This window comes from Osmerus eperlanus, chromosome 21 (assembly GCF_963692335.1).
Source record: "Osmerus eperlanus chromosome 21, fOsmEpe2.1, whole genome shotgun sequence".
Classification (NCBI taxonomy): domain Eukaryota; kingdom Metazoa; phylum Chordata; class Actinopteri; order Osmeriformes; family Osmeridae; genus Osmerus; species Osmerus eperlanus.
In genome coordinates this window covers 9667084-9804852 of record NC_085038.1, presented here as the reverse complement: position 1 = coordinate 9804852, position 137769 = coordinate 9667084, and the positions used below count along the sequence as shown (strand labels likewise).

At 47.6% G+C, this 137769-nt stretch overlaps 11 protein-coding genes and 1 long non-coding RNA gene across 25 annotated transcripts in view; 7 read left to right on the top strand and 5 right to left on the bottom strand.

Annotated features, from left to right (window-relative positions):
* Window positions 1–661, bottom strand: part of LOC134007742 (uncharacterized) — a 3853-nt gene extending 3192 nt beyond the window's left edge. Inside the window, exons 1-2 of the long non-coding RNA XR_009928077.1 lie at window positions 389–661; window positions 141–356 (exon numbers count right to left, since the gene is read on the bottom strand). This is a non-coding gene — a long non-coding RNA (uncharacterized LOC134007742). The remainder of the gene's footprint in view (window positions 1–140; window positions 357–388) is intronic.
* Window positions 662–1822: 1161 nt separating this feature from the next.
* LOC134007268 (sodium/potassium-transporting ATPase subunit beta-233-like) lies at window positions 1823–8053 on the bottom strand. Its single transcript, XM_062446565.1, has 6 exons — window positions 7815–8053; window positions 5674–5802; window positions 3844–3999; window positions 3555–3739; window positions 3375–3458; window positions 1823–3254 (listed from the first exon to the last, which is right to left on the bottom strand). Exons 1-6 carry the CDS (start codon window positions 7903–7905, stop codon window positions 2994–2996), a joined length of 906 nt encoding a protein of 301 aa, XP_062302549.1. The 5' UTR covers window positions 7906–8053; the 3' UTR covers window positions 1823–2993.
* Window positions 8054–24522: 16469 nt separating this feature from the next.
* LOC134007394 (mitochondrial pyruvate carrier 2-like) lies at window positions 24523–27515 on the bottom strand. The gene is made up of 5 exons (XM_062446828.1): window positions 27333–27515; window positions 26275–26315; window positions 26042–26126; window positions 25758–25869; window positions 24523–25050 (listed from the first exon to the last, which is right to left on the bottom strand). The coding sequence occupies exons 1-5, from the start codon at window positions 27430–27432 to the stop codon at window positions 25008–25010; spliced, it is 381 nt and encodes a 126-aa protein (XP_062302812.1). The 5' UTR covers window positions 27433–27515; the 3' UTR covers window positions 24523–25007.
* Window positions 27516–27767: 252 nt separating this feature from the next.
* On the top strand, window positions 27768–34609 carry LOC134007547 (DDB1- and CUL4-associated factor 6-like). Its single transcript, XM_062447062.1, has 18 exons — window positions 27768–28191; window positions 28398–28459; window positions 28577–28669; window positions 28793–28978; window positions 29157–29270; window positions 29358–29493; window positions 29608–29819; window positions 30327–30420; window positions 30738–30848; window positions 31071–31349; window positions 31447–31588; window positions 31825–32175; window positions 32298–32330; window positions 32550–32688; window positions 32844–33000; window positions 33285–33373; window positions 33557–33665; window positions 33841–34609. The coding sequence occupies exons 1-18, from the start codon at window positions 28104–28106 to the stop codon at window positions 33897–33899; spliced, it is 2454 nt and encodes an 817-aa protein (XP_062303046.1). The 5' UTR covers window positions 27768–28103; the 3' UTR covers window positions 33900–34609.
* Window positions 34610–35004: 395 nt separating this feature from the next.
* On the top strand, window positions 35005–46102 carry zc3h13 (zinc finger CCCH-type containing 13). Of its 5 annotated transcripts, none has more exons than XM_062446397.1 (20): window positions 35005–35148; window positions 35639–35785; window positions 35960–36069; window positions 36275–36389; window positions 36523–36634; window positions 36855–37021; window positions 37140–37288; window positions 37473–37673; window positions 37800–37967; window positions 38085–38407; window positions 38542–39030; window positions 39164–39397; window positions 39675–40158; window positions 40302–40498; window positions 40813–42096; window positions 42342–42911; window positions 43007–43156; window positions 43256–43456; window positions 45172–45335; window positions 45443–46102. In XM_062446397.1, the coding sequence occupies exons 2-20, from the start codon at window positions 35648–35650 to the stop codon at window positions 45665–45667; spliced, it is 5481 nt and encodes a 1826-aa protein (XP_062302381.1). In that variant the 5' UTR covers window positions 35005–35148; window positions 35639–35647; the 3' UTR covers window positions 45668–46102. The 5 variants fall into 5 exon arrangements, with proteins under 5 accessions (XP_062302381.1, XP_062302380.1, XP_062302378.1 ...); XM_062446396.1 differs by having other exon boundaries at window positions 36855–37027; window positions 39678–40158; XM_062446394.1 differs by having other exon boundaries at window positions 36855–37027.
* Window positions 46103–47934: 1832 nt separating this feature from the next.
* LOC134007355 (large ribosomal subunit protein eL31) lies at window positions 47935–48730 on the top strand. The gene is made up of 4 exons (XM_062446770.1): window positions 47935–48038; window positions 48173–48298; window positions 48451–48563; window positions 48661–48730. The coding sequence occupies exons 1-4, from the start codon at window positions 47935–47937 to the stop codon at window positions 48690–48692; spliced, it is 375 nt and encodes a 124-aa protein (XP_062302754.1). The 3' UTR covers window positions 48693–48730.
* A 947-nt stretch (window positions 48731–49677) lies between these two features.
* chst10 (carbohydrate sulfotransferase 10) lies at window positions 49678–53128 on the top strand. 2 transcript variants are annotated; one of them, XM_062447255.1, is made up of 6 exons: window positions 49678–49837; window positions 50366–50525; window positions 50632–50741; window positions 50840–51071; window positions 51166–51271; window positions 51421–53128. In XM_062447255.1, the coding sequence occupies exons 2-6, from the start codon at window positions 50426–50428 to the stop codon at window positions 51971–51973; spliced, it is 1101 nt and encodes a 366-aa protein (XP_062303239.1). In that variant the 5' UTR covers window positions 49678–49837; window positions 50366–50425; the 3' UTR covers window positions 51974–53128. The 2 variants fall into 2 exon arrangements, with proteins under 2 accessions (XP_062303239.1, XP_062303240.1); XM_062447256.1 differs by having other exon boundaries at window positions 49689–49837; window positions 50370–50525.
* Window positions 53129–55096: 1968 nt separating this feature from the next.
* On the top strand, window positions 55097–60902 carry lonrf2 (LON peptidase N-terminal domain and ring finger 2). The gene is made up of 11 exons (XM_062447319.1): window positions 55097–56266; window positions 57188–57306; window positions 57534–57656; window positions 57768–58077; window positions 58247–58352; window positions 58754–58868; window positions 59087–59208; window positions 59347–59505; window positions 59649–59811; window positions 59898–60047; window positions 60432–60902. Exons 1-11 carry the CDS (start codon window positions 55504–55506, stop codon window positions 60591–60593), a joined length of 2292 nt encoding a protein of 763 aa, XP_062303303.1. The 5' UTR covers window positions 55097–55503; the 3' UTR covers window positions 60594–60902.
* Window positions 60903–61999: 1097 nt separating this feature from the next.
* On the top strand, window positions 62000–91091 carry LOC134007811 (mitogen-activated protein kinase kinase kinase kinase 4-like). 6 transcript variants are annotated; one of them, XM_062447500.1, is made up of 32 exons: window positions 62000–62459; window positions 62820–62885; window positions 70729–70785; window positions 74159–74284; window positions 74405–74515; window positions 74675–74765; window positions 74914–75044; window positions 75311–75365; window positions 75457–75535; window positions 76046–76221; window positions 76356–76428; window positions 76566–76776; window positions 77119–77280; window positions 77368–77454; window positions 78021–78524; window positions 80009–80158; window positions 80852–81145; window positions 82077–82183; window positions 82390–82517; window positions 82790–82887; window positions 83282–83460; window positions 83756–83864; window positions 84276–84539; window positions 86032–86149; window positions 86282–86452; window positions 86657–86800; window positions 86972–87106; window positions 87219–87319; window positions 87478–87627; window positions 87975–88134; window positions 88261–88400; window positions 88565–91091. In XM_062447500.1, exons 1-32 carry the CDS (start codon window positions 62403–62405, stop codon window positions 88646–88648), a joined length of 4518 nt encoding a protein of 1505 aa, XP_062303484.1. In that variant the 5' UTR covers window positions 62000–62402; the 3' UTR covers window positions 88649–91091. The 6 variants fall into 6 exon arrangements, with proteins under 6 accessions (XP_062303484.1, XP_062303486.1, XP_062303485.1 ...); XM_062447502.1 differs by lacking the exon at window positions 80852–81145 and having other exon boundaries at window positions 62001–62459; XM_062447501.1 differs by lacking the exon at window positions 84276–84539 and having other exon boundaries at window positions 62001–62459.
* A 239-nt stretch (window positions 91092–91330) lies between these two features.
* Window positions 91331–102991, top strand: LOC134007567 (probable ribonuclease ZC3H12C). Of its 2 annotated transcripts, none has more exons than XM_062447114.1 (6): window positions 91331–91407; window positions 97260–98003; window positions 98163–98302; window positions 98562–98796; window positions 98976–99082; window positions 99410–102991. In XM_062447114.1, the coding sequence occupies exons 2-6, from the start codon at window positions 97327–97329 to the stop codon at window positions 101002–101004; spliced, it is 2754 nt and encodes a 917-aa protein (XP_062303098.1). In that variant the 5' UTR covers window positions 91331–91407; window positions 97260–97326; the 3' UTR covers window positions 101005–102991. The 2 variants fall into 2 exon arrangements, with proteins under 2 accessions (XP_062303098.1, XP_062303097.1); XM_062447113.1 differs by lacking the exon at window positions 91331–91407 and adding an exon at window positions 94114–94454.
* Window positions 102992–104081: 1090 nt separating this feature from the next.
* LOC134007435 (radixin-like) lies at window positions 104082–120713 on the bottom strand. 3 transcript variants are annotated; one of them, XM_062446895.1, is made up of 15 exons: window positions 120465–120713; window positions 118798–118908; window positions 113968–114051; window positions 113155–113250; window positions 112214–112336; window positions 111819–111970; window positions 111653–111736; window positions 111401–111547; window positions 110474–110570; window positions 109912–110075; window positions 109506–109636; window positions 108318–108478; window positions 107899–107991; window positions 107541–107783; window positions 104082–106739 (listed from the first exon to the last, which is right to left on the bottom strand). In XM_062446895.1, the coding sequence occupies exons 2-15, from the start codon at window positions 118807–118809 to the stop codon at window positions 106575–106577; spliced, it is 1752 nt and encodes a 583-aa protein (XP_062302879.1). In that variant the 5' UTR covers window positions 118810–118908; window positions 120465–120713; the 3' UTR covers window positions 104082–106574. The 3 variants fall into 3 exon arrangements, with proteins under 3 accessions (XP_062302879.1, XP_062302880.1, XP_062302877.1); XM_062446896.1 differs by having other exon boundaries at window positions 118798–118905; XM_062446893.1 differs by having other exon boundaries at window positions 118798–118892.
* Window positions 120714–121235: 522 nt separating this feature from the next.
* hpxb (hemopexin b) lies at window positions 121236–124960 on the bottom strand. Its single transcript, XM_062446897.1, has 10 exons — window positions 124812–124960; window positions 124439–124461; window positions 124038–124145; window positions 123677–123834; window positions 123362–123515; window positions 123071–123283; window positions 122795–122893; window positions 122230–122360; window positions 121758–121905; window positions 121236–121635 (listed from the first exon to the last, which is right to left on the bottom strand). The coding sequence occupies exons 1-10, from the start codon at window positions 124874–124876 to the stop codon at window positions 121409–121411; spliced, it is 1326 nt and encodes a 441-aa protein (XP_062302881.1). The 5' UTR covers window positions 124877–124960; the 3' UTR covers window positions 121236–121408.
* Window positions 124961–137769: the final 12809 nt, after the last annotated feature.

Genomic DNA, 137769 nt, shown 5'->3' with positions numbered 1-137769 from the left:
TAAACAATGAACACTATCCAGTGTTCCAGGCCTACATTTCAACAAATAAAGTTAATGACAACAGTGGTAACATTATGGTATCACTTGTGTAATTATCACAAAATGAAAATTAGAAGCCTGTCAAAATCGATGTAGCTTACCCTTTCCAAGCTCTCTGCTGGACAGCAATATCCTCCAGGCCTATGTTGATGCCAGGTGTATGGATGCCAGGGCAGTCCATCTCACACACCATCTCATTAAGCCATCAGCCTTCACCCCATTGGCTGGCATTCTGCAGAGTCCTCCGCCTGCCCCCCTTGGCTCCTGCCAGGTCACCTGATACACCTCTGTGGCTCCTGCCAGGTCACCTGATACACCTCTGTGGCTCCCGCCAAGTCACCTGATACACCTCTGTCTTGTTCTATGATGCCGATACAGCAGCCAGGGAAACAAAACCCTACTGTTAACTGCAGACGTTCCTGGCTGGTCCGGGTACTTTATGTAATTACAAAGCCGGGCCTCCTTTTGCAGCATACTAGCCATATTACTTAAGATGGTTGGACAATGTTGAGTTACTCCGCTCTTTCCAATTCAGGCTTCAGGCAAGCACACAGCACCATTCATGAAAGCCTCTCGAACAGAAAACCCAAAGAGCGCTGGGTTAAAGTTCACGTCCGGAGTAAGAGAGTTGGTGGGGTGACTGGTAAAAATGACAAACTGTAGAGAAATTCATTGTGTGTCTTCAAACAATCTAACCACTTCATGCAATGTCTGACAGAAAGCTTTTCTTTCAATGTATTTTTTGAAACATTGCATCATGATCCGAACAAACTCAACATTGTAGACAGCGGGGAGGGTGTAGGCTAGTCTGATGTACCCCAGACAGTTACTTTTCAGAACTTGAAGTACTGTAATTACAAACCCGGGTCTCCTTTTACAGCATACTAGCCATCTTACTTAAGATGGTTGGAAAATGTTGAGTTACTCCGTTCTTTCCAATTCAGGCTTCAGGCAAGCACACAGCACCATTCATGAAAGCCTCTCGAACAGAAAACCCAAAGAGCGCTGGGTTAAAGTTCACGTCCGGAGTAAGAGAGTTGGTGGGGTGACTGGTAAAAATGGCAAACTGTAGAGAAATTCATTGTGTGTCTTCAAACAATCTAACCGCTTCATGCAATGTCTGACAGAAAGCTTTTCTTTCAATGTATTGTTTGAAACATTGCATCATGTTCCGAACAAACTCAACACTATTGCCTCTGAATCTTGCTAACATAACGTTAGCTTTCGGGCTAATAACTCAGCCAAGGGAAAGCCGGTGTTGGTTCTGAGCTGAGCGGACTATAAAATATCAGAGTTGGCTAACGTTAAAAAACGTTAGATTTCTTTTGCAAAACGCCTGAAAACATAAATTAATGTTTGTTAACAAAAAAAGTCGTTGGCAAGTGACCATGGTATAAGCGGGATAATGCCCTTCGAGGTGTCCAATATCACCTGATAATGGCCTCCGCTGCGCGTCGGACGGTTCACGCCTCCGCATCGTCCATTATCAGGTGATATTGGACACCTCGTCGGGCATTATCCATTACGTAATGCATTTGGAGGAAGTTACTGAACTAATTTGTTATAGATTACAAGATTGCAGGCAGCCATCTTTGTTGAACATTATTCATTCAGGGATTTTGCCCTATAGTTGTGTCAATAATAGATAATTGTTTGTAAAGAAAAACAACATCCAAATTTATGTTTTTAATCGATTTCTTTAAAATGTTTATTTGACTGCTTAATGGTGTGTATGGAGACATAACATGAAAAACTGCACATTTCAATAATGAGAAGGGAAGAAGACGTTTTCTTCATTTTTATTTCAGTTTGCTTCTCTGATTGAATAAATGACAATTGTGATTGGACTCCTGACTGTTGTTTAGACATTGATTTTAGCACTTCACATCGATGACAGATCCAAATAACAGTTCTGTATTGCGTCTGACAAGATGCCCTTTAACTTGGACCAATGACTTTGGTTTTGTATTTATACATAACACTTTTCCACAATGAAAAAAAATGTACAACTGCATAAATATTAAGTTTGTCCACCATGGCTAAGACATTCATGGAAAAGATCTATCACATTGCAGTGAGACCTCCAGCAAAACATATAATCTGAATGTATAAACAGAGATGATGCCTTCACCCAAAGGTTAAAGGTATTGAACAGACTGGGACATAATCGGTAGTACACAACAATTATGAAAGAAAGAAAAAAACATAAGTAAAAGTTTGAAACAATTTCATAAAACCCATTGCCCACATTAAGTGATTCTAAAAGAAAAACATATGTAAAAATACTTTCCCACAATCAAATGAAAAAGACTATGTAAGAAGGAAGTACAGTTCCATGGAGTGCAGCCTATTTCTCACACGGGTCAGAAGAGATGAGTTTGCCGTTTCATTATTTATATATATATATATATATTTTTTTTTTTAAATCAAGTATACATTTATATATACGTATATATATACACTCACACACACACACATTGGACTGCTGAAGCTTGCTCACATAAGAAAACAGGTTACACCATGGCTTGGAAAGAACCAATGTATGCGACTACTGCACTGTACACTCCAAAAATATATTTTGAAACCACACAAGGCAGCAAAATGGAGGGGACAATAACATTGCGCGCTACACATTAGTTGTGGAATTACAATTTACAATCATAAATGAACAATGTCCCATGGCTCAAGGAATATTCTCATTTACAGTAGAATAAATATTTTACACTATTGCTAGTTTTCCTGTAAATTACATTCTAATGCTAGACAGAAGCCAAATAGCTAGTGTTTAAAGCAGACATATTACGTTGTCGGTCCCTTATGTTTTGAGATTTTTTTTTGTTCAAGCCCAGTTGTTGATTTAACTTAACTAATCTAAAGTTTCCCCTCATCCCATTCTAAATTACTTCATAGTTGTTTTGTAAGAGGCATAGGAATCACTGTTGTCTTGAATGTGGTCATAAATTGGTGACAGTGAGCTTAATATCAAAGCGTCCTCGATAGCGGTCCTTCTCATTATACTGAATGTTTTCCCCAAACACTTTGCACTCGATGCGCAGCTCAGTGTTCATGGTGAGGTTGACGAACTGGAGAGCCACCAGAGGCTGGAGATACTGAGGGTGCAGCAGTTTGCCATAGTAAGGATAATACTGCAGGGGGAAGCCATTACCAATACCATTGTACACGATGTCGCCAATCTTGCCAGCATCCTCCTCTCTCTGCAAAGATAGTGACAATGAATGAATGAATGAATTCTTTAGAAATGCCATGTTGCTGCCAATGGTGACCTTCATTCTGGCACGTACTGCTACAGAATCCTTTGTGGCTACCAAACGTACCTTGTTGGTGCAGTAGATTGGGATGACATTGGGCTGAACTTTATACTTGGCCTCTTCAGGAATGCTCTCATTTGTGTTAGGGGGCTGATGGGAGGAGAAAGGCGACACAGCTTAGAGAGTGTACAAGAGCCATGAGATGAGACCTGTCAAATTGTGATGGTTCAAGTGGTGGAGACTCACCCTTGGCCTGAAGTTGACAATTCTGTTCAGCTTGACAATGATGCAGGGTTTGCCAGTGCTGAAGCCAAAGTCTTTGTCCTGGTATCCAGAGCAGTCTCCTAGCAGCTGCCTGGAGAAACGGCAAGCCTTCCTGATCCCGACATCACTCTCCAAGTCTCCCCGGTTCTTATAAGTATCGGGTGTCTCTGACCAAAGCAGGAGACAGATCAGGTGACCTTGCTTTGGTACAAATGTATTTCAAAATGTACACTCAAATGTGTTTGGAATGAAGGAATGTTTCTCAGCATACCTCCACAGTCCTCATACTTCATCTGGTCCCGCTGGGCATCATCATCATACATTGCCAGGAAATCCCTTAAGGCCTTGGTGTAAGGCAGGTAGGTCTCCACATCATTCAGGTTGAAGGCAACTTCTTGTTTGTCAGAGCGAGGGGTGTGGCTAAGGCCTGTGAGGAAACATGTCAATCATTGTTGAGTTTCAATGAGACAACATCAAACAAGGGTCTTCAGTTCTCCCAGTCCAGAGAAAAAGGATACAAATTAAACATGGCCTTTAGGTTTGAATAGAGAAGGGGACTCCAAAGACTCACTTCAACACTTTTACAAACTTGCACATGCTTTTTTGTAATATTTGTCTAATGCACACACACAAGTGCCAAACATTTGAATGGGAGATGCAGGAACCTGCAAGTAACATTTGTGGCACTTTGTACCTTGTATATCATGTAGTGAGGAAATAAACTGTTCATGTTTGTTTAGAATACCCAGTACATGGCACATTTCTTATAAATGAACATTTGAGAAAGTAATACAAACTCTATTATAGGGGTTTCAGGTCAAATCTACAGATTTGGTCAATACCCTAATTAAAGGTGACATATAATCTCACGTGTAAATGTTTTGTGTTTTAAAGTATTTATATAACGACTCAAACAATCTTCTGTTAGAAAGACCTCAAACGTTTGTTATGATAAATAGTTTGGAATCTGGTACGCAACTCAACTAGTTGATACCTCACAGTGTAACTAGTCTCAATTGCAGAAGTGTGAAATTCAACATGAGGGTGTTTGACCAGCTCCTCCTCCTCTCTCATAGATATTCAAACATGCATCTAGGCTGTGTATTCCCCAGGCCAGTTTAGGTCAAATGCAATTGAGCCATGATCTGAGACCTGCAACAGTGGTGCAGGCCACTAAGTGGTCCCATTAAAGATGTGTTAACGCAAACACGACAGACTTTGGCCAAACTCTCCCGTCTCCAGTAGCACGATGTTCCTGCTTACATCGACCCTGCCCATCCTGAACGCACTCGACATTGGCTGTGTCGTGGCAGGAGCTGCGCTTCAAGGGAGTTTGAGCATTCCTGTGGCCAAAATACGTATGCATTACAGCCTTGGAGACTTAAGTCAACACGCTCAAATCAGCACTGTGAGGCTGCCTATGCATGTCATGATAAGAGGGTGATAGTTTTGTGTTCACTATCTCAATGTAGTGAGATAATCTGAATTTAAATTAAGATAACCAAAACTGGCATGTGTAATGCAGACCTACTCGGCTAACATTTTTTTTAAAATATTGAAACATTTGGCATCCACTTTTATGCATTGCCTACAAGCTGTCCTGTGTGTGTCCGCTGCATGAGACACAAGGACAGGAATACCCTTCCAAATGCCGATAAAGCATCACTGCATTTGAAAGTTGTTTAGATGTGCCGAGTATGCAGCCGGCTCACACATTATCCCTACAGACCTGTACACTGTAGAGTGTACTGGACAGGTCATTGCAAATTGGTGCTGTGATTCAAACCAGCAAAGGACCATCCCCATGTTGCTTATCCTATCCAGTCTTCAGAAGTAAGGCTCAAGGTAGATTAAGGAGGAGGCAGTATTCATACGGCGAAAACGCGAGATGTTTGGTTTCATCTTTTGGGGCTAAAGGGGTTGTCCTCCTTATTTATGAATGAAGGTGACCAACATGACTTAGTTCGAAAACTTGTAACTCATGCATTCAATTGACTAAGTGAAGTTATTTGACGATCCTGCTTGTACTGAAACATCCAAATGAGGCGTGAACTGCCTTCCAAAAAACTGCAGCGTGAACGAGCCAAGTGCGTGTTCTTACCTGGGGGAGACACCCTGTCTTGCCAAGTAGGTTTGTAGTCGCTTAGGGTCAAAAGCAGGGCTTGGATGGTGCCAATGAATATTCCAGCCAGGCAACCGTAGAATATCACATAGAAGAATAGAATTTTAACTGTAAAAGAGAATAAAACATTTCAAAAACTGAAATTCTGTCCCTGTTGAAATCTCAACAACGTGTTAAATTGTATACTGTAAGTGAAAAAAAAAGTTAACCACTAACCAATTGTTGGATTACAAACTCAAGATTTCCACAACCGTCTAACAATCAGGCACCTGTATATCTCTTTAACTGAAGCAACAGCACCACCACTAATGAAAAGTAAACGCTTACAATCGTAAGGCGACAAGTTTCACAATCATAAGGAGTCGTCAAGATGTAATATACTGCAAACTGATATAATTTTTTTGCTTCCCTGAGAAGTTATGGGATGCCAAAAGTAAGTGCTAAATACAGTAATTGACCATTCCAAATTGGTTCTCAATACTGTTTGACTGTGACAGGTTTGGCGATGAGCCATGACTGGCTTTGAGGATCACTTACAGGCAAGCCTTCACACAAAGCATCCAGTGTCTCTCATGGGAGGAGGTAAGCAAAATGCTACACTTTCAACGGATTAAACAGTGGTAGTCTTTGTCTTTCTGGGTTTCCAAGAGCATGACAATGAAATTATTTAATAGACAAATTGAGCAAAACTGACAAGTTATTCATTAGGTTATACAAGACGACTCAAAGTTAGAAAGAGATTTGACTATTTTAAATCCAGTACCACGGCAGTTTATAGATTAAAACCAAATAAATCAACTGAACTATTCAGGGGAGGGAGTTCAAGGACTAACCCACTCACACTTGGTGCTGTTCAAGGACCTGTCCCAGGATTGATGTAAAGGCCTAGTGCTGCATTAAGCAGGCAATGTCAAAGGGTCATTTTCTATGAAGACACCCGGGTACGTTTCATCAAATACGTATGATGTACGTACCTTCATCCTGTTCCTGCTTCTCGTTGGACAAAAAAAAATGTATTTCTGACCACAAGGACCAAATAAACGTTTTCATCCTATTTCAAACTGCCAATACTGATTCATTGTAGAGTTGCTTTTGTACTTTTATAAAAAACATAGTATTTGCCGCAATTCGTCTTAATCGACAAGAACAAGTAAGCTAGACGTCTGACTCGAATTTTAAAACATGCATCACATGCGCACATACATAGCAAATGCGCAGACATTTCGAACGCATCAGCAAATTTAAAAACTTCCAAACGCAAATAGTTAAGTGATCAAATGCTGTTCACGGTAATATCTAAAGACATTCCAGAACACAAAACAATTTTTCTTATCCAAGTCCTGTGAACTCGGTGTGCTAGACCAGGAAACAAATGTGAACGGTATGACATTGAAATGAGGGAGGACATTGACATTGGTACAACGCTGACGCTGGTACAGAAATGCATAGCTAATCAATTTTCACTGTCGGTAGAACGGACATGGGATCAGTGTAAATAGTAACACTAGACGAACAGTGTCCTTCAATTCCAAGCAGGCCATATCTCCTTGGCTCACCTTGGACTATGATGCATTTTTAACCCTTTCTCTGAGCCACTAGACTGCACTGAAAATCTATAAATTGTTTAAATGATGAACCTTTATGCAATGTCGCCAAATACGATCAATATCGCATAGACAAAATACACTAAGTGAACCATTCGCCTCTGTGGTGTGATCCGCTACTGTACATCCTGAACGCTGAATGTAACATTAGAACAACGCATATTCACGAAGGAGACATTGTCAACTTTGCCCTTCAATGACCTCCCTGTTTTTCGAATTACTCGAGTTTACAGGGATGCAATAAAAGGTGGAAGGAATTCCCTTTTAGCATGCATAAGGCGCACCTGGATCAACGAACTACCGGAGTGAACGAACAGTAGCCTATTGGGTTAGTATACTTGGTAATGTGCCATAAAAAAGCAGCAAAGTCAAATCAAACAGGTGTTGATGCATCATGCTTACAGTGTAAGTATATTTAGGATACTTGATGTTCGCACCTATGACTTCCAACCTTTCCAAGACTTTCTATAGCCTACAGAATTCCTGAACCAATTTCCATATACAACTTATACTTACACCAACTTCCCCCGGTACGTCCAAGCAATTCCCCCTTTTCCGAATTCCATACAGCCTTTTTCCATCCACCTTCTTCCTTTTTTCCGGACATTTTCAATAGATTTTTATTTTCCAAAGATGTAAGCCTTCTTTGTTCAGTTTCCTTTCCCGCACTGCCGATGCTCTGGAGTACCTAATACCTAAAAAACCATGGAGTTGTACTCAGATTCCTCCGGTGAAAAGCACACTCATATAGGCGGTCTCCGACTCCGCCCGTTATGTCTGAATAAGTTACCTAGTGAGAGGGCGGGCCGGCTCCGGCAAATCACGAAGAAGAGTCTGTGGATACGTCATAGTTTGTGGAAGGTGCTCATTTGCTCCACCCGACGCTGCGTAGAAACGTCAGAATACCTCAGCGGGTAGTCTAAAGCTTACATTACCACGTGAATGAATCCAGAGACATACTAGTATATCGCTCTACTAGTATGTTAATTATTTAAAGTCTATGTCTCTTCCATGGAAATATACGCAGCATGTGAGTAACACTGAAAATTACTTGCTGATGGTAGCCATAGGATAACCTATAAACTCTACCACACATGACTGATTGACAACAATTTTACAGCAAGAGGTAGTAAGTTATGTATGTGAATACATTAACCTGTGTCAGACCCATTCATATTCAAAACCTTTCACACAGGTGGAGGTGCTGTCTTTCACACCCAAGAGTGTGAAACCCATTTAGTACACAAACTGCATTTTGACATCCTTAAAAGTGAGAGAAAGATCTGGAACCTTTGGATCCCGCCAATTCAAAACAATGTTGTATCACTGGCAGCAAGCAGAAGTGAAAAATGTCCAAAGTTGAAATGCCATGTGTGACATGTATAAGCACATTTCGTGTTTAAAAGCAGAGCAGGGTCTGACACTGGTTTACTCTACCTCACACCCGGCGATGCCCTCTCAGTAAACACAAGTAGAACAATTCAGATAGATGGCTGCCCCTGTTTTACCAGTGCATTCAAGTTCATGTAAAAAAAGTTATCAGCGTGCAAAGAAGACCCATGTGTGCCAATTCATTTCCTTCAAACCAAACTTTTGGACAGTTTGATACAGCATGTTGTTTACTGCCTTGTGACAGGCCATTAGTGAAGCAAGCCCAGCTGCCATGTCAACCGCTCAAAACACTGGAACCTTCATTCATTGTCAATCTAGGCCTCAGGGATACAAGACAAGTACATTTCATTCAATAATATTAATATGATTATTATTTGCATTGTTTAAACTACAGTGTCATAATAGTTTATGGTGGCTTTGGGCCACACCGTCCATCCACACCTCCATGCCACCCTACATCTACCTCCTGCCACCCTCTTGCCACCTCAGGTGAAAATGTGTAGATCACTGGTGGAGATGGTTCCAAGGCTGTTGGTTATCCACTCTAAGATTAAAGATGCTGTAAAGCAAATTCCATGATTTGCTTCTCAGTACATTATACATGTGTGAAATGAGTTGCTGAAAGTATGTGCAAAGGTCTAAAACTTTGTCGCAATGAAATGTGGAGTTAGACCGTTGAACAGTTTCTCACCCATTTTCAGCTCAGGCTTTGTATAGTTGGGGCAAACCCCAACCTATCTACGTCACAGCCACCTATTTACGTCAGATCACAACCGGTTTATATAACCTGCATTCTGTTACTCAGTTGGTACGATGCAAAGACAAAGTAATTAACACATAAAACACTCAGAGACTGCAGGTAGGTCTGTTCTGATATCTTCAATTGATTTAGCTAGTGTTGCTGTTGTTGCTAAATTCAATAAATTCGAGGGGGCAGAGCTTCAGCTACTTCAGGCGACACGCCCTCCCAGTCTCAAGCAGACAAGACTGCTGATTTTCTCACGATTTCAAAGCCTAATTTAACATACTTGTCAGTGTTTTTTTTCATTCGAATTTGGATGGGTAGTTAACAACACATTCTTCTGTTGTGTGATGAACTTAAAACTAATTTTTAATTCCACTTTACAGCATCTTTAATATGTTGTGACTACAATGCATGTACATGTATGAGATCCTGTCAAAAACATTTGAATCTGGGTTACAGAATCCCTACTATTCCTAGCAAACAAACCCACCAGTCGATTGTTATTGGCCCTGGTGAAGTGAAAGTAGGACTGATCCGTGGACAGGCTCTCGAGACAAACACACATGGCTGAACCTGTTCAAAGTTCAACATAGTAAAAGCTTGGTTTAATAGTTTACTTTACGTCACAGCCCTCTGTGACATGCTTGCGTGTAAAAAGGGCTATACAAATAAATTTGATTTGATTTGATTTACTTTAATAGTATTTGAAAGGACAAACTGTGTTAACATAAAAGGAACTGAAGCTCAATTGAAACCAACTGTTTACTATACACAGACACACACACACAGACACACGCACACACAAATGCTCACGCACAGGCACACGCACACGAATACGGTTGGTTGTGCATACGCACACCCACTCACGCAAGGCACACACACATCCACACGCATGCAAGTGTTCAGTGCGTGTGTGTGTGTCCTTGACCATTTAATGATCTAAAGGCTGCAGAGCAAAGTCTGCAATAAGACTGTTTACAGGTGAACCAACATGCACGACACAGGAAATGTGTAGGCTTAGCATTAAGTTAAACCTCAACCAAAAACAAGGGTTTGAAATGGAAATGTGTCCCATGTGTGCTGCTGTGTCATTGGAATTTACTCATTTACGCCAGTACTATTTTTAGTCTTTTATTTTTTTCATACCTTCGTAAGTTGTCTAGTGGAGGGCATGGTTGAAATGAGGGAAGGACCTACCTTTGCTGTGAGTAAACAATCCTGGTTATTTTACCTTTAAACACTGATTTGAATCTGAACGTGTGTGTGTAGGAACGCAGTGTGTCCTTTTAGGATGCCCTTCCATCCCCTTGACGAGCTCTGAACCAAGTTGACAGAGTCCTTTTGTCCTACACTGAAGGCCAATCTACAACGATGTCAAGGGAAATCATTGACAGGGATTCATTATTGAAAGTTTTAACGCCTTTTAACTGATGCCATAGGTTAATGTGTCGCGCTGTTGGAGGAATTACCGTTTGCTCTTTGAACCTTTTTCACCGACCAGGGTTTGAATCATTTTTCCAAACATTTACATTTATTCAATTAGCAGACGCTTTTATCCAATAAGACTTCCAAGAGAGAGCTTTACAAAAAATACCCTGCTTGGACTAGTTCAGCTAGCTCTCTTGAATCTCAACAGGGTATCCGCTTTTGGTCCCGCCAAGAAATGCAAATCAGGACAACCTCATTTGCCCATGGCTCAGACACAACTCAATTGGAGAGTCTGTCTTCAGAAAGGAGAAGGGGAGGTATAGGAGTGGTTCATTTGATCCTCTAAACACAGATGGGGGAAGATGACCTGTGGTCATGAAAGATTCACCACAGCAGAAACATGATAGTGCAGAGAAGTCTGGCTCCTCCCCTTCTGGACCAGGTCACACCAAAGAAACTCTTGGTTATGGTGTCCTGGCTAGAGTATGAAATGGTATTTCCCGCATTGTGCCTCCATGGGTTCCTGAGGAAGTGGCAAAGTGGTACAATGAGTGGTACAATTGTGAGACACCAGGAACCAGGATGAAATGTTCCCCGTTTACTCAGGAAACAAAGCAAATGTACCCAATACACCCAATGCAGTAACAAAGGTACTGTGAAAAACAAAACCTATCCCACTTGCATAGGAGGACACGGTTTGATGTACAAGGAAGATTGACCTGAGTGCGCTTAAAACTCAAAGGTAAGTGAAACCTGTGATCCGAGTGTAATGGACACTCTCTATTAAATGGTTTTCTTTGGTCCTACGTGTCACCAAAACCAAGCTGGACGTAAACATAGGTCTTTGCTCTTTCTTGGAAGTCGCTTTGGATAAAAGCGTCTGCTAAATGAATACATGTAAATGTAAATGTAGATCAAATGTTAGCTTTTTATTAGGCACCGGATGTTATGTGGAAATACATGTTGCAGCACTTTGTAATGATTATTACAAATGATTACATACAGGAGCCAGATTCTATTACATTATGAACATCGACCATGGATTCTGTCAAACGTGTCCCAAGCATCGATTCTGCAAAGCAGATTATATGTTAATAGGTTGTTTGAATTCTGGTAAGTAATTTGTTGTACAGAAAAGCTCTTAAGCGGTTTTAAAAGAAAAAAAACGTTTGAAGTCACATGCATGTTTGTTTCCATTGTACCCACAAAGACCAGATTTTCCTGATTTGCTCAAGACAATGTTTCAAGTTTAGCAACCAAATGCTAAATATCCTCAACTTCCTACCTTCCTGTTTGGCTTGGCACAGTCGACTGTCGTGTCAGCTGTCTTTCTGAATGGCTTCCCAACCTTTTTGCGAACATTGTCTTTTTTCTCGTTTACTGAGCCACATTACAGTGTGGTATTCCTCATCATCACTGCTACAATATTAGAAGGATTACTCGTCATGCACAATGATTTAGTCTATTATTGTTGGTTCTGGACACTTATACTAATACAATCCACCTGTTTGGGAGTGACTCGGTTGGGTGATTTTCTCTTTCACTGTCTTCCCTTTTACAGACTACTTTTATTATTTATTTCCTTACATTTTCTCCAGAGACAAATAACACGCCAAACTGAGGCCAGAAACTACACAAAAACATCTAAGGCCACCCAATTTAATGAGTACAGAACTGCGGTTCCATCAACACAACCAATGCCGTAATTGTAGGATAGGGAGGTCATATGAAATGTTCCAAAGTAGACTGTCTAATGTACTGCTCCTTTCTTACCGATGTTTCGTTTCAAAGGTCATTAGAAGGGAGTTTTTACTCTGTCAGTCATGGAGATCTCAGCTCTGCATACTTGTCCCCTGTCGGAGGTGACCTCCACTCGGTCCCTTCGCAGGTCATCCTTTCAGAGAAGAAGGACAATGTAGAATGGAGTCTGAACCAGAATAAGCAGGTGTTGAAAGGTTTAACAAAGTATTTGGGTAAGTTGTACCTTCAACACCAGGCATGAAGGACATCTTTAAATGGAACTGCCCTGCTAGTCCTTGACATGGGACAAGGTGAGTAGGAGACACTGAATGTGCTATTTGTGTAGTTTGGATATCATCTATTAAGCAATAAATGAGGGGGATTTTTTTTAATCAGATTTATTTTGCATGTATTTGTGAGTCATGATTCCTCAATTTAGGATTTGTCAGGACATGGTTACCATGGCTTGGACTGTTCAATAAGTCTCATTAGGTAGATATTACACATCTGAAATCGCTATTTCTTACGGATCCCAAACAATAGCCAAGCAAAGCTGTGCACACTGACAACAAACACGGATTTGCACTGACTGGGCTGGAGGAGAGCCTGGCATTTTCACACATTCTTAATCATTCAGTCTCACACGGCAAAATGATATGCAAGTTGTTGTTGACAGTCTTTCACCTCTACCAGTCAAATTACAACAGTCTGAAATGCTTCATTATTGTCGCCACGAATCAATCCATCTTGTGTTTAATTAACTGTGAATCATGAATTCAAGAAGGTGATCAATCTCGTCCCCCCCACCCCTCACTCCCCCTAGAGGTGCCTGCCAGCTGAAACTAAGAGACTGCACAGGGCCATGGAGAGTCTGTGGAGGTGTGATCATTTACAATATCAGTGTTCCACTACAAAATCATTGCCTGAACATCATGGTCAAGTAAGGTTCGATTGTGCCAGTTTCGCAAAGTCAGGTCTTAAATCCTTGACATTTGGCCCGATTTCATTTGGATTCTGAACACCACCAAATATTTCAGGTTGGACTGTGGTGAGATTGCCTGCTATTTTGAGTCACTGTGTAGAATTCCAGGCAGTAGGCTTGGATTACAATTTCCACCACCTTACTTAACTGTGAGTGTGGAAGGTGTTGATGCAGCAGATCAATGGTGTGGCTCTGTGGGGACATATGCCACTGACACTAAGTCAGCCAACTGTCTGGGAGCGCATGCCTGGTGATGTCACTTCACCACCTGGCTCTCTGTCTTCCACCCGTCATGGTGGAACTGTGTCATATCTGCATGATACCCAGCATGCCTTGCCTGCGTTAGTATGGAAATTCTATTGAATATGTTCTCCTTTTCAGAGAAGTACATATTGCAAATGAATGGTTAAACAGACTGAGGCCCTTTTATTCCTTCTTAGAATCCATTCCTATGCCCTTGTGACCTTCCTTTACGGCAAACTTAAGTATGTGCAAACACTTCACAATCATGTTGGTATTATTCTGGTGAGCCACTGCAGTATGTTCCGCTTGAACAGGAAAGTTATGGCGATGGACATGGACATGGAAAGCTGTAACTGAAACATCACACCACTTTGATTCTCCCACCTCAGGATTCTTTCCTTGACGGTCTGCTGTGTGTATCGCAGCGCTCACGATCAGGTTTCTATTGGCCAGCCTGCTTTGCACTCTCTCGGCCAAGCAGGGCAGAGGGTGTTTCGGGAGTGTGTATGTGTCTCTTACTTGTATGTGTGTGCGTTTTTGATTCGCTTGTGCTTTGATTATGAAGTATTCTGGCAACATCCTGTGTGTAATGGTTGTTGTCGCCCGTTGCAAAGATTCCAGCATTGCATGCTCATCAAAATGGCACATCTTTTGTCATTGAGGTCAGTCGTCACCTATCATTCTGAAAGGTGTTCCACGCGACAGACCCCCACAGTCACCTGACTGATGGCAGTCTTTAACTCGGCCGCACCGCTGCAGTCTCTGCTGAGTCACTTCCTCGCTTTCTGTGTGAAACAACTGTAAATGAGCAGGCTGAGCCTGTAGCCAGGGTAAATGTGCGCGCATGAGCAAGACACAGTGAGTGTGATGGAGTGAGCGAGTGTGTTGGATGTCTTTGTATGTGTGTGTGTGGTGTCTGCTTGCAGCCAGCCAATTGTCACAGGCTCTGAGAGTCTGGATTTGGAACAGTGGAAGAGAACCAAGTCACGACTTAGAGAGACTGCGGATTCTCTTTGATTCTCTTTAGACAGAACTGCAGTACCCGGAATAACCGTCTAGAGAGTGTGTACACGGATAACATTCCTGCTGCACTTCATCAAAATCTATATCTGGACTACTCTTATAATCAGAAATGGAATGTATTCATGTATTCCCATCTAATGAAGTACACAGGACTTTACTATATTACAAGGTACCCCCCCCCCCCCCCCCCCCGACACACACACGCAGCCACACATACGCAAGGAAAAAACACTGCTACCACTGTACATATTTCGAACGTGATCCTCTGGTGGACAGAAGGCACATGTAATCTGAGCATCTGAGCGCACAGAGTCAGACAGCTGGGAAAACTGGAAGCAGTCTGTCTTGTGACCCCTACAGAGGACACACCCAGAGCCCTCCACATGGCCCCACGGACGTTGTGATCAGGGATCCTCCGCGAGCTTTCACTCCTCTTCCTGGGAAATGTCAACAACGCCGTTGCTTACTGTAAAGTGAAGCAATTGGTTTTGAAAGTAGACTTTCACCTCTAGCATGGCAAACACAGAACACCCTTTATGGTTCCTGGTAGAACTTCATGTGCTGAAAGGGTTCTACCTGGAATTAAATGGTTAAAAGGTTTGATGGAAAGTTTGATGGATCTTCTTTGAAATAAACCAAAGAGCTCATTAGGGTTCCAAGTAGTTCAAGTTCAAGTCTTTTATTGTCAGATGCACAAAACAACACAGGGTCAGACTGGGCACTGAAATTCTTAGGACAAGACAAGTGGCGATTCTTAGGACAAGTAGCACCTTCATTTCGATATTAGCTGTATCTGATGGCACACAAACAATGTCTATCACGGGAAATGGATTGACCACTTGATAATGTTTAAGATTTGAAAACAACTGATAAAGTTCCCCTTTAAAATCCATCATTTAATGGTAAGACTTGAACCCAGGGAGTAAACTGGTCCCAACTTGTCCTCTTTTGGTTTTAAAAGACCCCTGGGCTTTAGGAGTGGTGGCAGTGTCTGTACCTTAATCCTTTTTGCTGTTCGTTTGAATTCCCTGAAGGAACCTTTTCACTCAAGTAAAAGCTGTTTTACGGGATTACACATGTTCAAGTGAAAGCAGATGAAAAGAACAACCTCTTCCTTGTGGTTTGATGAAGAGAAGAGCTCATGGCCCTGAAGTTTGAAAAACAACCATACCCATAGCATGATTAATCATGATTACCCAAATGAAATCACACCTTTTAAAGTTTTGGAGCTAATCTTTTGCCCACTCTCAAAACTAGTCCTCTCATTGACTCCTTGACACCATCCTCAAGCATCGTCCTCTGCCAGTAATTGGCTTCCATTTCATTATTTCAGATAATTAAGCTCTGTTCCTGAGTCCTGCTTACGGTTCATTACAGTTCCATCTCCATGGTGATTTCACTCACACTGGACTTTCTCAGACTGATGACATGTTAGAGACAATATCTCATTTTCAGTTGTCTGCTATATTTCTGTGAATCCCCTCAGGGGGTGGTTTTACGGAAGTGAACTGAATGTTCAGATCAAATGCCAGTTGGAATGATATTGGACACTGGATAGCCACACTAGAGCGCAAAGGAATTTCAATGATGGAGAGTGGCCCTTGTATGTATGCAGGGAAAACTAGCCTCCCGTTCCATTTATTAACTGAACAGTTCGGCTTGTCACCTTGTCCCTGCAGCACACGGTAGAAAGGATGTATCTAATTTATTTTCCTCTCTCTCTCTCTCTCTCTCTCTCTCTCTCTCTCTCTCTCTCTCTCTCTCTCTCTCTCTCTCTCTCTCATTTTCTTTACGTTGCCTCTCAATCTCTCCTTCACTTTCTCAGTTTCTCTCTTACACACACGCATACACACATACAAACAAATCGTCTCCCTCCTTCTCTCTTTTAGGTACTTCCTCCTCCATGCTGGCAAATCACATTGGCTTGTCCTCTGCTCTACCTGCAGTGGGAGGCAGTAAGGTAGGTTCAGAGTGACCTGGTATTGACAGTACTGTTCCTGACCGTGCTGACCTCTGGACGTCGGACATGAGATTATAGAGAGACTTCCTCTGCAGGCTCCGCCTCCTGCTTGGCCCCTCCCTCGAGGAACGCTGCGAGGTGCCCCTCCCCTCTCAGATCACCTGGGTTTTTACACAGAACGTCACGACTGCGGCAGTGACTGTTGACTGGAATGCCCTTCCTGCAATACGCAACCTTCATCTTCACACCAAAGCACGTATGTGGAATGGTCAGCCACTTATGAATAATGACCTTCTATACGGAACAAATAAATATCATTTGGATTTGTAGAACCTTTCCCATTTGAATGGCCGTACCCAGAGACTTTGTCTATTTCGTAACACCAGGGAAGGTGACTGTGCTGTCCCACTTGTCTCTGCCAGAGGGGGGATAGGCAGAAGGGCATAGAGGCTTATGACTGCAATCATCGGGAAGAGGATCCTTGTGTGGGGATTTTCCCTTCATCTCACACTCACACACACACACATTTAGATGCACACATACAAATATGCCTCACATATACCTATGTATGCCGCAGTATATTTATAAATAAATATATATAAATCATACACATATATATGTGTGTATATAACCAGCCAGCATAGAAATACATTGAGCCCGTATGCCAGTGTGATTGTTATTAATAGCAACAATGCACTTGCGAGCATGGGGAGAGCGAAAGGAAGAGAGGCGGAGGAAGAGAGAATAGGGGAGAGTGCCCCCTATAACATAAGTGCAGGGTGGTTACAGAAAAGGTTGAATCCTCCACAGACGTCATGTGGACTGACGTGGAAAAGTACCGCCACTCCTGGGACAGCTGGGCATGAGCTGTGCTCCCACCAAGGGGAACGTGTGGGATTAAACGATTACCCAATCTTCAATTTGGTTTGTTTTTTTCCACCCTAATTTCTCGGCCAGTAATCTGTCTGTGCCCCGAGAAGTGAAAACCCACGACAGGACGCGACCGTCCTCTGTCTTCACCTTACTCAACTTCACATGACTTCCCCCTCATCGTTCCTCATTGTACAAAATACTGATGTCACAGCTAGTTCATACTCACATTCATATTTCACTGCATCCACAACAGAATGTCATGAGCAATAATACTGAGCAATGATGCCGTTAGTCAAAGGGTGACACATTGAATTGACTAAATAACTGCAAACATGTATTATCCTACTTCTATGTACTCTTTGTACATCTGGTGTGGCATGTGATTGCCCTCTACTGAAAGCATTGGTCCATTACATGCCAAGTCCATGCCAGGCAAGCTAAAGGGGACCACTATATTTTACTTTGCTGACTGTGCTAACCCTTTACCTGAAGCTCTAGCACTGGATCCAACAACTGTCAGCCCCAATTCTCATCATCAGCTTCTTGGGTCCAGACTTTGATCGGACAGTACTGTACATCAAGGATTTCTACTCGTAGTGGTGTGTAGTGTAACACACACACGCAGTGTACAGTGGCTCACTCATTCATGTCCACCCTACTACAGATACTGCAGAAACACTGTTGACTGTCAACAACAATGACCCCTGGAAGTTTGCACAGACTCATAGGTCGTGCTTACACAGTAAACACGCAAGTACTGTACACTACGTCTGAAAAAATAAATAAGGGCTATAACAACTATACTATGACAGCAAGAGCCATCAGAATGTCTGAACTTCTGTGAGGGATACAGCAAGCCGGGGCTGTTGACTCTGCATTTTTATCATCTACTCCGCTGGGTTTCAATTTCCTGAAACCCAGCAGCACGTGCTTCATCTGCTCCTTCTGTTTCAGCCCCCCCCCCCCCCCCCCCCTTCATCCTGTAGTGTCTCATCTCATTGTCAGGTCACGATGATTAATGAGAACAGGCCCTCCCTCCTCGTTCTGTGCGAGTGGTTGTTCGTGTGCAGGAAGAGGGCTCATGCACCAAAACACTGTATTCCATTATTTATGATCATCTTGTTTTTTAGACAGGTGCCTCAACACTGTTCTCAGACGCAAGATCACAGACTGCAGAGCTACTTAACTTCAAGCCGACTAATGTACACTTCCATGTCATGCTACTATTTGACTGTAGATAATTCCTAGGTACTAAGCAGGGTACGATAAAACCGTTAGTGCTAATACAGTTTCTGTCTGTTTAGTCTGTGTGACCAGATGACACTGGGTTTAGCAAAAGTGTGTGGAAAATTCCGGCAAATATACTGTACAAACTATTACTTTCAACATAACTTGTACTCCAGGAAACCTAAACTACTAGGTCTACTACTGACGACATTCCTGTTCTAGAAATAACCTGTGTGTGAGCGTGAGCTACATAAAGTAGCTGCAGATGCTGACGTCGTACCAGGCAGTCTCTGCAGTCCAGCGTAATCTGCCTCACAAGCAGACATGACAGCACACAGCGCAGGCTGAGGCACGACACCTCAGCTGCACCTTCAGCTGGACCCCCGTGTTCATGTCTGACTGATACACACAGAGGCCTTGTATTCATATCCCCTTTTTTCTATCAAGCTTGCTGCACACAATGCACTACTAGGCTATAGAAACTCCCCTTGCTTAACCCCCTTTATTGGCAGGGACATCAATAGTTAATGCGAGCGTGCAATTCTTTTCTTGCAAATACAGTTTTTTGGAGCTTCATGTTGTTTTTACGTTTTAGTCAAAATATGATGATCGGTGGCCTATCATTTAGAAACTTTCTTTTGTTTTGTAATGTTTTATTAACCTATCTCAATTCTGATTTGTGTGCCTAGTCCGACAACTGGACTTCTGTGTGCGTGCTGCAGTGGCTATTTGGCAAACTCAGAAGATCGCGCTGACATGGAATTCTGCGGGCATCGGTTTGTGTTTTCGGTTAACCTGCTTTGTTTTTACAAGCGTTGATTGGGATACTGTGTTTATTTTTTCCGGGATTATCAATCTTAATTCATGCACTGACTAATAAAGTAAATTGTTAAAACTCAAACTTTAGATTTTACTGGGGCACAGCAGATTTATACTGGGGCACTTGCCCCAGTAAAAAGGGTCTAACGACACCCCTGGATACACATGATTAATGAATGTATAGAAGAACTATGAGTTATTTTTAGCCTGAAGAAGTGTTCTGAGGAGCACGGGTTCAAAAGAATTTGTGTGCTGGTTTGTGTGTAGGAAGTTGTTCCTCATTGGTCACCTTGATTGCACATCATCTGAATTCAATATTTGAATGTGTGAGATTCCATATTGTCTGACATTTTCTAAAGGTGTGACGTTTCCTTGCTTGTTCGTCTTTAATAGCCTACATTGTTCGATTTCAACGAGGCTTTCTAAATTAGAATGGCTTCTAGGGACTTTGAGATTTGAATGAATCAAATTAACCTCAATGAGGAGAAGTAGAAGTAGAAGAGCCTACCAAAATAAATGACTCAGCTCATGGTTGAAGGCAGCTACGAAGGTCGTTGGTACAGCTGGAAGTATAAGTGCTTGGTCTTCTACATTATACATTCTACAAATCTCTGATGGATGTGCCATCAAGGTCAGACAGAGGTCAACGTGACACACAGGAGTATTCTTCTATTTATGGTCACAATCTATTTTTCCCTCTAGCTAGTATTTATTACTTTTTTTTTCTTATTATGGACAATTTAGAATCAGTCAGCATTACAAGGTAGGGTGTGGACATACTGACATAATATAATAATAATACTAGAGAGGGTACAATTTCTGGGGAAATTGTAGGGTGTGCTTGCTTGCGTCGGTTGCACAGGGGTCCGTTTTTTAATGACATTTTTAGAACTGATATTTCTGTATATTTTATATAAAAATGCATACTTATTATTTTTAAAGATTACATAGATTTAAAAGCATTTTTTTTTTTGCTGCTCATTTACAACTCAAAATACGAGTGAAGTGTAGAATGAAATAGATGTCTTCTCATTTCCCCTGCAAGAGGCAGCCTCATAGCTGAATCAAAACGAATACATTTGTCAGGCCGGTGTAAAAAATTGACCTAATCTCTATGACTTAAACGTCCTTTTAAGTTTTTCCTTTCTCGTGATATTTTCAGGCATTTAGCCTACTCATATTGCATTCATTCATGAATAAAGAACCCCCTTTAAAGATTATTCTACGACGTTACCGACAGTAGAAGATGGAATCGTGATTCAAACAGTACCATCTGCTAACTGAAAATATACCCCCAAAAACGTAAATAAGCTTGACATTTATTTAGTGGAAAATCGCTCATTCATAAAAAGCTCACTGGTAGCGATCATTGTCCGTAACAACGCAAAATGCTATATAGCCCTGTGTGGAGAAGCTGCCCCGGTAAATTGTACTACTACGGTACAGTACTAGACTACTGCTGTGTTCGTCTTGGTAGCGATTGCGTTGGTTGAATTGGATTTAACGTTCCGTTGTACGGTTTAGGCTGAAATTAATTATTTTCATGAACAGATTGACAAAGTTTAGGCTGTGGCAATGAAGTTCAGGTTAGTAGTTAGATAGACTTTTGATTTAAGTAAGGGGAGTGCCGAACATGTTCTGTCGCCGTTGACTTCTTAAACAGCTGTGTAGTGTAGATGTTTTTGTAGTGTGTCTCGCGTAAGCTACAGCGTTGCAGTGAGCTACACTGGTTTGAAACCACAGGTAATGGTAATTTCACCAACAAATCGTTTACTAATGTCAGAATAAATCCTACAACGAAAATGTATATGTGAGGAATGTTTATTTTAACGATTGAAAACAGATGCATCATAGACCACTGTAGTGTGTGTTGCCCGGGCAACAGAGGCTAATGTCATGCTAATGCTTCAGTGAAACTACCGTTTCCGAAAGTAGATGTGGGCCTACTTCCTTAATAATATCAGCTAATATTGTACATTACATTTCACAATTGTGTTTCACATCACAACGTAAAATGAGTAAATAGTTATTACCCTGGCCTCATTGCTTGTGGCGTTTCTGCAGCTGCCTTGCAGTAAAGCTATAGTTAGCCTAGCTATCCCCCAAGTTAACAGATGCGAAACGAATGTTCTGCTACAGGTAGTCACGCGTGTTTTCGTGACGTTAGTGACGTAGTGACGTTAGTAACGTCAGTGACTGTGGCTAGCAAATTAGCCACCGTTAGCTTCACTTTTCGCCACAAAAACTTAACTTGAGCCTAAACCATGCAACGGAACGTAAATCCCAATAGAAGCAACTCAATCGCTACCAAGACGAAACTTTTGACACCTAGGTTGTCTATGTTGGCCAAATATTGACTGAGTTTTAGGGGGGCAAAAAGAAATAAAAATAATAATAATAATATATATGTGAGAGAACAAAGGTTAAAGGTTAAACCCAATAAATATAATAAATAATTTAAATTGAAGTGCTGGTACAGTCTGGTTTTGCATGCATTTTTTAAAGGCTAATGATATTTACTGTAAGCATATTGTGATCCCCACAAAGTAGAATGAGAGGCTGCTGCTTGGAATATAAACAGGGTGAGAGTACATTGTGTTCTAATTCTGCCACAAAGTACTTTCTGTGTCCAGTGAATCCTCTGCTTTCTTGCATCCTGTCAGACTCCACCCCCCTAAAAGCAGCCGATATCCTCCAAGGTAAAGATGAGAGAACACACAACACAAGAGACTAGTCAGTGTTCTGCTAGAATTCTTGCTTATGGTTGAGGTTGAAGCTGGAGTTAGAGATAGAAGGAGGTTTTGAGTTTCGACAAGGAAGGTTTAAGGTGGTTTAAGGTGGCCTTTTTCTCCTTAAACTAAGAGTAGGGTTTCATTATTGTGTTCAATATTGTAAGTATAAAGCTGTTTTTGAGCTTACAGTTTATACCATGGAGACACAGCTTGGATATGCTCCTAAGTCTTGCAGAATGCTTTCAGGGAGGCATGGGTTCTCACCTAGTTGGAGGAATGGTGTGTGGAATGTACCTCAGATGTACACTATTGTGTGTGGTATTATTGTGTAGTAAGCTTGTTCCACATTAATGCAAACCCGATAGGTAAACCTAACAACCGTGTCGTATCGAGGACGCAGTCTTTGCCGATGTTAAGATTTCTCCACTATTGATATGATACCTCAATATCAGGAGCAGGAAACAGTGAGGAAAGATATTACATGGAACCAACATAAACTGTATCCAATTAGCCAAGCTCTTGTGCTATCATGGGGAAGAACAAGTCTCACTGAAGTGAATGGGACTTTGAAAAGGTTCTCAGTAGGAGTTTCTCTCGATGCACACACACATGCAGGGTTTCACAGCTTCGCAATGGCACTGTCGAGGGTACATAAAGGGTATGTTGGCAATCTATACCCGGGCTGTGATCCAGTATGTGACTGTAACTGTGATATAACTGCGATGTTGTTAGGTACAACAGGATTGGAAGCCTCGGCTTGATCTTCTCAGAGCTCGATCCATTAGTCTATTATTCCCACGACCAGCCTCACTCCCCTCACATACTCCTCAACCAGACGTACAGTACATCGCTGGGTTCCACTGAGGTGAGTCTGTAGGTGTGTGCGTTCATGTGTGTGGGCGTGCATGTGTGTTTGCTTGAGTGCTTGTCAGTGAAGAAAGATGGTGGAGCATTGAAGACAAATTGTGGAGAGAGGGAGAAGAGAGAGAGAGAGGGAGAGAGGGAGGGAGTCAGAGAGGGAGCCAGAGAGGGAGTGAGAGAGAGGGAGGGAGAAAGACCTGTTCCAATCCTTCAGGTCATTCTGATCTTGATCTTGAGTTTACACACAAACAAACACACACACAAACACACACAATAATTTATGGGTGCGTTTAGATAGTATCTTATTCTGAGGACAGAGTGTTCCCCTGTGCTACACCTGAAAGAGAGCAAGTGAGAGCTCAGTTAATACATTACACAGAGCCTCCAGCTACCAACCAGGTTTTACGCCTGCAACTTACCGTACATGACCTTGTATTTGAGGTCAGTACAGACCACTCTCAAAGACAGCTTTCAAGAGTTTAATTTAGTATATATTAATATTTTTGAGGGTATGTGTGTGTGTGTGGGGGGGGGGGGGGGGTACAGAAGGATGAACTGGGTTGATTTTATAGTGAAGTTAAACAGGGCAGATAGATCGAAAATGGAATGGTTTACTTAATGAAATGTGATGCACATACAGTTGGTGTCCTTAGGGACGGACATGTGACATGAGAACAGGGATCCCTGTCCGGAAGGGTTGGGAGGAGGACCTGCTGACACGAGCGAGAGAGAGAGAGAGAGAAAGAGAGAGAGAGAGAGAGAGAGAGAGAGAGAGAGTGGGTGTGAAGCCTGGGGGGAGTGCTTGTGCTCAAGATAGATTAATGTTTCCAGGGAACTGCTACCTTCACATCTGATGATTTCAATTTCATCTGTTTCAGAGAAGATGTACCCTCAATGCTCTCTAGTAATTCTGGTTCAGCAGACATCTATTAAAAGGTGAAAAGGATTTTAAAAAAACATAGTGTCCATGCTATAACCTATATCAAGTCTCTTCTATATTATTTTCCACCCAAGTAATTTCTTGCATTCACTGTGAGATTTTGCTAAGCCATTAGGATTGGTCCTGTTTCCACACCAATGCAATACTGCCACCTTGTGGTGTCTACAGTTAAATCAAAGCCTTCAATCATTTTGCTGGTGATATTTCATAATGTCATCACATTATAGTAAAACAATATATAATTATAATAATTATTTTATTTATTATACAGCATGTGCTGCACTGAAATTAATTAAATTCATTGAATTTATTGACGTTCCAAGGGAAAACATTTTTATATTAGTTTTACAGGCACAATAACAATGAATTTATTATTTAAGTTGATCAACAACTGTAATGGAATGGGAAAGGAATGTATGACAAATTAACAAGAACCTACAAAGCATTTTACTTAAAAAACAAGCATTTTGAAACTATGAGGCTCTATAAATGCCTTGGTTATAAATAAAAAGGAATGTGCAATTCCCAAATGTTCATTATAAAACCTATAGCGTATGTAATCTAATAACATAAGTAATTACATTAAATAACCCAACGTATGATTTCCTTTGTTTGTGATGTGCAAAGCATAGAAATGATGGGAATGTGCGCTTACAGGAATGATGAGTGTGCATGTTTGTGTGTTGTCAACTTCAGTTCTTGGCCTGTAGTATTACATTTGTATAGATTTCCATTACTAAACATTTAGGAAGTAATTGTCTCCTGTGTCTTCAACTCCTGGTTGTATCTGAAACAGATATAGAAGGATCACTCAACACACATTAATGGATGATCAAATGTTGTTACTGTCTTGCGGTCTATTTCAAAGTGTAACTGCGTCCAATCAGTGGCCAGTTAAAGAGGAACAGAACTATTGTTGCAATCTTGCCAAGTCAATGTACATCTCAATAACTCCATAAAGTTATATATTAGTCTATGCAATGGTATCTTGTGCTATCATCTTATCACCTTGAAAACATGGAACAAACAGGAAAGGTGAAAAGATTAACGCAAGGTGTGCCTTTAGGAAACAAAAACACAACAAAGCCAAAAGGATCTGACTAAGAATCTCTGTTAAAACCATATTGACCAAACACACTCTACCCTCCATAGCTTCATTTTAGCTTGTTTTTCACATGAATTCTATAGATCCTTTTATGGGATCATTCTATGGATCATTTAATGAGTTTTGCAGGATATTATCATGTACTTTATAATAATATTTTCAGATTAACGATATGTCAAAGCGTATCATTTCATTAACTATGATTTCACATTGTTGCTATTGAATGTAGCAAAATCCTACATTCGTTCAACGTTTCCTTTTGTCTTTGTGTTGAAGAACATCACATTTTCCTCACGAGAAACGATGTCTGAATCAGTATGCAGTGAAGATCTTGTTTTATACAGCCTAAACAAGGATCATACAGTATACAGTATGAGGTCAACACTCACCTCCAAATTCGAATTAGCTGCGAAGCACCAGCGAAACCAACAAACAAGTTTACTGCAAACAGATTCCAGTTTTTTGGGAGGATGATAAGAGAGTATCTGGACCAGAGAACACCTGGAGGTGGACAGGGGAAACACAGGTGTGAACATGAATATACCTTTTTCAGAAGGTAAGAATTTCAGTGTCTTTGGAGAAACTTCAACTTGGTAAACTTGTGTTACTGTACTTATTTCACACATACACACACACACACACACACACACATACACACACACACACATTGTACCTGTGGTCAGAAGTACTGCAGACTGAGAAATACTGAGTTTATCTGCAGGTCGAGCCATGTCTGCCATGCCTGCAACAACCAGGCCCTTTTAGAGAGAACAGACAGAATGGACAGTGGATTAAGAACCAAGAAGAGAGGGAAGGAACATTTCAGGACGGTGAGAAAAGAAGGAATACTGCAGAGAATGAGAGACAAAGAGACCATCACACACAAACGGCACCCAACACACTTACCCATTTAAAAACAGGTGCCCAGAAGAACACTGTCTTTGGACCTTGGAACATGATGAAAGCATGGTTTAGCTGGACACATGGATCACGTTAACTGGTTCCAATCAACAAAATCTCACAATTAAGTTTTTTCAGTCAACATTACAAAAGGTGGCGACACATGCTTATTTATTAGGCCGACTCTACAGATACTGACAATCATTGTTTTCTTCATTCTCAGGTTCCAAAAGCATTCTTAGATTTTTCCTATTGGAAAACCATCTGAATAAAAAAACATTTCACCTATAAAAGAATACATTAGGAACCAAAAAAGGGTTAGGGTTCTGCCTTATGGGTACTGAAAAACATTTGTAGAACCCTCATTGCCAGAAACTGGAGACCATTTGTAGAGAATATAGTAATTAAGTTTTTTCTTTTTGGTGTGCATGCCCTTCGAAGATATCCTCTTCACCTTCAAACGCTTAAGCAGACCCCAAGCTTCTGAAAACTTCAGACTCATTCAACCAATTTAGTTCCAAACCAATCAGCATTCAAGGAGCCTATTGTTAGTTTAACTTGCTGGTAGAATTAATGTTGGAAGTGTCCTCATTCACCTGTTTTGCCAGAGACTCTCTTCACAAAACCAGAAAACAATAATTCAAATACGAACAACTTGTATGGAGATAAGATAACCCCTAGATGAAGGTCACACATGGTTTGCTAGCCTTCCGAATAAGGGTTAATGCTTCACTGAGCCTAATACAAAGTCCAGACTTTTAGTTATTTTTCTTTTCCATGTCCATATAAGATGTTACAAAAATGATTGCAAGGAATCCTGGATCCTCTGTTCCCAATTTCTATTCAAGTCATAGAGTAGATTAACACTATCTACTTATGGAAATCCAATAGTAGGCACCTGCCAAGCCGGGGGCCCCCTTAAATCCCTTCCTCTTTCCCTGCTTTCAAGTCTCAAGTCCAGCACAGTACAGTTCACCACAAATCTTTTATGTAGACGTTATTGTTCCATTCATTTTCAAATGCCGACAGTCATAAGGTCAGCCAGGTAAAGGTGGTCTTCTTACCTGCAGGATGGTTGTATAGAGGTCTTAGTTTAGCAGGTAATACATGCTGAATTCTGTTCAGAATCCTGTGATATGAAGCTCTTATACCTATCAAAGTCATTTCAGAAAATAACTGTCCTACAGTAAAACTTAATTTCTATTTTGATGCTTGATATTACCTGTGAGCCCTGTCATTTGCCCGGTAAAAAATGAAATATCAGAATGCAAAAGCATTGGATTTTTAGGGGGCGTTAGAAACAGAAACTCCGCCCAACGCTCTCTGCGATTGGTAGAGAATACTTTTAATAGGCCACACTTTCGCAATTCTGAAAATGTGACCCAGTGTAAACAAGTTTAAGCTGTGTGAGTAATCTTTGACATGTTCCCAACTACCCAGGTGCGCATTTTTATTATGAGTATTTGAACTAATCGAACGAAAATCACGCATTATCATAAATTAAATTGCTTTAGATTTAAAGAAAGAAATATTAGCAATTGTTTTGATTGGGATGAAACATTTATGATTAGGTAGGGTGTTGACATGGAACGTTTCGGGTTTGCGCGTGCGCACGACCCATGTAACCCACACTATTACCCCCTTCTCTCAAACGCGTCTGATGTGAAAGTTCAGACTTGTGGATCTGTCTGCTGTATTGAAGAAATCCTGTCGACGACACCGGACGGATTTATTCGGCAGTTCTGAAAGTGAACTACTTTAGATAAGCGAGCTGGTGATTAGCTCTTGAAAGTTGAACTACTTTAGCAAAGTTTGTGAACGAGGCTTGGGACACCATGCCCGTTGCAACCAATCCAATCTGGGATATTAGGAAGCGCTCCATCCATTCTAATAATTTGAATTTAACAAGAAGTAATTTCTTAGGTAAGCAAGCATGAAAAGTTTTCGACATGATGTTATTATTCCACCGTTATAGAATGGTTTCCTCAGTACATGATTGATAATATAGAAAGTACTTCCATTGGTTGAAAATGTATCGAAAATGAGAGAAATAACATATTCTTGTTGACATGGAATCTTGGAATATATCCTGGATATTGTTGTTTTATGAATTTCTTCATTTTTACAAGGGAGAAAAGAGTTTGTTCAAAAGCTCAAACTTGAGACAACGTTTGATGTACATGAAGGCTCTGTAAGTATCACTATTGTTAATAGTTATTATTGCAATCCCAATTTAAATTTATATAATTATTAAAAAGAAATAACTGACAAAAGAGAAAGAACAGCCTATTGGTATTGTTCATGACAGGTCAACACAATATGCTGGAATGGTACCGGAGAATACATCCTATCTGGATCAAATGACAGCAATCTGGTCATTACAAACCCATTCAGTCGAAAAGTAAGTCAGTGTCAAATATCTGAAAATAAAAATAAAATGTATATAACAGATTAGGAAACACATCCTATTATTCATCTAAGTCCCAAATATAGATCACCAGTCTTCTGTTGTTTTTTCTTGAAGGTGCTGGCAACCATCAAATCAAAGCATGGATCCAACATCTACAGTGCCAGGTTTATGCCACAAACGAACGACCATGTGATTTTGTCATCAGCAGCAGATGGAAAGATATTTTATACCAACATAGGCCAGGGTTCCAGTGTGGTCACCCAGTACCAGTATCACTGTCATATTGGGGCTGCCTATCAGGTATCCATCCATTCTACCAGTGTCAGTTATGTTTGGGGGGTGATTATCTACTGTAATTTTGCACATAGGAGTGGGGCAAGTGGTTTATTTACCTTTGAAGATCTATTCAGATCTTTTGATACCTGAGTTATGTTTATGTGCAAGTCATGTGATCGAATCCCCTTTTTCTCATTGGTAGTTATTGACAGTCTCTAACGATCCTCACTCCTTCCTGTCATGTGGAGAAGATGGAACCATCAGGTGGTTTGATGTCCGCGTTTCCCCCGGATGCCGGCAAAGAAACTGTAAAAAGGTACGTAAGCGGTAGGTCTGCACACATGTTATAGTTCTACACCAAGGAATTACCCCAGGGGTCACCTTGTGGGCTTTTGAATTTTAGGACGTCCTCATCGACTGTCGGAGAGCTGTGACATGCATGTCCCTATCGCCCATGGATCCTTTCTACCTGGCGGTTGGCTGTTCTGACAGCTCTGTTCGCATTTACGACAGGCGGATGCTAGGCACCATATCAACAGGTAGGTTCAGAGATCCACCACATCTGCTGTAATAGGTCAGCAAGGTTTTTCTGTGGTAATAAAATCAAAATAAACAAAAAGATCGATGTACTTTCTCCTGTTTACTCTACGCAGGCTGCCATTCAGGGAGTGGAGCATCTGGAATGTGTGCGCGCTTCGTGCCCCTGCACCTGATCAACAAGTCATGGCGTGTCACCTCTCTGAATTACAGCCAGGACGGTAGGGAGGTGCTGGCCAGCTACGACTCAGATTGCGTGTATCTGTTTGACCCCAAAGATGACACGGCCAGGGAGTTGATGGCACTGTCCCAAGACAGCAGAAATGAAGTAAGGGTCAACTTACATGTCATGAAAGTTTGTGTGCATGAATTATATGTTTGTGTCTAAATGAGTGAGCGAGCGAGCATATGAGTGAGTGAATGAGTGAGTGAGAACAGCTTGAATTCCTTTCCCAAAACAGATCCAGGGAGATTGTACAGGCATACAGAGATAGACTGGTGTCCTAGAAATAGCTCCAACCAGCCAAGGACACACACACGCACACACACACACACTTAAATGTGTCTTACCCGCTATCAACACAGTGTCATGTTCATAAGTGTTTGCATATGTGTGTGGGTGCGGTGCTTATTCCAAAGGATCTGATCAGAGCCAACTGGGTTTGGGGGCTGTTTTGAAAAGGCACCGGAGTGGAAAAAAGTAAAGAAGGTGGTTGGGGGAGGGGAGGGGAGGGCGGCGGGGGGGGGGGGGGGGGGGGTCTAGCATGGTGACAGAGAGGTTATTTTTGGAAAGGCCTTGCTATGAATACAAGGATGTTGTTGCTTCACCCCCCAGCCAAAGCAGGCTCCTTTCAAACGCCTGCGACTCAGAGGGGACTGGTCAGACACGGGCCCCCTGTCACGGCCAGAGAGCGAGAGGGAACAAGATGGTAAGAAGAGACCTCTGCACAGACACACACCAGATGTCCGGCCAGGGGCTGACTTTAAGCACATGTGATAGCAGCTGGTCACAGTCAAAACACCGAGCCACACAATTGCATAGAGGGTCACAAACAACACAGGATTTAAGAAACACCTTGTTCATTTCACTATTATTTAAACAGGGATTCATTTGTCTGTGAACATGTTTTTTTCCTCAGATGAGCCCTGAATTACAACATTATAATTCAATTTCAATGAAAGTATTAGACAATATATATCTCAATTCAGAAAGGACCTTAACCTTGTTTTGTCGATGCTGTTATAGATCCCAGATCAAATGTGTCATTGATGCAGAGGATGTCTGACATCATGTCTCAATGGTTTGAGGAGGCCAGTGAGGCCCACATCCGAGCTCTACCACAGTCAGACCCAAGAGGTAACGTCTTACTGCTGAATGTTGCTGTCGTATCTACCCAGAGCTGATTTTTACATGACCAGATACTTACAGATATGATTGTAAATGCAGTTTGAGTTATTCCTGCCATTTTCCTGTTGTTCTCTTACTTGACTATATTCAGCTTTTATTCTTAAAAAAAATATATATACAAATGTTACATTTCCTTCCTCCTTGGATTTGTTTGGGGGGTTGTACACCCAGGTACGTCCATCCAGCCCGAAGGTCCATCACAGACTCCTGGACCTTCCCCACAAACCAGTCTGGACGCTCAGGGATGGTCAGGAGTAGATGATCCATCTCAGCCTCAACCAACAGCAGCTACCTCCTCCCGCGAGTGCCCCTGTTTGGAAGAAGACACTCATCCAGTCTCGTCCCCTTCCACTGGGTGCTGTTCCTCCTCCCTCTCCTCCCAGCCAGCAGACCTAGATGGACAGCTTCCTCCTGTTGACCCATACAACACTCTTCAGTTAACTCAGACTGGTCAGATCCATATTAATACTGTACCATTTGATCAAGTTCATAAAGAAAAGGCATGTATTTGACCCATTTACTGATCACAATTGTGATGCTCTTTCAGAACACCCCGACACAGCGAATATGAGTGTATTAAGTCAAGGTACAGGAGGTCTTCTACCCACATCATCAGAACCAGTACTGAGCCTCCATTCCAGCACTGAAGACACCACCAGCACCATTCAACTGGAGTTTTCACACCTATGGTACAGCAGATTGTGAATAGTAGCACATTGTATAGTAGTGTACAGCCAAGTTCTAGTTTTCTTCCTATCAAACTATTTTACGATATTACTTTACCAAGAAGAGGGTCATCCCACATCACAAATACCATTATCAATAAGTATCTTTAAATCAATCTGGGCCAACCTGGGTGTTAACACTTCCACTGAACTAACCAATGATGGTAACGGATCTCTTCCATCTTCTTGTCTTTTGCCAGGAGCAATGCAGGCCACCACCCCGGAGCCAGCCACACTCCCAGCAGCCAACCGATGACCCACACAACAGCACAGAGCCCACATCAACCTCAGCCAGAGGGGGGCGCTCTTACGCATCCCAATAACAGCTCCAGCTCTCAGACGGACTCATCACTCCACCACATGGACAGCACCAGAGCTCCAGAGAGGCCAGATGCTAGCCCAGTGGAAGGAATGGATAGCTCTCTTGGTTCTAGCCGTGAGGAGGGGCTATCAGGGGTAAGAGGACAACCAGGGAGCCAGAGAGATGAGGATGGGGAAGACGGAGAGGAGTACCCCTCTAATGAAGCCTTGCGGTCGGTATGGGGGCAAGGGTAAGGGTCCTCACTTAATACACTAAGTAGTCAATTACATTCTCTAGGGATTTTTCTAGGCAGAGCTGTTATCTGCTGAATTTCTACTAAGTGGCAAAATTCTTCCCCTTCCTTCCTATCAGATTCAGGTCGACATTAAGTGACAGAATGCTCAGGTGAGATGTGGTCTCGGAATTATCTGGAATGAGATTGTAATGTGCTGTTTTTGTAAATTGTAAAGTTACATAGTTCTGCTCTCATCCTGGCAGATGGCACTGGCACAATATTAGAAAACAACATTGGAATGTGTATTTTGTTTGAAGTGCTGCATACCTTACTACATATTTAGTGTGAGAGAATGCTGAAAATACCATTTGTTGTGTATCTCCCCAAAGGCGTTCTGCTGCTGTTCGTATTCAGGAGATTTTCAGGCGGAGGAAAGAGAGGCTCGAGCTAGCAGAGAGTGAAAACCGACACATTGCGAAGCCCTCAGTGAAAATGGCCTACAAGGGCCACCGTAACTCCAGGACTATGGTACGGTCATACTGTAGAGTTGTGCTGTCCTCTCTGTTCTTATTGGACAGCAGTGGGACAGTAGGATAGGTGTGTGTCATCTAGCACCTGTAGCATTTACTCAATCATTAAGAATGCAAAGAATTCAGGTGACGCTGTTATGGTTCTGGTTGCAGACCAAAGAGTCGTGTTTCTGGGGGGAACACTTTGTGCTGAGTGGCTCCGACTGCGGACACATCTTCATCTGGGACCGCCACACAGGGGAGCATCTGATGCTGCTGGAGGCGGACAACCACGTGGTCAACTGTCTGCAACCACACCCGTATGAACCCTGTGAGTTGTTTGGGCTTTTCAAGTTGACATGGGATTCTTCATAGGGTACTCTTTGTTCGTGTATTTAAAGGCATTATATGTGAGGGTGTTGCTAGAGTGCTCTGAGCATTTATCAATGTTTCTCTTGCCTTTAGGCTACTGAAGGTATTAACTGTACTTGACATAGAATGCTTCCTGTTTAAACATTCAGCTTATAAAATGTTCACATGATTTGGAGGACAGGAGGGCAGACTGTTAAGAGAAGATGAGTAGAGGATACAATTTTGAATGCATGTTTTTTTCAGTGCTTGCCACCTCTGGGATAGATTCTAACATCAAGATCTGGTCACCTATGGAGGAATCCCCTTCATTTAACAGATTATTAGCAGAGAAGGTAAGGCACCTGTGTCTGTTTTGTATGCTGTTATGTATATTGCTGCTTACATTTGGCATATTTGTGTAAAACCATTACAACATACAAAAGAAGAATGATCTGGGCTTTGCCATATATTACACTACAACAAAGTACTGCACTACATTGTGAAATCCAAGTCAATTTCTTGACTTTTCTCTCCAGGTGATCTCCCGTAATGAGCTGATGTTGGAGGAGACAAGGAACACCATCACTGTCCCAGCATCTTTTATGCTGCGGATGTTGGCTTCACTCAACCACACCTTTAGAGCAGGTGAGATGTGCATTTATTTTTGCTAGAGTGTTTGGGTAACACTACAAGTTCAACGAGGCTTTCATCAATCCTCCAAATGGCATACATAAATACATTTTCAGTGATGAACAGTTATACAAATAGGTCAAAGGTTACTATTTGGTGTTCATTTTTGATTGTCTTTTGTGTCCTATAGACTCTGAGAATGGAGAACGCTCAGAGGGTTCTGGGCAAGAGAATGAAGATGATCAATAATTGTTCTGCTGTTCTGTTGAAGCCCTACATGTTTAACAATAAGCAGTCTTTTATCATGGAAATCGTATTTTTTGTGTACTTGTTGAAACTGTGTGGTGCAGAACTATAGTCTATTGTAAAGGGATGTTTTAAATCTCTATCTCGTTAAATGTGTTTTGGTATTAAACAATTGCAACATTTCACATTAAGGTAACATTAACTACCATATAACTACAGTGCAACACCTATAGTAACAACATTATAGTTACGTTGGAACTGATATGTAGTTACCCTTTGCAGTTTAGTGGTAGAAGTTGTTACACAAGGGACACTTGGCATTGGGGAGGTTGGACTTTCCTGGGATATGTGGATGTTGACATTGATTTTATTTGTAACACAACCTTCAATTATTGGTAACACAACCTTCAATTTTCCCTTTACATTGTAAAGTATATATGGTAAAGTTGACAAAATACACTTACACTTTAAACCCCTCCTCCATAGTGTACCTACTTACACTTACCTATCCTGGTAACACTTAATGCCATTTAACTACACTGCAATTCCCATGTCCATACAATGTTTTTCCTCTTGATATTACTGTGCAGTTAGATGGTAGTTAATGTAACCTTAATGTTACCTAAGTGTTGCCAAAAAAACGAAACAAAAACAAAATAGGTACCTTATTTTTTCTGATTTGTCATTATATTAAATTAGCAGTGCTGCCTAAACGCCTACAAATAGTCATAGCCACCAAGGCTAGGGTTCCCACCTCCACATGTAGACCTGCCATAACTTCTTGCTAAATCAATTTTACTCTTAGTTGAGGGGCACAAGACCTAGTTTTGTGCATAACTTCTTGAACCAAAATGCTTTACTGTTTGGATTTGATTTATTTTGAATAACTATTTAGCCTCCATAAAATGTAATTACTGTGTTTATGTTATTGCAAAGTTAGTTACTCTGCCATTAGTTACTGTATCCTATGTATTTAACTACTCTTTTGATAAGGAAATACATTTTTCAAATAAAAATAATAAAAATAAATAATTTATAAGTAAATTTTGTTTGTTGACCTTTATTTTGAAGTTTTTTTTATCAAATCAAACGGAAAGGAGGTTCCTTATTGAGGCTGGCATCACCGTGCACATGATGATGGCGTTCAGGGGAGTCCCTGCCTAAGAGATACAAGTGTTAAACTTGTCATTTCTACAGGTAGCGAATCCACATACTCTACAAAAATAGATGCGACTCCGAATCTATATTTTGGGTGAGAATGCACTTTCATTGTGAAATCTGTACCTTAGCTAGCGAATGGCTACCATTTGTTTGGGTGCAGAGAGCCAGGGCGAGAGTGGGAATGTATACGCGGCTAAACTAGCTAGCAGGCCGCGTACGTCGGTAGCTAGCGTCGGTGAACAGAAAGAACACAAATATCAAGATTATTCGATGCCTGCTTGGTAGAACTAGTAGCACCTACTCGCCAACAAAATGTTACTTTGCTTGGGATTTCTTGGTAATTGCTAAGCAAATACGACCAGCTAGCTAGCAAGCATTGTTCACGTTAGCTAGCTAAGCTAGTTAGCTGCACTGTGAAATCGGTTACAAACTATACTATATAGTCAGTAGCTATTATAAAACCATATAGGTAGCTATAACTCTAATTACTGTCCAGTGTCGCACGCTTGGTTTTTGGTTTGTATGGAAGCACTACGGAAATGCATCATTTTTAATAATAGCATCATGTTCCCACATCGTAGCCCTGCAGAATGTCCAAGATCAGGCGGAAGGTAACAGTGGAGAATTCTAAAACCATATCTGACAGCACCACCACCACCACCACCCCCTCCCGCCGACCCAGCGTGTTTGAAAGACTCGGCCCCAGCACTGGTAGTAATGCTGTCGAGGTGTGTGCGTCTTTACATCCTGGATTGACCAAAACAAAGTCTAACCTTTACTTCACATGATAACCAAGGACTAACTGTAATGCAGCAAATGCATGTCTACAGTGCTGTGGTCTGGATAGGAAGTTGAACTTTTTTTGATATCAGTAATGAAGTAACATGCCACCTGTCCTACAGACTCATTGTAGAAATTGGTTGAAGACTGGGAATTGCAGCTACGGCAATACTTGTCGCTACACACATGGAACTCAGCCACGAGGCAAGGGATTTAGTGGAGGTTTTAGTAGGTAAGTAAGGTAATTAACCGTGCAACTGCTTTTGGCGGATGGTGTCGGGTAGCATAATAGGATTTTATGTGCTCATGGGCAGCTAGGCTATGTATTATGCTTTTACCTTCTCTGCCTGCGCAGAGTTCATGAGATGGTTCATGATAGTTGGGGGATCCATATGAGAGGTTCTCCCAGGTTTGACATGTTCTGTCTGTGGGAGCAGGTCAGCAGAGAGGCCCCCTGGAGATCTGCGGGAGAGGATGAAGAACAAGAGACAGGATGCCGACTCAGACGCCCAGAAACGAGACCCAGAAGAAGCTACATCCCCTACAGCAAGAGTATGTCTGTCTACATGTTCTGGGGTGTGGCTGTCTGTCTACATGTTCCGGGGTGTGGCGTTTTTTTGTTGTTGCAGCAGACCCTTCTTCTGTTTGACTGTGTTCCTTTTTCCATCTTTTTGTTTGTTTGTAGCAGCGAGATTCCTCTCGAGGCAGACACAGAGAGAAGGAGGATATAAAGATCACAAAGGAGCGCACCCCTGCCAGTGAAGAGGAGCCCACTGAGTGGGAGGCCAATCGTGAAGGTGAGGTCACCAAGAAAGAAGCCTTTTGTTCGCTCTCTCTCTCGCGCTCTCTCGCTCTCTCTCTCTCTCGCGCTCTCTCTCTCTATAGTTGATTAGTCAAATATTTGGGAGGAGCTCCAAAACATGCGTCAGTTGTGTTCATATCACTAGTCTTCTTTTGACTGCTCGTTTCTCAAAGATGGACTTCCACGAGTTGCTAACTGTGCTGATTGGCTTTCAGACTCAGATAACGGTGACTATGACTACGAGTTGTCCCTGGAGATGAAACGACAGAAGATTCAGCGCGAGCTGATGAAGCTGGAGCAGGAGAACATGGACAAACGAGAGGATCTTGTCATCAAGAAGGAGGAGCCCCAAGCCAAAACCAGGACCGGCACCACGTCCAAGGTGAGGGTACGATTCCCTCCCCGACGTCTCAAAAGTCCCAGTATCCATGTCTGGTTTAGATTCCTTCCAATAGCCCTGTAGGGATGCGGTAATGAGTGTCTTTCCATTCCTCTCCCAGCCTTCCCCAGAGCAGTCGAGCTCCAAAGGCTCGCCCTCATCTCGGAAGTCGAGCGGGTCGCCCAAACACAAAGCCGGACTGAAGAACTCAGGTTCTGGGAAGAAGGACAAGAAACCATGCGTGTCCTCTCCCTTGTCGGACACGGGCAGGTATGGCACCCAGCAAGGTTTCAGTCAACCCGTGTGTGGGGGGGGGGGAGGGAGTGTGTGGGTGAGTGTGTGTGGGAGAAGGTACTTTTATAGTCCACCTGGCTCGTTTGTTAGTTTCTGTTCCCTTCTCGACCGACGTCCGTGCTGCCAAACCCCCTGTCCTCACCGCGGCCTGCCTTTTTAGGTCGGCCAAGGGAGGCCACAGTAAGAAAAAAGGGCCGCGCACCCCCAGCCCTCCTCCCCCAGTCCCCCTGGACCTGCCCGTGGTTGGGAAGAAGCACAAGGGGAAGCACAAGAACAAGGAGAGGTCCGAGGAGAAGCCCAAGGAGGGCAAAGAGAGGGGGCGCGACGCGGAGAAACACAAGGAGAAGAAGGAGAAGCGCAGGTGAGCGAGGGCTCGTCTGGTCCAGCTGTCCCTCTCAAACGACCATGTGATGTGTTCATGCTCTCACCGGCTGAGTCGCACGTTTTGACCCTGCTGATCTTTTTAATGGCACGCGTTTTCTATCAGGGATCGCTCCGATAGTTCCCACAAGGCCAAGCGGTCGATGACGTCCGAGGAGCGTTCCGGAAGTGTTTCCTCCCCCTCGAGGGAGTTGTCCCCCTCCGCCAGGAAGAAGTCCCAGTCCCCTAAAGGGGCCTCCCAGAAGCCCCCCGTGCCGGCCTCCCCTCCACGCAGGTCAGCACCCCTCCCTTAAACCCTCCACCCCCCCAGCCGCATGTCGTGTTGTCACCTGCACCCCCGTCCCTCTCGATGAACGTCTGTCTTCCCCCCCCTCCCCCCGTCTCCTTGCAGGTCTCCAACCCCCCCGCGCCACCAGCGCACCCCGACCCCGCCACGCCACCACTCCTCCTCCTCCCACTCTGGCTCCTCCGCCCAGAGGCACTCCCCCTCGCCGCGGCGCCGCCACTCCGTCTCCCCGGGCTACCTGCGCGAGCCCCCGGCCCCGTCCTCCACCTCCCCGGGCCAGAGGCGCTCGCGCTCCCCGGCCGCGCCCAGAGACGCCGCTTCCCCCCAGGGCAGGAGCAGCCCCGGCCGCCACAGCTCCCAGGGGCGGGAGAGGGGCCGCGGGGAGAGGAGCCCGGTCGCCCAGGAACGCAGACACGAGCGCAGAGACGGTAACCGACTTGCATTCGAGAAAGCGTGTTGTGTCAAATGTTTTCTCTTGATGTGTGGACACGAGACTCTTCTGCGCTGTGTTTACCTCTCCCTTCTAAGACTGTTCTGTGCCCTCTCTACCTCCCGACTCCAGGGAGCCGCGGAAAGCGGGATAAGGACGTCAGCCGCGACGAGCGTGATTACGAAGCGGAGCAGAGCTCGTCCCGGGAGCCCCGCGAGGACCGCGAGGCGAGGGAGGGCCGTGAGCGCCGGGAGGGACGCGACAAGCGGGACGCCACCCGTGACGGCGCCCGGGACACCCGCGAACACAGGGACACCAAGGACTCCCGGGAGAGGACCGACACTCGCTCCGGGAGAGACTCCCTGGAGTACCGCGACCGGGACCGGGAGAGGGAGAGAGACAAGGAGAGGGAGCGGGAGAGAGAGAGGGAGCGGACGGACGTCCCCCACAGGAAGGAGGAGCCTGCCCAGGAGGAGCGCAGCTACGGGAGGGGGCAGGGGCGCGACGACGGCGGGCGCACGGACGCCAGGGGGGCCGAGGTCCGGGGCGAGAGCCGGGGGGAGAGCCGGGGGGAGAGGAACGGGCGCGGCCGGGGCCGCGGGGCCGAGGGGTCCGACAAAGGTGAGAACACGCCATGGGTCCTCCCAGGTCCCAAAAGAGTAGAACCCGTTTAGAACATTCCAGGTTTTTTGTCGTTCTGCCAAACAGTCATTGACAAGAGACTTGAACCCCTGTACGGTCTCCTCTCTCCCAGGCTCCGCCCGGAGCTCGCGAGGCTCCCAGTTGGAGGGCGCCCACGACACCTGGGAGTCCCGTGGGGCCGCCCCTCGGGAGAGGAGCGCGGAGCGCGCGACAGAGAGGGCCGGCGAGAGGGGGGCGGAGCGCGAGCGCTACGACGGCGACAGGAGGGCCGACCAGGCCCGAGACTCGTCCTACGACCGCAGAGGGGGTCACGCAGAGCGCGAGCGCAGAGACAACAGGGAGAGAGGTGAGGAGAGGAAGTTTAGACAGGTGCACCGTTAAACCTGACTGACTTCCACAGCAGGTGTGCCGTGGGATTCATTTGCACAGTGTAACACAAAGTTCATCCAATTAAACAATGACATTCTTACGACATGGCAAGCTACAACTATGTAGTAGGCGTCGAAAGGAAATTATGTATTTGAAGCACTAAAAGCAAAAATAGCAACAAAGAAAAAAATAATTGAAAATTGAAATCGTACAATCCGCTGGCTGTTGTGACTGACGGCGCCCTCTTGTCTCAGCAGATCAGAGAGCGCCCTCTCCTGGCCGGCACCAGGGGCGCGGAGAGGAGCCGGAGAGGGAGGAGAGGAGGGAGGAGCGCCGGGCGGAGCGAGGGGAGGACCGGCGGGAGGACAGGACCCGCGAGCGAGACAGGGAGCGCGAGAGGGAGCGGGAGCGCGAGAGGGAGCGCGAACGGGAGAAGGAAAAGGAGAAGGAGAAGGAGCGCGAGAAGGAGCGCGAGGCGGAGAGGGAGCGGGAGCGCGTGAGGGAGCGGGAGCGCGAGAGAGAGCGTGAGAGGGAGAGGGAAAGGGAGCGCGAGGAGCGCGAGAGGGAGAGGAAGGAGCGAGAGCGCGAGAGGGAGCGGGAGAGGGAGCAGCGGGAGAGGGAGAGGCAGCGGGAATGGGAGGAGCGGGAGAAGGGGAGGGAGGAGAGACGGGAGCGGAGGGACGACCCCAGGGAGGAGCGCTCCACCAGAGACGCCCGGGACGAAGAGCGCAAGACCAGGCAAGTCGTCTGTCATCCGCAGTCTAGTCTGTGGAAACACACACACACAGTCAGGTTTATGCTACATTAAACGCATTTGCTTTCAGTTTGAATGTGCACCGCCATGTTTTGAACCCCCCCCCCTCCCCCCTCCTTGTCTCCAGCCGGAAGAGACACAGGGTGGACAACAGCCCCAGCCCCAAGTCCTCCCCCAAGAGAACCCGGGACGCCACCCCGGGGGACAGCGACGGCTACAACAGCCCCGAGGAGAAGAGTGAGCGTGTGACCGGCCGAGGCCCGCCCAAGCTCCGGCCCCTCCTCCCCAGCCCGGTGTGTCCAGCCCCAGGGCATCCAGCCGACAGTAGGGACCCTCTTTACTGGGACACAGCACTGGCTCTGGAGGATTACTAGTCCTATGGATTATGATCTCCCTCAAAGGGCGCCTTGGCCTGCTTTCGAACAACATTCAGTGTTTGGTCTCATGGCACTTTCCATGACCTTGTCCAAACCTCATTTTATATATGTCCTTATATGGCTTATATTGGAGCTTTTATGAGGGGTTAGTTGTAAGAAATCCAGCCAAGGCACCCTTAGATAAAGTGTTGTTGTTTTTCGGGTTTGTTTTTGTTATGGTGTATTCATAATTACTGATGTTGATGTTGTTGTTGTTTTCAGTTGATAAGCACCGCTTGCTGAGCCAGGTGGTTCGTCCCCTGGAGCCCCTGCGCTCGCCGCCCGGCACCCCCGCGGACGACAAGCCCAGCCGCTGGAAGGACGACGAGCGCCGCGGCGACAAGAGGGACGCCCGCGGCCGCCACGAAGACCCTGACCCCCGAGGAGGGCGAGGCGTGGCGGAGAGGCGGACGGAGCACCCTCCAGACGGCGCCCCCGCCCCCGGCGGCTCCGACTCGCGCGGCAGGGCCAAGGACCAGAGGGAGCCCACCCCTCCGCCTCCCCCCGCCACCACGGCCCCCGACGACAGAGACGTCGTGGCCGCCTCCGCCGTCCCCCACGAGGAGGGAAAGAAGAAGACCAAAGGCCTGAAGAAGGGCATGAAGAAGGGCCGCAAGGAGGATGACGGGGGACCCCCAGCCCTGGGGGCCGGGGTGGGGGACCGGTTCAACCCCGAGCCGCCGTCCACGGCCCTCCCAGACGGGCCCCCTCCCCTCCAGTCCCTGCGCAAAGGCCCCAAGAAGAAGGCCCTGGACAAGAAACGGAAGCGCTCGCGAGGCGCCGAATCGGACGTGTCCGAGGAAGAGCCCGCGGCTGCCGCCCCAGCCGCCGTCGCCCACCTGCCGGCGAGCAAGAGGAAGCGCGGCCCCCGGACGCCCCCTCCCACCCTGAAGGAGCCCCCGCTGGCTCACCGCGCCGTGGGAGCAACCACCGAGCCCCCCGCGCTGCCTCCCTTAAAAATGGACGCCAACTTCAGCGACTGGTCCGACGAGGACGTCCTGGAGCGCGGCGGGGAGCCCGCGGCCCCCCCCGCCCCCGTGGAGAGGCCCCCCGTGGAGCCCCTCCCCAGGAGGACCGGCCCCAGGGGAGGGGGCAGGGAGCGGGTCAACCCCCTCCCCATCGCCCCCCTGCTGCCCCAGGAGCCCCCCATGCTGCTCCCCACCCTGCCCCCCCAGCCCCTCATGTCCCAGCCCCTGCTCCGCAAGCCCCCGCCCGAGCAGAAGCGCAGCAGCAGCATCGGCAGCAACCAGAGCCGTGCCTCCGTCCGCCGCCTGCGCTCGCCCTCCAACGAGTCGGCCCACCGCGAGGAGCCCCAGCAGGGGCCACGCTCCAGGAGGGGGCGCATGCAGGGGGGCAACTCCCGCGACCGGGAGAGGGAGCGCGAGAGGGACAGGGAGAGGGAGCGCGAGCGGGAGAGGCCCCCGGTGACCGAGCCCCCCGCTGGGGAGAGGAAGTCTCGCATGGACCAGCTGAGGAGAGGGGAGCCCAGCCGCAGCACCTCCTCAGGTACTGAACACAACTCTCTCTCTCTGTCTGTACACACTGACCAGCCTAGTCAGCATGCCAGCTGCATATCCTCTTTAAATGATAAAAAAATGAATTGTCTTCTATAAAACACATTTTATATGTATGTATTTATTTTCTTTTTTTTAATGTAAAATACATGATTTTTCTCATTGCCTAGTCTCTGTGGGTCTCTATAGGAGCTTTTCAGTTGCTTCATGTCTGGTTGTGATGTTCCCCTACTGTAGACCGGCAGGACTCGCGCAGCCACAGCTCCAGGCGCAGCTCCCCAGACTCGGAGCGGCAGGCGCGCTCCCGCGCCGGCTCCTACGACAGCCGGGAGAGGGAGCGCGAGAGGGAGAGGGAGCGCGAGAGGGAGCAGTTTGAGAGGGAGCGAGAGAGGAAGGACCTGAGACAGCAGCAGCAACAACAACAACAGCAGCCTCCCCTCCTGCCCCAGCCTCCGCAGCAGAGAGACTGGGAGGTCGACCCCCGAGAGCGGGGCGGGGGGCGGGGCCTGATGATGCGAGGCCTGAGGGAGCGGGACCTGCGCGACCTGCGGGAGCGGGAGCGCCTCCTCCCCGAGGGGCTCCTGCAGCACGAGCGGGAGCGCGCCGACCGCGGCGAGCGCGACCGGATGCTGCCCATGGACCTCCAGCCACACGGGGAGCCCAAGGGCCGGGACCTGAGGCAGGACCGGAGCGACTACGAGCCCCTGCTGCCGCGGGAAGCCTTCGGGATGGACAGCGACAAGCCCGGCAACAGCCACCACGGGCCGGGAGAGCAGCGCGAGCCAGAGAAGAAGGACGGCGTCGACGGTAAGAGGAACGCCAACGAACACCGCTTCCTGTTCCACGCATTCAGTTCCGCCGGCTAACGTACGCCCACGTTCCTGTCTTGTTCCCGTTCCCAGCGGAGGAGGACGACGCCAAGGTGGACGACGCCCAGTCTGTGGTTTCCGGCGGCGAGGAGTACGAACCGATCAGCGACGACGAGCTGGACGAGATCTTGGCGGACAGCGCCCAGAAGAAAGAGGATCATCAGGACGACGAGAAACCTTCAGGTACCAATGACGCGCGTTGCGCCAAGGCGTATGCTAACGACACACAGACCCTGGTGATGTAACTCAGACCCCCCCCCCCCCCCCCCGTGGCCCTCGCAGGTCCCCTGGACGTGATCGACGTGGACTGGTCCAGCCTGATGCCCAAGCAGAAGCAGGAGCCGCGGGCGGCGGGGGCAGCCCTGCTGAGGTTCACCCCGGGCGCCGTGCTCCTCAGGGCGGGCGTGTCCAAGCGCCTGGCGGGTCCGGAGCTCCTGGAGCAAGTGAGGGAGGTCTGCAAGAAAGAGCTGGAGGACCCTAAAGGTGAGAGCCGTGGAGAGCCAGACCCAGAGCTGGGTTTGGGGTTCGTTTGCAGTCGAGTCCAAACGTCTGAGACCACGTTGAACATTTTAATGGGGGGATTTTGAAGACTGAGAAAGACAAGCATTCTGTTTTATCAAATCAGTGTTTCCCACACATAGACTAATTTGTGGCGTCGCGCCACAGAATCAACACCGGCCGCCACATATTGTGTTTCGTCATTTTATTTTTTTACGCTATTTAAAACACTCAGCGTATTTGTTCAGCTGCATTTCCTTTCCCTGCTCTCCCTCCGTCTCTGTCACTTACACATCTCACTCACATACAAACACACACAATCACAACGTCATCACACGTTAGCAACGACGCATAGATACGCCGTTCTAGCAAGACAGAGCGATATCAGCGAGCCTTCAGCATTAGTACCGTAGCTAAAAGTCTAGGAAAGTTGAAGCTACTTTTTGCTGGGTACCTACGAACATGTCTTAATCTGTTAGACAAGTGGGTTCCCCTTCGTTCTGTTGGTGAACAGTCTCACGAGCCCTACTTACCCGGCGTCATGGCGTTGCAACCTGCATATTTGCAGAAATTGTTTACAATCTTTTTAGGTCTTTTTAGGCTTTTTAGTGCTGCTCAAGCAGAAAGACAGGGTCAGGGAGAGAAAGAGAGAGATTCGTTAGGCATTGAAGAACGAGTAGGAGAGGAGGACAGCATCCAACATGCTGCTGTGAGAGAGCCAGCTGAAGCAACAGGTGAGGTGGACAAACAGATGTAGAAACAGGCAGGTAAGAAAGCAGGTCTCAGGACAAGGGAACTCATTTCTATTCTTCGGTTTCTGGCAGATAGGACTAGCCTGGTCCTAACCAGACCCTCGTACATCTCATTTGTACAGAGGGTCTGGGATTGCTCTATTGACAAGCGTTAACTTCCTTGAAGGCGGGTACTCTGATGAAATTTAAAACTATTGGATCTGCCCAGAGCCACTCTGATCTGCCATAACCAATTGCTAGCGTTTGCCTTAGCCAACTCCTTCACCACTACTGCAACGGAGCTAGCTGCCGTAGCTGGAAAATCAAACTTTTCCTGAACTCGCCGCCATTACTGAACTACAACTCAAACTAGCGAACGACAACGTCATTGTTCTCAGCCACTCCCTCTGTTCGCTGATTGGACCTACAAAAATGTTGTTTCCAAAAACCGACTAATACACCGAAATCCCAGACCTAGTACAGAAGCATAATCAAAAATGAGCGGAAGTAAGTAGGAGGGCAGAGCCAGGCTAAGATAGGGCTTGAATGGGGTGTGAATTTTGTATAGGGTGTTAAATGTGTGGATTTTGGGTTGGGCGTGGGGATTTTGTAAAGGTGTGAATCATTTGATTAATATTTAATATAATAAAGTTCGGTGTCACAAATTATTAACAAAGGCATAATTTTGAAACCCCCCCCAACCATGTTAGACACGGGGCGACCCCCACAAATTGCTTTCTAATCTGTGGGAAACACTGCAAATCATGCAACAATTGCTAAATAGAAGTATAGTAGGAGACCAGTGGTCTCAGGCTTTTGGACCCTACTATATATATACATACATACATACATACATACATACATACATACATACATACATACATACATAGTTCTGTGTTTAGTTACACATTCAGAATTTCATTTCTTAGCTCAAGCTGCCAGTCTAACTCGACAGCCTTATTCCGACAGATGCCGACAAGCTGTTTGAGCACGACCTGGGAGCCTTGAACATGGCTGCTCTGAAGAGGAAGGTGGAGAGGGCGGGACTGCTGAGGAACCTAGGCCCCTGCTGCAAGGCCCTGTGTGCCCGCAGGGACATCGCCATCCGCAGGCAGCTGCTGAAGAACGAAAAGGTTCGTTCTGGCAACCATTTTATCCCACTGCACCCCCCCCACAAACAAAATGAAGGAAGTCAGGGTGTTTTCCCCAACTTTACTGACGCATCCCTCCCTCCCTCCAGGGCCTGACCAAGCAGATGTACCCCAGTGTTCCTGTGGTGGACAGTGAGCTGCTGCAGCTGAGCGTGCGTCTCTTCAAGAAGACCATGGCCAGTCAGGCAGCAGGCCAGGACAAGCTGGACTCCGGTCCGCCAGCCACCACCGCAGCAGCTGCAGCTACGGCGGCGGCGTTAGCTGCCGTGGTGGTTGACAAGCCCAGCGCACAGCCGGAGGTGTGCGTCTCCTGAGGGAATGGGCTTAGTGAGTAAAAGCATGAATCTGACAGCTAAGCCCCCCCAGCCCCATAACCCCCTCCTCTAGCTCCATCTCCATACCTAGCCTTCTTTAACATCGGGAGAAAAAACGAATGGCGAATGCTGAAACTTTCCCAAAAGTCAGTGCTTATCATTTTGGAAGCTTGATCTTTGAGTAAAGCGCCATAGAGACTACTGGAAATTCTAGCCTATGGCGAGATAGAGGCCTTGTACGTTGAACTAATCAATAATTTACAGGAGAGACATACACACACATGCCCGGAATGATGCCAGTTATTTCGTGCAATTTTTATGTTTTAGAGCAGCTTTTTAATTGTCAGGTCCCCATTTATAATGAAGTTGCTGTTTTGGTTTGTTTCTTATGTTGTGCATTGGCTAAGAAACTGTGCATTAAAATGGTTAGCTGTTCATTTGTAACGGGTCCTATCTTTGCTTTGTATGAGTCATGCTAATTTTTCATGGACGTGTCCATCTTGTTTTTTTTTTTTTCTATGTACATGATTATGTCATTGGATCATCAGGTAATCTGCTGTCCAGATGCTGTGAAACCTGGTGAGCCTTCAATGAATGTTTCCCATGAACCACTACCGAACTATTCCATCCTGAATTTGTTTTTCTTACCTCAGAGTTCGACATACTTTCAAAGTACCACCTCACATGAATGTATTTGTGTCATGGAGTGACTGGGAACTGTTTTTTGAAGGATGAACTGTATTGTTAATGACTGATGTGGAACCAGTACATTAAAGGAGATGAGACGGGCCAATCTGGTCCACCACCCGCACCCTGTGGCCAAACAAACTTGCACTCACAGTATGCATGCATGCTATGTTGACTGGTTTTGGATCAATGACTGAAAGGACAGACTGATCTAATTGACATAATCCACTAGCAACTCTGTATGTCTGGGTGTACAGACTGGGATGTACAAGTCAACATTCCTGCAACACGGGTGGGTGGAAAGAGGCATTTGAGGACACAAGATGAACTTCACAAGGAGCACTGGATTCATTTATTCACCTGCTGTCTGCTGGTAAATCGCCTGTGTGGCTTACATGAAAAACACAGACTCTGGACCTCAACTCCCAGAACCACTACTGTGTCTGTGAATGCTTGCAGGCATACACTTTTTGGCATGGTAAAAAAAGAATGTTGGTTCTACGTCTGTTACTGTAAAATTCTGCATAAATGGACCATACAATGAAATAATTGATATGAAAACTGACAGAGCAAAGCCTTATGTTTACTTTCCTACTGAAATGCATGATATTTGTTTGAATTGCCATCCTCCTCCACTTGGTCAGGCAAGGTAAGTTTAGATTTAGATTAAATGTATTCAATTGTTAATGTCAAATATATATAATTTTGTAAAGATATTTAGGTCTATGTTAATGTGACCGCCATTAATTCCGTTTTATCAAACACTGGAGGACCTTCAGTGAACTTTTATCGGCAATAGGAACCTAAAAGTCTATGTATTTGTTGTCGGAGGTGTGGCGAGCAACGGACCGACTTCCTTTACCCATAATCCTTCCGCTTAATAACTTCCTTTCTGTCAAATCGTTTGAAAGTAAGTTTTCTTATTTCAAAATCCTCATACAATCTAATGCCATCCTGCCATATCTGTGCTTTGAACAAGTATATTTACGGTCCCAATCCATACCTATGTTACTCATTATACGTCGGACGATAATTTGAAGTGTTTCTTTGCATCGATGTAGTTAGTAATACGATTCAAATTGATAAACCTTTTTAGGAGCGACATTAGCCCATTGGAACACGCTCAAGCTATCTGTGTTGGTGTCAGACGTGGTATGCAAAGATGAAATAACTAGTAATTTGTTCAAATAAGACATTTTATAGTGACAAGATGTATATGTCCATCTTGACTGTCTGAGGCACCACAATTGTGTGCTTTATACCTAGCTAACGGTTAGCTAATGCTACTTGGCTAGGCATTTCATTCCTATCATTTTAATTGAAAGGTGGCTCGTTGGCTAAATTGATTTGTGTCTACGGGTTAGAAGGCAAACAAGGCAATGTTCACGCAAGGGCGTGCATGAACATTGTTTAGATGCTTGCATTGCAATAAATGGTATATAGGTATGTACACGACGATGTGGAATGGATACGGATATATCGGTAGATAGCTCGAGCGAGAGAACATTGGTAACCCAACAAATGTATTGTCAACCTGTAATCCCAAATAGTCTCAAACGGTTTTATGTGTAACGTTACAGATGGCCCCAACTAAGAAGGGAGAGAAAAAGAAGGGGCGCTCAGCCATTAATGAAGTGGTGACCCGGGAGTACACCATCAACATCCACAAGCGCATCCATGGAGTGTGAGTGGAGAATGTACATTAGTTGATGCTGTGTTGAAAACGGCTACATATGTACCTGCCTAAATGTAACCTGCCTCACAAGGCCATCTTCACTTAAAAGATCAACCTCTTCTACTGTTGTTCTGCCTCTGTAGGGGTTTCAAGAGGAGAGCCCCTCGCGCTCTGAATGAGATCCGCAAGTTTGCCGTGAAAGAGATGGGAACTCCAGATGTACGCATCGACACTCGTCTGAACAAGGCAGTGTGGACCAAAGGCATCAGGTAAGGTCTCAATCGAACCGTCACATAAGGAATGAAAGATGTTTACGCGTTAGTCCATGTCACTGCTGCATTAGCTGGGCATTCGTGGCAACTTCTACACAAGTTGTTGCCACAGGAGATAACAGGCACTATAATCATATGTTGTCATTCAGGAATGTTCCGTACAGAATGCGCGTACGGTTGTCCAGGAAGCGCAATGAGGACGAGGACTCTCCTAACAAGCTGTACACCCTCGTCACATATGTTCCTGTCACAACATACAAAGGTAAATCAGTACTAACTCAAGAGATTACTTAATAATTCATTTTGTTTGGGGTTGAAGACAAACTCTTGCTAAAACCTTTTTTTTCCTCATCCTACAGGGTTGCAGACAGTCAATGTGGATGAAAACTAAATGTCCCCTCTGCGAGTGGAATAAATGTATAAAAAGGATATCTGCTTCCTGTCTTTATTTACATGACATTAACATCTTTGGTGAATGTTTTCTGTGATAATCTCAAGGCTTTATTCTTGACTTGCTTGTAATTTTTGTGTATTGTCAAAGAAACATGACCGTGTGTGGGAAAACTCAATTAAAACAATTTGATGGTTAAGTAATATGAGTGTGCCTTTAACTATTTTCCTACAGCTTCAAAATGCATTTATAAGGATTGGCAATAAGAGGGTGTGAGTTAAGATGTCACGTAGGATGTTATAGTGAGTGTGATAAAATAACATTGCCACGTGACTAAAATGTGAACTGGCTGCCCGTAAGTGTGTATCTGTACAGACAGAAAAACACCCAGTGTACCCCGTTAAAAACTTTCCATTTTTGAATGTAAAGTAGCAGGCTTCTCTTCAGTTCTCCAGTTCAGTGCACATGCGATTCCTGATCTTTGTGTGAATGTGTCTATGCTCTGCATCATGAGACATCTCTAAAAGTGACAATGCTCTCTCACAGTCTTGTTGATAACGTGTCTTTGTCAGCCATGCATTGTTAGTGACACAGTGAAGCCCATTGTGCCTGACATTTTTTCCAGCTAGCCTATATAGTCTTCAATGAAAGAATGCATTCTTGTATATGCATACACATTGACTTGAGCTTTATTGGGAACCATGCGGTAAAGAGTGGACAACTATAATATTGTGTCAAGCATGTATGACTGCATTGTCATTTGTATTTTCATTTGTGAACTTGGAAATTAACGTTTTAATATCTCACAACACATTTTAAGTCACAGCTTATGCAATATTCCTTTCGTTTTGCTCAAAGTTTAAACAGAAAATGTGATCATCGTCTGAGGGAAGGAATACATTGCATCACATAATCATGCACAAAGAGGCTTTTCATTGCCCTGGTCCACGAGATGTCCATGTACTGGAACCATTTGAGCGCTAGGGGGCGACATGACCTTCAATTTTGTTGGGTGATGATTGGCGAATGCTGTACTCCATCACAACAGACTACAGGACATGTCGAAAATGTCATCCGAGACGCTAGCTATATATCTAGTTAACATTACTGCGATAGCTGCAACACAGCACATTCACATTTAAACGGTAAGAAAACAGATATCGCTGTTATTGCTTTTGAACAAAAAAAATGTAGCACCTCTCTTAAGTGCAGCTCATGCCTAGTTTCCAGTTACCAAATAATTTGTAGTGGCTAGCAGTATGCCTGGGCGGATGGACAGCTAACTAACTAACTGGCTAGCTTGTTAGCTCGTGTTAAAGTTAAACATCTGTTTAGCTTGTGCGCTAGCGTATGGCTCTAACGAGGCAAGCTACTTTTACACATGTAAACGTTATTTACTGTATTGACCTAGCGAATCGTACCAACGTCACGTAGCTAATGGATCTTGATTTCTAAATAGAAGGTAATAGCTAACAAGTAGAACATATTCACACATGCTTAAAATGCTCATACATACATCCAGTTTTTGTAAGCTGTTGCTAACCCTCCACACATTTCTTTGCTAGCTAGAAATAGAAGTGATAACCTCTGTCAGGGTAGCTTTCCCTGAAGCCTCCTCGCGACCATGAGTCTATCTGTCTTTTGCAATGTCAGTCAATCCTCTCTGCCTTTAGCTAGGCAACTTCACTATTTTGATGGGCCACGGATGATGTCCCACGGGTGATGCCCAAACGATGCGGCACCATTGGCTGCTCGTTGGGGCTTGCGGCTGGATGCTGCTCATCCTAATGTTCGCCAGCAAATTCATCAATTTCAATTTGAGAGCCGCGGATGGTGAGTTAGTTAAAATGTCAGCTATATAGAGACCGGAGGCCAGTTATGTTTTGTCAGTACGGATTCGGGGGACCACAATGTAATACATGCCTGGACTCTGTTTCAGACTATGTGGAAAAATCTGAGATACAGAGCTGGACTGTGTCAGGGACCAAGACCATCAAATCCCCCTCCATGCAGAAATCTGAAAGACAAGATGAGAAGCCTTCAGACTTGGTAGTTACATGACTCACATCACTAGAATGCAGCAGATCGCAACTCAGAGTGTGCAGCAGATGTCTCATTAAGGCCGTGTCTGTGTGTTTGTGTGTCAGACGGCTGAGCCGTCCTCTGCGGACCTCTCAGACTGGCGCTCTGTGGAAGCAAAGCGCCTGGAGCTGCTCTCGGCTGTGTGCAAGAACTCAACCCTCAGGAACCTCACTCACACCTCCATCAACAAGTTCGTCCTGGACCGCATCTTTGTATGCGACAAGCACAAGATCCTCTTCTGCCAGACCCCCAAAGTGGGGAACACTCAATGGAAAAAGGTCCTGATTGTTCTCAACGGTGAGTGTTTGCCTTCATGGTGTGACACTGCTTGATTGACTGTGGTTGCGGATGGCGAGTGTCCGATTGTCACGGTTCTTCTTTTGTCTCTCAGGAGTGTTCTCCACTGTGGATGAGATCCCAGAAAATCTGGTTCATGATCACGAGAAGAATGGCCTGCCTCGCCTCTCTTCTCTGAGTCAGGTGGAGATTACTGAAAGGTCAGAGTCCCAACTTTTATCTCTCCTGATTTTGACCACCAAATGTCATTTGTCACAGCTAAGCAGTTTCTACTTTGCTCAAACAGGATATTAAACAGTTAACGCATTCTGTAGCCTCAGCACTAATAAACGAATCAATTTATCTCCAGATTAAACACCTACTTTAAATTCTTCATCGTGAGGGACCCCTTCGAGCGCCTCATCTCGGCCTTCAAGGACAAGTTTGTGAAGAACCCCCGCTTTGAGCCCTGGTACAAGCACGACATTGCGCCCGCCATCATCCGCAAGTACCGCAAGAGCCACAGAGACAGCGACGCGGCGGCCACGGGCCTGCGCTTCGAGGACTTTGTCCGTTACCTGGGCGACGTGCCCGGAAGGCGGCGCATGGACAGGCAGTTTGGCGAGCACGTCATCCATTGGGTGACGTACGCCGAGCTGTGTGCGCCTTGTGACATCACCTACAGCGTGGTGGGCCACCACGAGACCTTAGAGCGGGACGCTCCCTATATCCTCAAAGCTGCTGGGATCGAGCGCCTGGTGTCCTACCCCACCATCCCGCCGGGCATCACCCGCTACAACCAGACCAAGGTGGAGCACTACTTCTCAGACATCAGCAAGCGTGACATCAGGCGTCTCTTTGCCAGATACCAGGGGGACTTTGGCCTGTTTGGCTATCCCAGTCCAGACTTCCTAATGAACTGAGTTAAAGGCTGAAGACAGTTCTGATAGGCTTGTAAACTAAGCAAGATAACTTGCTTCTCCTAATCTGGGCATGGTTGGCTGAGACGATAGGGTGCCTCCTGCAGGCTGATGTGCCGTAGTGAGGGGATGGCGGTAGTTAGCAGCCAGGCTGGTTCCTCCAATGGAGCCTGATTTTCTGTAGCCGACCATGCCTCAACCAGGCACACCCAGATCAGATAAAGAATGTGGCCTGAGGTAGAGTTCGTAGCCATGGTTATGGCTGTACAACTAATGAAGTGCCACATAGTAGTGTTTTTTGTAGTAATTTAGCTTTTGTTATGATAGGTAACTTTTATTTAATAAGGAAACTAAACAGTGTAACCTACTGTGCAAGAGTGTAACAACAGCACGTTTACAGAGACAGGGCTGCTGCTGTTGCCGCCTACCAGACCCACACTGGGAGCACCAGGGGTCGACACTACTGGGTGGGGAACACACCGATACGATACTGGACCTTGTTCCCTTGCATATGTGGTGTACCCAAAAAAAACCTGTAGGTGTAATGGATTGAGGACAAGCAATGGAAAAGTCTTGGCAGCTCTACAGACTTCCAGACGCGCCTATGAACAGGATCACTGGCTGTGTGCCTGGTACTGTGGCTGTGTTAGCCCTGATACCTGTGCTTTCTTATGGGCAGCCAGGCTATCTGCGCACTCTTTCCGCAGTAAGCAGAGACTGCGAATGTGTCTCATCCAGGTACTTCCATTCTGTCATCCCTATGCGGAGACCGAGTTGTGGTCGGGTTGTGGGAGGGGGGAAGATGGTTTTACTCTCAGAAAGGTAGGCCTGTAAGTTGACAATGAACATCTTCATACCAGCAAACGTTTTTGAGCAATGGATGCTGTGTGTGTGTGTGTGTGTGTGTGTGTGTGTGTGTGTGTGTGTGTGTGTGTGTGTGTGTGTGTGTGTGTGTGTGTGTGTGTGTGTGTGTGTGTGTGTGTGTGTGTGTGTGTGTGTGTGTGTGTGTGTGTGTGTGTGTGTGTGTGTGTGTGTGTGTGTGTGTGTGTGTGTGTGTGTGGAGCTGTCAAAACACCCATCTATGAAGAAATGCTTCCTGGTGACTTTGTACTCAAGTTCTGGAGGATTAATAAAGGCCAATATGAAATCAAGAAAAAATAAACTAGTTTTGTTTTTCAACATCAATGAAGAGCCCTGTTGGTGTTGCTAATAAATGTCTGTAAAAGCACACCGGTGTCCTAGCAGCTGCAGTTTGTTACTGAATGATTATTACTGTGTTCCTTGTCCTCGCATGATGTCCTGAAATCTGATCGGCCATGTGAAACTATCCAACAAGAAGCAACAAAACTGTCGGAACAATAGCTACCTCGTGTTGGTGCTCAGAAATATGTTTCTCTGTCGTGACTCTTTTCGTGACTTCTTTTTGATCATTCTACTCTGTTCCCATTCATTCAGTGGAGGCATGTGCTGCACACGTTTGTGGTATTCTGTTGGAGGGTTCATTTATTTAGGTTGTTTTTGTGCAGTGGGGACAAAGGATAACTGTCAGTCCTCCATGTGTTGCCACAGGGGGTGGGAGGGTCACGTGTGCTGCCTGTTCCCTGAGCAGAGCAGGTGACATGTTGGACTGATGGACTAAGAACTAAGGTGACGTTAGAGTTGTGGGTTAGGGTGGCAATGTGTTAGCAGCACATTGGTGTGCTGCACATTGGTTTTAAATGATAACAGACTTGTGGCGTGATTAATGATCATAAATGATTATTATTCATATTTCAGAGTGTGTAATATAGAGAAAAATAAGTAACCATAAAATCACCCATCTTGCGCTTTTTTTTTATACAGCCGCTAAATGTGTGTCCAAACAGTGTCTGTGTGAATAGAGCTGCCTCCTTACTGTGGGGTGAGATTCTTCTCCCTCAAGCCACGAGGTAGCCCTGATATACCTGTATCAACTCGTGTGACTTGCTGTTGTTTTTTACTCACAATTCTCCATACAAGCCTGTAAAATAGTGTTACCTATTTTGCAGTTTGTTTTTACGTTTTTGTAAACATTAATTTGCGGAATGTGAAGCTGTTTAATGTAAAGCACTCAGGGCTACACCGCATTGGCCAGTCAATGCTACTGTCCCCAGCGCCAGTGGCCTGTTGGCTTAATATAACTGACAGTTGACAACGGAAGGGATTTCACTTGTTGATGTCTACAGTGTTTCTTGACCCGAACAGTATTATTAAATATGCAGTTTTTTTCTGTTACACAACCTTTATCATTACATAAACAGTCAGACTACCCAATGACTTTGTTCCCTCAAGTCACGTGCCACCCGACGTTACCAAACAGGCGCATCATAACTAGTTTGCCCTTATAGTTTAATTCCTGAATTTGACGTCGATAGAGTGTGATTCAAATTCCTATGCCTATATACTAACCCGAGGACCAGCGAAGTAAAAACGAGCGGCGTGGTGGCTGTTCATACAAGTTTAGTAATAGATAGAGGGAACAACTTTTTGTTTTTGGGCGAGTGTATGGGCGGGGTTACTGATTCGCGTGCCCGACTCTACTTCGCTCAGAGATCTAGGTCTAGACAGTAGTGATGGGCATTCCGGCTCTTTTTCGTGAGCCGGCTCGTATGGCTCAGCTCACTAAAAAGAGCCGGCTCTTTTGGCTCCCGAACGGCTCTTTAAAAAATACATATTTTAACTATGAATTTGACTATGATAAGTGTGAAAACAATTTGAATTAAATTATTAAATGAAATCATACTCGACCGTAACCACATATCTTTAAAAATGCATTGATTTGTCATGGCTCTCCTCCGAGTTTTGACTACTCTCTGACTGTGTGTGAGTTGGCTCGGCCCTCCCTCATGCAGGATTGACAGGAACAGAATGTGAGGATGATCGTGTGCGCCTTTAAGCCTACAAGTATTTTTTTTGTTGTTCTTTAAATTAGTCAATTATTTTAAATACAATTAAAATTCATTTCATAATCATTTAGTTTTTATAGGCTGTATTAATCTATTAAAAATAGAGTCGGCTCTTCAGATATGCGAGCCAGCTCCCGACGTTCACCTTCAAGAGCCGGCTCTTAGAGCCGGATCGTTCGCGAACGACCCATCACTACTAGACAGGCGTTATAACGAAACACTAGTGGCAGCGGCTATTTCTTTTTCTACGACATTAGCTCGTTTTTACTCGTTATGCAAGTTTGTGTCAGTTGTCGGTACTCACGTAGTTATGCGGCATTTAACATGTTCGTGAAAATGCCTTGAAACCAAGTATACTCGTTTTAAAGGATGTTATTTCATCCGTGAGTGAATGCTGTTATACAAACTTCCAGTTTCACAGTGTCACGGTCTTACGTAGCTAAATTAAGATGGAAGATTCGATTTGCAGCTGAATGAAATGGATGGAACTAAACACTTGCTTCGGTGTCCGGTCTGATCCCGACCTAGATTGAATCGATGAGATATCTAGTAATTTGACTGACCCCTGGGCGTAACTGATATTTGCGATTCTTCAGTTATATCACGAAAATGGACATCGCTGTTCAAGACGGATTGGATCATTCCACGCACAGCACAACTGTTCCCACTGCTGCCTGGTTGTGTGCAGAAATGTTGGATGTGGCACAGAAAGCCTGCCAGGCTGGAGACTACAACTTTGCTGTTGAGATCTACAGCTCTCAACTTGCAGATCTTCAGCAACCAGACAGGCCTCTGTGTCTACTGAAGGCAGATGCGCTTAGCAGGGCTGGGCGCATAGGAGAGGCACTGGACTCGTATTGTGCTGCCGCCAAACTGGACAGTTTAAAACCCCAAGAATTAGGATCTCTTGTTGACTGTATTACGAACACCTTGCGCGAAAAGGAATTGTGCATCTCAGCTCCAAGTAAGACTTCGTCATGCCGAGTTGGAGTTAACAAAAACGAGTTGAACCGTTCATGTTCAGAGGATGACTTATCTGAGGATGAAGAACCACTGGACTTTTTCTCTTGCCATTTTTGCAAGTGTCTCTTGACAGAGCCTGTGACCTTAGAATGTGGCCATACATACTGCAAATATTGTCTTGAAGATAATCACGTCACAGAATGTAAACTGTGTCGATATAAACTGAGCAACTCAACGGGCAAAGTGAAGCCAACTGCGTTTAAAGTCAATGTGGTCCTAAGCAGCCTGTTGGAAAAGTGGTTTGTTGCGGAGAGTCAAGCAAGGCGATACTGGCTGGAGGGGGAGAGACTACGGACTAAACACGACTTCCTCAACGCCCTAGAAAGATACAACAAAGCTGTAGAAATGGGTAGGCTAAAGCATGAGTTATTTCTCCAATACCCTTTCTTTTAATAGTTCTCCTTCACATGGGACATTTGAGTAATGGATCGTTAACCTACTTATCAGGTGACATGGAAACGTGCAGATCTTAAATTAATATCTGGGTCAGGCAACATAATTGGCATCATTACACTTTTTTTCATGCCAGCTGACTCAGAGACATGAACACCATGTTTTGGGGGAACTGGGCATTTGATCATAAATGTTTACAGACTGATCCAATTTCTTTAGTGATCCTATGCCTGGACTCTGTACTTTGCGTAGGAATATCAGTTTGCTCATTATGTACCTTGCATAGCATCACAACAGTCGGAAAAGTAGGCCAAGCTTGGTAGAGCAGAGTTCTATTCTACAGAGTGATATTACAACCGCAGCCTTTTTTGCAGGCCCTGCTAATGTACTTCTCGAATTTCTACACATCTAAAATTAAGTTCCCAACATGTGGAGTCTGAACAGGGTTGGTGTGCAAAGTAGCAAATGAACACATAACAGCTTATGTGCTCTCTTCACAAAACTTGACGTGACCTTGAACTAGTTATGAGCATGACCTGGATTTTAGGGGATGAGATAATGTTTTTTGTGTAACAGTTTTTTGGGGTTGCCAACTCTACTACATAATTTAGTTTAATATTGTCATAATAGCTTATTATTTTCATTTTATTTCATAGAGAACCTTTTTTAGTTTTTTTTTAATAGTTTAATGCATGTAATTCAGGGGTGTTTTAGGGATTAATTATTTGTTTTATATATAACTATCCTTCTTGTGGGATAGTCCATAACACTTCCATACATCAGACAAAATAGTATATAGTGGCTCTATAGTGGCTGTTTATATGAATGCTTATAAACTATACAGACTAATGTTATTGTTATGTCTTCTTCTGTGCAGCCCCAACTATAGCCAGGTTACTGGAGCGGAGAGCAGAACTACATCAGGAGATGGGGAACTTCAGACTGGCCCTTCAGGATGGGGACAGCATGTGTCAACTGAAGCCTCTGTGGCCCACGGTGAAAAAAAATACTGGTGTACACAGGCAGACATGGTGGCAGGTCCTTTACCAAGACCACATTCTTCCATGAGAATAGAATAAAGGCAGTGTTAGATGGTGAACATACAACAATGTGGAACTGGGTCGTGGGCAGTGCCCCACTTATATACACCCATGATGGTTTATATAGATACATTGTCATCAAAAGACTTGAGACTCCATAACCCTGTGTGTGTTTTCACCTAGGCCCATTATGTGAGAGCATTGGCTTTGAGCAAAGCCGGACGGAATGAAGAAACCTTAAAAGAGTATTTCTATTGTGTGGCTCTGAAGCCTAACTGCATCACTATCAGACTGGAGGCTCAGAAGGTATTGTACTTTTTTTCTGCTGTATTGTTATGTAGCATGCTCTGTGTGACCAGGCAATGCGTGTTTGTGCTGTGCTTGGTTATCTGCTAACCCCTGTCTTTTATCTTGCAGCTGTTGAGTGACATGTTCTCCTCCTTGTTTGAGAAGGACAGTCTGACCGCATTACTCCACCCCTGTCAGACAGGCTTCGCCTCCCCTCTTAAGCCCGCCTCCTTACTCTTGGGATCATTAAATTCCGCCCCTCAAAAAGAAAGCCAGACGGAAGGGCCCTCGGACGTCACCGCCAAGCCCCAGACATGCGCTGGGGACTCCAAGAACCTGGGTTTAGTCCTCAGTGCCTTACTTTGCACCTCTGGTCTGAAAAGGAAATGCCAAGACAACCCTCCAAACTTAGCAACCGCCAACAAGTTGCCCAGAAAAGGTACCACACCCTTCATCGATTTGTATATAGCTGGGCACTTGACACATTCCACACAAAACACAGGGGATCGATCTGACTAGCAGACCGTGTTTCACTTCCAAGATCTCGACCATTTTGTTGACGAAAACACTTTGGGATGCATTCATCTTCTCTCTGTGTCTGTGCTCAGATGAAGGTTGCTCCTCATCCCAGGCTCCTGTTGCCCATAGTGGTGAGAGGGAGGTGCCTACCCATCTCTTGGACAGCACTGACATGGAGTGCTCTCTTTGTATGAGGTAAGTCAACCATAAGGCCAAGGACTCCCATTGACATTCATTCATTATTTAACCCAGTATCTGATTGCACTATTGCACTATGTTGACCACTCATGCTGCTCATTCTTATCCTTATTCTTATTTTTATATATATTTTATATTTAAATTGTTTTATTCTTAGATTGTTTAGTTCTTAGGAATAGTTAAACTTCTGTACCTTTACTTAATTTAAGATTCGTATATGTTTCGTGTTTGCACCTCCCTGCCACAGTAAATTCTGTGTTTGTATAACATACATGGCGAATAAACCAAATTCTGATTCAGATTCAGATTCTGATATAACACACACACAGACACACACAAACACAACATCCCTTTGGAAGAACGTATTGCCTAATTATTGAACTTGTGTCTTTCCTCAGGCTATTTTATGAGCCTGTCACCACCCCCTGTGGACACACATTCTGTCTGAAGTGTCTGGAGCGCTGCCTGGACCACAACCCAAACTGCCCACTGTGCAAAGAGAACCTCGCTGAGGTAAATTAGCATTAAACTGTGCAAACTTCCGGCAACACAGTACAATATTTTGAACACAATCGGTTACGATCATTTGTGAAATATTGTTTTGAGATATTATCCCTGCCAAGTTATCTCCTTGGTGTGTACTGAACTAGGTATAGCTAATGCTTGTTGGCAAAAGCTTTCATAAGTCACGTCGTTGTGGTCTTGATCGTCTGTGTGTTGTGTAATTGCAGTACCTGGCCTCTAGAGGGAACCAGAAGACCCTGTTGGTTGAAGAAATGCTACAATGTTATCTCTCTGAGGCGCTGGCTGAGAGAAGGAAAGTCCATGAAGAGGAGATGAAGGAGCTATCCAAGTGAGCCCTTAGACCCCTTTTAGAGATTGCCATATTGTGTATAGCAAATCTAATAGTCTCTAGTGCAACAAAATATCGCAACAGCTTTCCTCAGCTGGTGGAATGGGGATTTTCCCTAACAAATGGTTCTTCTTGCAGCTTGAAGCAGGAAGTGCCCATCTTTATCTGCACGGTTGCATTTCCCACAATCCCATGCCCTCTTCACATCTATGAGCCATGCTATAGGCTCATGGTCCGACGCTCAATGGAAACAGGAACCAGGCAGTTTGGAATGTGCATCGCTGATGATCTCAAGGGGTGAGCTGACCCATGACACTAACACCTAAACAGTCAACACCTCAAAACCATGCCAGGTTCCTTAAACCCAAACCCCTAAACTGTACTTGACTGTAACATTCTGACCAACTACCTGGCTAATGGTTCCATGGTCCTGGTCACAGTTTTGCTGACTACGGCTGCATGCTGGAGGTGAAGGATGTGAAGGCGTTTCCCGATGGCCGTTCGGTGGTGGACACGGTGGGAGTGTCTCGGTTTCGAGTGCTGAGCCACGGCCAGAGGGACGGGTACAGCACAGCCAAGATAGAGCTGCTGGAGGACAAGAAGGTGTGTTGTGTGTGTTGTGGATGAAGTTTTAAAGATTGCATCCGAGATGAGGTTCCTAACCGCTGACGCATTTCCTTTGCGGCCAGGTGGAGGGGGCGGAGCTAGAGAAGCTGCAGAAGCTGCATGACTCTGTGTACGAGCAGGCTACTTCCTGGTTCACCTCCCTCAAAGACAACATGAAGAGCCAGATCCTCAGCCACTTTGGACAGCTGCCCGGGAAAGAGGCTGACATTCAGGTACAACACAACACCGTACTGTCTGTTAGAAGTGGTGTCTTCCTCTGCTTGGCCCCCCCGTACCTAGGCCTATGGGTCGAACATCACATTCAGATGAACTATGTATTTCGTTCCTAGAAAGAATATTAGGATTATCAGAACAGAACGTCTTACTTTGATATTCTTTATAGCCTCTCCGGTTCCCTCTCCCTCTTTTGTCCCCCCCCCTCTCTCTCTCTCTCTCTGTCTCTCTCTCTCTCTCCTTCAGTCTCTGTGAGTGGAAAAAATGTTTATATCCGAGAGCCTAGACAGTAGAAGGCTAATGCATATATTATTTGTCATGGAGAAAACGATGAGGCGAACCCTAATAGAACCACGCTATGCCTCCCTCCCTCCCTCCCTCAGGCCAGTCCCAGCGGCCCTGCTTGGTGCTGGTGGCTCCTGGCCGTCCTGCCACTGGAGAAACGTGCTCAGCTCAGCATCTTGTCCATGACCGCCTTCCGAGACAGGCTGGGCGCCGTGCGCCGTGTGATCCTCCTCGTCACACGCAAACGCCAGGCACGGTGACAAGCTGTCCAACTGTTCGGTGCAGTTCTTACTAAAAATTGACTTTCAGTCACTGAAATGATGCGAAAACTTCTTTGAATGGGGACAGCTGGTGGATTACAGTTTCTTATGTAGTTCCAAGTATTCGTAGGGTGAGGATGTGAAACACCATTGTAGATGTAAATACTGTGTCTTTGAATCAGTGCGTCCTTTAACCCAAACTGTGTGTCCTGTTGTACATGTTAAATGATGAGAGCCTTAAATTATTGTTATTCCAATTGCATATTTATATACTTACTATCACACAATAAACATGTTTTTATTTATTAATTGTTCTGTCTGTATTGTTATTTCAAACACCCAAACTGCATCTTTCAGCAAGATCCTGTAAGTCCTACATTCAAATGCTTGTACAAGACCAGCTGTCGAGGTAATATTGCAGTACCACCAGATGTCCAGAGGGTGTCAGTAAAAGAATGTAAAAAAAATAGGACGGCCAGAACCGTCTAAATTAGAACAGGTGTTATCAGACAGTTTCCTCGACCACTACTTGCTAAGATGTGAGGCATGGTGACCAGGGGATTGTATTGCCTTTGTGTGAAACTCCAAAAGTCCCATATTTCTTGATGTAATCTTTATCGATATCATTTGGACAGCATAGGAGTGCACAGCTAAAAGACAATGATCGATTTATTTCCAGATGTAGCCTTATGTAGCAGCTCCAACTGTTTATGTGCGTTCCAACTGTGGTTATTGTTACATAGCTACACACTTCTTATATACAGGGAATATCTGAGTTTCTTGAGCAACATGACTGTGCTGTGTTGTTCAGCCAGACTGGTCCATCCTGATTGTTAGCTAAATGACTCACAACATAGGAGCTGAAGTTAGTTTTAACAAACAGACACCCTGTTCATGTCTACAGATCCTTTGGGGGAATGACAATGTAGCTGGGGTTGGGAAAGGAAACGGTTCTGAGACATGCACAGACACATCTGTGTCACAGACATCCCAATCAGTTGCACTGAGAAATATTTTATATGGTCACTTTTAGTCTGGAACACTATGGAGGGTGGCAAAGAGAAAGAACATCACACGAAAGTATTAGAGAGGTTGCTCAAGAGAAATAAATCCAGCAGTCAGGTGGTTTCTAGGGCCCAATTATGTGTTTATGTATTTTACTGTCATTCTGGACTGGGCACTCTACTGCTGTTTAAGAACATTGGGAGGAAGTAGGTTACAGCAGGGAGACAAATTAATCCATGTCGGCAATATGGTAATAATTCGTAGGCTTTCTACTGACTCACTGTGCATAAAGTAAATAATGATGCATCAGCACACTAGTCTCAGGTCGTTCGATTGTTCCCTTGCCACACCCATGATTACGAATATTGACCTGATGTCTCACGTGCGCATGTCCAAAGATTCTCCGAAGCCATCACTCCTTTTTCTTACTTGGCCCTTCTTTATACCGTAACATTTGATGTTATCTTAACATACTGGCTTGACGGGGTAGATAACCTATTCATATATCAGCCCCGTACAGTTCGTGCATAGATGCCCAGCCCTTTCTCCGTGATTTAGCCGACCGGCATCCTGTGTTTGTGCGATCGGATCCCTCAATCCGGGGGGAGAGGAGGAGCACCAGTAGAGTTGCGCGTAGGGCCGAGCTGCCACCTCAACATGGAGTAGCCCTGCGTCCTCAACAACAGAAGCGGACCACAAAGAGGAATACACGACTGCCTCTTCTAGTAGCAGGGGGTACCGCTAATGATCCTGTATCAAATATTCACAATTTACGTAAAGGAAGGATAGGAAATCATTGCAAAAATGGCGAACGACTCTCCAGCAAAAAGTCTGGTAGAGATAGATCTGGCTTCATTGCGGGTGAGTACTGGACAAGGGCAGTGTCTCTTCTAATTGAGACAACCGTTTTTTCCCAATTGTGTATCAATTTTGCAATAGGCTACAATAAACAAAAAATCTCACTCGGTTGATAACATGTCAGGTATTTATTTTCACGGATTTGCCATAGCCCTATCACTGAGACTAGTATGACATTATTATTCAGCTCGAGCGAGGTGTTTCCAGTCCCTGGTTTTCCTTTGTTCGAAATGCATTTGGCATGTTGGATAGATCAGGGCGCAACAGCTGCGTTAATCTAGAGCCCATCATTATAACATCTTCTAAAACACTTTTACCGTGTATGCTATTTGTGTGAACTATTTTTTATTCGATTCCTTGCAGGATCCAGCTGGGATTTTTGAATTGGTGGAAGTGGTCGGAAATGGCACCTATGGACAAGTATACAAGGTACACAAGCGATCCCTCGATGTATGGCCAGGCCTAGGCTACTCACAAGTCCTCGTCATTCTCTGCTCGATGCGAGACTTGGTTATATCTGCCCCTTACTTTGCGCATAGATAAATTATTTTGATTGGGACCCCATTGATATGAAACACGAGCTTAGTGCCTGAGCGATACTGTGGTTTTCATGTGAGGGTGATGGCAGGCGGGGGGTATGGAGACCTATTTTTTATAAACAGGACTTCATTAGGATATTTTACCTATTCTTCGCAATGTCTAGACTAAGTTGCATGTGTTCATTTTGCTGCTCGAATAGGCAACTAATGGTAGTTCAGAAAATAATGACTAGGCTATCCCATCTGTGAAACCTTCAAATAGGCTTTGCGGGAAAAATGCCAATCTAATGACAAGGTTTTAGACAACCAGTCCAGCTTCCCCACTTTGCCCATTCCAGGCTGGCATACTAGCCTGTCTAACTGCAATACTGTATCTGAACAGCTTGAAAATGGAAATGGGAAGTCTGTTTCATCTTGGCCTTTATTCCTGTAGCGTTGCCCTAGTGACCCGCTGAACCTGATGAAGGCCTGCTAGCTCTCAGGATTTCAAGTAGATTGTGGATCTGGTTCAGAATGGGCTAAACTCAAGACCATTTAATCTGTTTTAACCGTATGGAACAACGGGTAAACGTCTGGCTATATGGTATTTTCTTAGGGTCATGTGATGCTTTTGGTAATGGAAAATGAACTTGCATGCCATCCTCCCTCCAATACCAGATGGCTTGTGGGCATGCAGAAATTGACCCATTTTGTGGATTTGATCACTCTCTTAACTGCTCTAAAAATTCCATCTAATAATGTAGTCATTGTTTTGCTTTTATTTACCACAAGAGTGAGCAGCATACTGTTCTCTCTGCTATTTTAGGTTTCTGTGAAACACAACATCATAATACTTCACACATCACAAACGACTGCTTGGGTTGTATTCTGTCACATCTTTATGAAATGATATCAGTGGAAAGTAAACCCAAGAATGTTGGCAGTAATGTTATTGAGGAACTAACAGGTTGTAGTTTGAAGTCCATATTTGGAAATTGACACAAGTTTTTCTATTAATCTACATCCAATAAAAGTGATAGCTATTACTCTGACAGATTAGCCATTCCCAAAATGAAACGCAGTGTTTTGCATGTTTATCCCAGTAATTAGATTAATCAACAGAATACTTGACTACAAAATATCCTTGGTGACAGCCTTCCTTAACATTTAATGGAATATGTCTAGGCTTCTGTCAAATTGGCCCGAGGCTAGTATTTTGTATCCTGTTGAATTAGTCAACTGAAGGACAATCCGTGGTCTGGTGGAAAAACTGGAGCCTAGTTGTGCTCAGAAGACTCCATAGTTGGATTTGAGTCTTTCAGAAGTCGAGCCGTGGAAGCTCTTCTTGAGCATGTTCCTCTTTCTCCAGAGGGGATGTCATAAACCATGCACCCATGTGAGCTGTGCCTTCTCTATCAGCTGTCTTATCAGGGCTAGGCTAGCTCGGTGCAGCAGCTCCGTTATTAAACAGGCGAGCGAGCATGTGCCATGTGGTGTGAATGAGGGGCGCTGCAACTGGTTGAAGAGCAGCTGTCCAGGACCAGACAGAGCCTACCCACTCCATTACAAAGATGGTTTTGTCTCTGTGTCGCTGGCTTTTTGGGTCCCCCCCCCCGCCTTCCGATCCGCCAGTATAGTTCTTTAGAAAGGACCTGTTTGTCAGTTGAATCCCCAAACACTGAATAGTAAAATGGCCTCTAACTGAAAACTAGGCTGACTTCTCCTCACTGGGAGGCGTTCTTCTGTTTTCTCTTATTGTTAATCATTTGTCACAGTTTTTTTTTCTCTCCCTATCATTTTTTGAGGAAACAATAGAGCCTAACCCATTTATTTCAGTCAAAGAAGTTTTATGCATTAAGCTGACTTGTTATAGTAAAAAAAATAAAAAAATATATATATCCTGTCACTTTGAACATGAAGCTTCAAAACGGGCTGGTGATTCTCAGAAACAGCCCTCACACTGTAGACTAGTTCAATCCTACAGTTAATGGAGATAAGTGACTCTCAGAACGGGCTATCTTGTTATCCAGAGCTTTCTAAGAATCGAAATGGCATATCTAAAGTAGTGTACATGCAAGACAGATTCAAATGACAGGGAGTGACCAGTCATTGGAACCAAGCCAGAAGGGCAGTGACTGTCTCTGTGGGGGTGCTAGATTAAGCAGTGCAGTCAGTCAAAGAGCTTGATGACTGAGGTTTAGCTTGACTTACTAAGCACAATTATTATGAAAAGAACCCAGGTTGACCTATTCAGTTGAATGTACTAGAGGGCCAAATGACTTGCCCAATAAGACTAAAGAAAAGTCCTATGTTTGGGTGGGCTGGAAGATTGGACAAGTCCCAATTTGAATGTCTTTACATTTTTTTATTTAGCTCACACTAATGTGTAAAACATCTGTTTTAACAACTCGTTTGTCATGACTTCCAATCTCCTACATAGTACTAATGAATATCATTTTGACCAATGAATGGCATTTGCTTATCACTCTGGTGCAGAGGCCAATGAAGAAGTAGGGGGAGATGTGTGCTTGTGCTCCGTGCCGTGTCGGTGCTGGGCTCATACTGAAGCAGGCTGGTGTTGTGCTGGATGGGATCACCTGCTCCAGCACTGCACAAAGGGATTCTCAGATCAGCACTATCATTCTGGCTCCGGCCCAGCTGGCAGCGCCCTCAGGTGCTTTGAGGCGGAAGAAAGATAAATGAATCGTGTTTTTTTTTCTTTTTAAGATGTAGGTCTTTTGAGTTGTGAGGTATGTGGGGAGGATTCCTCTGCAGAAGGGCCAATAATAGTCAGCCAGACGGCCTGGTCCTATGCCCTGCCCTTGCTTGTCTGGTTTCGCATCTATCCCCTGTTCTCGCCGCTCTCTACCCTTCCACTGCAGTGCAGGACCTGCCAGGGAAGGGAGATGAGGTATGGGGGTACGCTGCAGGGACGCTGGGAGAACCCCCCCCCGTCGTGCTGACGCCAGGGCCCCCCCCCTCACACTCACTCTGTGTGTCCCTCCTCCCTCCTCATTGTCCGTACTGTCCTCTGGCCCTGCCGTCGCTGGTCTTCCCCTTCTCCTTATCCCTCTTCTCCTTTGGTGTGTTCCTCCTCTCAGCCCCCCCCCCCCCCCAAGTGGAGTCTAAATCATCAAACCCAGGGTTACACACTAGCTCTCGGGGTGCTGGTTAAAGCAGTGCCATCGTCAGGACTGAATCTCCGAGCCATCACTCAGTGGAATGGCCTTTGTCAACCAAATCCTGTTACTGTGAAGCCATAATGTCACATCTCTGTGGCAGTCAGTGTCCATGAGGACCCCCTGCCTTCCGCACCAAGGCTTCAGCGGGGCTGCTGCCAGCCCAGCTGATCCAGCAGCGTTGTTGAGGGACTGGAGATTTGGGAGGCCTCGGTTATGAAACGTCAGCGTTTTCTCTTTGTCTTCGGTGTGTCCTGGTTTGCGTGGGAGGCCGTTTCCCAGGAAAACCCCTAAATCCGCAGCGTGACGTGGCGGATAAACGGACAACGAAGGGGGGCCGCGGGCGTCAGCGGCGCCACCGCGGAGACGACGACGGCACCTCTGTCAGGGCGGACTCTCCTTCACTCAGCCACACCTCCGTCTGTCCCCTCCTCCTGTCCCCTACGGCCATCCTCCGTCACCATGGCACAGTAGCCTGGCGCTTCATGTGGGCAGCAAAGTGCTAGTCATGCAGGGGGGGGGGGGGTATCCTGGCAGAGGTATCCTTTTAACGCCAGTTGTCTAATGCCCGCTAATACCCAATGCTGGTGCCATATGGGTCTGGCCTGACCCAGGCAGCCACCAGGGAGATGCCAGCACACTGCTCACCATGCAGGCCTGGTAGGGCGAGGAGGAGGAGGAGGAGGTGGTGGTGGAGGAGGGAGACATCTGTACTCCTGGTCATGTGTTGCCCCGAAGATCCTCATCTAGCAGGTAAACGCACTGTGGTCTAGGTCTACAGACTACAGCCACGCGCTGCCGAAAACCGGGCAAGAACACGTGACACCATGCAGGAGACGAGCCTGTTCACAGTTAAACGGTTGCTAGCTTTGATTTAAGACTGGAGCTATTTATAGCCAAACCAATGGAGGAGTCTGAATTGTTGGTTAGTGTGCAGGGCGGGATGGGCTGGCTGGCCGTAAGCAACATATACCAACTATTTATTTAAGACCTTAAATAATCCCTGTTCTTTGTCATCTGCTTGATGCTTGGGCCCGGTGTCATTTATTTGCTCCACCTTGGTGGTTCGGGTTTAGCTATGTGCTGATTGGCCTGCTAGTTTTCGGGGGTCAGCTGCCGGGGGTGTTGAATGTGTCACCCTCTTAACGACGTGGCCAAGATCTCCCTCCTGTCACTCACACACCCTCAAGTCCCAGAGACACGGTCGTCTCACGAGGGGCCAGCCCTATCTGTTCACATGGTCATCGTGCGTGCTCGAGAGTGTGTGTTCGCGCACGGTGAGAGAGATGCGAGAGGTCGGGGGGTCGGACGCAAACCGGCAGCCTCACCAGGAACACAATCCCTCCGGCGCGCGTGTGTACGCGCTCGGGCGTTTTGGGCTTTTCTTTCCCACGCTGGTCTCACGTACTCATGGGCGTCACAAGTCCGGCCTCTGTGTGAACACGCCTGTCTGTGCACGGCGTGCAGCCGCTCACTGAGCCGCCTCGTTGTGATACTCGGATGAGGCGAAACAAATCCTGTCCCTGTGGCCCAGGCAGACGGGAGTGCCTGATTCCCAGCGGAGTCTGAGCCCAGTCATGCCTCGGTGTCACGTTTCCTTTGGAGAGAACGGGTTTCATTCGAACCTGTTCCCCGGCCGACCGAACTGTCTAGGAACGGCGTCGGTATCGGAACACGCCTTGACTTCTCCCTGAGAAAGCAGCTCTGTTTTCTCAAGAGGGGGCTCTCAGAACAGCTCTCATCCTGAGTGGAGCAGTTAGTTGGGCTGAGTACAGGCTGCTGCACTGGGATCGATACCTCCTTACTTACGGATCAGCCGTCTCCTCTCCAGTCCACTTTAAACCCTGCTGCCACTCCCTGGACCTGAACAGTGGACCAGACCAGACCAGACCAGACCCCACCCCTCTGATCCCCGGCCTGGCCTGAATGCATCTCTCCTCCGCCCTCAGCCTGGGATGCAGTGGGCCATATCGGCTGTTGTCTGAGAAGAGTGAACGCTCTCCCTCTCTCCAGCACGATCCGATAACAGGCCGCCGAGTTTATGGTTGCTCTACCCCCATACCTCATCTCCCTTCCCATGCGATCCCGCTCTGTAGCCCTTAATCATGCTCGCTGCCTCTTTCTTTTCCATTTCGCTCTCTCTCTCGCTCTCGCTCTCTCTCTCCCTCCCGCTCTCGCTCTTTCAATCGACTCTCCCAGCTACAGTACTCCCTTTTGCCCTTTGCCCGCTCTCCCATCCACTCTCTTCCACTCTCATCCACCCTGAGTGGGGGTCCTCTGGGGAGTGCGGTCGTAATGTGTGTCTGTGTAGCTGTGTCTGTGAGAAATGGGTCAGTGTGCTGGTATGCAGCGGGCTGGGCTCCGTTGTGCGCTGTTGCTGAGAAGCCGTTTCTTTCCCAGCGCTCTTCTGGTTTGCGTTGAGCTATAGGAGGCGGCCGGAAGGAGGATGTCGATAAACCATTAGGCCGGGGTAATAGTTTGTTTGCGTTACGTGATTCCCATTTGCGTGTGCGAGCGCTCATTTTCTCCGGGGGGTTTTGTATACGTTCAAGTGTGTGTGTGTGTGTGTGTGTGTTTTAGTATGCCCGCTGTGTTTGCCGGTCACAGCTAGCACACGCGTAATGAGCGTTTTTCCGGCGCGGACCTCGTCCTCATTGGCTGGTGTCGCCCTCCTCCCCCCCCCACCCACTGCTTAAATGTCACCTTACATCTACATCTAACCCCTGTGCTACCCCACAGAGCTCTAAACCCTCATTACCAACACACACCTACCCTGGCTCCCTGCCCCGCACACACACACAGGCATCAGAGGACGAGGAGGAGGAGGAGGAGGAGGAGGAGGATGAGGAGGAGGAGGATGATGCGCTGAAGCACCAGGGGTCCAGTGGAATGTGGCAGGGAGAGAGAGGAGTGGTTGACAGGCACTGTGAGGACTGATGGGGAGTGGAGCTGGATGGGAGTGCTGGTCTGTGTCGCTGGAGCCGGGCCAGCAACACATCTGGCTGTGGTTAGCAGTTTAATGGGAGACTAGAGCTGGCTGGGGCTGAAGTGAAGGGAGGGGAATGGCTCGGTGATAACTCACCGCCTTAGATAACCCCTCCAGGGCCTCACTGGGGGCCCCCTATGACCGCCCCGACCCCTCCCTTCGGTCAGCCCCTTGAGGTAGGTCAGAGCCGTGTCCTTCGCTTCCTCATCTCCTATCTATTGTGTGTGTGTGTGGGGGTGGGTGGGTGGGTGGGTGGGGGGGTTGCCATGGTTACAACTCATGACTGGCTACCAGGCTTTGAGTGTAGTGTGATGGGAGTCTGCTTAGTCTTACTAAAGCCCAGCCAGTCAGGCTCCTTGTGATTACTGTAGTGGTGGTGGTGGGGGGGGGGGGGTGGTGGGGGGGTGAACTGGCTGATATAGGAGGTGGCTGGAGCACAAAAGAGTAAGGGGAGGCTCTGACTCCTTATCTTCTAATGATTGGTGGACAGATCATCCTCGACTACCTTCTGCATTCCCATCCGCTTCCACGGTCCAGTTCTCATCCCCCCCCCCCCCCCGCCTTGATCCTGGGACTCGCAGGAAGGGTTCAAAGGGCAGAACCTGGCATCCCGTCCCTGTGAAGCTCCACAGACCCGGGCCACATGCTGGTGCCGATGGAGAGAAACTAAATACCCTTCTTCTTCTTACCCACGTCGCCTGTGTGCTCACAGATGGGTGGGGGCGGTGTGTGTGTGGAGGGCGATGAACCCTGAGTCGCACCTGTGACCCTTGACCCCCCCAGAGGGTCGTGTGCGGGGCTGCAGCGCCAGCCGGGGGCCGTAACGTCCCCTGCAGCGTTTTTATGACGGCCGCTCCGGGATCAAAGGACGGGGGGGGGGGGGGGATTACAGTCAGGCGGGTTCAAGCACTCGTCTTAACCAGGGCTGTAAAGAATAAGCCGGTTGCTTTTTACTGTCCATAATCCATGCATATTCAATTGCCTCTGGAACGTCTTGTCATCATGATATTGACCGGGATTCTACGTGTGTGCGTGACCACAGCTGCTGGGATCATCAGCGCCACAACCTTTATACACGGTCCAGCCAAGACTAGGGGGAATACCCATGCCTGGCTTGGCTCCCAAACATGTGGAGCTTTTATCTGTGTTATTATTTATTTTGGGGGGGAGGGAGGGTTTGGGGATGGGAAAGGAGGTTTCTATTTTTGGCCTTTGTTTATTTAAGGAGTGAGGGGTGCTGGAACTGTAGGGGACTGTGGGATTGTTTGTTCAGTAGGGGGGGGGGGGAAGGGGATCGTAGACCTATAAGTAACTGTCTGTCACTAAACGCTCCAGCTAAATCAGTTTCATGCTTCCCCATCGAGCAGGCCTTGGACACGGAAACAATCTGAAATCCCCCAAACTTTGTAGCATAAGGCATGGGAGCTTTGGAACCTTTTTTCAGAGTGTCACACGCGCGGGCAAACAGTCGGCACTCTAACCCTAACCCTTAACCCTGATAACCTGGCAGAGCAGCTGATAAACCAACAGTGGTCCTCACTGTTCTCCGCGTGACGACTAACGTGCTATCTCTCCCTCCCTCTCCCCAGGGGCGGCATGTCAAGACTGGGCAGCTGGCGGCCATCAAGGTCATGGATGTCACCGAGGTAAGGCGGGGGGAGGGGGGGGGTTTGACTAAGGATAACCACCTCGCTGTTGTTTTTCAGGGAGGATGGAGGGAGGTTGGGGGGGACGGGGGGGGAAGGGGGTTACTGACAGAGCCAGGCAGGCTTGGCTGACCTTTGGAAACAGTGCGAGTGTGCCGTTGTTTTCATTCTCGCTCTCTCTCTCTCTCGCTCTCTCTCTGAGCAGCAGGTCCATTGTTTTATTCTGGTCTGTGATGAGGAGATAAGCCAGCCTGGTCAGGTGTTCTACAGGCTCGTTGCTAAAGCGCGGGGCCGAAAGGTCCACAGCATAGGCTAATACATTTGTTTACTTTCATCTAGTGGAATGACGGAAAATTGGACGATCTGCCAGTTCAAGATATGTGCAGTATTCAGAAATATTAATGTGCCTTCATATGTTTGAGGGAGACCTAGATTTCAGGGAAGGGAAAAAAACAAAACATGAGTTCTCCATAATGAGGCACCCATAAATTCCCACATAACAAGCAGAGATCTAGCCAGCGGTATGTTGACTCAATAGCGTAATTCCGAGGCAGGCTGGCGGGTAGATCTTTGGCATTCTGCTTTCATTTCTCAAGTGTGGACCTCCCAGAGAAGAGGGCCACACACACACACACACACATCCTAATGAAGACCACCTCCTGTTTAGTCATCTATCTAGGCCCAGTGGCAGCTTCACCCCCCCCCCCCAGGGACAGAACCCCTGCCAGTGCCCATGGCTTAGTTACTCTCCTGGGGTGAGGTTAGCCAACATGACCCCCACTAACCCTTCCAAATCCATGAAGATGATGGCCTGTTTTAGCTGTGGGTTTCAACCTCAGCACCAAGGCATTGTTGTGCGAGATGACCTCAATGTTCGAAGGTAACATTCAAAGGCTGAAAGCATTAAGTTTCAGCTCTCTTTCACATGGAATGCCCACATATTCAGAGAAAATGAACTGCAGCATCCGTACAGAGTATTAGTAGTGCTGAAGCTAGCAGCAACATTTTCTCACCAGGGCTGAATTGTGTGTTATGTTTGAAATGGCTTGAAAGTTTCCAGTGTGACTGTTTGAGTTCACCTGGCCCAGTTCTTCAGACTCCTAACTAGAGAAATTGTCCCGACTTGTTCCCTGACACACCCTTCTGATTGTCATGAGTCAGCTGTCTCGTAAAGGACATTGCAACCAGCGGTTACCCAACCGCTTCCTGTGTCAGGCACTCAGAGGTGTTCCCACACCTTGGGACGTCATCAACCCCCACACGTGCTGCTCTAGCCAGCCCTGCCCGAGATAACAGGTCTAGAAGTGGCTCCTATCTGTCATGTAGCTCCCAGGTCTGGTTCCACATCTGTACCCTAGTCAGCTACTCAGGCTAGCATCGTCAAATTGGGTCATCTATATTCTAGCATGGCTAAGTGGAGCGGTCTCATGATGGCCTGTAGCATAATAGTCAGTGGAGTGGTTTCAGTCTTAATTGGAGATGGACAGTAGGCTACATGGACTAATGTATGGGAGCTTATGCATGCTTTGCAGCTACATCCAGATTTGAGAGCAACGTGACTAGGTTGTGGTGGAGGGAGCCCTCCAACATCTATTGCCCCTGCCGTTTGTTGCCCTGAATCGTGGGCCGGGCTCGACTCTTGTTAGGCTAGCCGACTCCCCGCTCTCTGCCAGTCTAAGCTACATGCCTGTGGAGCACTTTGAGAGCTGGGCTATATAGCGTGTCTGTCATGATGACCCACATTTTAACCCCTGCTCTAAATTCTTCCATCCAGTCCGCTGCCGTGTGTGTTTATTGTCTTTTTTTTCCTTCTTCTTCTTCTTCGTTATCCTGTGTTAAGGTTTATGGGAAATGTAGTTTGCTTTCTAAATCTGCTTTCTAGGTTGGGCAGGGATTTTGAGGTATTCTTGCTGAAAAGTCTTTCTTTTGTCAGGAGGCAGTTATTATTGAATGGGACCACTGGGCCAAAAGAGCGGGAGTTACATAAGAGCCCTGCGGGGTGTCACCGATGGGACGTGTGGCTGAAGGACTCAGCGGGGCAAATGTGCATTCGTTTTTGACTCATTCTGTTTTGCCCCCCTCGACCCTCCCGCCCTCCCTCTCTCTGCTTGTCACCGTTGGGATCGTGAGCAGGGAGGGATGTCTGTCCCTGGTCATGTGACCCGGTGGCGATCAGGCTTTCACGGCTGCGAGTGATAATCCAAACAGCTGCATGGCGGCGGGGGAGGGGAGGCGAGGGGAGGTGGAGGGGAGGGGAGGCAGGAGAAAGGTTGATGTCACTCCAAACGAGTGCAACAGCATGGCTGCCTGGATATCCAGCTGAGAGTTGTGGTGGGGGTCCTCTGGATAACTGGTTAACTAGACATGGTGGAATGCAGAACTAGCATCCTGTGTGTGTGTGTGTGTTTTTACATGACAAAAAAGCCCCGCGGGCTGTGCAAACACACTGGAATGTTGTAATGCAGACAAAATGGGTGATGTGCCCTCTCTCTGCACAGCTAACGCAGCCCTCATAAGACTTAACTGAACTTCTGTCAACATGGGTTTCTACGGAGGCTAGCCACAGAACAGTGCAATTAGAGTATCTCCATTAATCACTGTCAGGCTATGGCCTGCTTCCAGTTGGCTAACTGTGTTGCGCTGACCTTGCTTACCGCTTCCTCCTATGGTAGTCGGTCTCCCACACTGGGGCTTGTAGCACAATGCTCGGTTACACAATGCCTAGGCTAAAGGCTTCATTTTCACTTTGAGGTTGGTCAACGTTTAGCTTGACGAGGGTTGTCATCTGGCTCAAGTACACCAACACTGTGTCATAGAGGATGGTTAGCGCCTCCATGTGTAATATCTGATAAATCCCTCCCGCAGTTCGAAATGGAGAATGAAAACATTTGACACATATAAACAACTGTTCTTGTTGTTTAAGGATTTGTCTGCACAGTAGTATAGTGAGATTACTGCTAATGGCTGCTACAGATGCACAGGGAGGCCCCACGCGTCATTAATCTCGAAACAACGAGGTTGAGAGAGGAGGATGAAGAAGTGGACTCCTCCTCTCGGTCTGGTATCAGTTGAGCGAGACCGTTTCGAATCTTAGTAGAACTTGTCTCAGTTCAAGGAAATTCAATTCTTCTGGTGCTTTCCCCCCCAAATGTGGCTAGGAGTTAGGCTGTCATGTCAACCATTCTCCTGTGTGTCTTTAAGGCCTTATTCTCGGTAAAGATGTCAGTGCTTCAACCTATTGACTCAGGCTGTTGCAGGACTTCCCAACGGGAACCGAGTCTGCGGCTTTTCATGTCGCAAGGCATGTCAACCACAATCACCCTCCTTGACCTGACACAAACTGTCCGTCTGTCTGTCTCTCATATTCCTGCAGGACGAAGAGGAGGAGATTAAACTGGAGATCAACATGCTGAAGAAATACTCCCACCACAGAAACATAGCCACGTACTACGGTGCTTTCATCAAGAAGAGCCCCCCAGGACACGACGACCAGCTCTGGGTGAGCGAGCCTGACTGTTAAACTACTGTTTGCAGTTTTCAAAGATTTTCATACTTACCATGATAATTGACAATCATGCTGTAACGTGTGTGTTTGTGTATGTTTGTGGGTGTTCTGTAGCTGGTGATGGAGTTCTGTGGCGCTGGCTCCATCACGGACCTTGTGAAGAACACCAAGGGCAACCAGCTGAAGGAAGACTGGATCGCTTATATCTCCAGAGAGATCCTTCGGGTAGGTCTGTCTCTCAGTCCCCCCCCTTCCCTCCCCCCCGTCTCTCCTTCCTATCGGCGCAGTCCATCCTCCTAAGTGGCTTCAATCTCCAGAATCTCCGTCTACCGAGCTGCGGCTGGCTGCTCGGTGAACGGACCTCTCTCCGTTTCCCCCTCACAGGGCCTGGCCCACCTGCACGCCCATCACGTCATCCACCGGGACATCAAGGGCCAGAACGTCCTGCTGACCGAGAACGCCGAGGTCAAACTCGGTGAGTGACTCCTCCTCCTCCTCGTCGTGGTGACGCCCTCCCACACGCGTGCATATCTGAGGTGTTTTTCCTCCCCGTCCGTCTAATGGCTGTCGGTGTTGGAGCGCGTTTCCGTGCAGACGGTTGATGGGAGTCTTGTGTTCAACAGTGGACTTTGGTGTGAGCGCCCAGCTGGACCGCACCGTGGGGCGGCGGAACACCTTCATCGGCACGCCCTATTGGATGGCCCCAGAGGTCATCGCTTGTGACGAAAACCCAGACGCTACTTACGACTACAGGGTAAGACCAAACACACACGCTACACACACGTGGTACACACAGACGCACACTTTATACATACTACACACACACACTCTGAAATTCTACACAGACGCACTCTTCATACACACTAGACACGCACTCTGACATGCACACTTTACACACACACACACACACACACACACACCCACACACAAACGCACAAAGAAAGAAGACCGAACTCAACCGATCTCTTGCGTGTGTCTCCTGGACCTGTGTGTGTCTGACCTGACCCTCTCGTCCTGCAGAGTGACCTGTGGTCTTGCGGCATCACAGCCATCGAGATGGCTGAAGGAGCCCCGCGTGAGTACCTCCCCTCTCTACCCTCCATTTCCTGCTTCATCGACCCCCAATCCCTCTCTAACGAGTGTGTGTGTGTGTGTCTGTCGTTTAGCGCTGTGTGACATGCACCCGATGCGAGCCCTCTTCCTCATCCCCAGGAACCCTCCCCCAAGGCTGAAGTCTAAGAAGTGGTGAGTAGCCTGCAGCGGACACTTGAGTAGACCACGTAGAAGCACAGATGATTCACCGGGCCTGAGCAGCTAACTCTAAAGCCATTCAAAGTGTCCAGAGATCTGAGATTCGGTCCTCTGCATGGCTCTGGTTGAGCTGTGGTTAGAGGCAGGCTGCAGGCATCTCTGCCCAGGGGCTCTGCCTAGCCGTGCTGGGCTGAGCAGCTGTAGCGCACCTGGGCCTGGTTGTGTGGCACACCACATCATACCCACAAGGTTTCTGGCATGAGACTACAAAGAGCAACTCAGCCCTGGGAAATGCTCCGTTTCCACTGGCGACGCAGCCTCCTTGAGACTCTCTCTTGGGTTTTCCATGGCGTTCACGGTGTGAATGACGGCACGCTGGGTGTCGCCCAGAGAGCCGGAGTTCACCGCGTGCGTTTTAAGGAGAGGATGTGCTCGAAAGAGGCCGGGCCTCGGGCGGTTTAGGGCGTGGTTTTCAGCCTCCTCCCTTCCTCCTTCCTCCTCCAGGTCCAAGAAGTTCTTCAGCTTCATCGAGGGCTGCCTGGTGAAGAACTACACCCAGCGGCCCCCCACCGAGCAGCTTCTGAAGCACCCATACATCCGGGACCAGCCCAACGAGCGGCAGGTGCGCATCCAGCTGAAGGACCACATCGACCGCACCAAGAAGAAGAGGGGCGAGAAAGGTGGGTGGACGGACCTCGCGCCGCCTGCGCTCTCCAGCCCGGAACGAACCGGTCGCCTCGCGCGTGCGGGGGGGGGGGGGGGGTTCCCCGCCGAAGCTAACTCCCCTGTCGTGTGTCTCTCTCCCCCTTCGCAGACGAGACAGAGTACGAGTACAGCGGCAGCGAGGAGGAAGAGGAGGACCCCCAGGAGCAGGAGGGAGAGCCCAGGTAAGCGCGCCCTCGTGGGTTTACGCCCGCCATCTTCTCTTTGGGGTGCCCACCAGGGCTTTTCCTCCCCCCGCGCCCCCCCACTGCTCTGACACCTGGCCTCCCTCCCTGTCCACCCACCCCCCACCCACCCCCAGCTCCATCGTCAACGTGCCGGGCGAGTCCACCCTGCGCCGCGACTTCATCCGCCTGCAGCAGGAGAACAAGGAGCGCTCGGAGGCGCTGCGCCGCCAGCAGCTCCTGCAGGAGCAGCAGCTCAGGGAGCAGGAGGAGTACAAGAGGCAGCTGCTGGCCGAGAGGCAGAAGCGCATCGAGCAGCAGAAGGAGCAGAGGAGGAGGCTGGAGGAGGTAGGAGGGAGGGTCGGAAGGAGGGGTGGTGTTGTGGTGTGGTATGGATGTATTGATGGTGATATGGGATAGATGGATGGTGGTATGGTATGGGTGGATGTATTGATGGTGGGATGGATGGATGGATGAGTGGATAGATGGATAGATGGAGCAATGAGAGACAGGCAAAACACCCAAGTGGGCCAATCTGCGAGAACCCGATTGGTATCTCTGCGCTCCATACCCCGATGGTCTGACGGCTTTATGTCTCAGTGAACGTGTAGCCGAGCCCAAATCGATTCGATCAAGCGATCGAGACCGTGTTTCTGAGACCGTGTCCCCCCCCTCCTGCCGTCTCCGTAGCAACAGCGCCGCGAGCGGGAGATGCGGCGGCAGCAGGAGCGCGAGCAGCGGCGCCGCGAGCAGGAGGACAAGCGGCGCGTGGAGGAGATGGAGCGCCGGCGGAAAGAGGAGGACGAGCGCCGGCGGGCCGAGGACGAGAAGAGGAGGGGCGACCGCGAGCAGGTGGGTCGGGGTCGAACGTCCCGCGCGCTCCCGTTTTTTCCCCCTGTATTTCCACCAATCACGGAGGCCCTTGTGCTTGATTGACAGGAGTACATCCGGCGTCAACTGGAGGAGGAGCAGAGGCACCTGGAGATCCTGCAGCAGCAGCTGCTGCATGAACAGGCCATGCTGTTGGTAAGACCCTCCCTCCACCCCCACGCCTGTCTCACCGGGACGGAAGGTTCCGGGAAAGATCCGGTCAGCTTCCCCCAACAGTGCCTTTTAAGTTCTTCCCACATCAAGCGCGTCACTGTTTAACCTTCACCCTCGTTAGTAGGATGACAATGAGGTCATTCGGAATTGTTCCACTCCAAGTTTCAAGGGCGTGATTCATGACCAGTATCGCCGGCTAGACATGAGTCATTCATTGCTCTTAAGTTTGTTATTTATTTGAGGATTGCAAATGTATGTTATGAAAGACAGTACTGATATGAGTCATCTGTCATGCTATTTAATTTTTGTGCATCATTCACTTGTTTTATCTTGCTCCCTTATAGAACCATGTTCATGTTACTGCATTACTGTAGCAGATGCATTTGACTAGGAGGATACTGTAGTGGCAGATTATTATTGCGTATTATTAAGTGCGTGTCACTACATCTAGTCTGTCCAGCTTCCATATCTGGTAGAACTACAACGTTATAGTAACCAGTATCCCCGAACACACACACACACACACACACTGGCATGCTCTGCATCAGGAGTTCAAATGGCGGGAGCTGGAGGAGCAGAGGAAGGCCGAGCGTCTCCACAAGCTCCTGCAGCAGGAGCAGACCTACCTGCTGTCCCTCCAGCAGGACCGCAAGCAGCCCGCGCCGTGCCACAAGACCCCCGACCCCGACAGGGCGGCCCCGGACTGTCCCCCAGCCCTCCAGACAGGCCCCCCAGACAGCAGCGTCGCCACGACAGCCCCGCTAGCCCCGCTACCCCCTCCCCCTGACGGTGTCGTCGCTGCGCCACAGACGACAGGGCTGCCAGAGGCGGGCAGGGCCGTGTCCGCGGAGGTCGATAAGACCCCTCAGAGCCCCCGCGCCCCCCCGGTCCCTGACCGCCACCGGGACGAGACGTCCCCTGGCGCTAACCCGCTCCCCGACAGTTGTAGCCTCCCTAAGAACGACGGGCCCGACGCCCTTAACCCCCCTCAGACAGGACACCCGGAGCCCACCGTAGACCCTGTCTGTCATCCTCCTTGGCCAGTCAGAGAGGTGAACTTTCCTCTGTGTTCCTCCCCCCCTCCCGCTGCTTGCTGCTTCCTGCCTCCTCTCTTCTCTCCCACACTGCCTGGGGGGACGCGACGCGAGGCGGCGTGGTGTGAGCGGCGACTATGGTTTTCTTTTTCCTCAAGTTAGCGGTCGTCCTAAAATGGAATCTCCTGTAACTCCAACCCGTTTGAAATGGTTGGGTTTGAGGGGCGATAGCCAGCCTGTCATGGGCTTCCTAAGCTCTCTTCTTCTTTCCTTTGCGATGTTACAGAACCACTGAAATGGCAAATCTGTTGCTCTCGTTGAGAGGAAGCAGGGTGTCCAGTCGGAGAAAAGAAAACCACGAGCTCACACTTGCACTGCCTCTAAAACCGAACGAAAGCTGAGCTGTTTTGTCATTTCTTCCTCACTCTTGATTATTTTATTTTTTTGCTTGCCTATCTGCTGCTGCTCGGCTACTAAAACCTTTTTGAGGATTAAATATCCTAATCTTAATCTCCACTTTGAGCGGGGCGGAACGGGAAAAAGACGGAAGAGTCATTTTGAGAATTTCAGATTAGCGAGACCGTAATCGTGGCTGAGGTAAACGTTCAGCTGCTCTTCTGTCCAGATGAGTTAGCAGTCATTAGTCACGACATGATGCCACCATACATGCCACCATTTGCAATTTACTACCTTTTCAAATATCTCCTTTTCCCCCATATTCACTCATTTCACATCATTCTATTTCCTTGAAGTATTACCAAGGTTAATAAAAAAAAAAGCTGTTGACACCATCCGTATGGTGGAAGAACGGAATGAACTCCAATCTGAAGGCCGTTCTGAGGCGTTCCAACTAGATCCGAGTGTTTCTGATGTGGCTGTGGCTTTTCCATGGAGTTGACCTCTGCAGACTGAGAGGGGCCACTGCATGTACACATCCGAGGCCCCGACTAACCAGCCTGTGTGTTCCACCTCCTAGAGAAATAGCTTCTGTGTTGTGTGGAGCAAACCCACCTTTTTGACAGTTTTGTGATGTAAATAACATGTATGTGTCCTGTAGTGCCGTAATGTAAATAACATGTATGTGTCCTGTAGTGCCGTAATGTAAATAACATGTATGTGTCCTGTAGTGCCGTAATGTAAATAACATGTATGTGTCCTGTAGTGCCGTAATGTAAATAACATGTATGTGTCCTGTAGTGCCGTAATGTAAATAACATGTATGTGTCCTGTAGTGCCGTAATGTAAATCAGCTCTTGGGGGGTGGGGGGGGGGGAGCGTTGATCCATGTGTCTCCATGAAAACCTTTGTCTGTTTATGTGTGACTGACCCCGCCCAAGAGCATGCTGGGAATCCTCAGACTAGCTCTGTTTGTTGTCCACTTGTCATCTTCCTTGTGTGTTTGTTTGTTTGTGGGGCGGGTGGGGTGGGGGGGGGGGGGGTTGGGTGTGTGTATAAGCAGAGACATGAGTGACTCATCCTTTCCCCCACGCCCTCCCTCCCAGGCCGATGAACGGTACCGCAAAAATATCCAGGGCTCCCCTCAGACCGCCCCCACAAAGCAACCCCCCGTCCCTCCCCGCTCTGAACCCTTCTCCAACGGGGGCTCCTCCGAGTCTGCTCAGCCTGCCATGCACCGGCCCATGGAACCACAGGTAACCCTCCCTCCCTCTCCACCCCTCACTCCTCCCTCCCTCTCCACCCCTCACTCCTCCCTCCCTCTCCACCCCTCACTCCTCCCTCCCTCTCCACCCCTCCCTCCCTCCCTCTCCACCCCTCCCTCCCTCTCCACCCCTCCCTCCCTCCCTCTCCCTACTTCTCTATAGTAGCCTATGTTGACTGACAGACAGCGATGGGTGGGACCCAGGTTACTTCCCTATGGATGAAGCCTCACAGGCACAAAATAGTTTGAGTCACCTCTGAACGCCTCTGGTTATGGCTGGATATTCTTAGTGCGAGGCCTTGCCATTTGGGCCCGTGTGTGAGTATTTCACCCAATGACCGAAGAGAATCTGGTACAGGACTCCAGACCAGGCTGCCGGTCATTGGCTGCTCTGCCCAGCACGCCCATTTATGTCCTCCCCGCCATTGGACTGTTTATCTGTTGTCCTGGCACCGTGTTCTTAAATGTCTCACCTCCTGTTTTTCGTGTGTATTATCCAGCTGTTTGACTGGGTCCCATGTATTTGTGTCTGCCTATGCATGTGTATGTACATGCACATGTATGTTGAAGCCATGCTCATCTACACTCATCTCTGTTGTCCCTTGTCACCTCCCTCCCACCCTCCCTCCCTTCCTCCCCCCTCTGTGTCTGTCCTCTCCATCCACCCTTCCTTCCTTCCGGAAAGGTCCAGTGGTCCCACCTGGCCGCTCTTAAGAGCAGCGGCGGCGCCGCCCCTGCTCCTCCTCCCCCCGTCGTGTCGCGCTCCCACTCCTTCAGCGAGCCCGGCGCCGCCGTCGTCTCGAACTTTGCCCACCTCCACCTGCGCCCCCAGGAGCCTCCCCCGCACGCCCACCTCCACCACAAACAGGCACCCTCACCCGCACGCACTGACCCCACCCAGCCCCACCCCTCCCTCCACCAGCCCCCGCCCCGGGCCGAGCAGCCCGCCCCGGGCGTCAGTGAGGAGGTGCCCCCCAGGGTAAGGACAGCCTAGACGGACACCCCCTCCCTCCCCTCCCTCCCCTCCCTCTCTCCCTCCCTCTCTCCCCTCCCTCCCTCCCCAGTGTTTCCCCTAGGTTTACAGCTTTGGGGGGGCGGGGGGCAGGCGGGGTCATTGCGGGGGGGTAGAGACATAGTAGAGACAAAAATGACATGCCGTCGTGTAAATAAGATAAATAACATAAGGCCATTTAGTTTGTTTAATAAAAGAGCAAGCTATAGACCTGTTTTATAGGAAAAGTAACCTTAAATGACTTATTTTGTGATCTGGCGCTATATATAAAAAAATATATATAAAAAAAAGATTTTTATTATTTTATTATTTTTATTATTAACTTGACCTTCCAGGGAGGGCGGCGGGTACCGTTGGGGGGGCGGGGCGCCCCCCTAATATAATGGTAGGGGAAACACTGCCTCCCCTCCCTCCCTCTCCCCCTCCCTCCCTTCCTTGACCCCCTCCATGCTGCCGCTTACTTCCATCAGCGGGCCTCATCCCGGCTAGCCTGCCTGCTGTCTCTCAAGGTGTCCCATCTCTGCTCGCCGGGGGCTGTGTCCATGCTGCTGTGAGGACTGACTAGCCACAGCGCTGCCTGGCCTTGAGGAATCACAGCTCTTTTGCTCCCCAAAGCTCCGTCTCTCATCCACTTCCACCTCTCATTCACGTGCTGCTCTGTACATCCATGTCTCCATCAGTGACTGCGTGTGTATTCAGAACATACCGGTGCTTGTCTAATAAACGGATTGCTTGTGTGGCTGGTATTGTAGATGGATCGAAATCCTCAAGCTTTCTCATACGGCGTAGGCTAGCATGCACTCAGGTGGCGCGGTTTGGCCACTTCACCACCCGGTGGCCCTAACTGTGAGTGGACGTGTGTTTCTGTGTGCCCCCCCCCCCCCCCCCCGGCCCCCAGGTCCCTGTGAGGACCACGTCCAGGTCCCCGGTGCTGTCCCGCCGCGAGTCCCCCCTGCCTGGAGGAGCGCAGGCTAACAACCAGGCAGTGCAGAGGAATGTCGGCAGGTAACTGAAGCCTTCGTTGTTTTTTTCGGTGGTCTTCTCTTGACTGTGGTCAGTGGTTTTTGTGGTGGGAGTGGGAAGCCTGTTCCTGTGTGGGTGTACCGTAGAGGTGACGACGAGAGGAGGGCGGTAACGGTGCCCTTTGTGGGCCCATCTTTGTTATTGTGTGTGTGGACATGACGGTTCTCTCCCGTGTGTGTGTGTGTCAGTAATGCGGAGCCTCGTCTGCTGTGGGACAGAGTGGAGAAGCTGGTTCCCAGGCCAGGCAGCGGCAGCTCCTCTGGGTCCTCCAACTCCAGCTCCCAGGCCGGCTCTGGAGAGAGGTTCAGGCCTCGCTGTGAGTCTCACCCCGACACGCTCCGTACACACACACACACACACACCTCAAGCACGCCGGCTCAGATGGGCTTCTCTCTCTCACAATTCACTTACCAGGAGACGGTAGAAGCCGTTACGTTTGATTTATTTAGGAGACATTTTTTTTTCATCCAAAGCTACATCCAAATGGTGCATGTGCAGTCCGCTCAACACCCACGTGTCGGGCATGTGACTTGGTATTCTCCTCTCATGTACCAAAGAATTGACCTGGTGTACATTGGTCACCTACAGCTTCTTCCAAGTCTGAGGGCTCCCCGCTGCAACGCCCCGAGAATGCTGCCAAAAAGCCGGAGGAAAAGAAGGAGTTTGCCAGACCCAACCGGCCAGCCGTAAGTAGCAAATAGTAGTCATGTTGTTTTATCCGTAGCGAGAGCCCCGTTCTGAATGTTGTCGTAGGCCTGAAGTTTTTTTATTTTGTCTGGTTAGATTTTTCTACGAGACCACCACCACCACTTTGTAATAGGATTGCCTATTACAAAGTGGTGGTGGTTGCCTCTGCTTGCACCATTCCACCTCCCGATCGCTGTGTCGGCATCAAAACACGTTTCCCAGAAACAAAAGCAGTTTAGCCTTTTCCCCCCCCGTTTTGTGTCGAGTCATCGGCTGACCTCTTCCTGGCTGGCCAGGAGGAAAGACAGAAGGCGCAGCCCCTGCTTTGGACATTCTAGAATGGGAGATCTGTGAATGCTGTACGCCCCTCACGTGACCTTTGACCCCCCCCAGGACCTGACGGCCCTGGCCAAGGAGCTGCGGGCGGTGGAGGACGTGCGCCCCCCCAACAAGGTGACGGACTACTCCTCGTCCAGCGAGGACTCGGGGACCACGGACGAAGACGACGACGAGGAAGTGGACCAGGACGGAGGGGAGGAGTCCACCTCCGGGGCCGAGGACTCCAGGGCCGGGTACGTCACCTCCTGACCTTTAGCCCGGTCACCTAGCAACTCGCCACCTCCCCCGGCTCATTGGAAAGACCTGGGCTGTTTACACACTCCAGTGACAGCTTTTGTCTCTTTTATCTTCTCAATCCAAAAAAAACCTAAAAAAACTGCTAGTGTCAGAGGACAGATGTAAGAATCTTGAATATTGAGTTTGAAGTGACACCACACATTGTTGACCGAATGTGTGCAGGTCATCGAATGATGAATACATATTTGTTGACACCAGTTCTTGTCCACTCAACCTTGTCCACTCGTGTAGACGACTGAGCAACGGGGAGACAGCGTCCCTGAAGACTCTGCTGGCTGACGACTCTGAGAGCGACCAGGCCACCACGCCCTCCAAGGACGGCACCCTGGTCATCCGACAGGTACACACACACACATCCGCTAGTTGGCGAAGCCCAGAGACACACGTCTGCTCTCCAAAGTGAGCATTTATTCCTGTTGTCATTTCTTCACTCACATCACCTGTTACAGACTCGTTTTTTCCTCATCCTTTCTCCCCCCCCATGTTACATGGCTTTTGCTGTTATGTTGTTGTGCTGTAAAGGCATGTCACACCTTTTTCATGCAGTGCGAAGCTTGTTAGGTCAGTCGGTGTTGAATAAACAGTTGGTAGAAGAGCAAGTGTGAGCCGGGAAGGAAACATTCACGCAGACTTCTTATACACGTCATGAAATACACAGTGTGGCTCACAGTCTAGCACAGGTAGTCAGAGGCCGTCCTCTTCCTCCGGTTCGTCCAAGCCCAGACCCAAGTTTGCTTGTTCTTGCTTCCAGAGTGCAGGTGAAAAAAAGCGCCCGGTCGCTGTCTCCCAGGCTGGGCCAGGGCCCGGCCACGGTCAGCCTCCTCCCCTCATTCACTTCCACCCGGAGAAAAACGGCTTTGCTGGCGGCATTCACCTCCTCCCAGACCTTATCCAGCAGAGTCACCACCCCCCCTCCCCGTCCACCGCCTCCTCCTCCACCTCCTCCCCCTCCTCTAGCCATATCAGCCCTGCCATGTCCCCCCAGACCCCCCTGGACAAGCTCACTGTCATGGAGGTATGTCCCTCCCCCTCAAGTGCCCTGTTCTGGATGCTCTGCTCTGCCCACTGCTGGCTGGCTGACTGACTGACTGTCTTTCTGGGCTGTTTCTTCTAACTTGCTTACTACACTGCCTGCTAACATATGGGTGCCCCCTAGAGGGGGAGCAAAGCTAGGAGCCAGGGGCTGGCTTGCACTTGCTAGCGTTCTAGAACACTGGATAAACCGTCATGCTACGTGGTGTTGCTGGGAGTTGGAGTCCAATTAGGCTTTCATCAAAGCGCAAAGGCATATAGCTAAGTGTACTTCACATCTATCTCTCCTTGGCATTTATGTTTTGTAGTTTGGTTATGGAGTTTGCTTGGGTGGTAGCATGCTTGGTGTGTGGTGTTTTAACCGGGTGCTGGCTTCAGAAATCAAATGCGGGTGACATTGTTGGCTTTGCTAGTGGTTTAATAGTATGTATTCTACACTAGTGCTTGTGTGTGAAGGCTTTTCTATCTTTCCCTGCCTTGGCTTTCATGGAAGACCAGATGATACCTGCGCTAAGTTTAACAACATGGCACACACACTCAAATAAACGGAAATGGTCTGTGATATGGTGGACCAGGTACCAAAGGCAGCTCATCTCAGTCGATACGAAAGAAGAAAGGCTTTAAAATGACGGAGAATGATACAGTTGGCTATGATGGTGGTGGATTTTGATCATGTCATCTATTTGGGCTTTTACACCCACTGTTTCATGTCTTTTTCCACATTTCACAAATTCCCATCCCTTTTAATTTCTTCTTTGGTGTTTCTCATAACCAATTCTCTCTTCCATGCCAGCTCTGCTTGTGTGTTTATCCGAACATTAACTTTCCACTCTTTGCTGCTTCAACCTTATTAGCATAACAGCATGTCAGAAAGGTCTTGAATGTATTTCATATTTGATTTCATATTTTTCTTATCTCTGAAAGTACTTTGCAATTGTTATATTAGAACAAATGTTACAATATCAAAAGAGCCCAGTTGAGCAGTTTTATGACTCCCAGAAAATGAAATATGGGCTTCATTTCCCCTCAGTTTAAGCTTGTCAGAGGAAACCAGGCTTTTTATTTATAGCATCATTGGGGAGCCGTAGATCCTAGTTGGACCTGCACGCTAGCTGAGCCATAAACATCCCCAGCAGTGAGACTGGGGCTCAGCAAACTGGACCCAGGAATGGGATGACAAACACGCTCCGCTTCCTCATTAGCGCCATCTAGTGCCCACGCAATCCATAACCGTTAAAACCATTTTGAATATCCCAGCCATTACGATGGAAATCATGTGGCCATATAACATTCTGTGCCCTCAAGGCCAAACACTTATAGGCCATAACTTTGGCCCTGATTTCTACCCGTTCAGGCCATTTAGTAATGAGGCTGTACAGATACACAGAGGCCAAGCACAGGTAAACGGCTGTGTGTGTTGGGTCTCATCCCCTTATCTGTGTGTGTTGGGTCTCATCCCCTTATCTGTGTCCCAGACTCAGTCGGCCAGTAACACCCTCCAGAAACACAAGTCGTCTTCCTCCTTCACGCCCTTCATAGACCCCCGCCTGCTGCAGATCTCCCCCTCCAGCGGCAGCTCCCTCAACAACATGGGTGAGGCTCTGCACGTGCGTGCGTGTGTGTGTGCGTTTCTGTGTGTGTGTCTGCCTGTGTCTGTTTCTGTGTGTGTGTCTGTCAAGTCCGTTTCTTCCTGATCCTCAGTCACTTCGCTTGCCCCTCCCACAGCAGCGTTCGGGAACGAAGGCCGCCTAGCGGACGCTCTGAGGGCTGACCCGTCCCGTAAGGGCTCCGTGGTCAACGTAAACCCGGTCAACACGCGCCCGCAGAGCGACACGCCGGAGATCCGAAAGTACAAGAAGAGGTTCAACTCTGAGATCCTGTGCGCTGCTCTCTGGGGTACGGACACACTGCTGCTGCTGTTGTTGTTTTAAAGAGGTTCATACCCATATCCAGTAACGTAGCGATTCATTGGCAAACCTACATGGCTCAGTATATACACAGACCTGCGTCACATAAGTCATTCTTTTTTTTGTTCATTTATTAAAAAAAAAGACATTCTAGTCCCAAACATCTAAATGTTGTGTTTGTGTGCGTATCTAGGTGTGAACCTGCTGGTGGGGACGGAGAGCGGTCTGATGCTGCTGGACCGGAGCGGTCAGGGGAAGGTCTACCCTCTCATCAGCAGGCGGCGCATCCAGCAGATGGACGTCCTGGAGGGCCTCAACGTCCTGGTCACCATCTCAGGTACCCAGCCTCCTGCCTCCTCTTCTGGGGTGGACTGGCCTCCCCTGGGCCTGCTCCCGGATGAGATCCATGGCTCCGAACGCCATCTGGGATTTGAATAATGATTTTTGATTGTTAACCTCTGTCCCTTGCATCGACTTTCTCCTACCCCTCTCCCTGTTCCTCTCCCAGGCAAGAAGAACAAATTGCGAGTGTACTACCTGTCCTGGCTGAGGAACAAGATTTTGCACAATGACCCTGAGGTGGAGAAGAAACAGGGCTGGACCACTGTCGGGGAACTGGAGGGATGTGTACACTACAAAGTTGGTACGTTCCGTCCTCGAGTCAACTGGTGGGCCATTCATTGACCAGTCCTAATCAGACCCAGCCTCTTACTGGAGTTCCCTTGGTAACCAGCTTACGTCTTTGTTTATTTCAGTGAAATACGAGAGGATCAAGTTCCTTGTCCTTGCCTTGAAGAACTCTGTGGAGGTCTATGCGTGGGCACCAAAGCCCTACCATAAGTTCATGGCCTTTAAGGTGAACCCCCACAAATATATGAGTCAAAATCCCACCCAAGATATACAGGTCCACTCATGAATCACCACTTGTTATTGGAACAATCCAGCGCTTGCCTATCAAGAGGGATAATCAGGCCTCACTTCCTGGTTGCTGACTAAGCTCCTCCCTCTCTGCAGTCATTTGGTGACCTGGTGCACAAGCCCTTGCTGGTGGACCTGACAGTGGAGGAGGGACAGAGGTTAAAGGTCATCTACGGCTCCTCTTCCGGCTTCCACGCTGTGGACGTGGACTCGGGGGCGGTCTACGACATCTACCTTCCCACACATGTAAGAGACGCTCGTCAGGAGCTGAGCTGAGACAGTGTTTGTTGGTTAAGATTGAGACCTTGACATTGGAATGTCACCCAACAGTGATTGCCTTCACTTGGCCTTTGCCTTGTGGAAAGTATTCAATGCTTGTCTAACCTTGTTTTCTCTCGCTCTCTCCGTCTCTCGCTCTCTCGCTCTCTGTCTCTCGCTCTCTGTCTCCATTTTTCTTCTCTCTCTCTCTCTCTCTCTCTCTCTCTCTCTCTCTCTCTCTCTCTCTCTCTCTCTCTCTCTCTCTCTCTCTCTCTCTCTATCTCTATCTCTATCTCTATCTCTATCTCTATCTCTCTCTATCTCCTCCTCCTCAGATCCAGACCCACATCCAGTCCCACGCCATCATCATCCTGCCCAACACGGACGGCATCGAGCTGCTGGTGTGCTACGAGGACGAGGGCGTCTACGTCAACACGTACGGACGCATCACCAAGGACGTGGTGCTGCAGTGGGGCGAGATGCCCACCTCCGTGGGTAAGGGCCCCGCCACGCCCTCAGAGGAAACGCTGACAAGCCAAATGTTCGCTGCATACCTCACACACACACACGCTCAAATCTCACTTCCTGCGTTTCTGTGTCTCGCCGTCTCTGTCACTGCAGCCTACATTAGGTCCAACCAGATCATGGGCTGGGGAGAGAAGGCCATAGAGATCCGCTCTGTGGAGACGGGTCACCTGGACGGGGTGTTCATGCATAAGAGGGCCCAGAGACTCAAGTTCCTGTGCGAGAGGAACGACAAGGTGAGATATCACACACACACGGCTTTCCTTCTAAGCTGTTGAAACCGTCTTACTCATGGTGTTGTGTTGGAGTACAACGCCGGGGTACAAGTGTGGCACGCAACTTATTTTCTCCCCCCTCACTCTGTGCCTCTGTGCTTGTCTCTCTCTCTGTGTCTCGGCAGGTGTTCTTTGCGTCCGTGCGTTCTGGAGGCTCCAGCCAGGTGTACTTCATGACCCTGGGCCGCACCTCACTGCTCAGCTGGTAGTAAGGGAACGGCCCCCCGAAAACCTGGAAGACGACAACCGCGGAATGACGAACGGAAGATGAATACGACGATGACGACGATGACGAAGACCGTAAAACCTTGAAGCCGGACGCGGGACTGGAGCAACCCGAGCTTTTCCGATCATCTGAGGGGAAGAAGAAGAGAAAAAAAAGACCTGTAACAATCGGAGAGACTCTAGCCCCGAGGGCTCATGGGGTCTGTGTGTGTGTGTCACGTGGCTGCGCTGTCCTCAAGCCTACGAGCGCCGCAGACTGGGAAGGAGAATACCCCTCCTCCCTGGGTTTCGACCCCGAGCCCTGCTACACCTTGACATGTTGAAGCCTATTCCTCCCCGGTACCACCGCTGTCGGAGACGGGTTCTGAAAACTTCTGTCATTGTAAACTTCTGTTTCATAGTAAAACTAGTGTGCGTACGTGTGGCAGGAACGGTGTGCGTGTCCCGTGTGTGTGTGCGTGGGGATCTTGGTGTCGGCGTGAAAGAGAGAGAGAATGTCGATGGGAGGGGAGTTATAGAACAGGGTCGGGCATCGATAGATAGGAGGAGCAAGCCTGTTGCACCAAACAGACTGTAGTTGTGTGTTACTGTGTTAGTCCAGGAAATGTCAGGTCACTTTAACAGATCTTTGACAAGGGTGGGCTTCTGTGTCAAAATGTTTCTTGAATCATTTCCTGTAACCACGATGCAAAATGGTTATACAGTATGTCCACATTAGCTGTACTTGATTATTGAAAACTCAGTCTTGCCTGTCTTCACTTATTTGGCCTTTCTTTTGATAGGGGCTGTGCTTTGGGGATATAATATAACCTCCCCCCTTCCATATGTCATCAAACAGAGAGTAATGTATTGTTATACCTAAAGGACACATTCTCTGAACTGTGACTTGTGTTGCATTAACTCACTTGGGTGATGTAGGACAAACTGTGAATTGGTAATAGAGGTTGACATTAACGTAGCATGATGACCAGAAGTGGATTAAATGTCTTGATTGAAATTATATTATATACTCCAAATATTGAAACGTTTAAGGGTAAATTTACAACCCAGTTCTGCAACCACTGGTTTGATTTCCACTTCTTTGAAAGGGTCCCTCCACTGAATTCAGAATGTCAATGGGTTGTCTCTCTGTTCAGAGGGAGATTTAAACTCCATTTCATTTTGATCCTGTGCCATCAAGTGTGCAAAATGTGTAACATCCATGTAGAATGCAGCCATGGAATGCGTGGCTCTGATCTCCAGTGTAACTAACTACAGGTCTATGCGGTTGCCTTAGACTTGGTCACAAACTGAAATGAACCCCAGTTTTTAAATAGCCCTCTGTAGGGTCTGAAGACTTACTATGATGAAGCATGGTCCCCACATAGGGGCACTTTGATATACAATAGCTGTGTGATTCTTTGTTGGATTCCTCAATGCTGACATAACCTGCCATAGTCGGGTATCTTCACCGCCTCACTTCATAGTTATTGTTTTGGTCTAGTGTGTCCACGGTCACTGGTGTGATCCAGACCCACAGGCTCAACCAGACACCTCATGAATCATCTCTTCCTCCAGCTGGTCCAAAACAGGTCTGGCTGTCTTTCAGGAGTAAACACCTCAACCCTGAGAAGTCGTGGCATTGACAGACATCTCTTATAAAGTGTGTATGGACTAATGCCTATTGTGATGTGAGTCACAACTCAGAACTAGGGTGTCTAGTTTTCCTCTGAGCCTTTTCCAGTGGACTTCTGGTCATTCAGATGTGACCCGGGCTTAAAGTGTGACGACCTTATGAGTAGAGCGCTGTTGGAACAGACTGGGTGGGTTTGCACTCTCCAGCCTGGTGACAGCAGGCCATGACATGGCAAAATGTCACACATTTTATTGAACAGTGTTACAAAACCACTACAGCCTGCACCAACAAAACATTTCTAACTTCAAGATTTAGGTTTTTAGTTTTTGTTTCTGTACTTTTGTGTAACCCTTATAATTATGAGACTGCAGTGGTTTAAAATAATAAATAATTGTAATGCACACCCTTATGTTGAAAATGTTTACAGAAGCAATGTTTTGTTAAACCGACGTGCATCGATATTAATATTTATGGTTCATTTGAGGGCAACTTTCCCTTTTGTATTTTGTATTATCCCTTTTGTATTATCATTTCAAGGTTTAAGTACAGGAATAATCCTTGACATTTGCTCACGTTTCAATCTAAACACAATTCAGAGTGTGAATCACTGATTATCCACAGTGGACTACACACTGTGCCCTTGGCTGTGTGGTAACGTTGTCATAATGTTCTCAGCTGCCTAGGTGCCAGGTGACATGTTTTCCTTCAGGTGTTTCTACCGTGCTACTCTAATTTATGTCCTTTGTGTATTATGGGAATTCTTGTATTTTCCTGAGTCTTTTTTCCATTGAATAAAATCTTGAAGTAATTTACCAATTTGTGCAGTGTGCTTTCTTTTAGCTCACTTAATATGTTCAGAGTGAATGTAGAATTGTAGACTATATATAATTAAGGTTGTGTTCCATTAGATAAGTTTTTCTGCTTGTCGATTAAAGATTTTTTACAATACTTTCTAGAGAAAAAATATTGCACCGACCTTGCAGTGTGATATCTGTCTTCCACCACTAGATGTCGCTTTACTACAAACTTTAAACGCCGTGATGCTGTTAGCTCGGGCCGGATGTTGATTTTTTGGGGGCTAGCTCTTGCTAGCATATGGTGTGGCATAATGATGATAACAAGGAAAATGTAAGTACTATAGCGATGCTTATATTGCAAACATAGTGACAGTAATTGTAATTCATTCAATGTTTGTATTAAGGAAGTTATTAATTGTTTTCATATTGGGTTCTACTGTGATGCTATTGTTGAGTACTGGCACGTTCAAGTCCCAGATATGAGTGAGTCCATCAAACCAATGCCAATACATAGCTTGCTAGCTAAAGCTTAATAGCTTGTTTATTCTGGCTGCTCTACTTGGCTAGATTTGAAAAGAAAATGCCAAACACACATTTCTATTATATACAGTAGGGGTTTACACGGGCTGGTTATAAACTTGAATGCCATGTGTCATTTTAGGTTGTACTATAGGCAGATGGCTGTTGCAGATAGCTAGCGCACATCACCGTAGCCAGGGAGGATAAACATTCTGCCACCTGCGTAATTGCTTCACCAAAGCTAAATTGCAAATTTAAAAATACAATTGTGGGGTATAATGTAGGCCTACAATACTATATTTAACGGTGTCACTAGTAACTGCACCTACTCCAGTGGCGATTTTAGACTCTTTTTAGGGGTGTCAAGCACACCTAAATTTCATCTCAGCACCCCTATAAATAGTAATAATAAAACATTTAAAAAATTGAATTATTATGAATTATTATTATGTTAAGTAAGTTTTAGTGCTCTAACGTAAGAGTTTGCAAACGTGTCAGTGACAGATGACAAAAAATTACAGGTTCAAAGGGCTTCAAACAGGTTTAATATCCAGTGTTGCCATGCACCTTTCAGAAGAGGAGAGACAAGTAGGTAGTTAATTTCATGGCGCAGATGTCACATTCTCATTGGGGGCTAAGCCCCCCTAAAGGTCTGATCCTAGAATCGCCCCTGACTTACTCTGTACCAATCAGTTGAGTTGACGTTGCACGTTGGTCGCAGTGTTTTCCTCTTGTGTTTTCAGAAGTAGGACACTATATGCATCCTTAGGAACCTATAGTAGAAGTGTCTGGCTGAGGCCACCCCATGACAGAGTTGAACAGCACTTTCTCAGGAACCCCAATCTCTCAGTTGGACAGGGAGTTGGTCTAGGCCAGGTCCATCAGCTGGTCCATTCCCATGAGGCTCTCCCTTTCTTTTGCCCGGACTCAAGGGGACCACACATTGTCCTCCTGCTGCTCCAGCAAAGTATGGCTTCCTCAGAGAAAGAGAATGCGAGAAAGGTTTATAGATTTTATTTGATTTTATAGATCTCGGATTTAATCTGATTCAGGGCTAAATCGAGTTTACCATTGTCCGGTGAAATGGGTCTCAGTGCCCTAGCTACCTGTTTGGGGGGTCACAAAACGTGTCTGAAAATGATTATCTGTCAGATATACAGTTCTAGGCTAAATGTTGGACGCTTTACCTTCTAAAGTATTGGGTGAGGGGCAGGGTGGTGAGGCGGTCTCTTGGAGATGAATAGCTGTGTAAACTAGGGGTAAACAAGAGGTCGGAGAGCACAATGACCATAAGGTGCCCTTCTGCCTCAGCTCTTTAGATAACCATGCTTCTTTTCAACAAGTTGTATTACTTTAAGCCTATACTCATCTTTGGTCACTGTCCATCATGTGTGGCTCCTTATATAGTTTCAGTGAAGCATTAGGCTAGAGGTAAACGAGATTGAACTCCGAACGAACTCACTTTGTACTGAACACTGCCCCAGGGTATTGGTGAGGCAGCTTTGCACAGTTGCTGTAGACACACCTGTCTGGCAGCAGATGGTCCCCAGGCTACTGATCTGGAGGGTATCTGTGCTTCTGTTAGCCAACAGTTAGTTTAGCGTCAGTGCGACGGTTGGTCTGCGTTCCATTTGTGGCCCCAAAGTTTGCAGCTCCACTCCTGGTATCTTCGTTTATGGAGCGACGTGTTGTAAGGGTTAGCGTAAGGTTATGTTCTCGACTCGGAATAACCTTTCACTCCCTCTGGGCCACCTATTGGTCATTTGTTTCTGTGCGCCGATGCACCCATCTTACTTTGTCAATCTTGCATGGAGAATAGGGAGAATAGGGTAAAAGAATGTTGCTTAAATCGTATTCTCAGGTCTACTGTATTGTTGGAAAGGGGAGGGGCCAGTCCTCTATTAAGAGTAGCAATAATGAATGTTGTTATGCCTTTGTCTGGCATAAAGCATCGGAGTTTAATCCTTGCACTTCCGAGTCATTTTGCCCCAAGTGTGCCGCTAACAATAAAGATGCACTCCTTTGCATACTCATTTGGACATAAAACTTTTGAGTTGCCTCGCCCCCCCGCGCACTCACCCGATCCCCTTTCACCCGAACCCTGCATTCTCGTCTTTCCTCTTGCCCTCAACGTGCGCTCTAAAAGACATGTACCGCTTTTAACATAATTCGGCCCATTCTTTCTGGTTGACCCCCCCCAGCCTGAAACAAAGGCACCAGAGTGACCGCGATCCCCCGACTAGCCAGGTGTTCCCCCACTTGCAGGCCTGCGTCGCCAGCCAGCCTGGCCTCACGTTGCAGCTGCCCGCACGGCTCCCTTTGTTTGGCTGTATTGTTGTCCACACACCCCTCGTTGATTCATTGGCCACGCTGGGGAAGACCTTTGTGTGTGTGTGTGTGTGTGTGTTTAAGCGTGCCTTACTGGCGTACTGGGTTTTGCATGCATCTGCCCGCCCGCATTTTTTTTCTTCTTCCTTTTCCATCTCATTGTGAGGTCACCTCGTTCCTATTGGCCGACAGACAGCCACTCTGGGAGAAGGGAATGGCAGACATTATCGCTCCATCTGTTAAACCACTCATTGTCCTATCAGTCTGACTCAGAGACAAACTACCCGAGAGTGAAGGCTTTTACCACCCTGAGACATTCCTTTTATGTGCCTCACAGTCAACACTATTCCTGGGAGACTGTTTTGGTGATCACACTCTGAAGAACTGTTACGCTGATGTTGCTATAAAGCAGGAATACATGCAGAACTGCCAATGGATTTTGTTATGCTGTTATGAGACAAGTTACATCCCTAAGGGCACTTTCACTCTGTCAGGCTTTTCACTGTCATTGGTCATTCCCAGGAGTAAGAGGTAAGTAGAGATACTGACTGCTCAGCTGTTGTCTTCATGTTGGACTGGCCTCTCTGTCTTCCTTGGTTTTTCCCTGGCTAAGGATTGCTCTAGTTCTTGGGCGAAAACCACAACAAATTGTGTGGTCACCATAAACTACGGTTTGTGTACAGAAGTAGACCGTAGGTTAAATGATATCATGCGTCAAGTGGTCGCGTGGGCGGTGTAGGCGGGGTCAACAGACAGGTGGTCAAGCCCCTGTTCAGCCTGTGGAAGGTGTCCGGGCTGACAGGTCAGTCAGACCACCTGAACCTGCGGAGGAGCTCGTCTGACCTCGTGACGAGCTAACGAGACGCGTTCTTACGCCGTTCCAGCTTTAGGGGCTTGAGGGAGTGATGTCTCTCAAAATGTTCAGTCCTGTGAGCTTTGTTGAGGGAAATGTGTCGTTTGTGGAATTTATTGAGGAAAGTCAGGAACTAGACAAAACAAGCCTGGATCAAGAAACCAATCCCCCAAATGCAGTTTTGACGTTACTTTTTATAATATATTTTTTAATGTTGGCCTAAATAAAATGCTGTCTATTTAGTATCTTTAGAACATCAGAAGATTACATTTTTATTAATTAATTAAGAATTATTTCTGACAATTCTGGAAGTTCCCAGTATGTAAAGTGTGTAGGATACAAGATGTGGCTGAAGAGAAGAGAGAGCGGGGGGGGGGGTGCGGGCGGGCGGGGGACGGACTCTGTTACAGGTTTTTGGAAAAAGCTGGCGGGACGTCCGCAGCCTGGCTGCATCGACTGAGCCCCGTGGAAGAGGGAGGACACCGGTTGCTCCACCCAGCTCAGGAGACATCTGTTACCCTGACGGCAGGAGAGTCCAGAGCCCCTCCCCTCTCCCCCACCTTACCTCCCTGTTCTCGGCTCGGCCGGCCCCCTCTATTGTGCGACACACTGCATGGCAGACAGACCCCCCCCCCAGCTCCTCTCCTCCCCCCACTACCCCCTCCCTCCACCCACCCAGACCTGCCACCCAGCGTTACATATTCATCACCGCCTGCATCAATGCAAACCACCGTCCGTCCCCTGTGGACTGGCTGGGGGTGAACGGGTTTGAAAGATGCTGGCAAATGGAACATGAGCTCTTGGGAAGCTCTCTGAGGAGGAGGAGGGCTGTGTGTGACACAGCAGCACAGTGGAGGAGCACAAAAGGCCTCGTCTGTGGACGACAGAACGCAGCCCCGGCCTGAGGCTTGTTGATGATGATGTTTGATAACGACGATAAGGATCGTTTGAGTTGGCGTTTCGGTTTGCACAGAGCCCGGTATTTCCTGTACTTGACTTACTAGTAGACATCTCCTGGGGTGAGGTTGCTCACTCCGGATGCTCCTGACTTTGAAAACCCTCCTAACACAGCTGATGGCTAAACTGCCCATGCGCCTGTAGGCGTTCTAATTGGATTAGAACGAGTGCATTGGATGCTAATATTGTGTTTTGTCCTTGATAACAGACATAGTTTCCCTGACTGGGAGAGGTAGCACACCACTCCTCCAGAAACTGTGACTCATCCTGTGCTAGGAAAGGCTAGCTAGGAAAGGCTAGCTAGGAAAGGTCGCCACCACAGCCATAGTCGCTGGAGAGAGAGCACATCTCCCAGCTTCCAGTAGAGGTGGATGACAAGCAGGGGGAGGGAGTGAGCTAGCAGTGGTCTTTGGGTCTATATGACTGGTCTCTCCCGTGTGTCTGCGACAGTGTGTGAGGAGGAGGAGCTTGTGAAGAACCAACAAAAGAAACTGCTCTGTTACTTTCATTGTTGGGGGGCCTCCAGCAAGGCACACTTTGCCACCCCCCCCCGGCCTTTCTTTGTGCGGGAGGGGGTCGTCTGTCTTGGCATTTTTAGGGGGAGTGCTTCAGCAGCTGCAGCTTAGCAACAGTGGCCCATGTTGCTAGGCAGCCCTTTTTCATACAATGCGCCGCCCGTCACCCCCACCGAACCCCCTCCGTTGCACTTTTAAAGGGATTTGATTTCATTGGCGATTAGCAGCGAACGGGGCTCGCAGGCCTTCAGGCTAGCACGGCGCTCAGTTCACCTGCTAATGTGTGCGGTTGCCTGACAGGAAACTCGTATTCGACACGAGGCCCGCTCAGGTGACTGTACGTGAGGATTTGAGACGGTCTCAAATGGAATCGACCAAGTGGAATAAGGCTTCGTTGATCACGGGGTAAAACTTCCACAGTCTCTGGTGAATTATTCCATGGTTTAATGAGTGACTCTGCCCCCCCTGGGAGTAACCATATGGTCCTGGAGCGAGAGAGAGAGGGGTGGAGGGGGGGGTTCTGGCAACAGCCCCACAGATAACGGCTGAATGTGTTCCAACAGGGCGTCCTCTGTTTCCCTAGCGTGATGCGCTGGGCAGGCGTGGCCCGTCCGGGTGGGAGCACGCCGGGGCTAACTGAAAGAGCGGGAGTCTGTTAATTAGGGCAGACCCGGCCCCCCCCCCCCCCCCCCCCCACAGACCACAGGATTGGCCTCTCTTTTGTCTCAGCCAATCTGTGTCCTGCCGGTCATCCATTCAGTTAACAACGTTAGGCTTGGGCTTCCCAAGTGAAAACATTTTCCGAGGACAACAGAAGTATGTGAAAAGGCAGATACTCACACCACCAAGATTTCTGACAGCACAAAGTTTACACGTGATGTAAACGACTATTATTAGCGGCCCTTTGAAAGTGATATTTGAATAAACATCTCAGATAATGTGTGTGTGTGTGTGTATGCAATTCAAATGTATTCTGGAAATATGGAAATCAAATACCTTGTCTGCCTCCAGGCAGCCATGACGTGGGCGGTGTGAGAGGGGTGAAGTCAGCCCAGAGCTGGATGTGCGGGACAGTTCCATGGGCCTAAAAGACCATGTGGAGGATGGAGCAGGCCGCATCCTTGACCTGGGGCTGGATTTGGAGTACCTCCACGTAGAAGGGGCCAACCGTCAGGCTGGCGTGGAGGCAGGGCCCGGTATGGAGAAAGGAGAGGAGGAGGAGGAGGAGGAGGGTGGTGGCTCCAGTGGTAGCTCTACTCCGTCTGGGGAGGTGGAGGAGAGTGCTGGCTCTGAGAGCGAGCCCGACCCAGCCCCGCCCGCGCCCAGCACCACCAACCCTCACCAGCCTCTCTGCCGGGCCTCCTGTGTGGACCTGGGCTGTGAGGGGCCCCCGGAGCCCCCCCCGGAGCAGCCAGGGGCCGGGCTGAAGGAGTACCAGACCAAGCTGGAGTTTGCTTTGAAGCTGGGCTACGCGGAGGACACAGTCCGCCTGGTTCTCACCAAGCTGGGCCCGGGCACGCTCATCAACGACATACTGGGCGAGCTGGTCAAACTGGGCAGCAAGCCAGACAGCGAACAACCTCCAGCCTCCAAACCCACCTCCTCCTGCTCCTCCACCTCCTCCTCCTCCTCCACCTGTGGCCTGTCCGAGTCGCTGGAGGCCCGAGGGACCGAGTCCCCCTGTCCTGCAGACCCCCTGGGGGACAAAGACAACCTGAGGCCTGTTGTTCTCGATGGCAGCAACGTGGCCATGAGGTAGGACAACCAAACGCTGACTCAGACTACATGTAAAAATGATTCTGATCAGATGTAGTTTGTAGATAGTTGTGATAGTTTGGAATGCGCCCATTGATTTCCAAAGATCCCCTATATTGTTCTGGATCCTTCTAACAGCTGTCTATTTACTCCTTGTAGTCATGGTAATAAGGAGGTGTTCTCCTGCCATGGGATCCAGCTGGCTGTTGATTGGTTCTTGGATCGAGGTCATCGTGACATCACCGTGTTTGTGCCCGCATGGAGGAAAGAGCAGTCCCGCCCTGATGCACTTATTACAGGTCAGTGCCACACCCCTGTGAATCTGCACACACACACACACACACAGTGGAACATCCAGCTGGATCCTTCAAAGGAAACCACGCACTTCCTATTTCTCTCTTTTCCTACCTCGCTTTCTCAACTTCTCCTCCTTCCCCGCCTCTTTTACGGTCCTGTCACACTCTCTTCTCTTTTTCCCCATCTCTCTCTCCTTTCTCTTTCTCGTCTTTCCCTTTCTCCCCCATCTCATTCCTCTCTTTCTCTCCCTCTCCACCCCAGACCAGGAGATCCTGCGTCGCCTGGAGAAGGAGAAGATCCTGGTGTTCACGCCGTCGCGCCGCGTCCAGGGCCGCCGGGTGGTCTGCTACGACGACCGCTTCATCGTCAAGCTGGCCCACGAGTCGGACGGCATCATCGTCTCCAACGACAACTACCGCGACCTGGCCAACGAGAAGCCCGAGTGGAAGAAGTTCATCGACGAGCGCCTGCTCATGTACTCGTTCGTCAACGACAAGTAAGGAGGGAGTCCTTACTCAGTCTGCAAGGGTTCCGCGGAGCATTGGATTAGTTGATAATTGTCTATCGATATCAATTCATTCTTATCCTGCTGGAGTTTGATTCTGTTCTCTGTGGGTTAAGACTAATGTCTGTCTCTGTGTGTCTCCTCCTCCTCTTCCCTCTCCTCTCTCCCAGGTTCATGCCCCCTGATGACCCGCTGGGGCGTCACGGCCCCAGCCTGGAGAACTTCCTCAGGAAGAGACCCATCATGCCTGAGCATAAGAAGCAGCCCTGCCCTTACGGTGAGACCCCCAGCCCAGCCCACCTCCACCCCCAGCACACTCCACCTCCACCCCCAGCACACCCCACCTCCACCCCCAGCACACCCCACCCCCAGCCCAGCCCACCTCCACCCCCAGCACACTCCACCTCCACCCCCAGCACACTCCACCCCCAGCCCACCTCCACCCACAGCACACTCCACCTCCACCCCCAGCCCACCTCCACCCCCAGCAAACCCCACCTCCACCCGTCTCTTATTAAAACTATAGGCTGACCGTGTTAGACAACCTGCCTCCCAGCAACTCTGTCCTAACCGCTGCCCTCTTGTCTTGCCCTCCCCCCTCCAGGTAAGAAGTGCACATACGGCCACAAGTGTAAGTACTACCACCCAGAACGTGGAGCCCAGCCCCAGCGCTCGGTGGCGGACGAGCTCCGGGCCAGCGCCAAGACGACCTCGGCCAGCAAGGGCCAGGGCGAGGGCCTGGTGAAGAGCCACAGCGTGCCGGTGGGCGCCGACGGGGCGGCGGGCGACAAGACCGGGGCCTCCAAGAGGCAGTCGGACCCCAGCGTCAGGGCCCTGTCGTACAGCGAGGCCGAGGACAAGCTGCTGGGCCGGGGCGAGGGCCGCAAGAACAGCCTGTGTGGCAGCAGCACCGGCAGCAGCTGTAGCGGGAGCGTTGTCCTCTCCCCGGCTCCTGGAGGCCCGCCCTCCGGGCTGGGCTGCTACGCCCAGGAGCAGCCCCCCAGAGCGGACACGCCGCAGCGGGTTCCCCCTTCCCCCCACCCGGACCTCTACCCCAGCGCCGAGCCCCCGGACCTCAGCTACTACTCCGTGATGCGGGCCTACTCCGGCCTCGGCCTGGCGTCGCGCCACATCCCCGACCGCCGTTTCCCTGGCGACGCGGACCCGCGCCGGGGCTCGGCGGCGTCGGACTGCGGCAGCGAGAGCGGCGTGAGCTGCGGGAGTGGCTACGAGTCGTACGGCGAGAGGGCGTGTCCGGCCTGTCCCGACGCCTTATTGGACGGCGACGGCCCGCCGTACGGCGGCCACCATCACCACCACCAGCATCACCACCACCACCACCACAGCCGTCTGTACGCTCATCCCAACGCGCCGCCGGCCGAGCCGCGACGCCTCCACCCCCCTGACTACCCCCCCGGCCCCACCCTCCACAGCTACCACCAGAGCCTGGCGCGCGGGCACAGCTACACCCACGACGACCCTCCCGACCCCTGCCTGAAGCGCCCTCTGTACCCCCTCCCCCCCCACCTGCAGCACCAGACTGTGGGGGCCCGCTCCAGCTGCCCGGGAGACTACCCCTCCCTGGCCCCGACCAGCCTCCACCCTCCTGGGTCGCCCCTGGCCCGCTGCCTGGCCTCCACACGGGTGGAGAGCGTGTCGGACTCCCGCTTGTACGAGCACCCCCTCGCCCCACCCCCCTCTCTCTCGCACCACCAGAAGCCTTTCTCCAGCTGGGACCCCCAGTACCGCCAACCCCCTGCCCCCCGGTATGACCCCCCCAGCTGCCAGAGCCTACCAGAGAGCCGTCAGTCAGGCTGGCACGGCTCCACGTCTGCCTGGGGGTGGGATAGATACACCCAGGCCCCTCCTCCTCCTCCCCCCCCAGCATACCCCCACTACCCTCCTTACCACTCCAGTACGCCTCTCCCCTCTCACACGCCTCACCTACCCCACCCCTCACACATGCCCCCCCCCTCCCACACGCCGCACCCCCCTCCCCACCCCCTCCGGCCCCCCCTGCACCAGGAGCCCCCCTCCCTCAGCCGGCTGGACGAGGCCAGGGAGAAGGTGTACGTCGACCTGTGTAACATCTTCCCCTCAGAGCTGGTTGGCATGGTGATGGGCAGGAGCCCCCACCTCATAGACCCCCAGCAGCTAGCAGCCGCCATCCTGGCAGAGAAGGCCCAGTGTGGCTACTAGCGACGGGCCACATCACCTCGCTGACTCGGCTTCAGTCAGTGAAGTCGCCGTTGATGGTAAAACCACCTGTAGAACATGGTGTGTGGCGGATATGGTTAGGACAGTGACTGTCTATACACACACCATATGTTTATAATGTGTCATCTACCTAAAGCATAGGCAACAGTTTAATTTATTTATTCAGCTTTCTTTTTCTTTTCTTTTTTGTCCATCTTAGATTTCATGTTAGTAATGCACGGGCAACAATATGAATTGATTAACAAAGCACTTTCTTAGATAACCTACGGCTAATATTATTAATACACTTGACTTCCATGCTCAAGTTTTCTCAACTTTTTCATCATTTTAATCAATGACCCCCACCTTCTTTAACTCCACTGACAAATCATGGTAGATCTTAAAAAGAAAAAGATATGCCCAGATGATTCTTGCTGTAGTGTACATATACAGGCCTTATTTATTGCTGTTGTGTTTGAAGTGTTCTGTGTTTGTTGCTGTGTTTAGAGGTGGCTGATTTGAGGCGGGGTTAGGTTGCTGCCACGGTTGTAGATGTAGGGGCTGGCTCGTTGGGAGATTCTGCCGTGTGTACCTTAGTTTTAGTAAGGGACATCTCTGTCTGGCCCTCCGCCAACACTGGGAGACGCTACATGAGACGGGTACACTACAGAAAGAGAATTACCTCTACCATAAAGTTAAGATTTCACAGACATGTTACAAATGTAGCTTTCTATAGCTAGTCTCCAGACATTTGTGGTTGCTTTGTTACGTCGGCAGACGTCCTCGGGGTGGACGACGTCCGCTGAATGAGCCTGGCATTTAGTCAGCGTAGGTTGTATGTAGCAGTTTCCGGTACAATCCGTTGCATACAGAGAAAAAGACTTTCTTTATTGATACAAATTGTATCATTCAGTTTATCACAGAGGTTTGTATACACCGCACGGCCATGTTTATTTATGAAAACAGCATTTACGACTGTGATACGAAAATGTTCTTGGAAACAGTTGATCTTTTTATTGTATAATTTTAAACATTTAGGAGTGGTTTACCTATTTTGTTTAGGTATTCTGACTTCTTTGGATGGGTAGGTCACACAGCTGGCTTAAAATCGTGGGAGAAGTCAGCGAAGGGAAAAGGCTGTCTGAAATCTTCAGTTTGTTTCGAAAAAATAAAACGTTTGTTTGAAGAAGCGCCTTCTCTCTGGCTCCGCGACACTGTGTGTCGGGGGGGACAGAGGTGTGGGCCAAAAGTAATGCCTGTGAATGGCATTGTGCTTATGACACATCCAATACTCTGAACTATGTTCAGCAAACTGTTATGCATGCGTTTGTTTTTGAAGTATTTTCTGCTCTTAGTTTTTTTTTTTTTTAAACAGTTCTAACACCTTAGAATTGTATCTGTTTTGTTTGGTCAGGTTGTATGAGCTTGATACGGTATCATCTTATTCGTTTTTTTCTTAATCATCTTTCTTATTGCATGATCTGACCCAAGTATTTTTGTTAATGCATACAGTCCAGTAGATGTAATGAATATATAAGTACAAGAGTGGTTGTCATAATCCAGTTATCACTACTAACACCATTAAAACCAAATAATACTTTCACTAGGCAATAGAATATTAGGTTGTACAAGGCCGGTGCAACCTTCATTTTTATGTGCCAAACATGTAAAACTTCTCTGGTTTACTTAGATGAGTCCTTTGGATGTCTTGTTTGAGTAATATGACACAGTGCCAATGTCAAATTTGTGACTTGGCAAAAAAAATATATATATTTAACCTATTTGTCTTTGTAATGTAAACAATGTACATTTGTGTGTAGAATAAAAACAACAAATCAGATGCTTCTCAACCCCATGACGATAACAGGGTTTCCGTGATCCGCGGGGTCTTAAAATGTACAATTCTGAACTTTAAATTTACGTTTGAATTACGGGGGGGTTTGACTCCCCTTATTAAGACTTGGACCCCCCCCCAAAAGAGGTAAAAACAACAGGTCGGGGGGGTCGATACATTTATATATCGTTCTTACCTGTAATCGTAAATATTACTTTACGCCCTGGAGAAGTTGACCCCCCCGATTATCATTGTATAATTCGCACCGTTTCTAACCACACTAAACTGAAGAGAATCTTCCTGAGATTAACAAGCGTTTGGCGGAGAGGAGACGATATTTATGAAGCTACATGAAGGTGAAGTCCCACATCTCACATGACCACAATGTAACTTTCAAGTTAAAATAAACTATTTAAAATGTGGATTTGAACCCAGGCTGTTGCGGTGCTGCCCCAGCATGTCTGAAGGAGCACGCACACTAACCCAGTGAGCTAACAGGGAGCCCTGCTTTCTTATGGTTTTCTGACACCCCAACTCTGCAGGTTGTTACAACTAGTTCAATGTCAAATTTAAATGTTGAGTGGAGATTCTTATGATCCCTGATAGCTCAGTGGTTAAGGATGTGGGCTACTGTGTGAGGGGTCTTATGTTTAAATCTGTCTGAAGGATCTTTTTACATCTCAATTTTTGCTCTTCGACTTATAAATAAAACTTGACTTATAAATCAAATTGATAAAAGGTACATTTCTTGTTAGACTCTTGGTTGAGCCTTTCCTGGTGGAACAGTTGGGTACCTGGTACAGTTGGGAGACGGGATCTGGACAGTCAGGGAGTGCGCTGCGGTTACAGGGATCTGGGCCCACAGATGTGTTTGGCACTACGCTCAATGCTGGATTTGAACCCAGGTCGTTGTGGTGTAGGCCCTTGTTCTCAACCCACTACACCACAGGTTAGGTTACCATTAGGTTACTAATGTGATTGCTTTATCTGTTAATTAAATTAATGCTTTTTCAATGACTGAATTCATTGAAATAAAAATATTTTTTCAGAATTTAAATATGATTTAAATATTTTTTGGGGTAATGTATGTCTTAAATTTCAATCTTTATGGTCTTAAAAAGGTCTTAAATTTGACTTACTGAAACCTGCAGGAACCCTGTATAATAATGCTTTAGATAGATACCTGTACTAACTCTGATTTTGGTATCTTAGAATCCTGTCATTCAAGTAAAGAAAAAGACAAATCTTAATTTTATACTTTTATTGTGAACCAATGAACTGCGTGCCATCTGTGGCTTCTCTATCATACAGAAATGCTAATATAAACGTAAGGAAAAACTGAACCGCAAACACCATGACAGCTGGGCCTAGTGCAGGCATCAATGCCTTCATTAGAGGTGACAAGTAGGCTAACGACATTCAGGCACCAGGCTAAACCTCTTAAACCCCAGATATGGGAGGGGTCATGCTGGCATACACAGCAGAGTGTTGACATCCAGTGAGGACTAGAATCCTACTGATGCATGCTGGGAGTTAAGATCTCAGAACGTTATTTAAAAAAAAAGTCTGTTGGAAGCACAATATTGCTCACCTGCTATGGCAAATATAACCTACATGGACACTTGCTGGGTCTAGTCAAAGGCTGGTTTGGGGTTGCACTCTCAACCAGCTGTCAAGTGTAGCAAAACAAATGATACAAAGAAACTTGATCGTAACGCAAAGAAACATCAAAAACACACACCCGCTTCCCCAACAAAAAGGTGGGGTCACTGTGCATGATGGGACGGGAAAAAGAGAGAAAGGGGTTGGATGAGAAAATACTGAGAAAGCAAAAAATGTATTGGCCTTTTCTCTATTCACACGTGTAAGAAGCATTGCGTCGCGACACCATAGGACAAAAATGACGATCATCCCTGCCCCCGCTCCCTCCCCCATCCCCTCTGAACATGGTGGTCGGTATCCTACCTCAGGTCAGGAGGAAGGGGAGGGCAGGCGGGCGAAGCCAGCCTTTAGACGATTAACAGACGCAGCCCCCGAAGGCAGATTGGACCGTGTCTCTGATCAGAGGAGGGTTTGAGTCTACCCAGTTCAGTGGGGAGCAGAGGGCTACTCTGCAGGTGCTCATGGACGGGTCCTTGGGAGTGAAACATTGGCTTGGATGGGGGAGTGCGTTTCCACCGTAAGGATCGGTCCTCTGATATGGACACCGTCCTTCTCTGCAGCTTCCAACCCGTTGCGAACGCTTTCCGGAACGTTCCAGAGGAAAGACGAGGAGAATTCGCCGCGTCGAGTAGACGTACGCACACGCAGACGTGCGCACGCAAACGCCACGCGTCCTTCTGTAACCCCTGCCAAATGTCGCTCTGAACTCCGCCAACCGGTGCTATTCTTGGGTCGCCTGTCGCTACTTCGATCGAAACGGGGGGGGGGGGGGGGGGGGGGGGGGGGGGGGGATGTAACGGCTCGAGTGTTTCGATTGTTCAGTCACCATGGTTACAGTACTGAGGTAGAGATCCGTCCTGTGTCAAGGACTGACGTTTTCGTATGCTCTCCAGCCAGAAAGGAGTCTCCCAATATACACACCTGAAGACGTCACGACAGACAGACAGACGTGAATGCATCGTGCTCGTCTGTCTGTCTGACCTGGGGGCCTTTGTGAGCCGGTAGGCAGAGAAAACCATCTATGGTGACTGGGCATGAAACACTGGGAGCCAGTGAGAGGGACCATCTATTAGGAGTGTCTTTTTAAATCTCTTTATGCACACGCACACACTAATAAGTGAATCCTCATAACGTTCTAATCAGCTTAAGAAAGGACAGTAGCTTATCTCCTAAAGTGTTTATATAAACACGACCATAACTGAGTGATAGCGACCAGTGCAACCTTGCTCCCTGCAGCTCTTTGTCAACTTCCCTTTTGACCGACTCCTAATTCCATCCATCATTTCCTCCATCCATCATTTCCTCCATCCATCATTTCCTCCATCCATCATTTCACCCATCCATCATTTCACCCATCTATCCTGACCCTCAGCTTCTAGGATATGTGATATGTCGGATCATAAAATACGAAGATGGTTCAGCTCTGGTCTACTCTGCAGCTGTGTTGATCTCTTAATGTTGAAGGAAAAAAATACAACGAATTCATCCCCAAACTCGAGCCTCTCTACCCAGCCAAGGACCGACCCAGTGCACAGTGGGTACAAAGGTAACAGACAACTAAAATGGTAGGGCTTCGATAAAACATCCGGATAAAGCAAGAACGGAAAAACACTTTTAAAAGTAAAGGGAGCAATACTTTCAACTCAACAACAGGTGTAATACTAAAGCTTTGCATTACAGGCTTAGCAAGCATACGCGACAAAAATAGCTTTTACAATGGCCAAAGTTTGCTTAAAAAAAGACTCCAATTCCATTGAGGTTTTTCTTGCGTCTCCACTTCTTGTGCTTTGCATGCGCATCATCTGCTCACCTCTGAGGTGTGCAATGACAGCTGAACGCGGTGTCATTGCGCTGTTAGCTTTGCATGGGCGATTCCTGACGCGGTCTGGGTGGAGATGATGGCAGAACTTTGGCAAAGTTGGAGGCAGCCATGCACCTCTAGAATCTTCACGGGTGGGGGAGGGAAGGGTCGGGGGCGGACGGCATCAGAAAAAGCAAGTCACCCCTGAATAGGGTGACTGAGGAGAAAGGGGGGGGGGGGGGGGGGTTGACTGGCATGACTCTCGCATCGTGACTCTCACATGGACTCAAACTCGTCGATGCGCTGCTTGGTGTTGCCCTGGCGGATCTGTCGCAGGGTCTTGTACTTGTCCCGGCCCGCCTTCACGTTCTCGGCGTGCAGCATGTCGTTCTGGGTCTTCTTGGTGTCGTCTCGGGCATCGGCCAGCTCTGAGCTCAGCGTCTGACAGGAGAAGGAGAAGGGGGGGGGAGTGGTAAACTAAGACTGGTAGGTTGTCAAAACAATTCTCAATTCTAACAGATCCATATAACCCCCTGACCAGCAAGTCCAGAGAGGTTATACATATTCAGGATTAGACTGTGAGGTAGTACTGAGGAAGTACCCATACAGGGTTAGACTGAGGTTGTACCTATACAGGGTTAGACTGAAGTAGTACCTATACAGGGTTAAACTGAGGTAGTACCTACACAGGGTTAAACTGAGGTAGTACCTATACAGGGTTAGACTGAGGTAGTACCTACACAGGGTTAGACTGAGGTAGTACCTACACAGGGTTAGACTGAGGTAGTACCTATACAGGGTTAGACTGAGGTAGTACCTACACAGGGTTAGACTGAGGAAGTACCTACACAGGGTTAGACTGAGGTAGTACCTATACAGGGTTAGACTGAGGTAGTACCTATACAGGGTTAGACTGAGGAAGTACCTATACAGGGTTAGACTGAGGTAGTACCTATACAGGGTTAGACTGAGGTAGTACCTATACAGGGTTAGACTGAGGTAGTACCTACACAGGGTTAGACTGAGGTAGTACCTATACAGGGTTAGACTGAGGTAGTACCTATACAGGGTTAGACTGAGGTAGTACCTACACAGGGTTAGACAGAGGTAGTACCTACACAGGGTTAGACTGAGGTAGCACCTATACAGGGTTAGACTGAGGTAGTACCTACACAGGGTTAGACTGAGGTAGTACCTAAGGAGGTAGAGTTTAAGCAGGGTTAGACAACGAGCCTCACTGACCTGCAGCTGCTTCTTGACGCGCTCGTTCTTCTGCGCCTCGGTGACGCGCTCCTCCTCGCTGCGCAGGTCCAGGGCGCTGACGCCCTCGTTGGAGAGCTCGGCGCTGGCCTCGGCGTGGTTCTCATCCTGCTCGTCGTGGTCGTGCTCGCTCTCGGCCGCGCCCCCCGCCGGCGTTGCCGGCGAGCTGATCACCAGCTTCAGCTCCTCCTTGGTCTTCTCCAGGTCCTCCTGGGCTGATATCGCCTGCAGGGAGGGAGGGAGGGGAGGTTGTCACGCCAGGCTATGAACCAACCACATGAGGTATTAGAATGTTCCGGGCCTGAGGACCAGGCCGCTGCAGCTGGTCCTGACAGCTCACCTTGTGCTGCCACTCTGTGGCCTCCTCGTCTTTTTTCCTCTTGGCCTCCTCCAGCAGAGCGATCTTGGCTGTGAACTCTCCCAGCTCAGCCGCCTGCACAGAGGGCTCCCCTCAGTCAGTCACAACAACAACAACAACAACAACAACAACAGGACACCATCTTTGTCTCGGGCTACGGTGAGGATCTGAAACCTACTGATGGCCGTTTAGAAACTCGTTTTGTGGTGGTTACATAAAGTGTTTGCCGAAGTGAATGTCTCGTTCAAGCACTTCCACGACAACTAAACATGAGATCTTACTCTGGGGGTTACGCTGAAGTACCGAAACCTACTGATAGTCGTCGGAAAACGAGTTTTACGGCCGTTTCCTGAAGCGTTTGCTCAAACTAACGACTTCCGACTCGTCTCCGGCTCCCTCACCAGCTGTTCCTGGGTCTTCATCTGGTCGGCTGCCTGCTTGGCCAGCTCTGCCTTGGCCTCCTCCGCCGCCTGTCTCTCCCTCTCCAGCCTCTCCGCCTCCTCCCTCGCCCTCCTCCTCTCCTGCTCCAGCTCCAGGGCCTTGCGCGTCTGCTCCTCCAGCTCTGAGAATCAGCACACACACACACACACAGTCATCTCCAGAACCTTTACAGAGTGCCTTATTCCCCTTTACCTTGATATAGGGAGGACATCTAGGGTGTGATGTGTCTATACAATGGCCGAGTCGGACAAAGGCAAAGGGAGATCCTATATTTACACAAGAGCAGCACAGAGAGAAAATACAAAATTGAGGAAGTTACCCCAGCAACACATGCGCACACACACACGAACATACACACACACGTCAACAAACACACACATCGGAGGCTCCGACCCCGAACAATCCAAGCCCCACTGCTGGTGTTCATAGGGGTCACACACAAACGATCCTTAAAGACAAATTCACATTGAAACATGGCAATGGCTGACGGTAGAGCAGAACGGATGACGGCAGCACTAGCATGCTACTCAGACTCCATTGGGGTCTACGGTCTATGGAGGGGAACACAGAGGGGTCAGAAACACTTCTTCTAGAAGTGACGGGGAAAGTTCTAGAAAGGTGTTTCTGGTTGGACAGGACTGTTTACCTGGAGCTGAGAGCAGGCCTATAAGAGGTGAGAGATTGTAGTTTAGAAACATGGTGCAGGGGGCCCCACACGGCTGATAGGCTCAGCTTTCACACTTTCCGGGCCCATAGCAACACCATGGCAACAACCAAATTGAAGGTTCACTACAAAGCGTTTGTGTGACATTTGGATGTCCGTACCCCATGTAGATTTTGTTCTCGAGTGCTACTAACAACAGTGCAAAGTTCACACCTCCAACAGCCCAAGGACATTTCACACATTGGTGAAAATAGCACAAAAAACTGTTGAAACAGCCAATGTGTTGGGGCATGGCTTTAGGAAAATTGTATTCCTTAACTTGTCTCAATGGGAAATGGAAGGTGCTAACCTTGCATGGAGGCTCAGCGAGGCTGGCCTTGAGGTGGTCTAGAGAGAGGCTGAGAGGGGGAGGGCGAGGGCCAACTGTTCCTAAAGTACTGAGCATGTGCAGTACAGTACAGTGGGCGACAGAGAACCTGTGTACCTTTCTGTGCCTTCAGGGTTTGCTCCTCTATCTGTCTTAGTCTCTCGATCAGCTCGTCCTTCTCTCTCTCTATCCTCTCCTTCTCCTTCTCCGCGTGCTCTCGTTTCTTCTTCTCGTTCTCCAGCTGGGCCCTGAGGGGAGCAGGGGAGGGAAACGTGATCCCATGTACTTCATGTCATCAAAGGATCTGGATTTTTTTTTTTAAGCAAGTCCGTAGATAATTCCAAGATTTGTCACACTACGACAAAGTAACGACTTCATGTCTTCAAGCACTGATACTGCCACCTGGTGGTGATTCTTAAAAAAATAAATAAGAAAAACTGACCTTGCACTACCACAATGTACATATTCTGTCTCTCTCTTACATAAGAGAGAGAGTGCGTGTGTGTGCGTCAGGGTCGGGCACCTCTCTGTCTGCTTGTGGTGCTTCTCCTCGCGGGCCTGCGCCTTCATCTGCTGCACCTCGATGGTGTCGGGCTTCCTCCTCCTCATGTACAGCTCGTGGTTGCCCATGCACAGGGCCAGGATGCGCTTGTTGATCCGCAACCGGGGCGCGTAGAACACAAAGTCCTGCAGACGGGTGCAGGGCTGGGTGAGACACCTACTGGGGGCGTCAGTGAGCCTTTCAGGGGTCTCCCGACCCCGTTCCTGGAGAACTACCTGCCTGTCGGTTTCTGCTCCAACCCCAGTAGTAACTTAACCTGATTCAAGGCATCAACCAGCAAATCATTAGAATCAGGTGTGCTGGATTCGCGTTGGCGCACAAACCTACGGGAAGGTAAGCTCTCCAGCAACAGCGTTGGAGACACTCCCTGGACTAGACTGATTTGTGTGAGGTTTCAAACTTGAACATTCCCCCTGCATGTTATATTCATTAGTGCCAGCGTGTGTAGACAGTCCTACATGAAGCGTGCCCTACGACAGTTTGACATGTGTTTGTGTTTCTGTCAGGTGCAAGGCAGGCGTACAGGAGCTTTCTTGTCGATGGGTTTGATGACAAACTTCTTGTCGTTGAAGGAGATGTTCCTGATCTCGCTCCAAGGGAAGCCGATCTTCGGACTAAGCCTGGGAAAAGCGAGACGTGAAGTCAGAAAAACACAAAACGCACACTAAGCAAATATTCCATGCCATTCTAAAGTCTGCCACCAGGTGGCAGCTAGTATGATTGGGATTCAAGCGTTTGAGAGCGTTAAATCGACAGTCCTAACTAGGCTTCCTGTCTTTCCCCACTAATCTAATAGTCGGACAACACTGGCAGCCATATTTGGCAAGCAATATGCTTTTAACCAGATCCAATCTGCTCAGAGTCCTGTCAACCGCATGTGGTATAACAGCATGGTTTTCATGTTTACCATCTGCTTATCTCTAGCTACCATCCACAGTGGAGAATGGATTTGGACTGTTCACAATGGATCAGAAATAGTGTTGACTAGCAAGGTCAGGGCAGGGGACAAGAGACAGGAAACGGTGAAGCACTGACAGGAAGTGGTGTCACAGAGACGAGGCCCATCCCGACCCGCAACGGAAGTTCGAAACAGGAAGAACTCCCTCTCCCCTACTTCCACCCAGAGACACTTCCTCTTCCCCTGTGGCCCTCGGCTTCACACTCTCTCCCCTCTCCCTCACCCCCCCCCCCCCTCATTTAGTCCTTTCCATATTTCGTACAAATGTTTACATGTTACCTCTTAACATTCATTGAGACGCTTTTATTCAAAGCGACATACAAACAGCGGACGTGCCTGATAAGGATTTTAAACCCGAGCTGCAAAGCAGTCTTTTTAGTCAAGATTGTAGCACCACTGCAGGAGGTATTGGTACTGAACTAGGTTACGTGAGCCAGAAACGCTTGCGACGTGGTTGTGGTCAAAGTGGGAACGTGGTTGCGTGGGACTGACTTGTCTTCGTGCTCGTAGATGTTGAGGCCCAGGGCGTCGACACCCAGCCACAGCTCGGTGCCCTTCTTGTTCTTGATCTCAAAGTAGTTGACCCCGTACATCTCCAGGTCCTGGGCGATCTTCAGGTACTCCATCATGGAGTCCTCCCTGCTCACACGCATTTAGAAAAAGCAACAGTCGTAACACTTCCAAAACACAGCCATGACAAAAATCACACAGACGCGCACACTGTGGCACAACACACACACACACCTGAGCATCCCTCTGTGTTCCTCATGCCAGGTCTGAATCCTGTCCTCCCACTGCTCCTTAGTAAGCTTGTGCTGCTCCAGAACTCTACACAACAACACCAGAAGGTCAGAATGTCAAGTGAAACAACCTCAAGTCTACAACTACATTTCCCAGGGGGGGAGCTCACCTCTGGGGCAGCAGTCTGTCGTGGGTGAGATAGCCAGGCTTGTGGACGTCTTTGTTGAAGTCGGCGTACTTGGCCTGGACCGAGTAGGAGGCCAGCAGCACGGCCGTCTCCGGAGGACAGTAATTCTCATCGTTCAAAATGGCCTCCTTCACCTGGGAACACAACATCATCTGGAGAGTGAGTTTGGTCGTAGGTAAAAACAATGACGATTATTTTTTGTGAGACTAACTTGCATTGGCAAGTTAGTCTCACAAAAAATAATCGAAGAGGGAAAAAATTTCCCACCGAAGAGGGAAAACGACAAGCTAGCTGACGACTGCCACGGGGACAAGAGCGTCCTGCTGCCATCTTCCCTATTGGGTAGTGATGTCATCAACGTGTGCCGGCATCCTCACCTGCAGGAAGAAGAGCCTCTGGGTGATCTCCTGGATCAGCTCCTCGGACACGTCCTCGGGGAAGAACTTGGCCCGGAACTTAAACTGGAGCGGGTTCTCCTTCTTCACGTCCTGCTGGGTCACCTGGAGGGACGAGGACACTCAGAGCCCAAACACCGGGGACAGAGTAGACTGGCTCTGACTCAGCACATTATCGTACCAAGTGCTCATTAGGCAAGGAGGGAGGAAGGAGGGGAGCAGAGAGGACACCAGCGCGGCCGACTGACGTCCTCCAACCCTGTTCCTGGAGAGCTACCTGCCAGTAGGTTCTCACTAATCTAGCACACTTGATTCTAATAATGAGTTGGTTGAATCAGGCCACTCGTGTGTTGGAAGTCGGCTTCGCTTTTCCTCCATGAAGGAGCAAAAGCCAACAGGAAGGTAACTCTCAGGGAACAGGTTTGGAGACGCTGTTTTTCCCACCATTACAACCTGGGCCAAAAAAAGACCCTCTAGGCTAACAAGGTGGCGTGATAACAGACAGCATACACCAACATGTGTTGGTAATCTAATCAGGTCATTATCAGTGATAACGGACATTAGGTCTACAAGCCTTTAGGCCCTTAGCGCCCTGCTCAGGGGGCTAGGAGCCTAAATACTTTCCACTGGAGCCACTTGTTAAAATGAATCCTGTCGTAGATCATCCTGACAGCCCCTTTACTGCTGCTGGAGGGCTGCCAGTCGCACACACGCACACGCACACACACACTTTAACTACGCTTCAGCACAGACAGGGATTAGGTTGGAGGGTCCTTTGGCCTGACACAGAGGAAGGCTGTAGAAGTGCACGTGGGGCCCTGACCACAGCACAACCTGCTCAGCCCCGCAACTGGGGCTGGACGCACACACACACCGGATAAACAGAAGGAGAGGTAGGAGAGAGGGAGGGGAGAGAGACTCACCTTCTTATTGAGCTTGAGCCAGGTGCTGTAACCCTTGCTGTCCACGTACTGGAGGCCAAAGAACCAGACCTCACGGAGACCCACGGTCTTCACCACCTGGGAACACCCACGACAGCGTCACACCTCCAGGTCTGCGCCCCCACACTCCACCTCCCCCCCCCTCCTCCTCCTCCTCCTCAAACCAGCACTGGCTTCCTGGTACTCTGAGCTGCTAAACGACAGTAACACCTGGACGGTTTGACCACGTGCAACCTCCTTCACGGTGAACCCATTTCCTCCTTGTATTAACAGGTACGTTTTACATTGCCAGAGTGAAATCTGAGCCGCAACGCATGGCGGAGATTTCGGAGGGATCTATACCCACCATAACCCTTGTCCAACAGGGCCCTGGGCACATCATTAAACCCACCCAGCAGAGCCTGGAGCCTGGGCCTGGAGCTGGTGTGTTAGCCCCCCTCCCACCCCACCCCACCAGACCCCAACCCTCAACACTAGCTTATAAATATTTCAGCTGGGGCCATGAATACTGCAGAGTGTGTACATGTATGAATGCTTCTGGGGGGGGGGGGGGGTGACATGGAGGGCATGGCTGTCAACAAAATGACGCTCTGCACAGTTGTGAAATCGTTATAGAATTCCCATGCCTGTGCGTATCTGTGTCAGTATACAAAGTCGATGAGGGGGGTGAATGGTTACTGAGACACAGCAACAGTCCCTTGTGTTGTGGTATATTGTTCCTATGCCATATTGCTAGCCAGGTGTGAGTTCGGAGTTAGCCGGAACATGCGTGTGAAGGCTAGGGCTCACTCTTACCTGGTCAAACAGCTGCTTGCCTGTGGTGTTGGGCTGGATGGCAAACTCCAGCTCTGCGTCCATGGTGGTCACCCGCACATTGATCTAGAAAACACATAGAACACAGATGAACTCTTATGCTTGACCATCAGAGCCAAAGCTTTATTAGAAGCCAGAATGTGCCAGTGAGGCCCAGCCCCGCGAGGCCCAGCCCGGCGAGGCCCAGCCTCCAAGGGAGCAACTAAAGCAGAACATCAAGTCCCAGTTTGTTCTGGAAACAAATCTGGAGGAGCGATGAGTTTAACGAGTGTGCTAGTGTGTGTCTACCGTACAACTCTACATGGGTCTTTTTGCCCTCTCAGCACTCTAAAGACCTCTCTCTCTCTCCCCCCCAGCACTCGCTCCCCTTCCTTGCGGCTTCCTCCCCTACCCCAAATTCTGTGCGTGCCGAGGTGGGGCTGGCTGAGGAGCGCCCCGATTGGTTTCCTAAGGGGGCCTGGCAACATTCCCAACACACACAGCTGACAGAACAAGACTGACCCTGGGGGCATCCTGCATCCTCCTTCACGTTACACACACTCTCTCTCTGGGGCTTCTCTTTCCAGAGCTGTTAGAGATGAGGAGCAAAGAAGAGGTAAAGAGGTAGAGAGGTAGAGAGGGAGAGAGGGAGAGGGAGAGAAGGTAAACGAGAGCAAGAGAAAGATGATGCCAGGCTCCCTCTCGCTGGGGTAGTATTACAATGGAGTTCCAGTGCCTTCGTCCCCACAGACCAGAGCTGCATCCCTTTCCCTCCCTCTTCCTCTCCCATCATTAATTACCCATGAAACCCCAGGAACATTATACAACATTATTTATCCCTCTTCTCCATAAGGCACGGGCCAAAGCACCCCCACCTCCCCTTATCGCTTCGCCTCTCTATGCTTCGGCACAATTAACAAACCATGAAACCTCCGCATATAGGGTCCTTACTGGGACTCTCTCCCATGGTCCAGCAGAGCGCCGTCTGCCTGGGTCTCACAATCATCAATTACCCATGAAACCACCAGCGTCTCCCCTCCGCCCCTCACTCCCACCAACGCTCGTCTATGGATGCGGCCGTTTCCATCTCTAAGCCAGCTGGACTAGAATGACCCATTCCAGAACATTCCATAATTTACCACAGCCGAGCTATGGAGGGGCAAACTGACTCTTCACGCTACGTGGAGAAGAGATGCTACTTTAGTTCCAGGAGCGGTGGGGTTTTTAAATCAGGGAGAACAGCGTCTCTCCTGCCTGGTGTGACATAGCTCCTGGTGTGACATAGCTCCTATGTGGAGGCCTGGTGAAGAGTCCCACAGTAATGGAGATTAGGTGATGAGGTGTAGCCATGGAGACATTCCAAAAATAGATTTGGTTATGAATGGGTTCTCGGCCCCTAGGGTTGGCTCCCTTGGTCTTGTGGTCTTGAATGGGAGTCCTTTTAAGTCGAATAGACGTTATCAACTAGATCTTGTACAAAGGCTACAATTATAACAACCTACAAAGCATACTGGAAAAACTAAGGCTGCGAGGCATCCAAAGTCAGTTGGGTTCATCTAGCTGCCGTCTATAGTTCATGTAGGTCTCCCAAAGCCAGTCTCCCCCAGTCTGAAGCACGGATTGTTCCAGGGAGGTCTCCATTCAGCCAGAGGAGCTCTGATCTGCTGCCTGAATAACCGAAGCATATCCGTGTGAAATGTGAGACTCAAATGACCGAGCGCTGAAGAGCTCTGACTCACGTCGCCTCACAAGTTCGACGGAGGAGACCAAGCAGAACGAAGCCGACCCCAGACCGACAGCAGCGGAGGAGATCAGGGAGAACCAGACGACACGCAACACACAACTCCCATCGTCACGTAACCAAAGCTGCATGTTGTCACAACCCATATCCCTCACGTCCAGAAGAACGGAACAAGAACCAACCGGCAAAGACGAGGGGACATTTCTGTCTGGTACAGGACAGAAGAGGGCTCAAATCCCTTTTCAATTAGGCAGTGAAGGCTTTAAGCTTGGTTTCCTGATGACTGAATGACCCCTAGCATTTATGTGGGGCCAGCCCACAACAATCTGCTTTGAAAAAGCAGCCCCATTGTCAGTCTGCAGTGTGTGTGTGTGTACAGTATGCATGCCTGTGTTAGCCCACACATGTGCCTTTCGTGTGTAAAGCTCTGTGTGTGTGTGTGTGTGTGTGAGGGCTGAGCCAAAATACTGCCTACCCGCAGAAGGGAGAGAAGACTAGTGAGGCCAGACAGCCCTCTAATCCTCCCCCCCCCTCCCCCCTCCTCACGCCCCTGGTGTACAGAAGGGAGGGGGAGGAGAGGAGAGGAGCAGCATGCCATAGCACTGACACAGCTAATCACGTCCTCTGACGATACCGCAGCCTGAATGAGGGGACTTTCGCAAGCATCACCGGAGAAACACCGCTTTTGTAATACCGAAACCCAACACCGGGCATTCCCCTCAGATGAACTCTGAATATTGATTAAAGGGAACGAGGCAAACTACGAGCCAGAACCCACTCTAGGATTTCGCATCGTGTCGAGAGGTGTGTGAGGACAACAAAAAGTCTCATTGTACAAACATGTTTTTTTATAAACTTTAGTTTGACACGACCTGCTGTCGTTCCCGACACACGTCACTGTTGACCTGCGCCAGTGGAGCAGGGCTAATTGTGGACAAGGTGGCGAAACGGCACAGAACGCATGTTGGATGAGGAGAGGGGTGTGACGGCTTACTGGGTCCAGGCCGCAGCCTGCGTTTGGTTTGAGTGCGTTTGTCAAGACCGCTTGGTGTCATTCTCCCGGCCAACGACTGTATGCGTCTTTCTCCCCTGCGCTGCATTTGAACATGTGTGGATGAGTTCCCAGTCGGACAACTGCCTCTAAACACCGCAGCTGTTTGCTTCCAAGCCGTTTACAGGGACTTGGCTGAGAGGAGGGGCTCAGAGGATGACACACACCCTCACACACCTGACTGCTCTTCTCCAGTCTGAGGATCTGCTAATCTGGGCCTCTGGGCCAGAGCAGCTGTCTGTCCGGCTGATTAACAGCCCCCCCCCCCCCCCCCCCCTCTCTCTGCCGCTTCCCACTCACTTGAAAGAGTTGTAGGAATAAGACTAAAAGAAGGATCCCAACCTACAGACACACACACAGGTGAGGTTCCCAGACAAGGTCAGGTGCTTGCGATCTAAAGCCCTGCCCACAAGCATCAGGAAGGTCCCTGACAGTCAACGGTGGTATAGCTCGGGCTGGCTCGAGCCTTGAACTCAAAACGCCATATTGCACAGACACCACATGCTGACAGCGAACTCGCATCATGCTAAGCAGTACCTCCCCAGTGTGGAAAAAGGCGCTCAAACAGAGCTGCGGCCCCAATGACAACTAACCTTACCCCCACTTGGCTCCGAAACACACCTCCATTCTCCCTCCCCACCCCACCCTCGCCCCTCCTCCACTGGCAGAGGATGTTGACACAGTCCTCAGATTTATGGAGGCCCGGCCCACACTGCAGGCCTTCAGAGGCAAACAGGAAGACAGGCCCACGCCGGGCCCTGCAGGGCCCTCTTCCTGTGGGCTCCGCCAGGTCATAAACACCCCCCCTGCAGAGTTCAGGGCAGGAGAGGAGTATGACTGACAAGACCGTCTACTGTCCTAGAAATAATGTAGGTGATTCACACTCGACTGCTGCTTGCGCCAGGCCCCCGGCCCCCAAAACTCCAATCACTCCCCCTAGAGGGACGCTGTGGACATCGTCGAAACCGTGTTGATCCACATTAGTTGGAGTTCAAAAAGTGCTGCCATGATTCTTGGCAGGGATGTTGTTGGGAGGGAACTCGCGGTGACAGAGTCCCAGGCACAGGCTGTTCTCCCGCCTGGGACAGTGACAGTCCCCTGGGTGAAGACACCGCCTCAGAGCCATTCTGGGACGGTGCCCCGGTGACTCAGGGGATAGACAGCCAGTACATGGCTCCACCCTTGTCCCTCACCCCCCCCCCCCCCCCCCGAGGGCAGCCCAGTATAGCGAGCCTCCATCATGTGATAGGGTGGTGTAAACCACCCCTCCCAGAACACCAGTCGCAGCATGAACTCGAGAGTAGCCAAGAAAACGATTTCACATCCAGCTCTCAGTATCCTCCCCTCTTCCCCTAATACAATAGTTTCCCCAACCCACAAACACTGCTTATTGTTCCCCAGAAGCGAGGCCAGTTAGACACAGAGCTTACTGAACACAGTGTACCTTCTCTCTCACACAGTTCCCCGCGAACGGCCTCTATAAAGCAAGTCCACCAGGACCAGAAAATGACATCACACATCTAACTCAATTCCAAGACGTTCTGCAATAGCTTCATATTGGAAAGTGACTCATCCCCAGTGTGGAGAGCCTACTTCACTGGATACTGTTGCAACAGTTAAACACAACGAGAGCTGCTTAGGACATCAGACTGATGGACAGCTGAGAGTGGCGTGTTTTGGCGTCACACTGTCGCTGGGAGGGCTAGCCTTTTCTCTGTTGTATTAGCTGGCGACCTAGCTAGACCTTGCTAGCAACAACAGTGTTGCAAAACCCTGGATGGGATGAAGGCCTAGAAGCAGACAGTTACTTTCCACCACAGTTCTGCTTTCCTTGGGACAGCTCCACAGATAACTGCTCTGGTTGGAAGATGCAGTACACACGTCACTTGTGCTAATATATACATGTATAATATAGAGAAGGCGAAAATTAGCCCAGCACAAAAACATGTCACTAGGACCAACATTGATCTCCAAATGATAGTCATCTTCAACCTGGTTGTTTTATATTTGTTATCATATAAAGTATGTTCATATGTCTTACCGGTTTAGGCATCTTGGTCTTCCCCTCCTCCCTCTGCCCGACAACAGAGAAGACAAGTCCTTCACAGGACGGACAAACTTCCTTTATTAGAGAACCTGAAAAAGAGAACTTCTGTGAAGTGAACATCACAACAGGATAAAAACAAACTGAGACATTGAAGCCAGATAGTCTTCTAGATCATAGGTCATATCTTAGCATTATCAAGAAGCAACAGGAAGTGTCAACTGTTTCGCAGCACTGTGCTCTGAGGGTGAAAGAAATCTATTTCAGGTGTTCCTGGCATCTCTGTTGACCTTAGGTTGCCATGTTACTGGAAAGTGCAACTCCAACACTGATCTGAACTTGGATCACCTTATCACCAGTGGTTAGGTTGATTATGCTGGCTCTAATTATAGGATGGTTGCCTTGGAGACAATAAAACATGGACTAAGGGGGTCCTTCAGCCTCACTGTGTTCACTGCAAATCCTCTTTTTCACTAGATCTTTACTTCTTCAGTAGAGACATTCCATAGCACATATTCATTCACTTTCATATATAGTAGTAGCATATAGCATGAGTTTTGAAAACAAAGGCTAAACCTATATTTAACCTAGAATTTCTGATAGTAGTTATTGGCCACCAAATGAACTACACCTGAAAAGTCACTGTGTAAGACAAACACATGACTAAATGGCAGTCTGGTCATGACCTGCATTAGTCGGTAACATGACTCTGAAATGATATGTGAGCATGACCTGCTGGTTCCGGTTGAGGAAGTTAATGGTTGTTATGTAAACGCATTACATCAATCAAAGCCAGACATTAGCCTCAGTACACCAGAGCACCTTCAGGTCATGCCTACCGTGACAAATTGACACAATTTTGCCATGTACCCCTTTCCTGGAGGCTACAGCAATTTCAGTGAATGGATAGATAATTGTGGTTGGTCAATATGTGATTGGTTCTCTAAATTGTTGACGAAACACATGTAACGTGTTATTCCGAATATTTGAATCCAAGCCATAGGGTAATTTCAGCTTTATACTTGAACGTAATTATATCTTAACCGTGCCGAAGCTACACAACTAAAAGTATATTCGCCCCATCTACGCCTTTACCACCACTGTCCGTTGGTCAAATGTACATTCCTTCATTGAATAAGAGAGGACAAATACGAACTGGAACACTGCCTGCCAGATAGAGGGCTAAACAATCGTAATACCCCTGCCTAGAGGACATGGTTTCAACAATGTAACAAGTTCGGAGAACGCTGCTGTACGAAATATTCTCAGGCTAGCGGTTTTCTAACGGTAAAATAAAATGCATAGCATATTAGATTTACGCACATACAGCTTGGTATGCTTAAGTGAAAATTAATATAGGCCTAGACTACATTCATAATCGGAAACTTTACTTGCAGTTTTTCGACTCAGATTAGTCAACATCGACACAACTCGATCCTCGAGAGCAACATGTAAATTCCAACACAAATCAGCAATATGTTACGATTTTGGAGCATAAACATAACCATGTCGTTTTCGCAATTTCTATGTTATCTATACTGTGAGTGCCCTATATGGCTCAGTATGTATGCAGTCTACTATATTGAGAAGGCCTTTCTGAACACGAGGAAAATCTAACCCGTACCGCATCAAACTTGATGCTCATCTTCAGGAGAGGAACTCACCTCTAGCGAAGGACTGTCCTCTTGGAAGACTCACAGACGGCAGAAACTCACAATATTTCAAGCGTTACTACTAACACTATATTTCCTATGGTCGTCTCGCCTCCGTTTTTCGTGTGACGCCTGTTAGAACGTACATGGATGAGAGGCTGTAGAAGTCAGATTCACCATAAGGCGATTTGTTAAGACATTCAATATGGCCGTCGTTAGACAAGTTGAATCCAGGCGTGGTTCATTTCAAGTGTAGGGGTACGCGCTCCGCTCTGTGGCTGTATGAGCTCCCCCAGCTTATAAATAGACTATTCTAGCAGTTTCAATGGAGGCTCACACTCCGTCCGTCACAGACACAAACTCACAAACTTTGAGTTCTCCCCATAGATACTGGGTTTATCACATACAACTCTTAAATTACATCTGTTTACAATCATAAACACTTCTGTTTACTGAGTACTCTTACTGAGTGTCATGCAATGACAGTAAAGGACATTATAAACAAACGTTGTCAGAATGTCAAAGCAATACCCAAGTGAAGCAACAGATGGTCACCACATACTACTTCATGCTTTAATATGAGTATTAAAAAAAGAAAAATGTCTCTAGTCAGATATTTGGACAGATAACATGTCAATTATTCCCTGTCAAATTCATCCTTGTATATTATGTCATCTAGTGGTCATAAGCTGTTACTGCCTTGACAGTTTTTGAAAAGTGTGAAGCGAAGTGAAAGGCTGCCCTTTCCTTTTTTTTCCACTTGAAAAGATGAATACATACTGCAACTGTGAAAATACCAGTTTATGATAGCCAAACATTTAAAGCCAAGTTGTGTACAGAGCCAACTCAAACAGTTTATTATAGACAAGGACAAACAATTCCTATTCCATGAAACCATCCAATCACATTCAGTTACAATTTCCTGGGTGAACGTTCAGGAGTGGGCTCCCATCATCCTAGTCCTCACAGTTGAACATCCCAGAGGTAATTTGTTGGGGCTGGACCCTGATCCTGCTGAAGGCCAGCAGCCTAGGGGTTTTATAGTCATAGTACTCGGACCCCACAAACACTCTGACCCCTTCGGGACCACACATGGCGGCAGTGATCCCCCCAATAGGCAGAGGAGAGTCACTCTTTACTGTCCTGGGGGTGGCAGACAGGTCAACGTCAAGCATCTTGTTGCCTGTCGGGGGATTTAGAGACAGGAAATGAGATCACCGTTGACCGTTTTCTGGAAGCATGCGCTTACCACCAAGACAGAACCCAAATAATGCATTCTGAACATCTTTCCTTTTATCAGTTTACCTTGAATAAAATGCACAATATTTTCGTCAGCACACAAAAGAGCAGCATTCACAGTGCCACTGATGCCCAGCTCCTCCTTAAGGGGTTTGGGGTAGCCCTCGATGAGAGTGTAGTGGGCATCTGACTTGTAAATATAGACTTGATCCCCCTGTTGAAGATACAAGGAGGGGAGGGGAGGGGGGGGGGGGTTGTTAGACCGGTCTCTTGAAAACCGAAGTAATCAAGGAACACGTGTTCCACAGAACTACTCCATGAATCTTAATGGCTTTTGTGAAGGATTACTGTACACTTGTTTGGCTCTCAAATGAATGAAGAAGTCATTTGTACAATGATTTCATATCTCATGACCTACCATACCCATGTACATCCTGTCACGACCTACCGCAATCATGTACATCCTGTCATGACCTACCGCAATCATGTACATCCTGTCATAACCTACCGCAATCATGTACATCCTGTCATGACCTACCGCAATCATGTACATCCTGTCATTGTGGTTGAAGACAGCATCCACGGCCCCGGGAATGTCCTTCCAGGACCTGGTGATGGGGAAGGCATGTTTGCCATCGCGGTGCGTGTCCAGGCGCATGTAGTAAGAACCTAAAGTGAGGGAATCAAACATCGCCTACTTATTATAACTTCATTTACCAGATTACTAAACACCTATGAACAACACTCACACAGCACTCATGCAAGGCAACTCTGGGTCATCTCCATGGCATTGCTGTACTGCCGGACTCGCCCAGTAGACATTTACACATACTCGTTTAGCAGACGCTTTTATCCAGAGCGACTTACAGTAAGTACAGGGACATTCCCCCGGACTTCACCCCAAGTAGGGTAAAGTGCCTTGCCCAGGGACACAACGTCAATTTGCACGGCTGGGAATCGAACCGGCAACCTTCTGATTAATTGCCCGATTCCCTAACCGCTCAGCCATCTGACTCCCTGAGGGTCAGACCACTACTGTAGTCCCTTAGACTAAAGTAGACTATAACAGACATACCTCATTCACAGAAGAAAGTGACACTGACCTCTGAAGGCGTAGCTTCTACCAGCGCTGTCGGTTGTAATGGCATTCAGGCTGATCTCACTGCATTTGGGCACCATTGGCCTACCCCCATGACCATGACCTGGATCCCAACCATGAACAATGTCAACACAATATTTACAATATCCTTTTTCAAAACGGCCGATGTTGAATTTCTTTGTGCTTCCGCAGTATATAATCAGTGATTATTATGGAGCACATTTTGTAACTCTAAATTGGTGCTGTTGATATTCTGCTACTTCAGGGAGCATCCGCTTACCGAAGTTCGGGCACCTCATAAAGTAAGCTCTAGCATCCTTGGGGTAATCTCCCTCCACAGCCCCGGTAACGGGATGGAACCTGGTGAACTCGTTTCCTCGGAAACAGTAGTAATGTTCCAGCCAACGGAAGGCGGAGGTGCAGTTGGGAAGGTGAGGCCACACTTTCTGTTTTACTGACTTGGTCGGGATGTCATAACTGTACACCGTATCTCCTACCAGAAGAAACAAAGCAATGGTGGAGTCCCACGAATGGATAATAAACTAAAGTAAATATGGGACAAAATGTTTACCTTTGAAGAACAGGACAGAGTCAGTGATGCATTCTCCCTGTGGACACTCCACAGCGGCGTCCAGGTCTCTGGGGACACCTGGGAAGTCCTCTTGGATGTCTTTTGGATAGCCCTCCTCTAGAGTCTGGTTATAGTAGCTAAACACTTTAGCATCCTGTAATCAGCACACGAACCCCAGAGAGAAATGTTCTTAAACACATGAGGAATTCACCTTGAAACCAAACGTTCACATTTCACCCCAGCCAAAACAAAAGAAAAAGGTCAAGATCCCAGGATTTGCCATAAAGTGTGAACGTGACAGAAAGCAGATGGTACCAAGAAGAAGTAGATGTGATCATGGTCCTCTGGGTTTTCCTTGTTGTGCATGCGGAAGGCGGCATCTACATGTCCCAGGTGATGGTAGTCATCCAGCTCCTTGAAGGTCTCGTTGGAGAGCTGAGCTGGTCCATGGAAGCCCTTCCACAGGTGGTCACCTAATTGGGGCGTAGAGCAGGCCTGCACTCAGATCAAACGTCCTCCCTCATAGATCTGTCACTCATTTGCTAAAACAGTCACTGACAAGTGGTGACAGAAAAAAATCCCAATGTTCTCCCTGTAATTGGCTCTGAAAAATGACCAGGGCTTAAAGACAGGTCAGAACAGTTGTTAAATACCTGGGTGAAATAGAAGCCTGTACCTTTAAAGAAGAAGGTGTTTCCTTTCTCATCAGGGGCGATGGCATCAAACTCAACGCCATCACACCGGTTTAGCTTGGCAGCATGATGGGTCTCCTCCTGGGCCGGATCTGACCAATCAACATGTCAACATGGTTAAAAGTGAATTCTATATAGGAGATACATCAAAGTCTGACCAGGATTAGACAGCTGTGACCCTGTGCAACCCCAAATTGTTGAAAAAGCATGCCTGGATTGAGCCATGACCACACAAAGTGACTGTTCATCAGAGGAGCTCAAAATAACTGCTCAGCTGTGCAGTGGTCACTCTGACATCAATCAGTTCAGAGAATTGAAAATAGAGACCCTGACTTCAATGTAAGTGAACTGAACAGCCTAATGGCGACATTCATCAAAGACCCACCTGCCATCATTCTGTCATGGTGCCTGATTAGAGAAAAAGATACAAACAATTAGACTGAAGCCCCTCTTGAACACATGGTTTATCAAGAGTGAAGAACTGAACTGCCTTCCTTCCCTCTCTGTAGGTTTAGGTTAGCGAACTTGCCCATGGTCTCGACAAGGCAAACAAACTTCTGAAATAAATATTTCAAAGTGGGAATTTCTGGCATTGAAAGCCATGTCATTCTGCATTCTGAGTCACCTCAATGCACAGCAGTTACATGTATAGTAGTTGCACACTTTGCAGCTCGTCTACAAATAATATAATGTAGGTGAGAGAATGACAATTTTTTTTATGCGAGTACAGATGAGCCTAGAAAATTATCAATACTTACGATGGAGCAGCGCTGGTGAACCCCAGTGCTAAACACAGCCAGAGTGTCAGAAAGAGGAGCTTCATGGTGAGTCCTGGAGGAGCAGTGCTGGGTATGACACTGCTGACAAAGAGCTGACTTGCTTTATACAGACTCCTGGCCAGAGTGGGTGGACACTGTGGAAAGTCCTGTATGTGTAGATGTGTGTGTTTACCTTGACAAGATGGGGAGGGGGTTGAGCTGTTGCAAAATGTTTTGAGTTGTTCATTTTGTGGAAATCTGATCGTCCTATTATGGAAATAATGTAGCATGTCTGAATGTCAAAAGTTGTTTCCTCTTTCAAACAATGACAGCTCTACAGTAAACTACAGTACAAATCATGAAGAAAAATAAAGGATTGTGACTATTTGATGTAACTTACAAATCAAATGAATTATCTGTATTCATCATCAAGTCCTATTTGTTCTAGGCAGACCAATCAGGTCCCATTGGTTTAACAGGACTTTGAACACTGAGGCCAGCCCAGAAAACATTTATCCAGAAAGATAAAGAACACAGTTGTGACACAAGCCAAACAGAGATGGTTTTGAAAACAATCTCTTTGACTCTACTCTTTCCCCCACTTGGTCTGTTGGCATGTGTTGGGATTGTAGAACACAAGTTCATTTGGACACCCAGTCAGTAACATTCACAAGTGCCTCATCCCACCCACGTCCATTTTCAATGTTATTTGATCTGCAATTGGCGCAAATGATATATTGAGGCAGACAACCTCTGTTGATACTACATTATTGTCTATCTGTCCATCTGTGTGTAGTTTACTAGACAGATGGTTTTTGTGCTCTTGTCTCAGCCATACTGGTGCCTCCAGCATTGATGCCAGATAGTCTGATTTGAGACTAATCTGTGTCTTAAAGTGTTTTTCTATCGATGAAAAAGCTATCAAAAATAAATAAAACATCAAATGAGCCATTTCGTCCAATCAAAAGGTTTATTAATTCTCTCAATTTGACAATCAGCAACCGTGAAATGTGTGCATAGCTACTTACAGCCTCATCTCAACAGAATTACGTCTAAATTGGTCAAGGCTCACATCTGCCCAGAATTTCAGGTTGCAACAGTACTGAAAAATCTTGGAGAAGATTTTACCTACCTCCTTTTATTCCTCAGATAACATAATAGCAATATAGATCAATAATGTTCATACATTTTTGTTGATTTGATTTGCATAATATACTCTTCTTCTTTCTAAAAAGCAAGAATACGATCAAAAATCTCAAAGTTTCACAAATAACGAATCAATATACAAGTTTAAGTGTGTGTGCTTATGTGTACGTGTTTGTTTGTCTGTGTCTTTATATTGTATATATAGATATATCTATACACATATCAATAAAGATAGCTATACATGTTTTTAAAAGTGTGTGTAAATGATTTGTAAATATAAGAAATGATACCCGTTCACCACTTTAAACTTGATTAATTAGCAAACTGTGGTTAGTGTGAAAGCATAGTATATCTGGCACTAAATCAACTCAAGCACCACTTTTTAACATTTTGGAAAGTTCCCAAAGCGTACATTTTCTAAATAAGGTGCTAACTTTTAAATATAATGTCTCTTAATATGTGAATGAGTGATTCTCTCCCAACAAGACATCAAATCATTTCAAAAGTACCTAAGGCAGATTGAAGAAACGTCAGGTTAAAGAACAAGGGATCAGCTGTTCTGAAGCAACCGAATGAGCTTCATCTGATCTTCGTCCTTCCCTCCGGTGTGCCTCACTTGTAGCGGTAGATCTTGACGCAGTGGTTCATGCTGTCTGACACCACCAGCTGTCCCTCAGGCAGCAAGGCGAGGCCTCGGGGGCTGCTCAGGCCCTGGGTGATGATGGGCCAGCCCACTCCCTTGGCAGGGTACAACACAACACGATGCTGCTGAGGGCTCCAGTCTGCCACCAGGACGTCCCCGTCACTGTCGAGGCAAAGGCCCCAAGGGCAGGTCAGCACGGGCCCCAAGCCGGAGCACACCCCGAGGATGCGGATGGTCTTCCAGCCAGGATCCAACACCCGGATGCAAGGAGCACGGCCGGTCTCGTTGCCCCGCTCCGACACAGCCATCAGGCCGGACGTTGGGCAGGCAGCCACCAGGTAGGGCCTGTGAAACCCCGTGACGATGGTGCGCTCCAGCCGAGCACCCGTCTTGGGATCCAGCTTCAAGGCAGTCAGAGTGCCGCGCTTGATGTCTGCCACCAGGAACTCATCCAAACAAGTGATAGTCACTCCTCTGGGGGCATCCAGCTCTTCACTGGCGGATCCGATCAACGTCCCGCCGAAGGTCTGCAGTAGGCGACCGTGGCGGCTGAACACCAGCAGCGCTCTCTCGGCGGCGCAGGTCAGCGCGATGAGGCCCTTGGAGTTCACGGCTACGTCGAAGTAGTTGCTGATGCGGGCCGATCTCTCCGTGCCGGCGGGGGACACCTGCTGCACCACGTTCTTTTGGAGGTCGGTCACTTGAATTCGAGCGTTTCCGCAGTCCACCACAAACAGCTGCCCTTTGACGGAGGTGTGGAGCCCGCTGGGTAGGTTGAAGTCAGTGCGTCCGGAGCCCTGCTTCCCAAACTGTTTCAGCAAGCATGCCACGTCGAAAGCATGGGATCCACCCTCCTCCTCCATCTCTCCCAAGGCTGGCTTCGCTCTCTCTTTACCCCCTTGATCCGACTGCTGTTGCTCCTTGGCCATGTTCACACCTCCACCTTCGATGGCAGACATGGACAAGGAACGGCTCACGCGTTTCGACGCGACACCCCGCTTCACTGGGCTCTGCGCTCTCGACTCTCTTTCCTCCGAACTGGTGGGGCTTCTGCCAGATTCTGGATGAAGGGTCGACGGTACAGAACACTTACGGGCCCGATTGCCTCTTCTAAATCCGGGACCTTTCCCCCCGTTGATCGAGAGCCCGAACTTGCTGGAGAGGTCCGCAGTGGACATGGTGCGTCTTGGTTCCTGGTTAAAAGAGCCGAGAGGGGAGTTGACTGTGTAGGTGTCACAGGCATCCTCACTGTCTTCTGGTGAGGGTGGGGGGCTCTCTTCTCCCAGAGATGTTCCTCTGGGCTGTCTGTTGAGAGGCAGGCCTTGACCTGAGGGAGGACAGTGTCTGGGGGAGAGATCCAGGAGGCTGGAACAGGGTCCTCTGGAGTTTGTCTTGGAAGTGGTCGCGTTCCATGATGTCGGTGGATCTTCTCCATCCCTTTCAGGGGGGCACGATGGTTCCTCGCTGGAGACCACAACCAGGGCTCTTTGATTTCTCTTACCCTTGAGGATGGAGCGCCTCTTGTTTCCATTCTGCCCACCTGGTGGCTCATCTCCCTCAGACTCTCCCTGGCTGGAGATGGGAGGGAAGGCCAGGAAGAGGTCCTGCCCATGGGTGTCTGAACAGAGAGACTCCAGCTCTTCGTCCAGAGATGACTCTGAAACGCCACGTGGCATAGGACTGACCGGTGACTTTGGAACTGGTGTCCGAGGCTCCTCCTTAAACTCGTCTTCTCCTGAAGACGAGAGACGAATCTTCCTCACCGTGCGCATGCTCCCGCTGTTGGCCTTGGCAACCTCTTTGTGGTGGTGATCTGATCCACCTCCATTTGGGGAAGGATCCTTTCTGATCTCCACCGGCCCACAGCTTGCGTACGTCATCTCTCCCGAGTGGAGAGCGCACTTCTGCCCTTGGGCCCCACACACACCGATGGGGTAGCTAAGACTGTGCTCCTGGACGTCGACGTCTCCGAGGCTCACCGATTGAGTGCTCGGCAGAAACGTGACCCTCTTCAACGAGAGAGATATCTCCCAAGGTTGGGTGACTTCCGCGACGCCCCTCTGCAGCTGGTTCTTGTTCGATCCGCCGCCAGTGCTGCCCCATCGCTGGATCTGCTCCTTCACTTGGCCCAGTTTGCGGAGCTGCCGGTCCACCAGGGTCTGGCCGACCCGCACCGCCGCCGCGTTTTCCCTCTTCACCTGCTCGAGCCGCCGCTGGGCCTCTCTGTGGTCCTGCGCCACCTTCTCCAGCAGGCGGCGCTCTTCTCTCTGGGCCTCGATGACGGCGTTTCCCAGCTCCTCGTTCACTTCCTCCACCTCTGTCATCTGCCGTTCTCTCAGGCTCTCCAGCTCTCGCTCGCCCTGCTCCAGGTTGCTCAGGGCCTGCGTCACCCAGTTCGGCGGAGAGGTAAGGGTTACGGGCGCGAAGATGGAGCCTCTGGGGGAGGTCATGTCTCTCTGTGTGGGAGAGCTGTGCGTCATCAGGGAAGAGAGGCCTGAGAAGGCTTTTCTCTCAGAGTGAGACCTCATTAACATCACAGAGGATGAGATGGACAATCCTCCTGTTGGCCTTGTGGGGTAGGTATCCCTTTTCAACTGTATTTTCCGTTTTGAACCCTGTAAATAAAAAACACAGCAGTTGACCATGGGGGAATTTGTACCTACACGGAAACATTGTATAAGGCACATTAGTAGTAACTGAAACTGAGTTTAACAGCAATGTGAAAGTATTTGCCTGTGGAGATGCGCCTGAGTTTAGGTCAGTTCCGCTGGGAAGGTCATTATTATTCGGTTGAAAACGATAGTATTGAGTTGAGAAAAGCTCTAAAGGCAAAATCTGTTCAGTCAACTGGGAGGCCAGAGCTGTCTCATGCTGTCACTCATCACAAGCCCTCAACTGTCTCAGGTTGTTGGCTTCAGCAGGGACACAGACCTCTATTGTCGCTGCACACGGACACAGAGCTGCTTATCTGCCCACGGCCCTGAAACTGAGCCCTATCTTTCAACACGAATGTGAAATGCCTCTTAAGGCCAGCGGATGCATCAGAGGGGTGTTTGTGGCACAGCCTGAGTTCTTAGTTTACAACGTATATAAGGGTAGATTGAGTCTTCATTTGAACCTGCATGGGTGAGTGCATGGGCTATATAGGTTAACTCTGGAGCCCTAGATAGAGAAGCCTTTTACACCAGGAGCAAAACAACGGGTCTTTTTCTAGGATGAAAGGCATAGGTATCACTTTACCCCCGTGCGCTCACAAAGAAGTCCCCCTGGAAACATATGACCTCAGATTGTGAATGGAGAAAAACACAGTTCCTCCTGTCCTGAATAGGCAAACCCATGATGCATCGCTGTGTCTCAGGTTTTGAATAGAAAAAGCAAAGATAATAAATCTACATGTTTTGTTCTACACATGTAGGTCAGATGACCGTTTAATGTCCCCATTTAAAAGGTATGTGTTTGAGGTACATGACGGCTTTAAAAGCATGCACTGCTCTGCACACATGTGCCAGTGCAATAAATCAGTAATAGGAGTACAGACACATCTACCTATGTGTTGGAATGTGGTAAAATGGGAGAAAGTGTGTGAGTAACAAATCCCAGTCACTCTAATGGAGTAGGGCCACCAGTCTCCTCTCACATTACCCCACTTAAATGTTGAATGAGGGACACTGGTTGCTAAGTTACCAGATGGCACGAGCTGAGGTGTTGAGTGTAAAAATAAAATGATAACATTCATTATTGAGAATATTTGACTTTCAATACCACTTTAAAGTATCTAGAATATATCTAGAAAACTAGCCTGAAGGGCCAACACTCTTGTCTAAGATATTCTCTAGTTTGTAAATAAAAGAAATATAGATATAATGTGTAGATAAAAGAAAAGGCAAATTATGTGAATACTACTGCACTAATATCGTACTAATCTACACTATATAATTTAGACTACATAAATCATATTAAATCACAAAGAAGGCCACATACAGTACATATCAAACAACAGTATGTGAAAAATGGTTCGATGCAAATGTTCTTGTTCCTACTGTATTTTTCTAGTTCATGACATTAGACTGTATAACCAAAATAGAGTTAAACATGGTGTTACCTGGGCTCAGGTGTGCTGTTGGTCCTCTGCTGCTCCCTGGAATCTGTCCCACAGTCTCACAGTCTCACCCCCTCCACCCCTCTCTGTCACACCCCTCACATTTCCACTCCCTCCCTCTCCCTATTTCACTCCATTTGAGTTACCTTACTTTCTTGACTAACTTTTTTATTTTGCATGAAACCACATACCAGCTGCTGTTAGTCACAGGAGGAGTCATTTTAAAAACTGAAATATAAGCATCTTGGAACGTCCTATGTATCACCATAGGATATTTTATTTGACTTACATCCATGGTTCCATTTGTTTCACACCTCAAACTGTTAGCATTACTTTAATATAATATGGTCATAATCATTATTTACATGGCAAGCTTCCACAAGTGCACAGATTGGGACTTTATTTATTATTTACTTATATTTAAAACACAATAGTGTGGAAGGCATAGAGAAACCGATAAGAGCTTCTTAACGAATCTGGGAAACCCGGCCATTGTCTTGTTTGTGATATGGTCTGTTGCTGGAGTGATCTTAACGGGCACCTCTTCATCTCCACTAGATGTCAGCACACAACTACATAACCAAGGATGTGTAATTGAAAGGTTACTTGAGGTGGACCACAGCCCAGTCCTGCGAGCGTGACCCTACATGCCTAAAAATACAAGAACTGTTAGTATGTGTAATCATCTAAACCTGGTTCACCCGATTTACTAGTAAATTGCACAAATTGTCAATCTCGTAGCCAAGAAAACTATGTTGTCAGCTGCAAGTGCATGAGAGCAATCTGGGACTTGAGTGTTGCCTGCCACTGCCTCACATGGCGTTTCTTCTATTATCATTCCAGTGTTTTGCAGTTGTCAATGGCATTAGAGCACTCTGTCTATGTCTCCCTCCGTCTCGATGGTTAATGCAAAATATTTGCTAAGTACAAAATATTTGGTCAACATTTTCAATGTTCGCTGCACCAGCATCTTACAAACATTGCATAGCCCACGACCACAGGCGAAAATGACAAAGCATATATAGCAACGATATGTTCTATATAACAATTTATATTTTTGTTTATTTTAAAAATGTTTACCGTATGTGGCACAGTTCTTCATGACGACAGTTTTCATCTTCACCAGTTGCGCCTCGGCGATCGAGAACGTAACCCGATCAGGGAAGCTGCAGCCAGCTGTGCCGTCTGGGATAGCGCGGTCCATTTGTTGCGCTGTCACAGCTGGAGCAAGGTAGGTTTAACATCATCATTTCTATATATATTTTTGGACTGTGCATAGATATTGTCTCAGTAGTTGCGTGCGCTAGCCATATTCTTTCCAGTTTTGAACTTTAGCTATTTCAGTCCCCATATTTTCTCTAGTGGAGGCCACTTAAACCCTGCTGTGTCCCTGGGCGTTGTATGTGCACATCGCTGGGGTTCTTACATACTGGATAGCTCAAGTCAGTGGTGGATTAGTTGGAGCTAGTTCGACAAAGGTAAGCAGAGCAGTAACTGAGGAAATTAAAATACAGTATTGCTCTTGATTAGGCCACAACTACCTCCCCCAAATGTGATATCCATATTTGGAGTAGTGATTCCAAGTTAATGGTTTAAAAGCGTTCCAAACACAACATTAGTGCCTTGTGAATACATCATAAATGACCAGTTCTGGTTCTATTTGGTTCAAATACCTTCTTTACTTTGTGTCATCTGTGGCAACAACCATGGTAGCTGCATACAGATGAACACATGACAAGGACCTCAGTGGCAAACATGTCCGTGACATTTTTCTAACCTTTTGGTGTGAGAACCTGCAACAGGCAGAGTAGGACACCCATGGCACCTCTCTGCACCAGACTCACTCTCCCGGGTTGTTGACGGGGAAGGTGAGTTTGTCTCCGTTCTTCCTGTGAACCCACAATGCCATGCCGTCTAGACTTACAAATCAAAACTCCTTTCTCAACGCCGATGCAGAGTAGACATGAGAAGGAACGCATGTCCTGCCATTGTAGTTGTGTTGTCCTTGTTTTAGTGGAGGGGGAGGCTGATTGAACGCAGCCCAATTCTCCGGGACCTGCAGTGGTGGTAAACGGCAGGTCTTATCCCTGGGTCTATTGATCGCTTCAGCAACCACCGAGTAATTGTAAAAGTAATTTACTTTCATTAAGTTATTGTCTTGTGCCATGTTCATGTGTATTGTATTACACTCATAATGAGGGAGGGTGCGAAAACCTCACTCATCATGATAAAGAAATAAGGAGAGGATTGATTCTGGGGTTCATTCACCAAACACTTTTCCCTGTTTGCTGCTCATCTGTGGGGATATATGAGAGCAAGTTGGTCTGTGAGTAAAAATTGCATTTGAACTGAATGTGTGTGCTTGTCTGGGATTAGATGGTCCCTGAATGGGATGTAGTTCTGATGTGAAGTACCATCTAAATTTAAAGCCCCGGGTTAAGTAAATTGAGCACAGTATCCTCAAATGTTCTTTTTCCTATTTCCCCCTGCCATCTATGGCAATAGCAGTGGATCTTCGCAAAACCTCTCCCCGCAGAAGTTCAGCTCCCGCCGCTCCCGAGAAAAAAAAGATAAGGTCATTCATTTCACTGGTTATCCTTTAGCCCGAGAGGTTAACAGATATCCTCTCTCGGAGACCCTGCATCTTTTATCCAGCGCTCCTCACAGAGAATTACACACGTGAAAAACATTGCCCCCCCCCCCCTCGAAACAGATGGGTCCTGAGACATCACTGTTGGTGAATGTCACAGCAGATCCTCCGGGCGGCCAGGCTCCTCTGACTGATTATGGCTACCTCAGATCTGTCGCAAGCAATGGAAAAGTATATAGGCCCAGGGTTGTATGAGACCCCCATGTTAATGATATGACTGTTAAACTCCGCCATCCAGCTGCCTGCCTGCCCGCCTCCAACCATGGCACTATTAAATATCCGTGCTGGCGCTGCCACCCCTGTTGGTGTGACAGAGAGTAATGGGACCAATAGTTACTGTAACAAACAATAATGGGATTCAGCATGCCAACTAAACAAGGGGAAATATGACCACCACATATGACTGTGCCATTTATGGGTTATTATTACCAGCCACGTGACAACAAATACTTCAAACGAATTTTCAAATGACAATTCTCATTAGTCTTAGATAAACAATCAAGCAAGAGCTGTTGCAGGCTGAATAAGTGAGATTGTTGTAAATGTCATATTCCACACATTACTTTTCTGTTTCCCAACATCTCTCATATGAGATTATGAATATGGTAATGGTCTTCATTCTGGTGGGACTGCCTTCTTTCAAAAGGGGGCAGACCTGGTTGTGCTGTTAGATTCGATTAATCTCTCCTCACGCCACTCCTCATTTTGTGTACCCCCTCTCTAACACTTTTAGGGGTATAATATTAGAGGAACAATCGCAGAAACAAAACGAGCTGGAACCACCAAGAAGTGAACAGATGGCACATAATTGCCTCGTGGAGGAAGCCAGGGAGTCAATTTTTACCGGTCTCAGGGGAGTTGCAGTTGCAGAAAGTGCAGGTGCATTTGTTTTGATCAGATATGGCCTAGAGGAGCCTTCTGAAAAATATTCATCACATGCACATTAGTGAAGAATTTAACAAAGCCCGATGCCTCCATTGGTGAGACCAGGACGGAAGCGTGTGCTTTCATTAGGACATGGAGGTAAACACGAGGAAGAGGAGCCTGTGGCTGGCTGGCTCTCACAACCACAACAGATGCAGCGTCAAATAAGGCTGAACCAAAGTCCAGGAGAATCGGATGTAAATCACTGAAAACACAGCTAATTCTTTATCATCTTGTCAAAATAATTGTGTGAAATCCCTGACAACAAAGGAAAACATAAAAATGCACAAATACCAACTACAGGTACAATATCAATATTGTCTAAGCTGTTCCCATAACTATTACCTCAGAGAAAAGAACAGTAACGGGACATTGAATCAGGTTTTGTGCTGAAATCGACAACCTAAACGCATTCTTCTTTGAGCCTTCAAGCTCAGACCACATCTGTTCAATTACTAGCTTGAAAAGGCAATTACCATTGGCTTTGTATTTGGTTAATACTTGATGATTCACTTTGTAAAAGATCCTGAATGGATGATATGATGGCCTCCACAGAATACTCCTCATAAGGACACAGCCTGCATTCTGAATAAGCTTTTTGATGAGCTATAGGCCATCCTCTTTTACAATCCCAAACTTGCTCTGCCTTGCAATATCAAACTAATAAATTACAGCCCGTCTCCCACATAAGTCTCTGATAAATACAAAGAAGAGTCTACGTTAGTGTGCAGCTGTGACCCAGGGTTACCTAGCAACAGGTCATGCCCAGACGAGATGCACAAGGTGGAGATGCACCTCTGAGGAGCCGGAGGGAGCGAAAAAAAATAGGGGGTGGGGGGTGAAGGGGGGGGGGGGTCTCATCCTCACTCTCTATGACCCTTGACAGATAGAAAACCCACTCGGAGGAAACGCTTTTTGATTGACAGGGATATTTAGAGAACCTGGAGCTCAGATCTTTCTATTCCTTTTTTTTTTTTTACCTCCTCGTTTGGGGGTGTTGAAGAGTATATTGAGCACTGCACGGTATTCTTTTTGCACACGTTTTTATTGATACGACAATAAATAAATGTGTTCACAAAAAAGCAATTTTTGGGGGGAGAAAATGCATTACTTTTTTTGGTATCTGCTTAGATGTGACAGCGCCTTTGAGAGTTCCAGGCACCTTTCAACTATGCTGTCCCCTCGTTCAGCCATGTTGGATCTCTGCTCACCCCCTCTGGTTATGGTAGTTATGAATGATTTGGTTAAAAATCTATTTTCATGCTCTCATGAAACGCACACAAACACACACACACACATACTTGGTCTACATAATCAATTTTGTAACCAACATACAGTGTGTGTAACTGATGGAAATTCTAACTGACAGGGTTAGAGAGATTGAGCGATAACGCTGGAGACATATCCACAGACTAAAATATCTTTGCCGTCGTACCATGGAAATGAGGGCTGCTGTGTTCAGTCAGTGCTTTCCCCCTCAGAGTCACAAACCCTCAAGGGGGCTCTGCAGCTGGGTAGGGTTAGCACACGGTCGAGTTAGGGGCCACACACATTGGAGAAAAACACACACTTGACTCTATATGAATGTGTGTATATTCCATGTCAAGATGTTGTCAGTGAATACAGTTTTTTAAGATTTTCTGTTAAAGTTTCACGCATTTGTGTTTTTACTATTTAAATGAAATTCTTAAAAAAAATCCTCAAAGTGCCTCAATGGGTTGGAGTCATTTCCATTCAGTCAATTCAGTCCATTCCGAAAAAAACTAAAACATAAAACAACAAATAATTATATTATAATTGTTCATGTACATCGTTTAATGCTAAAAATCTATTGGCAAGCTTATGTTACATCATTTAAAATGAATAATTGATGGAATTTTTATCCCATATAATTAATATAATGTCCTACTTTAGCCTGTAGAGCTGTTGCCCCCTCCAGGGTGGTAGTGGAGTGGGATTAGCAGATGTCAAATGTGAGGTTCACACCTTATAGTAACGCACAGGACGCCCATGCAAATGCACAGCCAGCAAACACCACCAAAACACAGTTTGAGACCCATATGAGTAAATGGGCATCCATCACGGATGCTAACAACTCTGATTAAAAATAGATAATCTGCAACTGGCCCCCTGATGGCGTTGAGTCGTTTCGGGCATAATTGCGGCTGGGAGCGGTTATGATCAAAGGCAAGTCACACCTGCTCGCCTTTAAATTTCGTCCCGCTGATTACATTTTCATATTTCATCAACATCAAATTGATAAATATGAAAATGACGGGGGGTAGGTGTACCTGTTTACTCATGGTCACTTGTAATGCCCCCAGCCACCCCTCCTTTCTGCCTAGCTCTCTCCCACTTCTTTCCACTCATCCCTCTAGGAGTGCAAGGGAGGGACAAGGCAACCAGGGAGAAACTTTCACTGGTGTCTTTGCATCCAGCATTCACCCAATTTACACCTTCCCCTACCCTGTCAGCGCCGCCCAGGTTCCCCTGGCGACGGGTTTGGTGCCAAGCGTCAAAACAGGGGGGGTGGAGGTACCACAGGAAGCAGCAAAAGCAAAACAGGGGCTTATGTCACATCAGTGAAGCCAGTACCGCTGAGACCGGCTGCACATGGTTTCTAGGTGCAAAATCTGCACACTCACACTCACACATAAAAACCGGTGCCACTAAAAACATCCCGCTCCCAACTGTACTAGAAGAGCGGGGGGAAAAAATCAGGCTGAGTTTGGAACGATGTACCTACTGTACGTGAAGCCTGTTTAAACATCTTGACAGGATTAGAGCGGAGTTAAAGTGCTTTGCGGGGCCAGTTAATTGAAGCGGATGAGGTTTTTAATAAAGCGTGCAGTGTTAGCAGCTGACAAATGGCTATGCTGACACACAGGGGAAATTGCATTTAATGGCATCAGGTTGTTTTGTTTTTTTCACTCTCCCTCTCTTTTCATTTACGCTTACCTGAGTCAGTTAAGGTGTTTTCCCACTTGGGTTTTAATTATGGTTCACCAGGGGTGGCTCACGTGGGGAGGAGGGACGTGCATCATATCAGCTGATCTCCTACCAGGACATTTTACTTCTAGGAAATGTGCTAAACATGCGTACAGTATGATGCACCATTACAAGTATTATTATCAGTGTAGGGCGACAGACTGTGCTGGTCCAGAGAAGCTTTCCCTCTCTCTCCTCATTGCCTCTATCCATCCTTGTGGATGGGTACCTGTATCTGTTGTTGGCAGGCTATTGCAGTACAAGTTGTGGATAGGACATGCATACAGTGCCATTATTACCCCCATAATCTGGCATAGGATGGAGACAGAACCTTCAAAGAAAACTCAAGGAAGCCATGAACTGTCAGAGGCCACAATGCTAGATGAATTATTTCGAGTGATGTGTCAGTGGACCATTACAAAAATGCCCCGTGGGAATTGTCAATTTGATATCTCACCCAACGGCAGACTGCCCAATCCTGTAGGAGATTCCTCATATCAGGGGACAA

Excerpts from the sequence above, each read along its gene's own strand:
- LOC134007567 (XM_062447114.1), top strand. The coding sequence starts at position 97,327 with ATGGGCCTAAAAGACCATGTGGAGGATGGAGCAGGCCGCATCCTTGAC. Across the intron at positions 98,303-98,561 it reads CCCTGATGCACTTATTACAG|ACCAGGAGATCCTGCGTCGC; the intron begins GTCAGTGCCACA and ends TCTCCACCCCAG. Across the intron at positions 98,797-98,975 it reads TACTCGTTCGTCAACGACAA|GTTCATGCCCCCTGATGACC; the intron begins GTAAGGAGGGAG and ends CCTCTCTCCCAG.
- chst10 (XM_062447255.1), top strand. The coding sequence starts at position 50,426 with ATGCGGCACCATTGGCTGCTCGTTGGGGCTTGCGGCTGGATGCTGCTC. Across the intron at positions 50,526-50,631 it reads CAATTTGAGAGCCGCGGATG|ACTATGTGGAAAAATCTGAG; the intron begins GTGAGTTAGTTA and ends ACTCTGTTTCAG. Across the intron at positions 51,272-51,420 it reads CAGGTGGAGATTACTGAAAG|ATTAAACACCTACTTTAAAT; the intron begins GTCAGAGTCCCA and ends ATTTATCTCCAG.
- LOC134007811 (XM_062447500.1), top strand. The coding sequence starts at position 62,403 with ATGGCGAACGACTCTCCAGCAAAAAGTCTGGTAGAGATAGATCTGGCT. Across the intron at positions 75,366-75,456 it reads GATGGCTGAAGGAGCCCCGC|CGCTGTGTGACATGCACCCG; the intron begins GTGAGTACCTCC and ends TCTGTCGTTTAG. Across the intron at positions 76,429-76,565 it reads GAGCAGGAGGGAGAGCCCAG|CTCCATCGTCAACGTGCCGG; the intron begins GTAAGCGCGCCC and ends ACCCACCCCCAG.
- LOC134007435 (XM_062446895.1), bottom strand. Across the intron at positions 109,637-109,911 it reads CACCACAAGCAGACAGAGAG|GGCCCAGCTGGAGAACGAGA; the intron begins GTGCCCGACCCT and ends TGCTCCCCTCAG. Across the intron at positions 107,992-108,317 it reads TGAAGACCCAGGAACAGCTG|GCGGCTGAGCTGGGAGAGTT; the intron begins GTGAGGGAGCCG and ends CCCTCTGTGCAG.
- LOC134007547 (XM_062447062.1), top strand. The coding sequence starts at position 28,104 with ATGCCCGTTGCAACCAATCCAATCTGGGATATTAGGAAGCGCTCCATC. Across the intron at positions 29,494-29,607 it reads GCTAGGCACCATATCAACAG|GCTGCCATTCAGGGAGTGGA; the intron begins GTAGGTTCAGAG and ends TACTCTACGCAG. Across the intron at positions 32,689-32,843 it reads ACCGTAACTCCAGGACTATG|ACCAAAGAGTCGTGTTTCTG; the intron begins GTACGGTCATAC and ends TTCTGGTTGCAG.
- zc3h13 (XM_062446394.1), top strand. The coding sequence starts at position 35,648 with ATGTCCAAGATCAGGCGGAAGGTAACAGTGGAGAATTCTAAAACCATA. Across the intron at positions 39,031-39,163 it reads GGCCGAGGGGTCCGACAAAG|GCTCCGCCCGGAGCTCGCGA; the intron begins GTGAGAACACGC and ends CCTCTCTCCCAG. Across the intron at positions 40,499-40,812 it reads CCCAGGGCATCCAGCCGACA|TTGATAAGCACCGCTTGCTG; the intron begins GTAGGGACCCTC and ends TGTTGTTTTCAG.
- LOC134007355 (XM_062446770.1), top strand. The coding sequence starts at position 47,935 with ATGGCCCCAACTAAGAAGGGAGAGAAAAAGAAGGGGCGCTCAGCCATT. Across the intron at positions 48,039-48,172 it reads CACAAGCGCATCCATGGAGT|GGGTTTCAAGAGGAGAGCCC; the intron begins GTGAGTGGAGAA and ends CTGCCTCTGTAG. Across the intron at positions 48,564-48,660 it reads TCCTGTCACAACATACAAAG|GGTTGCAGACAGTCAATGTG; the intron begins GTAAATCAGTAC and ends CTCATCCTACAG.
- lonrf2 (XM_062447319.1), top strand. The coding sequence starts at position 55,504 with ATGGACATCGCTGTTCAAGACGGATTGGATCATTCCACGCACAGCACA. Across the intron at positions 58,078-58,246 it reads CAACAAGTTGCCCAGAAAAG|ATGAAGGTTGCTCCTCATCC; the intron begins GTACCACACCCT and ends GTCTGTGCTCAG. Across the intron at positions 59,506-59,648 it reads ATCGCTGATGATCTCAAGGG|TTTTGCTGACTACGGCTGCA; the intron begins GTGAGCTGACCC and ends TCCTGGTCACAG.
- hpxb (XM_062446897.1), bottom strand. The coding sequence starts at position 124,876 with ATGAAGCTCCTCTTTCTGACACTCTGGCTGTGTTTAGCACTGGGGTTC. Across the intron at positions 124,462-124,811 it reads TTCACCAGCGCTGCTCCATC|GCACCATGACAGAATGATGG; the intron begins GTAAGTATTGAT and ends TTCTCTAATCAG. Across the intron at positions 121,906-122,229 it reads ACAGGATGTACATGATTGCG|GGGGATCAAGTCTATATTTA; the intron begins GTAGGTCATGAC and ends TATCTTCAACAG.
- LOC134007394 (XM_062446828.1), bottom strand. The coding sequence starts at position 27,432 with ATGACTTTGATAGGTATAAGAGCTTCATATCACAGGATTCTGAACAGA. Across the intron at positions 26,316-27,332 it reads TCTATACAACCATCCTGCAG|GTCCAAAGACAGTGTTCTTC; the intron begins GTAAGAAGACCA and ends TCATGTTCCAAG. Across the intron at positions 25,051-25,757 it reads CAGCTAATTCGAATTTGGAG|ATACAACCAGGAGTTGAAGA; the intron begins GTGAGTGTTGAC and ends TATCTGTTTCAG.
- LOC134007268 (XM_062446565.1), bottom strand. The coding sequence starts at position 7,905 with ATGTCCGGAAAAAAGGAAGAAGGTGGATGGAAAAAGGCTGTATGGAAT. Across the intron at positions 5,803-7,814 it reads ACGTACCGGGGGAAGTTGGT|TTAAAATTCTATTCTTCTAT; the intron begins GTAAGTATAAGT and ends TCTCTTTTACAG. Across the intron at positions 3,255-3,374 it reads CAATCTACTGCACCAACAAG|AGAGAGGAGGATGCTGGCAA; the intron begins GTACGTTTGGTA and ends CTATCTTTGCAG.